This window comes from Ornithorhynchus anatinus, chromosome 2 (assembly GCF_004115215.2).
Source record: "Ornithorhynchus anatinus isolate Pmale09 chromosome 2, mOrnAna1.pri.v4, whole genome shotgun sequence".
Classification (NCBI taxonomy): Eukaryota; Metazoa; Chordata; class Mammalia; order Monotremata; family Ornithorhynchidae; genus Ornithorhynchus; species Ornithorhynchus anatinus.
The window spans coordinates 62,545,168-62,686,070 of NC_041729.1; the positions used below are offsets into that span (position 1 = coordinate 62,545,168).

The 140,903-nt window shown below is 52.5% G+C and overlaps 4 protein-coding genes across 7 annotated transcripts; 2 read left to right on the forward strand and 2 right to left on the reverse strand.

Annotated features, from left to right (window-relative positions):
- Nucleotides 1–36,933: 36,933 nt before the first annotated feature.
- Nucleotides 36,934–71,048, forward strand: TEKT4 (tektin 4). Its single transcript, XM_029047804.2, has 6 exons — nucleotides 36,934–37,578; nucleotides 48,998–49,068; nucleotides 59,033–59,176; nucleotides 62,694–62,916; nucleotides 64,731–64,885; nucleotides 70,747–71,048. The coding sequence occupies exons 1-6, from the start codon at nucleotides 37,015–37,017 to the stop codon at nucleotides 70,961–70,963; spliced, it is 1,374 nt and encodes a 457-aa protein (XP_028903637.1). The 5' UTR covers nucleotides 36,934–37,014; the 3' UTR covers nucleotides 70,964–71,048.
- A 6,227-nt stretch (nucleotides 71,049–77,275) lies between these two features.
- RPUSD1 (RNA pseudouridine synthase domain containing 1) lies at nucleotides 77,276–85,946 on the reverse strand. The gene is made up of 6 exons (XM_029049912.1): nucleotides 85,896–85,946; nucleotides 80,517–80,711; nucleotides 79,938–80,061; nucleotides 79,413–79,515; nucleotides 78,730–78,831; nucleotides 77,276–78,453 (listed from the first exon to the last, which is right to left on the reverse strand). The coding sequence occupies exons 2-6, from the start codon at nucleotides 80,696–80,698 to the stop codon at nucleotides 78,056–78,058; spliced, it is 909 nt and encodes a 302-aa protein (XP_028905745.1). The 5' UTR covers nucleotides 80,699–80,711; nucleotides 85,896–85,946; the 3' UTR covers nucleotides 77,276–78,055.
- A 218-nt stretch (nucleotides 85,947–86,164) lies between these two features.
- On the forward strand, nucleotides 86,165–110,720 carry CHTF18 (chromosome transmission fidelity factor 18). Of its 4 annotated transcripts, XM_029057507.1 has the most exons (24): nucleotides 86,241–86,329; nucleotides 89,026–89,110; nucleotides 89,210–89,283; nucleotides 90,435–90,641; nucleotides 90,806–90,950; nucleotides 91,318–91,519; nucleotides 93,231–93,323; nucleotides 94,008–94,060; nucleotides 95,115–95,274; nucleotides 95,676–95,888; nucleotides 96,306–96,403; nucleotides 96,822–96,945; nucleotides 97,417–97,559; nucleotides 102,324–102,417; nucleotides 103,504–103,602; nucleotides 103,769–103,899; nucleotides 105,397–105,562; nucleotides 106,870–107,094; nucleotides 107,460–107,609; nucleotides 107,773–107,903; nucleotides 108,044–108,188; nucleotides 109,254–109,340; nucleotides 110,206–110,263; nucleotides 110,527–110,720. In XM_029057507.1, the coding sequence occupies exons 3-24, from the start codon at nucleotides 89,238–89,240 to the stop codon at nucleotides 110,664–110,666; spliced, it is 2,910 nt and encodes a 969-aa protein (XP_028913340.1). In that variant the 5' UTR covers nucleotides 86,241–86,329; nucleotides 89,026–89,110; nucleotides 89,210–89,237; the 3' UTR covers nucleotides 110,667–110,720. The 4 variants fall into 4 exon arrangements, with proteins under 4 accessions (XP_028913339.1, XP_039767067.1, XP_028913340.1 ...); XM_029057508.1 differs by lacking the exon at nucleotides 89,026–89,110 and having other exon boundaries at nucleotides 86,275–86,329; XM_029057506.2 differs by lacking the exons at nucleotides 89,026–89,110; nucleotides 89,210–89,283 and having other exon boundaries at nucleotides 86,165–86,329.
- Nucleotides 110,704–114,229, reverse strand: GNG13 (G protein subunit gamma 13). Its single transcript, XM_007663135.4, has 3 exons — nucleotides 113,865–114,229; nucleotides 111,304–111,422; nucleotides 110,704–110,982 (listed from the first exon to the last, which is right to left on the reverse strand). The coding sequence occupies exons 2-3, from the start codon at nucleotides 111,399–111,401 to the stop codon at nucleotides 110,877–110,879; spliced, it is 204 nt and encodes a 67-aa protein (XP_007661325.1). The 5' UTR covers nucleotides 111,402–111,422; nucleotides 113,865–114,229; the 3' UTR covers nucleotides 110,704–110,876.
- Nucleotides 114,230–140,903: the final 26,674 nt, after the last annotated feature.

The window sequence follows — 140,903 nt, forward strand, 5'->3', positions numbered from 1 at the left end:
ATATCAAGTGCTGAGATAAATACAAGATGATCAGATTGGTCACAGACTGTGATACCCATGATGGGTAGGAACTAAGTAGGCGGGAGAACAGATTGAATCCCCATTTTCAGGTGAGGAAACTGAGGCACTGAGAAGTGAAGTGGACTTGCCCAAAGTCACCCAGCAGGCAAGTTGTGGAGTGGGACTGAGAACCCATGTTCTCTGACTCCCAGGCCTGGACTCTTTCCACTGGGCACCTCTGCTTCTCTTCTACTGTATAGCATTTTTACTCCACCAGAGACCTCACATGAGTTACCTCACTTAATCCTGTGAGTTAGGAGTAAGGCAGCTATTATTATGACCATTTTGCAATGAGGAAACTGGCAGGCAGAGAGGATAAGCAACTAGCCCAATGTCTCACAGCAGGCCAGTGGCAGATGGGCTCCCTCTCGCCCCTTCCTGCAGCCGGAAAGGCCGGACTCCCATCATTAGGGTGTGGGCAGGGCCGGCTTCAGACACCCAATGCTGCCAGCAGTAGCAGCAGCTCAAACGTCCTCCACAGGACCTCTCCTTCCACAGGCATCCAGAGTGACACCCTGTGTGCAGCAGAGTGTAGCAGTATCATGGGTTCATTCAGGGCCTCTATGTTGTCCTGGGGTGCTCCTCCACCCTCATCATCGCGCCTGTGACCACGACCTAACCCTTTCCAAGTCTTGGGCCAGGAATTGGGAGCCTGGGGGAAGTGGCCACTGCAACCTCTGGGCTCTGGACAGCCCCGCCTGACCTCAGTGCCTGAAGCTCAGCTCCTCTAGGCATGGCCACAGCATTTCATGAGTCCCTGCTGTTGGCTTTAGCTACACGCTCCGGCCTCCCTGGGCTTTCTTCTTATTTGCTGTTTTTCTGTTTTTTATCATTTCACCTTTCCGTATGTGTCCGCTGTCAACCCTGTCCTACTTATTCTTAGTAGTAGTAACAGTAATAGTACTAGTAGCGATGGTGTCGGTCTTGCCTTATGCTGTCGAGTTGTCTCTGACCCATAGCGACGCCATGGACACATCTCTCCCAGAATGCCCCACTCTCCATCTGCAGTCATCTGGTTGTGGATCCATGAGTTTTCTTGATAAAAATATGGGAGTGGTTTACATTGCCTTCTTCCGCATAGTGAACAGAGCGCCTCCGCCCTCGACTCTCTCCCGTGCTGCTGCTGCCCAGCACAGGTGAGCTTTGACTTGTAGCAGATTGCCTGCCACTCACTAACCACTACCCAAGCGAGAAATGGAATGGGCATACCTTTGCTTGACTCTCCCTCCCATAGCTGTGACTGACAGGGTACTGGAAACTCTTCAGGTGTGACCCTGAGAGGGGCAGTGGTAGTAACTGCAATAAAAGTAGAATTAGCAGTTGCAGTAGTAGTATCTCTAGTCATAGCAGTCATAGAAGTTGCAGCAATAATAGTAGTAATAGTAATAATAATAGTAGTAATGGTAGTAATAGTAGTAGCAGCAATAGCAGTAACAAGAGTAGTAGAAGTAGAAATAGTAGTAGTACCATTCATTCATTCCATCATATTTATTGAGTGCTTACTGTGTGCCGAGCACTGTACTAAGCGCTTAGAAAGAACAATTGGACAACAGATAGAGACAATCTCTACCCAACAACAGTCTCACAGTCTAGAAGGGGGAGACAGACAACAAAACAAAACAAATAGACAAGCATCACTAATACTCCCTAGTAGTCTAATCCCGCCTCTGCCACTTGTCAGCTGTGTGACTTTGGACAAGTCACTTAATTTCTCTGTGCCTCAGTTACCTCATCTGTAAAAAGCAATGCCAGTGCTTAAAACAGTGCTTTGCACATAGTAAGCACTTAACAAATACCATAATAATTATTATTACTATTAGTTGTACTATAGTAATAACAGTAGCAGTAGCAGCAGTAGTAGGAATAGTAGCAACAGTAGTAGTAGCCGCAGAGCAGCGGGAATAATAGAGAAGCAGCGTGGCTCAGTGGAAAGAGACCGGGCTGGGGAGTCAGAGTTCATGGGTTCGAAACCTGGCTTTGCCGCTTGTCAGCTATGTGACTTTGGGCAAGTCACTTCACTTCTCTGTGCCTCAGTTACCTCATCTGTAAAATGGGGATTAAGACCGTGAGCCCCAAATGGGACAACCTGATCACCTTGTATCCTCCCCAGTGCTTAGAACAGTGCTTTGCACATAGTAAGCATTTAACAAATGCCATCATTATAATTAATAATAGCAGGGGTATTACTACTAGTAGCTGTAGTAACAGCAGTGGCAGAAGAAGTAGTAACAGTAGTATTTATTAAACATCCATTTAGGACTAGGTTCTTGGGAAGTATAGAATAAAGAAGTGTCACCTTCTCTGCCTACGAGGAGCTTATAATGTTGGTATTTGTTAAGCGCTTAGTATGTGCAGAGCACTGTTCTAAGAGCTGGGGTAGATACAGGGTGATCAGGTTGTCCCATGTGGGGCTCACAGTTTTAATCCCCATTTTACAGATGAGGTAACTGAGGCACAGAGAAGTTAAGTGACTTGCCCACAGTCACACAGTTGACAAGTGGCAGAGCTGGGATTTGAACCCATGACCTCTGACTTCCAAGCCCGGGCTCTTTCCACTGAACCATGCTGCTTCTCTAGAGCTTATGCTCTAAGAGAGGAAGCAAACAGAAAACAGAAAAGTATTGAGACTGTGAGCTCCTTGGGGGCCAGGGGGTGGATCCAATTCTCACTTGTGTATTTTTATCAAGGATTAATACAGTGCTTGTGCAACCAGTAGGTGTTTAATAAATACCATTACTACTAATTACTACTGAGAATGTCTCCCTCCAACAGCCACTCTTGGCTGCATCCGACCTTGGGCGGCAAGGGTAGACTATAACCTCTATTTCCAATTAGCAAATGGCTTCATGGCTATGACTCCACTTGCTGGCACGGCATCTCCCTTTAATGGGGAGGAGAATGACGAAGCAATGTTTGTGCTCCCTGGCTTCCAGACCCTGGTCTCAGCTGTCCTCATTTCTAAGTATGATGTCACTGCGAGACCCCCAAGGAGCCAGCTCACGGTACGGCTGTGGTTTGGTAATGGCTGAGAATTCTGTGATCTTGCCCATGGACCAGATTAGGTCCTGTTTTTCTCTAAGAGCGGCAGAGAGCTTGGTCATAAGCCACAAGTGTGTCTCATAATAATTACCGGATTTAGAAACTTCTTCTAATGAGCAGTCTTCCTGCATGAGAGACTAATGGCTACTTGAACTGGCCTGATCCCGTTCCTCCCTTTGAGGGTCACTGCTTGCACAAGCAGGGAAGAGTAGCCAAAAATGGAAAAGTGGAAGCCTAATGACTCTCAAGTGACCAAGATCCATCTCCCTCTCGCCAGGCACTTTACAGGCTCTTTAAGATCAGGGGTTCTCCTGGGCAAAGGGACGATCACCCATAAAGACAAAACCACTCCTTGCCCTCATGACCACGGGCACCCTGACACCTAGATCTGGTGGATGTCCCCTACCCGAACCCTGAACCTAGGGCATTTCTCCGATGGAACTCTTGCCTCCCCCATCTCACTCCAGAGACAGTGTGATTGTTACCCGAACCCGGTTCACCCAACTTGAAGTGGAGAGAGGCTGAGAGCTGGCTGAGCCTCGATTGTGTCCTCCCCCCGGCAGGGCAACCCAAAATGGCCACTTCATTCATTCATTCATTCATTCATTCATTCATTCATTCATTCATTCATTCAATAGTATTTATTGAGTGCTTACTATGTGCAGAGCACTGTACTAAGCATGGCTCAGTGGAAAAGAGCCTGGGCTTCGGAGTCAGAGGTCATGAGTTCGACTCCTGGCTCTGCCACTTGTCAGCTGTGTGACTTTGGGCAAGTCACTTCACTTCTCTGTGCCTCAGTTACCTCATCTGTAAAATGGAGATTAACTGTGAGCCCCACGTGGGACAACCTGATTCCCCTATGTCTACCCCAGCGCTTAGAACAGTGCTCTGCACATAGTAAGCGCTTAACAAATACCAACATTATTATTATTATTACTAAGCGCTGGAATGAACAAATCGGTAACAGATAGAGACAGTCCCTGCCCTTTGACGGGCTTACAGTCTAATCGGGGAAGACAGACAAGAACAATGGCAATAGCTGCAGCCCTTCCCAAAGTCCGTGCAGTCACGTGATCACACCGTGCAAGGGGACCGGCCACCGAGGGCCAGTCGGGCCACAGATTTCAGTCCAGACCAGCCACAAAGTCTGTTTTGCCACATCTGCTCCCCTTCGGAGGCTGGCCCTGTCTGCTGCCCCAAACTATAGTGGGAAATCGCAGCTGGGAGTCCTGGACGATCCCATCGGGGCACTTGGTCCTTAGACTATGTGGAGCAGGGAAGAGACTGGGCCACCACATTCCTGCTGTAGATTTCCCAGGGAGCACCACTGCTCTTATCACATGCCCAGTGAGTTCAGAAATCCTAGATGGTTTTGTGTTGACCAGTTTTTTTCCCCCTGCAAGAGAAATAGATATTGACTGGTGTAAGTTGGGAAGAGGTCTAGAGACTTGGCTGTGAGGTCAGAGGGTAAGAAGACTCATGGGGGCAGGTGTTCTGCCAACATCTCAGACTTAAAATGTCCAAATGGAACTTCTCATCTTCCCACCGAAATCCTCCCTGTCTTACAAGACAGACCTTGGCACTATCCTCTACTCCTCTTCTCATTCAACCCACATATTCACTGTCACCAAATCCTATCGGTTCAACCTTCACAGCAGTGATTAAAGCCAACCTTTCCTCTTCATCTAAACTGCTACCACATTGATCCAATCAATCATATTTATTGAATGCTTACTCTGTGCTAAGTGTGTGCTTGGAAGAGTACAGTATTACAGAGTTGGTAGACATGTTCCCTGCCCATAACAAGCTTACAGCCTCAATAGCCTGCTCGCTGACATTCCTTTCTCCTGTATCTCCCGCCTCTGGTGCTTTGTTTACTCTGCTGCCAGGATCGTTCTTTCTCAAAAGTGTTCAGTCCACCTTTCCCCACTCCCCAAGAACCTCCAATGGTTGCCCAGCCACCACTGCATTAAATAGAAACTCTTCACTGTCGGCTTTAAAGCACTCAATTACCTTGCCCCCTCCTTCCGTACTTCTCTGATTTCCTATTCCCACTCAACCTGCACACCCCCTCACCACTGACCCCCCGCATCCTGTCTCTGACCTGAAACTTCTTCCCCCTTCATATCTGACGTACCACCACTCTCTCCCACTTCAAAGTCTTATTAATAGCACATCTACAAGAGACCTTCCCCAACTAAGCCCTCAGTTCCTCTTCTCCTCCCTTCTGCATCCCCCTTGCACTTGGATTTGTATCCTTTATTTACCCAACCCTCAGCCCCACAGAACTTATGCACATGCCCATAATTCATTTTAATGTGTGTGTCTCTTCCTCTAGTCTGTGGGCAGGGAACATGTCTACCAACTCTGTTGTACTGTGCTCTTCTAAATGGGCAGAACAGTGCTCTGCACACAGTAGGTACTCCATAAATACAATTGATCAGTTGAGTGATAAATCAGCTTGCCCACTTGTACCTTCCCTTGCTGATTTCCCACTACACTCCAGCCCGCTCACTTCACACCTCTAATGCTAACTTACTCACCTGGATTTTGTCTATACCATGTCATTGCCTTGCCAAGGTCCTCCCTCTTATCTGGAACTCCCTCCTCCTTCATATACAAACAGGAACTCATTACCATTGGCTTTAAAGCACTCAATCGGTTTCCCCCTGCTACCTTAACTCTCTGATCTCCTACTACAACCCAGACCACACACTTCTCTCCTCTAGCCCCAGCTTGCTCACTGTGCCCTGATCTTGTCTATCACACTACTGACCCCTTTCCCACATCCTCCCTTTGGTCTGAAACTCCCTTCCCCTCCATATATGCCAGACCACAGCTCGCCCCATCTTTAAAGCCTTAGTAAGGTCATGTCTCCTCCAAGAAGTCTTCCTTGAGTAAACTCTCTTTTCCCCAACTCCATCTACCTCTTGCATCTTCTGTGTACTTGGATCTGTGACCTTTGGACACTAGGTAGTCACCCCAGCATCAATCCTACAGTAATCAAGTACATATCCATAATTTATTTATATTAATATCTGTCTTCCTTCCCAGACTGTAAACACATGGTAGGCAGGGAACATGTCTACCATCTCTGTTGTATTGTACTCTCCCAAGCCGTGCTTTTCATAGAGTAAGTGCTTCAGTAAATATCACTGATTCATTAGTTGACTGATTTGCAGGGATGATTAGGTGAGGAGATCCCAAATGACATGCATGGGGATCCCAAATGGATGGATGTGAAGACCCCAAGGGATGGGTGTGGAGATCCCAATGGGCATATGTGGGATGTGAGGACACTGTGGGGATCCCAATGGGAAGGTGTCAGGTGTGAGGACGCAGTAGATAGGTATTGGATATGAGGATGCCATGGGGATCCCAAATGATGAGTGTGGGGTGTGAGGACTCCGAGGGAATTCCAGTGGACCGATGTGAAATGTGTGGACACAGTGGGGGTCTCAATGGACATATGTGGGATGTGAGGACACCATAGGGAGTCCAGTGGTCAGGTGTAGTATGTGAAGACACCTTGGGGATCCCAATGGACTGGAGTGGGATGTGAGGACACCATGGGGATCCCAGTTGACAGGTGTCAGGTGAGGGGACACCATGGAGATCCCTCTGGACAGCTCGTTTTGGACAGAGAATGTGTCTACCAACTCTGTTATGATTATACTCTCCAAGGACTTAGAACAAGTCTCTGTTCACAATAAGAGCTCAATAAGTACTACTGATTGATTGATTGATTGTGTGGAATGTGAGGACACAGTTGGGATCCCAGTGGACAGTGATGATGGATGCAGGGATGCCAGTGGATGGGTGCCATAATCCCAAAGGACTGGAGTGGGGCTGCCAGTGGGTAGGTGGGAGATCACAGTGGACAGGGGTGGGCTTCTCCGTTCATTCATTCATGCATTCAATCGTATTCTCAATGGATAGGTGTGGGGGTTAGAACCCTAAAACACAGATGTGCTGTTCCTTTGGAGTCCCAGCTCCAACATGGACAAATTTCCCTTCATGCTGGACTTGTTCTTGACCCATTCCCTCCACTCTTTCGCCATCACCCAGATTCAGTGGTATTGCCTCCACTGCCTCACTCCCCATGGGGCCCTGTTTTCTCCCCCTCCCTGATTCTCAATGGCAAATGGAAGAATGGACCTGTTCCCCTCTCCTCTGACACAGCTTTCTCATCACCTCAGTATTTACTGGGAGCCCTCCACATTGCTAATAGAGTCTAGTAGAAGAAAGATGTGGGTTTCCTGTCCTCTTAACAGTCTCCCTTCAATCAATCCTCTGTACTGAATGCCTGCTGTGGGAAGAGTGCCCTACTAAACCCTGGGGAAAGGACAAGAGAATCATGAGACTCACCCCCTGCCCAAGTAGGGCTTACTATGCTCTAAGTGCAGGGGTAAACACCAGGTCACTGGGTTGGACATAGCCAGTTCCTGTGCTATGCAGGACTCATCGACCATCTTATTCCCATTGTACAGATTTTGTCTTGGGAACTTGGCCTTCTGCTTGGATGATCTGCTCCCCATCCCAGAGCACCCCCTCCCCACTCTAGCCACAGAGCCTGCCACTGCCAGGCCCCGTCAGGAGTCCATATGGGATGGGCAGGCATTCCCCCCTCCCTCCCATTCTGGCCCTCAACCGGACCCCTGTCAGCCATCTCTGGAGGATTCCCTGGGACCACCATAAAAAGTGTGGCCCATTTCCTGCTAATCCATCCCCTGCTGAGTCCTGCACTGGTCATCTGGGCACCTTATGTTTTTAATTCAGCTCCTGACCCACCCTGGCCTACAAGTCCCAAGGTTCGGCCCCAGGGCCCGTATCTGCGGGGAACCTCACAGAGGGATAGGCTGTAGCTCCCCTTCTAGATTGGAAGCTCGTTAATTAATTAATGATGGTATTTGTTAAGCGCTTACTATTTGCTAAGCACTGTTCTAAATGCTGGGGGAATACAAGGTGATCAGGTTGTCCCACATGGGCTCCCAGTCCTAATCCCCATTTTATAGATGAGGTAACTGAGGCACAGAGAAGTTAAGTGACTTGCCCAAAGTCACACAGCTAACAAGCAGCCGAGCTGGAATTAGAACCCACAGCCTCTGACTCCTAAGCCCATGCTCTTTCCACTGAGCCATGCTGCTTCTCGTTGAGGGCAGGCAATGGGCCTACCAACTCTACTGCATTGGACTTTCCCAAGTGCTTAGTATGGTGCTCTGCACACATTAAGCAATCAATAAATACCATTGATTGATTACCTGATTGATTGCCCACACCTTGCAGGGAGGAAAGTATCTTCTTGGCCTGGATAGAGTAGATGTCGAGTGGTTCTGATTCCGGTTTCTTATAAGGCCTTTACTGGCCTACTGGTGGAGGAAGAGAAGGGCAGATGCTGGGGAGCACAAAGAACAGGCTGTGGAATGAACATTGGCTGGGGACTTGCCCAAATTGGGTCAGAGGGTGGGGAGTGGGACCAGGCTTGTGTGTGGCAGCTGAGAAGGAGCTGGTGGGGAAAGCCTCAGCAGGGGACCTGGGGACCCCTGTGAAGCTGCAATCAATCAATGTCATATTTACTGCGTACTTACTGAGTGCAGAGCACTGTACTAAGCACGTGGGAGAGTACAAAATTCACAGAGATGGTAGACATGTTCCCTGCCCACAAAAACCTTATAATCTAGAAGGGGAGACAGACATGAATATAAATAAATTAAATTACAGATATGTAAATATGTACTGTGGGGTTCAGGGAGGGGTGAATAAAGAGTTCAAATCAAAGTGCAAGAGTGACAAAGAAGAGAGTGGGAGAAGAGCAGCATGGCTTAGTGGATAAAGCTCGGGCCTGGGAGTCAGAGGGCCTGGGTTCTAATCCCAGCTCTGCCACTTACCTGCTATGCAACCTTGGGTAAGTCACTTCACTTCTCTGTACCTCAGTTACCTCATTTGTAAAATAGGGATTAAGACTGTGAACCCCATTTGAGACATGGACTGTGTCCAACCTGACTGTCTTGTATCAACCCCAGCACTTAGTACGGTGCCTGGTACATAGTAAGCCCTTAACAAATACCGTAAAAAAGAGGAAATGATGGCCTAGGTGGGGAAGGTCTCTTGCAGGAGATGTGCTCTTAATAAGACTTTGAAGGTGGACAGAGTGACCTGGGGAGGGCCTCTGGGGAGCTGCCCAAAGGTTCCAGCTCTGTGTGGATCCCTCCCTGCTCTGATGGTCACAGTGTGGGTATTGGGGGGTCTGGCCACCAAGCGGCTCCCCTCTTGCTACAGTGCTGTGCATGGAGTCCCTTCGATGGATGATTGATGGATTGATTGGGCAGTCAATTGCAGGGAATCTAGGAGTTCAAGTTACCATCCCCAGAGCTGGGAAAGTTCTCCAAGGATCAGGATCAAATCCTACTTCTCCCTATCTCAGGAAGGCCCAGACAAGATCATCCAGGACTGGGCCAGCCAGGGCCAGTCACGACTGGACAGCTAGGACTGGGCCAGCCATAACTAACCAGGCAGGACCCGGCCGGTCAAAAGTTGGCCAGTCAGAGAATGAGCAAGCCAGGATGGGGCCAAACCAGCACCGAGCCAGCTAGGCCTGGCTAGCCAGAAATGGATCAGTCAGGATCGGATCAGCCAGAACGGGTCAGCAGGAGCAGGTCAGCCAGAACTGGTGAGCCCCATTTGGAGGACTGGCACCAGGCCAAGCACTATAACAAGAGTGAGCACAGCTGACACCTCAGGATGTAAATGCTATTTTGTCTGTCTCCCCCGTTAACATTTCAGCTCCTTGCAGGCGGTGATGTGTCACTCCTGACTCCCTCTCCACCAGAACACGAGCCAAGGTCCTGAGATCCCCTGCTGCCTTCCCACCTCACCCATGTAAGTCCCCCATGGCGGAATTGCTGGGGGAGGTTTTGGAGGCAACACTAAAGTTGTTTGGAAGCCATCTGCTGCCCAGATCATTTTTCTAAAATGATGAGGCCTTCCACAGGGCCACAGCCCAAGGTCTCTGCAGGTTTTAGAGAAGTTGGGAAGCTTCTGCTGGGATCGGACTCTCGCTGACTTGGACTGCCGCACCCCGGGCCCCAGCTGGTCCCACTCACCACTTGACTGGCTGGTCTCTCACCTAGGATGTCGTCTCTGATGCTATATACTCTATTTACTTTCTATATTCTCTATTTCATCTTTCCTACGGGAACTGTCGCAGGAGATCCCCACCTTGTTTTTAGACTGTGAGTCCCTGCACATGGCTCAGTGGACAGAGCACAGGCTTAGGAGTCAGAGGTCATGGGTTCTAATTCCGGCTCCACTACTTGTCAGCTGTGTGACTTTGGGCAAGTGACTTAATTTCTCAGTGCCTGAGTTACCTCATCTGTAAAATGGGGATGAAGACTGCGAGCCCCACATGGGACAACCTGATAACCTTGGATCTACCCCAGCGCTGGGAACAGTGCTTGGCACATAGTAAGTGCTTAACAAATATCAACATCATTATTATTATCATTATTATTATTATTATTAAAGCCAGGGACCCCATATACTTCTCACCTGGGCGGTTTTTCCCAAAGCTTAATATGGTAAAATTAATAGTATTTATTAAGTATATAACGGTGTGCTGAGCACTGGGAAAAAAGCATACCCTGCGCCCAGTAATCAATCAATCAATCAATGGTATTTATTGAGCACCTTTACTATGTGTAGAGTGTTGTGCTAAGGGCTTGGGAGAGTACGGTACAACAGAATTAGCAGACATGTTCCGTGTCCGCAATGAGCTATTCCTACTAAAATTACTGCTACTACTATCACTAAAATTACTCATCCTACAACTACGACCACTCTACTACTTATCACAAGTACTTCTTCAAATATTACTACTCTTGCTGCTGCTGCTGCTGCTGCTGCTGCTGCTGCTACTCCTTTTTCTATTCCTACTGTACTTCCCAAGCATCAAGGACAGAGAATCATTGGGACCACAGTAAATCCAAGTACCGCTATCACGCGTGGGTCTCCGACCAGCAAAGATCCCCACGGTTCAACTCAACCAGCAGAGATGTCACAGAGGGTGCTTGGTAAGGATTATTTAGTTCATTGGGGTATTTCTGCATTATAGTTATTATTATCCGCCGAGGACTGTGGTAGATAAAAAATGATCAAATCCGACACAGTCCCTGTCCCCTGCAGCACTCCAGTCTTAAGAGGTAAGGTGAGCAGGTGAGGAGATGGAGGCCCAGAGATGGAGGCCACGCAACTTGGCCAAGGTCACATGGTGGGGCTGTGACATTTAAAAGCAGGTCTCCTAACCCCTAGTCCCATGCCCTTTCCACTAGGCTGCACCCCATCACATGGTGTCACCGTGGTTCTACGGTTTGGGGAGAAGCCGGCTTGATTAGCAACGGGACTTCCATTGAGGTAACAATCTGAGAAAGAGCACGCCATTCTGGCAGAGCCCATTGGAGAGCCGCCTCATGCCCACATCACCTTCTCCCCCAGTTCTGCCCCGGCTTCCAACGCCCTCCGGCACTGCAGCTCTACCTCTTGAAGGTGGTTAGGTCTTTCACCTGATTGCAGATACTGACTGGTGGTGCAGTGGGAAGACACCTCTTTATTCTCCAGGTGAGCTGCCTGACTGCTGACATCCATCTGTCTCACCCAGAGTGGCTTTCGCTCACTGCCGTCTGTCCTGCGTCTTCCTCTTAGGCCACAGTCCCAAGGAGGGTGGTCTCAGTTTTTTCCCAGAATATTTCAGGGATGATTAGGTCCCTAGCTTCCTGATGAATCCTAGCTCCTCCTTGATTCTGTCCATCCTGGCTCCTGGGATCTCACCCCAGAACTCTGGGCTGGCTGTTGGGGGGCTGCCCCCAGGGTGACCTGAGGCTTTCCTGGGTGTTTGAGTCTGATATTATTTCTCTTATCTGTTACTTATTGTAATGTCTGTCTCCCCAACTATACTGTAAGCTCCTTGTGAGCAGGGAACGAGCCTACCAACTCTGCTGTATTGTCCCCTCCCAGTAGAGTGCTCTACACATAGTAAGTGCTCAGTAAATACCATTGACTGATTGAGTGACTGACTGATATTAACCAGCTCCAGTGTAATGCCTCAAAAGCCCATTTCTCTTTTTAGACAAGGGCAAACTGACGTCTCCAAACACTAAGATACACGTGCACACGTGCACACACACACACTCACACACTCTTATGCACTCATTCATACACATGCACACATACATGTACCCTCACAGTTATACACACAGACAAGCGCACCCACTCACAAACCTGCACTTTGCACTCACCCACATGCCCAACACTCACTTACACACAAACACACATACTCCCACATACATGTACTCACACAAACACACACTTACAGAGACTCATGCACCTTCACATTTGCTCCCACTCACCCACTCACACCCACATTCTCAAGCATGCTTACACACACACACACACACACACACGTATACTCACACAAATCCACACACTCTGACACTGCCTCCACACATAGGCACATATGCAAACACATTCGCACATGCTCACAGATACACAAGCACATACATAAATCAACAGTATTTATTGAGTGCTTACTATGCGCAGAGCACTGTACCATGCCCCCCAACCCCTATTCAGTGTCCCTCAGGCAACCACACCATGGCAGACAGATGGATGAAAAGGAACTTTCCCTCATGGAAGGGGGTTCTGCCGCTGTCAGTCTATCTGCTGGACACTGAGGCCGGCTCCAGTTTCTGTGCTTGAGCAACCAGAAACACTGTGCTCGGAGCCACTGGAGATTGGGGGGAGGGAAGAGGGAAAAGTTGGGGGACAGAAAGGGGAAGGTAGTAGACCACTGGAATATGGAAGTTTTCTTTCCTAGTGGCTGGCTGCTTCCGCCCAACCCCCCAGCCCCCTGGTTGCCATGGTTTCTGGGAGGGGAAAATCGATCTGGCTGCTGGAGGAGAGTGCATGGGAAACAACCACGTGGCTCTTCAGGAATGTGGCCAGGGTGGGAAGGGTAGGAAGACAGAGTCCACCTACCCACCAATCCACCAGGAACCAAGATTCAGGGCTTGGCTCAGGGAAGTCCCCAATGGCGGGATTGCTGGGGGAGGTTTTGAAGACAACACTAAAGTTGTTTGGAAGCCATCTGCTGCCCAGATCATTTTTCTAAAATGATGAGGTCCATTCCTCTACACCTCTAACACTAACTCTTCACCACTGGCTTTTCGGTACTCCATCAGCTTTCTTCCTGCTTCTTAACCACTCTCTTCCCCCACTACCCTCCAACTCAGTCTCTTCAATTCTCTCCAGATCACCTCTTTATCATTCTAGGCTGTCTTGTTTCCCACCACTTTCTCATGTGACCCCTCTGCCTGGAACTTCCTCCTCCTTCACATCCATCACTCTCTCCGGCCTTCAAATCCTTTCTGAAATCCCATCTCCCCCAAGGAGGCCTTAGCTGTTTAATCTCTCATCTCCCACTTTATTTCCCCCTTGACTGTCACATCAGCACTTTTGCTCCACTATAGCCCTTAAGCACTCACATTTATGTATTTATGTAGGCTGTTACTACTTTCTCCTATAATTGTGGTTCTCGTTAAGTGCTTACTTTGTGTCAAGCACTGAGGTAGGTACAAGATAATCGGTACCCACATGAAGCTCACAGTCTAAGAGGAAGGGAGAACAGTTATTGAATGCCCATTTTACAAATGAGGGAGCTGAAACACAGAAAAGTTAATAAAATGTTGGTATTTGTTAAGCGCTTACTATGTGCAGAGCACTGTTCTAAGCGCTGAGGTAGATACAGGGTCATCAGGTTGTCCCACGTGAGGTTCACAGTCTTCATCCCCATTTTGCAGATGAGGTAACTGAGGCACAGAGTAGTTAAGTGACTTGTCCAAGGTCACCCAACAAAAAAAGTGGCAGAGCTGGAATTAGGCAGAGCTTTCCACTAGGCTGTGCTGCTTCCTATCTGTAATATGCTTTTGTGTACAGAGCACTTCAATGCTTGGGAGAATACAATGCAACAAAGTTGGTGGACATGTTTCCAGTTGTAGGCTAAGCCCACAAGTTGTCCTCACATGAGACATGGGCACTTTGTGTAACAAATAAACTGGATTTCTGCCAGGGTCTGGTCTTGTTTCACGATTTTAAATTCTGGGAACTACCGGTTCTTAGCTCCCCACTTCTGATGGCTTCATCTCCTTCAGCGGTCCACCATAGAGAGGGTCTGTTCATCTTGTCACATGAATCATGGCTCCAGGAATCATGGCTCCAGGCTTGGCTCTACAGCTAACAAAGGCTAGTGGCCCGCGGTCTCCTCAGAGACCTTGGTGGGAGCAGACAGTGCAGCCGTTCCAGGTCTCCGAGCTGCTTCAGGCACACAGCACTGCTCTCACCTTAGGAGACGGAGCCGAGAGCGGAAACTGAACTGGGTCCTGAGGGCCTCTTCAGGTGCCAGCAGCCAGAAGCCCAGACTCCTTAGCAATGCCCTTGAGGGCAATAGTACCAAATCATCACAGCACTGGGCACTTCACACTGCTCCAAGGTCACTCCGTTGGCCAGTCACAGAGCTCAACTTAGTACCCAGGTCTCTAGCCTCCCTGTCCTATGATATGCTCTTTAAACTAGGTCATTCTGACTCACCATGTGGGTTTCTTAACACAGACAAATTTACTGAGCAATTTTGTCCTGAAGCCACAGTGAGAGTCAGAGAGGGCATGGTTGATGTGGCTCTTCAGTGCCGTGGCCTGAAGGATTCTGGGTACAATCTGACCTGCAGGGGAACACGGGGAGCGTTCCCTGTCATTTCCACGTGCGCCTCTTCCCTGCTTTCCCCAAAATGATGATTTTCATGGCATGTCAATCAATCCGTCAATGTTCCCTGACCACAGGGAGATAACATCCCCCCTGAGAATGTGGGCTTCTGCAGGGAATTCCACCAGCTCCGAGAGCTTTTGCACTTTTCATGCCCTTAGATTTGAGCCTAAGGCCAGCCTCCATATTTTGGTGGACTTTCCCCATGTAGTGGGGCCTGCCTCCGCCGGGCAGATGAAGGACCACTGGGAGTCCATTGTAGCATCTTGCCCCCAGGAAGACTCCCTCCTGGACTGAAGGTTTTGGGGGGGGCGAGCATCTGTGCTCATCACTTGTATCTGTGGACCCTTTGGGCACTTGATACTCCACCCTCTGCCCCACAGCACTTATTTAGAGAAGTAGCATGGCTAAGTGGATAGAGCACGGGCCCGGGAGTCAGAAGGACTTGGGTTTTAATCCTGGCTCTGCCACATGTCTGCCTTGTGATATTGGGCAGATCATTTAACTTCTCTGGGACTCAATTACCTCATCTTTAAAATGGGGATTAAGAGCGTGAGCCCCTTGTGGGTTAGGGACTTTGTCCAATCTGGTTAACTTGTACCTACCCCAGTTCTTAAAACAGTGCTTGGCATGTAGTAAGTGCTTTACAAGTACCGTAATCATTATTATTATTTTATACATATCCATAATTTATTTTAATGTCTGTCTCCCCTTCTAGACTGTAAGCTCCCCATGGGCTGGGAACACGTCTACCACCTCTGTTGAATTTTAATCTCTTCCAAGTGCTTAGTACAGTACCCTGCACATAGTAAGTGCCCGATTAATCTCATTGATTGGCAACTGAGCAGCACAGTGCCCACTCCCGGGGGCTGTAGCTCTCTGGCTGGAACCCCCCAACCTTGCTTACCCCATGCTCTCTGGAAAGACCTCTGGCAGGGAATGTGTCAGTCAACTGTTATAATACCCTTCCAAGCGCTTACTGTAGCGTTCTGCACACAGTAAGTGGTCAATAAATAGGATTGATTAATTGATTGATTGACCTGAGAGCTTTCTGCCAGTCCTAAAAAGATTGAAAATAGTACCTCTTGGGCTATGAGCTCTTCGAAGCCCACCCCTCCCAACTCCGTCACCCCAAAACTGAAGCCTCCCATTTTATAATGGTATTTAGTAAGCATTTACTATATGCCAAGCACTATTCTAAGAAGTGGGGTGGGAACAGTTGTACTGAATATAGTCTCTGTTTCACAGTGGGACTCACAGTACTTCTAAGTAGGAAGGAGAATGGGTACTGAATCCCCATTTTGCAGTTGAGGAAACTGAGACACAGAGAAGTAAAGTGACTTGCTCAAGGTTACACAACAGACAAGTGGCGGAGTGGCTCCCAGTCCCAAGCTCTATCCACAAGGCCACACCGTTTCCTCCCTCTGCACACACTAGCATGTATGGGTGCAGGATGCCCTCTATAGAGCTCCATCAGTGATGAGTTACAGGGATGGTCCACAGCCTAACCCCGGGCTCCTTCAGCCTTGGTGTCTGTCTACCACTCGTCAGGCATGGGTTCTCAGCATGACCCCTTGCAGATTCCGGTTCTGGTCGCCACCAGAGGAGCTAAGAGGTGTGTTCTGTTTGAAGGCAGGTAAATTTTGAACCTCTGAGATGTCTTCCTTCAAGCCAGTCTTGGTGAACTGGACGTTGGTGAAGTGGTCATTTCCACTGCTCTGAGGGCAGCCAAGTAAGAAGGTGTCTCGATTGAGTTCTTCTGCTCAGATCATGGAATTCCAGGTGTTGGGGTCCCCTTTTCCCACAGGGCTACTGTGATGTCACCCCTCAGGGCCACAAAGTTTCCTTGATCTCGATCTCTGGTTTCTTGAACTTTTGATAACCACCTTCTTCTTTTGATAACCCCCTTCTTGGTGGTTAAGTGGGGCTTTTTTGATGATAACAATCCTTTCTTATTTGCCTACCTTTTCTTAATTTTTCCACTGCCTTGTCACATGAATCATCTCATTTTATCCTCCCCATACCCCCAAAAGGCAAGTATTATCATCCCCATTTTACAGATGAGGCCCAGAGAGGTGAGGTGAGTCACCCATGATCACGTAGCCGGTCTGAGGCAGAGCCAGGTCTCAGTAGTCCAGCCCTGGGCTCTTTCCACTAGACCACTGCCTCTTGGTGGTGCTTATTCATTCAATAGTATTTATTGAGCACTTACTATGTGCAGAGCACTGTACTAAGCACTTGGAATATACAATTTGGCAACAGATAGAGACAATCCCTGCCCAGTGATGGGCTTACAGTCTAATCGGGGGAGACAGATGGACAAAAACAAGATAGCATAATCACGACAAACAGAATCAAGGGGATGTACACCTCATTAACAAAATAAATAGGGTAATAAAAATATATACAAATGTGCACAGTGCTGAAGGGAGAGGAAGGGAGAGGGGGAGGAGCAGAGGGAAAGGGGGCTTACCTGAGGGGAGGTGAAGGGGGGAAGGGGGAGGGAGCAGAGGGCGGAGGGGGAGCAGAGAGGGAGCGGAGGGAGGAGAGGGAAAAGGGGAAGCTTAATCTGGGAAGGCCTCTTGGAGGAGTTGAGCTCTCAGTAGGGTTTTGAAGAGGGGACGAGAGTTAGTTTGGCTTAGTTTGCAGCATGTGAGCTGTTGGTCTGTCCCACCATTGGCCCTGGAAGAGCAAGGAGCTTCCAGCACATGGTGTTCTGGGGCCTCATTGAAAGCTTGTCTGGGCACAGGGAGCACTTTGTGATCTTCCTGGACAGGGAGCACTGCGTCACCCTCCCTAGTAAGAGAAAACTTGCTTTTGTGTGTTGAAAAAGAGCCCATCTTTAATCTTAACTCTCCTCTCCCTCACTAGACTTTGAGGTCCTCACGGACAGGAATCAGTACTATTACCTCTGTTGTGCTTTCCCAAGTACTGAATAGTGGAGAGTCCAGGCAGATGGCACTGGAGGTCTCATTGCAGTGGGTGAGGTTGGACTCAGAGTAGACTGTAAACTCCTTGAAGATAGGAATTGTACATGCTAATTCTATTGTACTCTCCCAAGTGTTTAGAAAAGTGAAAGCTCCTAGAGGGCTGAAATTGTGACTAACTCTATTGTACTCTTTCAAGTGCCTAGCACAGTGCTCTGCTCACAGTAAATTGAAAGTTCCTGGGGTTCAGAGACCATGTCTACCAACTCTTGTGCCCTTCCAAGAGATAAATACAGTACTCTGCATGCAGTAAGTCCTCAATAAATATTGATTGATTGGTTGGTTGACTGATTGATCGGGAAATGAACAACCCTGATCCGTTCCTCAGATGCAGAGACAGGGGCAGCTGCAGTTAGCGAGGCCATATGGAGCCCAGAAGGAAGCCAGAAAGAGGCCAAATTTGGGAGCCCACAGGCCTCTGAGAATCTGTCTCTCTTTCTCTGAGCTGAAAGACCTAGACTTGGGGAAGTTGGTTTTGAGAGATGCCCACTGCTCCCCGCTCCTGCACTCAACCAGGGAAGGCTTTGGGAGCTGCTGAGACAGCTCAAGGGGAAGTGAAGAAATAACTGTCCGGGCTTGGGACCGCCACCCACCACAGTGAGAACCCCTATGTTCAATTCCTCCTAGGCCAAATCAGCCCTTCAGCCACCCTAGCTGGATTGATTGACAGATGGATGGACTTTCCTGATCACCTATTTACGGATCTACGGTCAGCCGTCCTCCACCCTTGGGTAATGACGACCGTTCCATGTTCATTAATTGTCAATATGTTTATATCTGTCTCCCCCAGTGGAGTAGTAGCTCCTTTTGGGTAGGGAATGTATCTTGGGCTTCAGTTGGACTTTCCGAGTGCTTAGTATGGTGTCTTTTTTAATGGTATTTGTTAAGCTCTTACTATGTGCCAGGCACTGAAATAAGGAATGGGATAGACACAAGACAATCGGATTGGACACAGTCTGTGTCCCACATTCATTCATTCAATAGTATTTATTGAGTGCTTACTATGTGCAGAGCACTGTACTAAGCACTTGAAATGAACAAGTCGGCAACAGATAGAGACAGTCCCTGCCGTTTGACGGGCTTACAGTCTAATCGGGGGAGACGGACAGACAAGAACAATGGCAATAAATAGAGTCAAGGGGAAGAACATCTCATAAAAACAATGGCAACTAAATAGAATCAAGAAGATGTACATTTCATTAACAAAATAAATAGGGTAATGAAAATATATACTAGTTGAGCAGACGAGTACAGTGCTGAGGGGATGGGAAGGGAGAGGGGGAGGAGCAGAGGGAGATGGGGGGAAAAGAGGTTTAAGCTGCAGAGAGGTGAAGGGGGGGGCGGTAGAGGGAGTAGAGGGAGAAGGGGAGCTCAGTCTGGGAAGGCCTCTTGGAGGAGGTGAGTTTTAAGTAGGGTTTTGAAGAGGGGAAGAGAATTAGTTTGGCGGAGGTGAGGAGGGAGGGCGTTCCGGGACCGCGGGAGGATGTGGCCCGGGGGAAGACGGCGGGATAGGCGAGACCGAGGGACGGTGAGGAGGTGGGCGGCGGAGGAGCGGAGCGTGCAGGGTGGGTGGTAGAAAGAGAGAAGGGAGGAGAGGTGGGAAGGGGCAAGGTGATGTAGAGCTTTGAAGCCTAGAGTGAGGAGTTTTTGTTTGGAGCGGAGGTTGATAGGCAACCACTGGAGTTGTTTAAGAAGGGGAGTGACATGCCCAGATCGTTTCTGCAGGAAGATGAGCCGGGCAGCGGAGTGAAGAATAGACCGGAGCGGGGCGAGAGAGGAGGAAGGGAGGTCAGAGAGAAGGCTGACACAGTAGTCTAGCCGGGATATAACGAGAGCCCGAAATAGTAAGGTAGCCGTTTGGGTGGAGAGGAAAGGGCGGATCTTGGCGATATTGTAAAGGTGAAACCGGCAGGTCTCGGTAATGGATAGGATGTATGGGGTGAACGAGAGAGACGAGTCAAAGATGACACCGAGATTGCGGGCCTGAGAGATGGGAAGGATGGTCGTGCATGGGGTTCATAGTCTTAATCCCCATTCTACAGATGAAATAACTGAGGGACAGTTAAGTGACTTGCCCAGGGTCACACAGCAGACAAGTAGTAAAACTAGGATTAGAACCCAGGCCCTCTGATTCTCAGGCCTGGGCTCTTTCCACTAGGCCATGCTGCTTCTCTTGAACTAATGAGTGCAAGACCCCCTAAATTGGGCTTGGTCTATGTCTCGGGGGATGCTGTGGGGTGTGGACACAAGAGGATGGGTCAGGCCCTGGCTCAGGGCATTCATAGCATCTAACCAGCATCAGTCAATCAGTGGCATTTCTTGAGTGCTTGTGGTGTGCAGAGCACTGTACTGAGCACTTGTGGGTGCCAATAGCAGGGTGATGGTACCCCCATCATGAGTGGTTCTCCGTGGGCCCTGAGACATTGCAGACGGTCAGCTCATGGATTCCTGGCACCACAGGGCACGTGTGGGGGTGGGAATGGGGGCAGGCTGGGTTCTGTTCCCTGAAGCAGCTGGCCTAGGCCACCAAACTGTGGGACTGGGGCCAGATGGCACCACCTGCCACCACGAGGGAGCTCGCCTGGCCCACGGAGAGATGAGGCCGAGCAGCAGTGATGGGGTCAGGCAGAGGCCCCCGTCCCGAGCTCCAGGGCAGAGGCCAATCTCCTGCCTGCAGGGGGGCTCCCTCTCTCAGCCAGGTGGTGAGAGGGCAGGCAGGGCGGGGTGGTGGTCTTAAATTAAAGTAGTTGATTTGCAGTTGAAAAAGCACAGAGTTTTCAGGGCCAGAAGGTGACCAGAGCCAGCCAACCTGGAGATGGTGGGTACAGCAGTGGAGCGTCCAGGCAGCTGGCTATGTACTGAACACTCTGGCCTCCAGCTGATCTGTTCCTGTCTGGCAGGACGAATGCTGCAAGGCTCTACCCAAACCATCTGAACACTGCTTGGTCGTCACCACTGCTCAGCTTCTTATGGGAAAAGATTCCAAATGCTCAGCCCCGCCCCCCCATACACACACACAAACACACGCACTCCACCTCACACCATGGGAGCGTCCACCACAGTCCCTTGGAAGCCCATACTACAGTTGGTACCGATGCCCCATCCACAACCCACTCCAAAAATGCTCTCCAAGGAAGCCCACACCAGAGTGCTGTCCTACACCTCAGGGACCCCCAAGCCACAGTGCTCTCCTCCATCCCATTGAAACCTACCCTGCAGTGCTCTCTTATGTCTTCTGGAAGACATATCACAGAGCTCTCTCATGTCCCATGCAAGTCCACGCCACAGTGCTTTCTAAACCACGAGGCTGTCTCCCCCAGTGCTCTCTCAGGCCCCTTGGAAGTCCACATGACAGTAATAATAATAATAATGTTGGTATTTGTTAAGCGCTTACTATGTGCCGAGCACTGTTCTAAGCGCTGGGGTAGACACAGGGGAATCAGGTTGTCCCACGTGGGGCTCACAGTCTTAATCCCCATTTTACAGATGAGGTAACTGAGGCACCGAGAAGTTAAGTGACTTGCCCAAAGTCACACAGCTGACAAGTGGTAGAGCCGGGGTTCGAACCCATGACCTCTGACTCCAAAGCCCGTGCTCTTTCCAGTGAGCCACGCTGTAATCTACCATGACCCACAGAAGCCCATACCAAATTGCTCTCAGCAGCTCCATTTAGTTCAATCCATATTGCTCTCCCATTTCCAATGAAGGCCCATACCACAATGCTCTCCCACGCCCCATGTGAACCTAGCCCGCACTGTGGGCTCCCACACCCCGTGGGAAGCCAACATAATGGTGCTTTCCCATACATGCCTCATGAAGCCCACACCACAGTGCTCTCCAATACCCCCTGCAAGCTCACATCACAGTGCTCTCCCTCACCCCACGGAAGCCCAAACTACAGTGCTCCACAGAGTACATAGTAAGAATCATGAGCCCATCTCACCCCGTCAGGCACTTATTCTCTAAATCTGTCCCTGGTATTGTCAGGCATCTATGCTATAGGTCTGTCCTTGTCTCATCCCATCAGGTACTCAATGACAAGTCAAACCACAGTGAAACCAAATCACCTCAGTATATAGCAGAAAGCTTTATTCTGTTCTTAGTTTCATTGAAGGGTAAAAGCGTACACACACACACACACACACACACACAGCGCTACCCTGTCCAACTGCTTTCCCCAAGTTCATGCAGATGGTCCCACGTCAGAGGAGTTCGAGGAGTCTGGCTGCACACAGCATGCCATCTTAGCTCAAGTCTTAGGTGGTACTCAGTGGCCTTGCCATAGGGGTCTTGGCATGGGTCTTGGGTAGTCTACTCCATCCTAATCCTCCTTGACTTTTAAGCTGAGTTCCACACTGTCAACCACCGCCTTCTCCTGGAAATATTATCCAAACTCAGCTTCACTGACACTGTCTTCTCGTGGTTCTCCTCTTACCTATCTGACTGCTCCTTGTCCATCTCTTTCACAGGCTCTTCTTCTGTCTCCCACCCTCTAATTATGGGAGTCCCTCAAGGTTCAGTTCTGGGTCCTATTCCATTCTCCATTTACACCCACTCTCTTGGAAAACTCATTCACTTCCATGGCTTCAACTACCATCTCTAAGCAGATGATTCCAAAATCTACATTTCTAGCCCCAACCTCTCTCCTCCTCAAAGTCTCACATTTCTTCCTATCCAGAACACACCTGGATGCAAGGGATGGCTCAAGGGTTAGGACTGTAGGAATAGTGGCTCAGTTCTAGGTCCCCTTTTATTCTCCATCTACACCCACTCCCTTGGAGAACTCATTCGCTCCCAAGGCTTCAACTACCATCTTTATACGGATGATTCCCATATTTACGTCTCCAGCCCTGACCACTCTCCCTCTCTGCAATCTTGCATTTCGTCCTGCCTTCAGGATATCTCTACTTGGATGTCCCTCTGGCACTTCAAAATAAGATGTTCAAAACAGAACTCCTTGTCTTCCTTTACAGCTTTTTCCTGACATTCCCATCACTGTAGACAGCACTACAATTCTCCCTGGGGCTAGGACACCTGCTGGGGATCATTGGGGGATGGAGTCAGTGGTGTATGGGGGAGCTCAGGCTGCCTCTCCCTCTGGGAGTCCCACATATGCCCTGCCTCTGTGCTTGGGCTCCTTTCCTCTACCCCATCGAGTAGTGTGGGAGGCTTAGGCTGAGAAGGTTTGGGGGAAGAAGAGGGAGTTTTCTGTACTCTGAATAAGACGTGTGTGGCCAGCAAGGGGAGGGCTATGAAATGAGGGTGAGGGACTGGAGAGGCTGGAGGCAGGGAGGCAGGCTCATCCAGTGGGGGCCGCCCTCATGTGGGAGGTTAGGCGAACCAGCTCCACTCAGTGAAAGGGGCAGATGGGGGATGGGCGGTGGGAAGTAGGGGTCTGGGGGCCCCCAGAAATCCTAGCAGTTCCCAAGAAGGAGAGAAGCCTGGACTGGCAATGCAGAGCACACATTCCTGGGGGTTGCTGGCAGAAGCACTTTGTCATCTCTTGGCTTTCTACATCATCACTGGTGGAACTCACTGAGCAGCTTCTTGGCATGCAGCATTGTCCTAGACACTCAGCAGAGAACAACAGAAACAAAGCTCACTTTTCCTTCCCTCAGGCTAATTAATCAATAAATAGTATTTGCTGAGCACTTAATGTGTACAAAGCACTGTACTAAATTCTAGGAGGAGCTCCCATTCAAGTGGGGGAGAACAGACAGACAGAAGGACACAGATGACTGACAAACAGGACAAGTGGGAGGAACACCAAGGACCCAGAAGGAAGGATGACAAATACATTGGGATGAAGCTGCTGAATTTGGACTTGAACACGCAAATGAAAATAGCATAGGTCCCAGAGGGCTGAGAAGAGGAACCAACATTATAAGCGCTACGGGAGGCAGGAGGTTGATGTGGCTGGGGTGTTGGGAATGGACCTGGAAAGACTTCTTGGAGAAGGAAGGATTTTTAGGTGGGCATTATAAATGGGGAGAGCTGTGGTCTGCTGGTTGTTATGGGGCATGGAATCCCAGGTGGGGGGAATGGCATGGGGTAGTTAGGAACAGGAGATGAGTCTGGGTGGAGCAAGGGGAGCCAGCATGTGTGGAGAGACTCGTGGAGAATTGTTTCCCCAAATAGACCCCGGACAGACCAAAGGGCAAAGGGATGACTTTTTCAGCCTCCTGTTCTTTGGGCAAGTCACATTTGCCTTTCACAGTTCAAAATTTAAATGTCAATTAAGGGCTCTTGGAATAACACCTCTGAAGATGGGAACTGTCATTTCTCAAGAACTCTTGGAAAACGTAATTTACCATAAACTTTAATACATATCCAGGGTCTCAGCATTTTAGCACCTGCCCTTTACAAATGTATTAGAAGATGCCCCAAACTCTTTTATTCCTTAATGACTGATATCAATTTTGCCCTCTGGAGCATCATCCGTCTCCCAACGACCAGTTTTTCCTTTTGATGGATTGAAAAGGTGAATGAGGTCTAAAACCTCAGAGAAACTTGCAATTCTTACAAGTACTTGGGTTCAGAAGGGTAATCGATGTCTAAGTGTGATCATCAAAACACCAAGCAGCTCAAAGGCCAGGAGGCAGAGTGAACTACCTGTATGGGAGATCTAATCCTGGCTCTGCCCCAATCAGCTGTGTGACCTTGGGCAAGTCATTTGACTTCTCTGTGCCTGAGTTACCTCATCTGTAAAATGGAGATTAAGACTGTGAGCTCCACGAGGGACAACCTGATTACCTTGTACCTACCCCAGTGCTTAGAATAGGGTTCGGCACATAGTAAGCTCTTAACAAATGCCATCATTATTATTATTATTATAAGGGGAGTCAGAATGGTTCAATGGGAAGAGCACAGGACTGGGAGTCAGAAGAGCTGGATTCTAATTCCGACTCTCCTTCTGGTCCCCTATGTGACCTTGAGCAACTCTCTTAACTTCACATCCTCAACTGCAGCCTTCAAACATATCTTTGTCTCCTCTAGATTGGGAAAGAACCCTCCCTTGGCCCCATGGCTCCCTCAAGTTATCACACCATCTCCCTCCTATCATTCCTAACTAACCTCTCTGAGTGAGTTGTCTACACCCACCCCCTCAGCGCCCTCTCCGTTTCTCTCTTTGACCCCTGCAATCTGGATTCCACCCCCTTCACTCCATAGAAACAACTCTCCAACACCACTGTTGATCTCCTTCTTGCCAAATCTAATGGCCTCTGCTCCATCTTAATCCTCTCAACATCTCAGCTGCCTTCAAAACGGATGACCATCCCCTTCTCCTGGACACATTATCCAACCTCAGTTTCAGGAACCCCACCCTCAGCCCCGTAGCACTCTTGAACATATTCGTAATACATTTTAATGTCCATCTTCTCCTCTAGACTGTATGCTCCTTGTAGACAGGGAACATGTCTACCAATCCTGTTATGTTGCATTATCCCAAATGCTTAGTACAGTGCTCTGTACCCAGTAAGTGCTTAATAAATAGGATTGATTAATCGACTCCGGAAACTCTCTGAATACCCCTGAAATCCTTCTTACTCTGCAGTCTTGCATCTTCTCTTGTGTCCAGGACACCTCAAAATGTCTCTCCCGCCTACTCAGTGCATCCAAAACTGAATTCTTCCCTCTCAAATCCCCCCCATCCTTGAAACCCACAACCTTGGCATTATCCATGACTCTTCCTTCTCATTCAACCCTCTGATTCCATATCCTTTTAAATACTGTCAGTTTTTCCTCCACAAGTCTTTCCAGATCTTCCTCTTCTTTCAGATGGTCACTTCTCTGGTCCAGAAAGCAGGATGACTCCATTGACCTCATCACAGATCTGCTTCTCCCCTCCGAGGTTCATACTTAACTCTGCTCTGTCTGTTAGCCAAGACCCCCCACACAACTCCCGCAACATTCCCCATCTGTAGGCAGTGCCGGGGGCATTCCAGCAAGCGACCCATGTTATGTAACCAGAGCTGAACTTATTGGCTGGAACAAAGCCTTGCCCCGGCAGGGTACCTCTCTCTGCCAAAAGGCCCAAAGACCAGAAGACCCAGGAGCGAGGGCCTAGAACCCAGCACACAACAACATGAGTTTATAAGACAGAAAGGGAGACCCTACCCTGCACTCAGAGTTCGCATTTTGTCACTCGCGGACCACATGAGCACCACCCAAAGGGTGAAGTAATGTTACACACTTCCTCCTCCGCCCATTCCATCTACTGTACAAAATTAGTGGGCATTGGCCTGCTACATATACTTGGCATGACCATTCAAAGGAGTCTCTTGCTATATAAAAATCATCCCCTTTGCCAGTGCCAATGGTCAGGCTACTATGGCAAGGGTACAAGTCAACCCCCATAAGGTCAACTCCAATCAATAATGCATCAGTCAATGGTATTTCTTGAGCACTCACTGTGTGCAGACCTCTGTGCTAAGGGCCTCACCCTGGTAGGTTGCCTAGGCACTTAGCGATTGGGTACCTGGCATGTCTATTTCATTTTTGCCTCAGGGGTTCCCTGCTCTACAGGCAATCCCATCTTTATCTTCATAATTGTCCGTTATGGGATTCATTAAGCACTTACTATGTAAAAATTATGGTATTTGTTAAACGCTTACTATGTGCAAAGCACTGTTCTAAGCGTGGGGGGGTGGGGATACAGGTGATCAGGTTGTCGTCCCACATGGGGCTCACACTCTTAATCCCCATTTTACAGATGAGGTAACTGAGGCACAGAGAAGTTAAGTGACTTGCCCAAAGTCACACAGCTGACAAGTGATGGACAGGGATTAGAACATCTTGACCTCTGACTCCCAAGCCCGGGCTCTTTCCACTGAGCCATGCTGCTTCTCTATGTGTCCAACACTGGGCTAAGCACTGCAATAGATGATCAGTCCCGACCCCAGCTCCTGCCCCTGGCTCCCAGTACTGGCAGGGGAGGGCAGACACATAGCCAAGAGGGGTAAATTGTCAAGAGCAGATCAGAGCCAGCAGGAGCACATAGCAGACACCAGGGTTAGATGTTAAGGGGATAGACGTATGGACCGACAGATGGATGGGTGGATGGGCAGGCAGGGGAATGGGTTGTATGAGGGGCAGAGCTGAGGCTCCTCCCAGTCCGCGTTCATCCTTTGTTCCTCAGCTGAGAAGGGCCACCATCCCCGGTGTTCCTGCGGTTGTTAGAGGCTTTTCCCAGGGCCCACCTGGATGTCCGCCTGCCACCTAAAACTCAACATGTCTAAGACTGAGCTCCTTATCTTACCTCCCAAACCCTGTTCTCTCCCTGACTTTCCCATCACTGTGGTCGGCACTATCATCCTTCCCGTCTCACAAGCCTGCAACCTTGGTGTCATCCTTGACTCTGCTCTCTCATTCACCCTACACATCCAATCCATCACCAAAACCTGCCGGTCTCACCTTCACAACATTGCCAAGATCCCGGCAGGTTTCAGATCCCGGCTTGGCTTCAGAGCTCTCCATCACCTTGCCCCATCCTACTTCACCTCCCTTCTCTCCTTCTGCAACCCAGCCGCACACTCCGCTCCTCTGCCGCCGCTAACCTCCTCACTGTGCCTTGTTCTCGTCTGACCCGCCATCGACCCCTGGCCCGCGTCCTACCTCTGTCCTGGAATGCCCTCCCTCCTCACATCTGCCAAACTAACTCTCTTCCCCTCTTCAGAGCCCTACTGAGAGCTCACCTCCTCCAGGAGGCCTTCCCATACTGAGCCCTCCTTTTCCCTCTGTCCCTCCTCCCCTCCCCGTTGTCCCTACTCCCTCCGTCTGCTCTACCCCTTCCCCTCCCCAGAGCACTTGTGAATATTTGTATATATTATTTATTACTATGTTTTATTAATGATGCATACGTATCTGTGATTCCATTTGTCTATTTTGATGGTATTGATGCCTGTCTACTCATTTTGTTTTGCTGTCTATCTCCCCCTTTTAGATTGTGAGCCCGTTGTTAGGCAGAGATTGTCTCTGTTGCCAAATTGTACCTTCCAAGTGCTTAGTATAGTGCTCTGCACGCATTAAGTGCTCAACAAATACAACTGAATGAATGATTGAATGAATGAATAGGGGAAATAGAGGAAAGAGGGCTGGGGGCAGTGGAGGTGGGAACAGTGAGGGGCCAGAAATCTGGGGCAGTGAGGGTTGGGACAGTGAGGTATCAGAAGGTTGGAGTAGTGGGGTGGAGACAGTGACGGGGGAGAGGGCTGGGGAGCAGTAGGATGGGGACGGGGGGCGTTGGGGCAGTGGAGGGGCAGAGGGCTGGGGGCAGGGGGGGTGGGAGCATTGAGGAGACAAAAGGCTAGAGTGGGGGCTGTGGGGCTCTGGGTCCATGGGGGTGGTGTGGTCGGGGGACTGTGGAGGTTGTTGGTCCATGGGAGCTGTGTGGGCCACATCAGGGGCAGGGCAAGGACTGTGGTGGCTTGAACAGCAAGCCAAACAAAAAACTGTGGAAGCATCTGGGGGTGGGCCAGCAGGAAGCCAGGTTACTAGGTGTAAAACTAGGTGCTGGGTCAGTAATGAGGACACTGCATCAGTCCTGGAGTCCCCCTGGTGCAGGGATTAATATAATTAAATGAATTACAGATAAGTAGGTAAGTGCTATGGAGCTGCAGGTGGAGTGATTACCAAGCACTTAAAGAGGACAGATCTAAGTGCATAGGGAATGCAGAAGGGAAAAGGAGTGGGGGAAATGAGGGTTCTGTTGGGAAGATGTGCTTGGAAGAGATGTACTTTTAATAAGGCTTTGAAGGTGGGGAGAGTGGTGGTCTGTTAGATATAAAGGGGGAGGAAGTTCACAGGCTAGAAGTAGGATGTGGATAAGGGCTCAGAAGAGAAATAGACAAGATTGAGACACAGTACAGATTGACACTGGAAGATCAAAGCATGTAATCTGGGTTTTAGTAGAAAATCAGCAAGGTAAAATAGTAATAATAATAATTATGGTATTTGTTAAATACTCACTATGTACTAGGCATTGTTCTAAGTGCTAGGGTAGATACATGATAATCAGGTTGGGCACAGTCCTGTCCCACATAGGGCTCACAGTCTTAATCCCCATTTTACAGATGAGGGAAGTGAGGCCCAGAGAAGTTAAGTGACTTGTCCAAGGTCACACAACTGACAAATGGCAGAGCTAGGATTACAACCCATTACCTTCTGACTCCCAGGCCCGTGCTCTTGCCACTAAGCCATGGTGCTCCTCTTAGGGCTTGGGAGAGTACAATACAACAGTGAGCAGAGACATCCCCTGACCACAACAAGCTCACAGTCTAGAGGGGGAGACAGACATTACTATTAAAAAATAAATGACAACTATGTACATAAGTGCTTTGGGGCTGGGAGGTTGGATGAATGAAGGGAGGGGGAGAAGAGGAAGGGAGGGCTTAATTAAGGAAGGCCTTTTGGAGGAGAAGTGTCTTCAATAAGACTTTGCTTTCTGTTCTTCCTCCATCTGTTCTCTGACTTGGCATAATTCTTTAAGGATCTCAATATCTGTGCCATTCGCCCAAGTATATAACACGTCAACTGGCACGGGCAAGCAAAGCCGAATATGAAATGTCTTTCCAGCAATGTTATCTCTGTATGAATCAAATAAAACTTGATATCCACTCCAACACAACTCTCCAAACTGGAAGGCAGAGACTACCAGACGACCAACGGCAGAAGCCCCCGAAGCAGAGATAGAGCCCCTACCTGTGGGGCAAGCAGGCAGGCAGGAATATGTCCATCTCTACAAGAGCTTGGGCAGCATCACCTCTCTGGGGAGCTGCCACTGCCTCATCACTTCACCGCTATGCAGGTGGACACCTGCCTGCACAGCCACCACAGCAACATCCTCCTAGGCCGAGAACCCACCTCATCCACAGACAAGGCGGACCGGGAGCTGTTGGCTGGGGGTCGGGAGCGAGGAGAGTGGCCCCCACCCCTAGGTGCCTCCAGGGTCGTAGATGGGTGGTAGGACACATCCACATGGATATCGAGTCCCCAAGGATCAGTTCCCCCAAGGGAGGAAGACAGAGAGGAGGAATGTGAGCAAGAGATCCAAATGGTTCAGAAGGTCAGAAGAGGAGTCTCGGGGCCGGCGGGAGATGACTGTGACTAGGAACTGGCGTGGGTAGTAGAAGCAAATGATGTGGGCTTTGGAAGAAGAGAGACAGAGAGATGGGGGAAGGTGGGATGGTGCAAAAGCAGTATTGGGGAGTGAGAATAAAGCTCACTCCTCCCCATTTTCCAGTGAGTCTGGGAGACAGGGAGAAGAAGAATGCCCCTCCAGAGAGATATGCAGGGGAGACCATGTCATCAGGGGAAAACCAGGTTTCAATGATGGCAGAGGAGTAGAGGAGCAGAGAGAGGTGAGGAACAGGTCAAGGATAAAGGGAAGCTTTCCCATGATGAAGCAGGATTAGCATAGGGGGTGGATTGAAGTGGGCTGAAGGAGGCTGATGCGTAGGAAGAAGGACGAGGTTGTGGTGCTGGGAAGGAAGAACGGGGATGAGGTAGGGGCGGGGGGAGGGAGGAGAGGGCAAAAATAAGAGTGCAGAGGTGTTGTGTAGAGGGGGATGAGGAGGGTGTTGGGAAGTAAGGAGAGGGATGGGCTGATTAGAGGGAGGGGATTAAGGGGACATGATGAGGTCAAAGAACTTTAAAGATTCATTCATTCATTCATTCATTCATTCAATCGCTCAATTTATTGAGTGCTTACTGGGTGCAGAGCACTGTACCAAGCAATTGGAAAGTACAATTTGGCAATAGATAGACAATCCCTACCCGACAGCGGCCTCACAGTCTAGAAGGGGGAGACAGACAACAAAACAAAACAAATAGATAGACATCAATGGCATCAAAATAAATAGAATTTTAGATACATTCAACATCATTAATAAAATAAATAGAATAATAAATATGCACAAATGTACTGGTGCTGTGGGGCGGGAAAGGAGGTAGAGCAGAGGGAGGGAGTAGGGCGATGGGGAGGAAAGAAGGGGCAGAAGGAAAGGGAGGGCTCAGTCTGGGAAGGCCTCCTGGAGGAGGTGAGCTCTCAGTAGGGCTTTGAAGGGGAGAAGTGTGCTAGTTTGGCGGAAGTGAGGAGGGAGGACATTCCAGGCCAGAGGTAGGACGTGAGCCGGGGGTCGATGGCGGGACAGGCGAGAATGAGGCCCAGTGAGGAGGTTAACGGCAGCAGAGGAGCAGAGTGTGCGGGCTGGGCTGTAGAAGGAGAGAAGGGAGGTGAGGTAGGAGGGGGCGAGGTGGTGGAGAGCTCTGAAGCCAGTAGTGAGGAGTTTTTGCTTCATGCGAAAGTTGATAGGCAACCACTGGAGATTTTTGAGGAGGGGGTGACATGCCCAGAGCATTTCTGTAGAGAGATAATCCGGGCAGCAGAGTGAAGTATAGACTGAAATGGGGAGAGATACAAAGTTGGGAGGTCAGAAAGGCTGCTGGTGCAGTAATACAGTCGGGATATGATGAGTGACTGTACTAATAAGGTAGCAGTTCGGATGGAGAGGAAAAGGTAGATCTCGGCGATGTTGTGAAGGTGAAACCGGCAGGTTTTGGTGATGGATTGGATGTGTTGGGTAAATGAGAGAGCGGAGTCAAGGATGACACCAAGGTTGTGGGTTTTGAGACAGGAAGGATGGTAGTGCCGTCTACAGTGACGGGAAAGTCAGGGAGAGGATAAGGTTTGGGAGGGAAGGTAAGGAGCTCAGTCTTAGACATATTGAGTCTAAGGTTAAGGGCCATAGAAAAGGTCAGCAGCAGCGATAACTGTTTAATCTGGTTGATTTATTGCTGAATTTTATGCAAGACTTTGGGTCCTTAAGAATAAAGAGATGAATGTTTAGGAGCAAACAGGTGACTGATTTGTTGTGAAGGCGGGCAGCTGTTGATATGTAAAAAACCTGGTTGTTGTCACCAGAGTGTCAGACAGGCACACCTGTTCCCTGTCTCCAGTGTGTATTCAGGCCAGGCTGCAAGAAGTAAGAAAACGGAAAGGCTGCTTCTTCACCCCAGCAGTTATGGATAGAGTTCTTTGGGTCCCAGAGGGTGTAGGCAGTGGGGCCCGGGCCCCTGTCTTTCCCCACTATAGTCCTTACTTCACTTTGCTGCCCTGATCATTTTTCTACAAAACCATTGAGGCAGTGTTTCCTCAGTCCTCAAGGGCCTCCAGTGGTGGCCATTCCACCTCCACATCAAACAGAAACTCCTTTCCATCAGCTTTAAAGCACTCAATCACCTTTCTCCCTCTTACATTGCCTCCCTGATTTCCTAGTACAACCCATCCTGCACAACTTGGTCCTCTAATGCCAACGTACCCACTGTACTCACTGTACCTCTATCTCATCTATCTCACCGCTGCCCACATCTTGCCACTGACCTGGAATGCCCTCCCTCTTCATATCCGACAGATTCTCACTCTCCCCACCTTCAAAGACTTATTCATTCATTCAATTGTATTTATTGAGCACTTACTGTATGCAGGGCCCTTGGAATATACAATTCGGCAACAGATAGAGACAATCCCTGCCCAACACGGGCTCACAATCTAAAAGGGGGAGACAAATAGCAAAACAAAACAAGTAGATAGGCATCAATACCATCAAAATAGATAAATAGAATCATAGAGATATATATATACATCATTAATAAAATAGAGTAATAAATAATACATGCAAATATGCACAAGGGCTGTGGGGAGAGAAAGGGGGTAGAGCAGAGGGAGGGAGCAGGGGCGATGGGGCGAGGAGGAGGTGCACAGGGAAAGGGAGAGCTCAGTATGGGAAGGCCTCCTGGAGGAGGTGAGCTCTAAGTAGGGCTTAGAAGAGGGGAAGAGAGTTAGTTTGGCAGATGTGAGGAAAGAGGGCATTCCAGGTCAGTGGTAGGATGTGGGCCAGGGGTCGATGGTGGGACAGGTGCGAATGAGAGATCGTGAGGAGGTGACTGGCAGAGAAATGGAGTGTACAGGGTGGGCTGTAGAAGGAGAGAAGGGAGGTGAGTGAGGTAGGAGAGGGCAAGATGATGGAGAGCTTTGAAACCAAGAATGAGAAGTTTTTGTTTCATGCGAAGGTTGATAGGCAACCACTGGAGGTTTTTGAGGAGGGGAGTGACATGCCCAGATTATTTCTGTAGAAAGATAATCAGAGCAGCGGAATGAAGAATAGACTGGAGTGGGGCGAGACAGGAGGATGGTAGATCAGAGAGGAGGCTGATGCAATAATCTAGTCGGGATTTTATGAGAGCTTGTACCAGCAAGGTAGCAGTTTGGATGGAGAAGAAAAGGCAGATCTTGGCGAGATTGCGAAGATTTTGGTGACGGATTGGATGTGTGATGAATGAGAGAGCAGAGTCAAGGATGACACTAAGGTTGCAGGCCTGTGAGACGGGAAGGATGGTAGTGCCGTCCACAGTGACAGGGAAGTCAGGGAGAGGACAGGATTTGGGAGGGAAGGTAAGGAGCTCAGTCTTGGACATGTTGAGTTTTAGGTGGCAGGCAGACATCCAGGTGGAGATGTTCTGAAGGCCTGAGGAGATATGAGCCTGGAGGGAGGGGAAGATAACAGAGGAGGAGGCGTAGATTTGGGTGTCTAGAGAGTGAATGAGTTCACCAAGGGAGTGTACTCTCTCAGGCACTTAGTACAGTGCTCTGCAAACGGCAAGCTCTCAATTAATACCATTTAAAAAAAAACTCAGGGAGAGAAGTGTGCACACCTAACCGATTGAGAAGTAGCTACAAGCCTCCCTCAGAGGGCAAGCAACAATCCTGCCTTTTCCAAAGGCAGCAGCCAAAGAGAAGTCAGCATTCCCTGCCACTCTTCAAGATTGTAAGTTCTTCCTTTAGATTGTAAGCCCCTTGTGGGCAGGGAATGTGTCTATTGCTATATTGTACTCCCCCAAGAGAGTACAGTACAGTGCTCTGCACACAGTAAGCGCTCAATCAGTACGACTCTTCCCCAGATTCTAATCCCAACTCTGCCACCTGTCTGCTGTGGGACCTTTGGCAAGACACAATCAATTAATGGTATTTATTGAGTGCTTACTGCGTGCAGAGGAATGTTCTAAGCACTTGGGAGGGTACAAGATAACAAGTATGGAAGACACATTCCCTGCCCACAACAGGTTTACAGTCTAGAAGGGGAGACAGACATTAGTATAAATAAATAAGTTATGGATATGGACCTAAGTGCTTGGGCCTGAGGGGTGACTAAAGGGAGCAAATCCAAATGGCAACTTTTCTGTTATGGTTTCCTCATCTGGAAAATGGGGATTCAATATCTGTTCTCCCTCATATTTATGCTGTGAACGCGATGTGGGATGGGCTGTGCCTGACCTGAATAACTTGCCTCTACGCCAGGGCTTAGTACAGTGCTTGACACACAGCGAGCCATAGGACACAAATGCAATCCTACTACTACTGCGAAACAGTATGGCCTAGTGGACAAAGCACGGTCCCGGGAGTCAGGCGGCCTTGGGTTCTAATTCCGGCTCTGTCACTTGTCTGCTGTGTGACCTTGGGCAAGTCACCTCACTTCTTTGTCCCTCAATTACCTCATCTGGAAAATGGAAATTACGACAGTGATCCCAGGTGGGATATAGACTGTGTCCAACCTGATTATTTTGCATCTACCCCGGCCTTTAATAAGTGCCTGGCACATAGTAAATGCTTAATGAATACCCTAAAAAAACTACTGCTATTTATAATTTTTTTAAAAGCACCCGCTCCCTGGGAGAAGCTCTTCACAGTCAAGTGGCAGCTTCCTCCCTTTCCCCCAGTGACGCAGCAAACAGGCTAGGCTCAGCTGCCAGCCAGCGGGCTCTCTCTCCCCTTCCCCGGGCACACGACTTGTGCGGGGTTTGGGGCATAGGGGTTGGGGGACCGCTTAATGTTGCTGCTCGAGAAGCAGTGTGGCTCAGTGGCAAGAGCCCGGGCTTGGGAGTCAGAAGTCATGGGTTCTAATTCCACTCTGCCCCTTATCAGCTGTGTGAGCTTGGGCAAGCCACCCAGCGCTTAGATCAGTGCTTGGCACATAGTAAGGGCTTAATAAATACTATCATCATCATTATTATTACTTCACTTCTCTGTGCCTCAGTTCCCTCATCTGTAAAAGGGGACTGAAGACCGTGAGCCCCACGTGGGGCAACCTGATTACCTCGCGCCTGCCCCAGTGCTTAGAACAGTGCTTGACACATAGTAAGCGTTTAACCAATACCATCATTATTATTATTACTTCACTTCTCATCTGTAAAATGGGGATTAAGACTGTGAGCCCCACGTGGGACAACCTGATTCCCCTATGTCTACCCAAGCACTTAGAACAGTGCTCTGCACATAGTAAGTGCTTAACAAATACCAACATTATTATTCTCTGTGCCTCAGTTCCCTCATCTACAAAAGAGGGCTGAAGACTGGGAACCCCACGTGGGACGACTCGATTACCTCGCATCTACCCCAGCACTTAGAACAGTGCTTGACATATAGTAGAGAAGCAGCGTGCTCAGTGGAAAGAGCTCGGGCTTGGGAGTCAGAGGTCATGGGTTCAAATCCAGGCTCTGCCCCTTCTCAGCTGTGTGACTGTGGGCAAGTCACTTCACTTCTCTGTGCCTCAGTTACCTCATCTGTAAAATGGGGATTAACTGTGAACCTCACGTGGGACAACCTGATTACCCTGTATCTACCCCAGCACTTAGAACAGTGCTCTGCACATAGTAAGCGCTTAACAATACAACATTATTATTATTATTATTATAGTAAGCACTTAACTAATACCATCATTATTATTATTATTACTTCACTTCTCTGTGACTCGGTTCCCTCATCTGCAAAAGGGGGCTGAAGACTGGGAACCCCACATGGGACAACCCGAATACCTCGCATCTACCCCGGCGCTTAGAACAGTGTTTGACACATAGTAAGCGCTTAACCAATGCCATCATTATTATTATTACTTCACTTCTCTGGGCCTCAGTTCCCTCATTTGCAAAAGGGGGATGAAGACTGAGAGCCCCACGTGGGACAACCCGATTACCTCGCATCTACACCGGCACTTAGAACAGTGCTTGACACATAGTAGAGAAGCAGCGTGGCTCAGTGGAAAGAACTTGGGCTTGGGAGTCAGAGGTCATGGGTTCGAATCTCGACTCTGCCCCTTCTCAGCTGTATGACTGTGGGCAAGTCACTTCACTTCTCTGTGCCTCAGTTACCTCATTTGTAAAATGGGGATTAACTGTGAGCCTCGCGTGGGACAACCTGATTACCCTGTATCTACCCCACTGCTTAGAACAGTGCTCTGCACATAGTAAGCGCTTAGCAAATACTAACATTATTATTGTTATTATTATAGTAAGCGCTTAACAAATACTATCATTATTATTATTATTATTATTGTGGTAAACGCTTAACAAATACCATTATTACTATTTCACTTCTCTGTGCCTCAGTTCCCTCATCGGCAAAAGGGGGCTGAAGACCGGGAGCCCCACTTGGGACAATCCGATTACCTCGCATCTACCCCGGCGCTTAGAACAGGGCTCGACACACAGTAAGCGCTTAACCAATACCATCATTATTATGGTTACTTCACTTCTCTGTGCCTCAGTTCCCTCATCTGCAAAAGGGGGGCTGAAGACTGTGACCCCCACGTGGGGCAACGCGATTACCTCGCGTCTACCCCGGCGCTTAGAACAGTGCTCGACACATAGTAAGCGCTTAACCAATACCATCATTAGTATTATTTCACTTCTGGGTGCCTCAGTTCCTTCATCTGCAAAAAGGACTGGGAACCCCATGTGGGACGACCCGATTGCCTCGCATCTACCTCAGCGCTCAGAACAGTGCTCGGCACATAGTAAGAGCTTCACAAAGACGACATGGTTATTATTATTATTAATGAGCAGGCGCACGAGCCCCGGCCCTTTTAGAAGGCGGGGCCTGGCTCCGCCCCCACGTCGAGGCCGGTCCTCGGGCGGCCCTCCGGCCATTGGCTGTCGCCTGGCGACCCTCGCTGCCTAGCAACGGGGCTCTTCCTCCCCCATCCGAGCTCAGCCGGGCCGTTTCCCGGGCAACCGCGGCCGCCGGCCGAGCGGGGACGGAGCGGGGACGGAGAGGGGACGGAGAGCAGCCATGGGGGAGGCGACCTGCGAGTCGGGCTGGGTGACCCCCTCGGGCCCGCTGCTGACGGGGGAGCCGGCCCCGCAGACCATCCCGGTGTGCGCCTTGCCCCCGCGGGAGTACCAAGTGGCCCGCAACACGGGGCCCTTCAGCTCCTCCGGCCTGGCCACGGCCGGCTTCCGCGGCGCCCGCTACCTCCCCGACGAGTGGCACCAGAACAACTACGCCCGGTACTACGAGGCCTTCGCCGACTGCGACGGCTTGGAGCGCGCCCGCCGGGAGGCCCGGCAGCTGGCCACCGAGGCCGAAACGCGGGCCCAGGGCACCCAGGCCGACACCACCAAGAAGCTGGGCGAGCGGCTCCAGGACCTGCACTTCTGGAAGTCGGAGCTGCAGCGGGAGATCGAGGAGCTCACGGGCGAGACGGACCTGCTCCTGGCCCAGAAGCTGCGCCTGCAGAAGGCTCTGGACGCCCTGGAGTTGCCCTTCTCCATCGCCATGGACAACCTGCAGTGCCGGGAGAGGAGGCGGCCCCCCGACCTGGTCCGGGACAGCGCGGAAATTCAGCTGTTGAAGGTGACGCCCGCCCTGCGGAGGCTGGAAAGGCCAGAGCTCCCGGCCGGGCCCCAGCGGGGAACGCAGGCGGCCCCCACGGCGGGGGCTGGCACTCTTTACTCCATGGGCCATCCTCGGCCCGGGTGGACAGCATGCAGTCAAGAGTATGTGCAGGGAACGCGCGGCCAATGTCACCACCACCCGCGCAGTACAGGCAGATAACACACGGTAAAGGGTACGTGCAGAGAACACGCAGTGGAGGGTCACTCCAGAGCATGCAGTGCGTGCGGAGAACACGCAGAGCACATGCAGTAAATCCCGAGAATGTGTGGTGAAGGTAAAGAGTGGAAGTCACACATGCAGAGAGTACCCAGTAAAGAGCGTGGTCCCTGCAGAGTCACGCGGTGAAGAGTATGTGTGATACATGCAGAGAAGATGTCACGAAGTCCAGGAACACACAGTAAAGTACACGCAGAGACCATGCAGTAAAGAGTGCCACCGCCCAGCCCAGGCCCGCTGTCCGAGTGCGACCCCAGAACCATCCTTGGGATGGTCTTAAGGGCAGCATCCCTCTCTTCCAGAGCCCCTTTGGCTGAAGGGAGTAAGGGAGATTGGTTGGGGGGGAGGAGAGGGTAAGAGGCGGGGGAGGAAGGAGGTGGGAATTCCTGGTTTCCCTGTAATACAGGGCAGGTGAGTTCCCAGACTCAGAGGCAGTGCCAGGGTTCACCCCGGCCTGGGAGGAGAAGGCCAAGGTTCTGTACCCCCACCCCCCCTCCACCTTGGCTTGCCAGTGGCGAGAGGGAGGCGGGGATGCAAACGGGGCCCAATGTGGGGCAGCAGGTGGTCCACTTGTCGAGATGTATTGAGTGGCCGCCCTCTGAAGGCAGTGAGCCGCACTATGGAAGCACGAGCCACATTTCCTGCTCACAAGGACCTTCCATTCTAGAGGGCAGGGTGAACATTGAATATTTTCAATTAGGTACACTGCCCTTCCTCCCACCTCCCCTAGGTGATAATAATAATGATAATAATCTGTGGTATTTGTTAAGCACTTACTATGTGCCAGGCATTCTACTTAGCCCTGGGCTGGGTACAAGCAAATTGGTTTGGACATAGTCCAAGTCCCACACGGGGTTCACACTCTCAATCTCCATTTTACAGAAAAATTAAGGGACTTGCCCAAGTTCAAGGTTATTGCCCAAAGTGATAAAAATAATAGGAATAAGAATGATTGTGGTACCTGTTAAGCATTTACAACCTGCCAACTACAGTATTGGGGTAGATTCAGCATCATCAGGTCCCACATGGGACTCACAGTCCGAGTAGGAGGGACAACAAGTATTAAATCTCCATTTCACCGATGAGGAAACTGAGGCCCAGAAAAGTGAAGTAATTTGCCCAAGGTAACAAGGAGTGTAACAAGTGGTGGAACCGGGATTAGAACCTAGGTCCTCTGACTCCCAGGCCTGGGCTCTTTACACCAGGCCATACTGCTTCCCACAGTGGAGGTGCTGCCCTCTCCTCCTTTGGAGCATCCATGGAGGTGGGGAGGGTCGGGTGGGAGGGCCAGCATCCCAGCTCCCAAGCCTTGGGGAATCCCCCCGTTGTACACCAATCTTCTGAGTCGTATGCCAATCCTCTGATTGCTGCTGCTACTCAGGGTAACCCCAGAAGCTGCCCGTAGCAACTGTAGCCATGGTGACCGGAAGACGCAGTGGGAAACTGGGGCTGTGCTCCCTGCGTTGCTCCTGATTCCTCATTAGCTGCAGACTGAGCACTGGGGGAAGCCTCAGGGACCCCAGGCATCTCCTACCTGCCCCACCCTTCATGCCAGAAGGACCCCTGAGAGGTCAGGCAGCCCAGCCCCCACCCATCAAGCAGGTTACTAAATAAAGCCTCCAATGCAAGGCGGTGTCTGTTCTTGAGACTCCCTCCTGGAAGTTCTTCCTCAGATCTCACCAGGTGTGCTCTGAAGACCTGCCTGATTCAACTGCTAATGACACAGCTTCTCTCTTGGGTAAAACGAGGGAGGAGGTCCCAGGTATTTGCTCTGTTCCTAACTGAGAGCATACTCAAAACGTTGCTCTGGTTTCCAGTTTAGCCCCACCCTTGGCTCAGATTCCATAAACCCTCATCATTTCCACTTAATTGGGCCCAAGGGATTATTTGTATTGAAACGGAGAAAAAGGGTCCCACCCCTACTTGTGTCCTGTCCTCCGGATCTCAGGGTTAGGGAGAGTGAGGTTGACAGAGAAGAGGGCAGGGGCTAGGTTGGGGCCGGGGGGGTGGGTGTAGAAGTATATGGTGAAAGTCACTCAGGACTCTGGGCCTCCCGTACAAATCCCAGAAAATGGGCAGTATGACTGAGCGGGTACTGAGCTCATTCCAGCTTGGACGAGGTCATCTGTCGCTGTAATAAAATGTAGCATTGAGAGCATCAGTAGTTTACTCACTGTACCTCAATCTCTTCTATCTCGCCACTGAGTCTTTGCTCATGTCCTCCCTCTGGACTGGAGCTTCCTCCCCACTTCAAATCTGATAGACCAGCGCTCTCTCATTTCCAGAGGCCTACTAAATTTATATCTCCTCCAGAAAGCTTTTTCCGACTAACCTCTCATCTCCCCGCCCTATTCTCAATCCATCATTCCATCAAAGTATGCAGAGCAGTCTATTAAGTACATTATAACAGTTAGCAGACACGTTCCCTGCCCGTAAGAAGCTTACGGGGAGCTCACCCTCTATCTCCTGTGCACTTGGGTCTGTAGCCCTAAGCACTTTGATAATCATCCTACTCCCACAGTGCTTATGAGCATCCCCTTGTACTCTAGTGTTTGTACTATCTCTAATTTATTTTAGTGACTGTCCGCCACACTTCCTTGGGGGAAGGAATCGGGTCTACCAATTCTATTGTCTTGTACTCTCTGAAACACTTAGTACAGGATTGTGCTTCACAGTAAGCACTCAGTACATGTCACAGATTGATTCCGCCCTTCCCTCCTCCTCTCATGGGAAGACACATTCCTTATGACAGCAGTAAACCAAGATCAGTGAACCAGGATCAGAACCAGCTTTTTCCAAGCCACATGGGCCCCCGTTCCGGATCTCACCCTTCCGGAAACCGGCACTGATTGATGGATTGACTGACTGACCGAAGGGCCCTCTGAGCTGTTTCTGAGGCCCAACCATATCTGACTCCTCGGCCCTCGTTATTGCCCCATCTCAGCTGCAGACCCTCCGCTGATTCACTCCACACCACTGGCAATGTTGACTGTGACTGGCACTGACACTTCTCAGGTCCCCACACCCAGAGTGGTAAATCTGAAGGTTTAGATGGGACGAGGAGGACCAGATTTCAGGCTTGGAGTTCCTCTGGACACTAACTGTCCACTGCGGCAATTTTCTGAGCTTTCCAGGCAAACGGTGGAACAATCAGATCATCACAGTTTTCCTCCCAGTTCAGACATGGCATCGGCTCTCTTCATGGCCAGTATTTTGATGTCCAGTGTCCAGCCTTCCTACATCTTGGCTCCCGTTACCTCGCCCCATGGCTCAGAAGTTGTAGTAGCAGTGAAATAGTAGTATTTCTGGTAGTTATCATGCTCAGTGGAAAGAGCATGGGCTTTGGAGTCAGGGCTCATGAGTTCGAATCCCAGCTCTGCCACTTGTCGGCTGTGTGACTGTGGGCAAGTCACTTAACTTCTCTGTGCCTCAGTTCCCTCATCTGTAAAATGGGGATTAAGACTGTGAGCCCCACGTGGGACAACCTGATTCCCCTGTGTCTACCCCAGCGCTTAGAACAGTGCTCGGCACATAGTAAGCGCTTAACAAATACCAACATTATTATTATAATTATTATTAATAGCAGCCATCGTCTTTATCGTAGTGGTATTGGTATTAATAATAATAATAATGATGGCATTTGTTAAGCGCTTACTATGTGCAAAGCACTGTTCTAAGTAGTACTGACAAAAGTAGCAGCAGTAGTAGTAGCAGGAGTAACACTAGTATAGCAGAAGTAGTAGAAGTTGTACCAGGAGTAGAGGGAATCGCAGTAATTGCAATGGCATCAGTATTCATTAATAATAATAATAACTGTGGCATTTGTTAAGTGCTTACAATGTGCCAGGCACTGTACTAAGTAAGCTCTGGGGTAGATACAAGGTAATTGGGTTGGACCAAGTTCCTGTCTCCCACAGAGCTCACAGTCTTAATCCCCATTTTCCAGATGAGGGTTCTGGGGCTCAGAGAACTGAGTGACTTGCCCATGATCACACAGCAGGCGAGTGGCAGAGTCGGTCCTTCTAACCCCAGCCCCATGCTCTATCCAATAAGCCATGATGCTTCCCTTTCATTGAGTGCTCATGTGATGCAGGGCACTGCACTGGGCAGAAGCAGGGTCCTGGACTGGGCAGAATTAGGACTTTCCACTAGGCCGAAGCAGTGTTTGTACTCGGAGGGTGATGGAAAGGGCCACAGGGGTTCTGGAGCAGGTGAATCCCCTGGACAAACTCTGTAAGCATAAGGGAATTGTGTAGTTGAACGGCATTTTATGTCAGGCAAATAGCAGAAATAAAGACATCACCTGTGCCACGTGACTGAAGTCTACCCCGCCCCTGAATAGATTTCCCATGGGCACAAGGGGTGAGCAGTCCCCAGTCTAAAGCCCATAGGAGAAGAGGTCACCACTGGGGGAAATACAGTTCCGCCACGAGAAACGCCGTCAGCAGCAATGAGAAAAAATCCAGCCTACACCTTGAAATCTAAAACATCCATTATCCTGCTAATTGACAGTCACACGTGATGGTAGTGAAAGTAGCTATCATTAACTTCAGAGCAGAATATTGGCAGTTTTCCAAGCTTACTCTGCATTCAGAGGGGTTTCCCTTCAGTACAGGCTGTGACAAGATTTGAGGGAGAAAACTGAGGACCAGACAAAGCAAAGACAGTACTGTCTGCCATCCTTAAAATTGGCTTTCTGAGTGAACAGCCTAATGGAAAGAGCACAGGCCTGGGAGCCAGAAAACCTTGGGAAGTCACTTTAACTTCTGTCTCAGTTTCCTCAAATGCAAAATGTGGATTCAATGCCTTTTCTCCCTCCTACTTAGACTTGTGAGGCCCTTGTGGGACAGGGACTCTGTCCAACCTGATTAACTTTCATCTACCCCAGCCCTTAAGAAAAGTGCTTGACCTTTAATGGGTGCTTAACAAATCCCATTAAAAAAAAGGTCTTCGCTCAGTGAGAAGCTCCAGGTGAGTGACAGAAGCCACCAAGAGTTCCAGGCTGGCCAGCACCATCCTGTGGGCCAGGATGGTTACCTTGGCCAGCTGTAACCCTGTTCATGGTGTAGAAATATTTGCATTCTATTTAATTAATTAACTCAATCAATTAATCAATTAATTAACTCAAAATATTTATTGAGTGCTTACTATGTGCAGAGCACTGTACTAAGTGCTGGGGAGAGTACAGTATAACAATAAACAGACACATTTCTTGCCCACAATGAGCTTTCAGTCTAGAGGGGGGAAGACAGACATTAATATAAATAAATAAATTACAGATATGTACATAAGTGTTTTGAGGCTGGGAAGGAGGAAGAACAAAGGGAGTAAGTCAGGTCAGGGCGATGCAGAAGGGAGTGGGAGAAGAGGAAAAGGGGGCCTAGACAGGGAAGGCCTCTTGGAGGAGATGTGCCTTCAATAAGGCTTTTTAGGTGGGGGGAGTAATTGTCGGATTTGAGGATGGAGGGTGTTCCAGGCCAGAGGCAGGATAATAATATTAATAATAATAATGTTGGTATTTGTTAAGCGCTTACTATGTGCCGAGCACTGTTCTAAGCGCTGGGGTAGACATAGGGGAATCAGGTTGTCCCATGTGGGGCTCACAGTCTTAATCCCCATTTTACAGATGAGGGAACTGAGGCACAGAGAAGTTAAGTGACTTGCCCACAGTCACCCAGCCGACAAGTGGCAGAGCTGGGATTCGAACTCATGAGCCCTGACTCCAAAGCCCGTGCTCTTTCCATTGAGCCACGCTGCTTCTCCCATGTGGAGGATATGGACGAGGGGTTGGTGAGATAGATGAGATGGAGGCACAGTGAGAAAGTTAGCATTAGAGGAGCAAAGTGTGCGGGCTGGGTTGTAGGAGAATAGTGAGGTGAGGTAGGAGGGGGCAAGGTGATGGAGTGCTTTAAGGCAATGGTGAGGACTTTTTGTTTGATATGGAGGTAGATGGGCAGCCACTGGAGTTTTTTGAGGAGTGGGAAAATGTGTCCTGAACGTTTTTGTAGAAAAAGCAGTAGAATCTGAATGAATGAATGGATGGATGCATGGAAGAAAGAAAGAAAGACAGACAGACAGACAGACAGAAAGAAAGAAAGAAAGAAAGAAAGAAAGAAAGAAAGAAAGAAAGAAAGAAAGAAAGTGCATACCCACAGAAGTACTGAGGTTGGGTATGGATAAATATGTAAGAGCTAGAGGCCGGGCCAGATGTGGACACGCTTGCAGATTTTGGGGTTCCTACATGATGCCTGCCAATACATTATTTATATTATTTATAAAGGTTTAGTCATATTAATGTCTGCCTCCCCCTCTAGACTGTATGCTCATTGTGGGCAGGGAAATTGTCTACCAACTCTGTTGTACTGTACTCTCCCCAGCACTTAATACAGTGCTCTGCACACAGTAAACACTCAGTAAATACCACTGATTGTGTTCACTGTTGCAGAAGTGTCTGCTGGCATTGGGCATTTGCTATTTTTCCTCTGGCCTTTGGGGGACCCAGGAGCTCTTGGCCTTAGTCATAGCCATGCCTTGGTCATGGTGGGGGTTGGTGTGGTCACTGGCAGCCCTCGTGCAGCCCGGACAAAGAGTCTCATGTGATGTCACATGTGCTGTGCCCCGTGGGCAGCGGTAAGTGGTAACATCGGGCCCTTCGCGTTCCAGAAGCCCGTCCGAGTCTACCCAACCTAGAGCCTATCTCCAGGGGATCCCTGACCCCGCCAATTCTTTCCAGAACTTCCTATCCCCCTCCCGGGTCCGGTGGACATGGGTGCCACGTCTGAGCCCAACTCACTGGCAGAACAGGCTGGACATATACAAGAAAAACAGCAGACGCAGAGGCCTTGTCCAGACCAAACTGTCCGACATTGAAGCGACCTCACCCAGGCCTGCTCACAGCTTCCTCTTGGAATGGAAAGCCCTTCTGCCTCCATTCTTTCCTTATCAATCTGAAGTATTGACTGAGCAGACACCGAGTGCATCCTACCGTACTCAGCACTTAGGAGAGCGCAAGAATGCCAATAAACATGATCCTAGCCCACTAGCGAGGGAGACAGACACTAAAGTACCTTTCAGGGAAGCGGAAATGATAGAAAATATAACGATCCATACATAAATGCAATCCAAGTACTTAGTGATGCAGAAATTCGAAAGCATCAGTAGTGGTGGGAATATGATGGGGAGGTGGGAGATTAATTAGAGAAGTCCTTCATTCATTCAATCATATTCATTAAGCGCTTACTGGGTGCAGAGCACTGTACTAAGCGCTTGGGAAAGTACAATACAGCAATAAAGAGTGACAGTCCCTGCCCACAACGAGCTCATAATCTGGAGGGGGAACCCTTCTACGGGAGGTGGGATTTCAGAAGGGTTTTGAAGATGGAGAGCACAGTGGTCTGTTTGCATTTGATGCGAAGGGGAGTTCCAGGCAGAAGGGAGGCAATGAGCAGGTGATTGGAAGGTGGGTAAGATGAGATGGTGGCTCAGTGAGTTCTGCCTTTTGAATGAATCCCTATTTGCTACATCTTTTCAATAACCGGTCAATCAATCATTGATATTTATTGAGCTTACTGTGCGCAGAGCACCATACTAAATGCTTGGGAGTGTACAGAACAAGAGCATTGGTAGACCCATTCCCTGCCCATTGGAGTAGGGGAGAAACCAGCAAAACCACATTTTCCCTGAATCAATCATGAGTATTTATTGAGGGCTTACTGAGTGCAAGGCACTGTATTTAGTGCTTAAAGGAGCCAGAAACAGAAGCAAGATACAAGTTTTCTGCCCTCAAGGAGAAGACTGATCAAGATCACTTGCAAACAGTGGGTGGAGGAGAGAAGAGCTAAGCTGTAACAAGAAATAGAACCAGGGTGAACTAGCTGAAAATTGAAGGTGCAAAAGATATAGAAATAAAGAATCCCCTCAGACATAACTAAGGTCTCTGAGAGCAGACCTGGCAGGCACATTCCCCACAGGACAGGCCCTTGCCATCGGCCTGTCCAAGAACCCTGGGGTCAATAATAATAATAATAATAATATTGGTATTTGTTAAGCGTTTACTATGTGCAGAGCACTGTTCTAAGCACTGGGGGGGATACAGGGTAATCAGATTGTCCCACGTGAGGCTCCCAGACTTCATCCCCATTTTACAGATGAGGTCACTGAGGCACAGAGAAGTTAAGTGACTTGCCCACGGTCACACAGCTGACAGGTGGCAGAGCCGGGATTCGATCCCATGACCTCTGACTCCCAAGCCCGGGCTCTTGCCACTGATCCATGGAGTCAGACAGAATACTGTTCAGTCTTCTAAACGTGGAGGGAAAACAGAGGAAAAGTTGGCACTAGGCTGGCATCAAAGCCACCACCATTAGGAGGCAATGCCATTCCACAGGCCCCAGGAGCAGAAGGGCACTCCAGGGGACGATTTGTTTTATCTTTGAGCTAGGTCGAGGGTCCTTGGTACCAGGTAGCAGGTTTTCCTCAGAAGAACCTGATAGGTGTCAGTTACTCAGATGACTTTTCTTTATCAAAGCCGGGCAATTCAGCCTCCAGTCGTCGCTAATCAAATCTAAGGTATTGTTTGGGTTTCCTGCATTGATGTCTTTGGCCTCTGCTTAAAATCCCAAGCCCTAATGACATTTCAAACTCATAAACTCCTATCTGCGGAGTAGGGATTTGCTACCAGGCAAATCCATAGACCATCTGCTCAACTCAAGATGGTACCTAATCTCTCTCTCCTTCTGGCCTTGTAGGGGTTACAGTCAGCACAATCTGACTGTGTACCCCTTAATCACTTTGATCCTCACGCCAGTCCCTCAGCACTTAGGTCCGTATCTTTGTATTCTACAATTTCCCCTATCCTAATCTATTTGAATGTCTGTCTCCCCTTAGACCGTCAGCTTCTGTGGGCAAGGGATTGCATCTCCCAGCTCTGTTATATTGGCCTTTCCCAAGTGTTTAACCCAGGGTTCTGCATGCAGTAAGCGCCCATTACATAACATGGATTGATTGCTTCATCGATTACTCTTTGCTCTTGTTTCTAAACTACATTCTCCGTGCCTCCCCCCTCCTTCCAAGAGCCATGTGAGCATCTCCCCTCTCAGTGCTCGTGGAGCAACACTACAGTGCCACTTCCCACTGAGTGTTGATGATGACAGCGCCTCAGTCCTGAGGCTTCAGGGCCTATGAGGAGGAGTCGAATGTGACGCTGTGGGGGTGGTGCCCTCTCTGGTCCTTGCCCACCCCATTCCTGTCAGGTCCCAGAGCATCACAAGTGAGCAGGCAGGCAGGGGTGGGGCTCACTATGAAGGACACGCGAAGAATTATTTCACACGGGACCCACTGACGGCCAAAGTGACCAAGGCCCAAGGCCTACGCTGGACCGAGGCACCCAAATGCTAGATTGCAAAAGATCTCAGCTGCCTAAAAACGTGGGTGAAGACTGTGTGAGAACTTCACAATATATAGAATCCCTGCCCTCCTTCTGCTGGTGATGCTCCCTACAGTACTCTGCACACAGTTAGAGTACTCCCTTTGAATGAATGAATGATTGACCTATAAGATAATTGACTGACTGATAAGAACTGGGATTCATCTGTGGTTTCATCTGTAGTCTCCCCTTCTAGACTGTGAGCCCGTTTTGGGAAGGGATTGTCTCTATCTGTTGCTGAATTGTACTTTTCAAGCGTTTAGTACAGTGCTCTGCAAACAGTAAGCGCTCAATAAATACGATTTGAATGAATGAATGAATGATGGAAGACCCCATTATGGGATTTGTGACCCTCTCAAATACTCGACACTGAAAATGAGGAGATATTAAGTTCTAAGTTCTTGCCTTTCTGAGTCATCTATGCACTTAAGCTCTGTGACCTTTGGACATTTGATATTCGCCCCAGCCCCACAGCACTTATCTGCATATCTTTGTATATAAGTTGCTTTGTACCCTCCTGAGTGCTTAGCATAGTGCTTTGCACATAGTAAGTGTTCAGTGAATACCACCGATTGATTGACTGTGATTAAGGTAACAGTGGATGATGTTCTCATAGGCACAATTGTGATAATAGTACCTTCTCCAAATGCTAAGAGGCAGCACAGTCAAATGGAGAAAGCACAGGATTGGGCAGTCAGGCAAATGGGGTTCCAGTCACAGCCCCCTCCTCCCAGCTTGTTGTGTGTCTTAACCTCTCTGGGCCTCAGTTTCCTCCTCTGTGAAAAAAAATAATAATAATAATTACGGTATTTGTTAAGCGCTTACTATGAGCCACGCCCCGTTCTAAGCACTGGGGGGTAGATACAAGTTAATCCGGTTGGACACAGTCCCTGTCCCACATAGGGCTCACAGTCTTAATACTCATTTTACAGTGAAGTGACTTACCCAAAGTGACGTAGCAGACAAGTAGTAGAGTCAGGATTAGAACCCATGACCTCTGACTCCCAGGCCCACCTAGGTCATGCTGTTTTTCTAAATAGACTGTGTGGAGCCAGGGATGGAGTCTGCCCCAGTACTTAGTATGGAGTAAGTATTTGGTAAATGCTATACTTAATTCATTCTAGAATGCACAGGTTATAGTAAATTATTGATGAATGGAAAGAATGGAGTTCTTTGAGACACTGATTCTTTCTTCAGACAAAGAACCAGGTATTCAGTCCACTGATCTGGGCCTGTTAAGCAGCCTGGGCCTGTTACACAGCCTTATAAATAATAACTATAATAATAATAGTAACAATAATGATTATCATTATATTTGTTGTGTTTACTATGTGTCAAGCACTGTACTAAGCTCTGAAGTAGATCCAAGACCGTCAGATCAGATCCAGTTCCTGTCCCACATGGGATTCGCAATCTAAGGGGGAGAGAGAATAGAGATTGAATCTCCACTTTACGGATGAGGAATCTGAGGCACAGAACCTTGCATTTGAAGTGGGTCTAATGGTTGGAGAGCTCTCAACTCAATTTTCAGAAAGCAATTTCCTGATCAATCAGTCAGTTGCCGGTTATGAACTGAGCTCCAAATGTGTGCTGAGCATCCCACCCCGCGGGGAGCTGAGGAGCATCCCCCGATGCAGGCCTTGAGATGGGCCACCTCCAGACCCGCGGTGGTTCCCGGCCAGGAGCTACGGTCCCAGGCTCAGCTCTCACGTCGACGTTCCTCTGTTTCGACCCTAGGAAGCTGAACTCATCAGAAACGTCCAGGAGCTCCTGAAGAGGACGTTGATGCAAGCCGTCAATCAGATCCAGTAAGAAATCTTTGCTTCCAGGGCAGACTCCTGCGGGCTTCAGAACCCCCAAGGAGTGACGGGGCTCTGGCCCCATGGGCGGACCAGACTGAGGAGGATGCCATGTGCGGCCCGACCTGGGGGACCCAGCAGGGGCCTGGGAGTCAGAAGACCCTCTTTCCTGACCCAGATCTGCTCCCGACCTGCCGGGTGACCCTGAGCAAGCCACTTAACCCCTCTGGGCCTACCTCTGTAAAATAGGGGTAAGATGCCAGCTCCCCTGGCCGTGGCATGGGATGGGCCAAGGGACGGGTCTGATATGACCCTCTTATACCTCCCCCAGTGCTAAACCCGACCCCTGGCACCAGCCACGAGGCTACTAGAGAGACACCTTTAGACACCAACGAAGAGAGCCTGGACCTGGGGGAGAAGCAGCCTGGGTGTGCTCTTCCCCTCCTTCCCCGCCTCCCCACCCCCACTGCATATTGGGGAATTATGGGCGGGGCAGTCTCAGTCACACTGGACACTACTCTGGATACTTCCTGGGGCCTTGGAGTGATTAGGGTGGATGACTAGGGGTCAAGACCCGAGCTATGGTCAGCCCTCAGGGACCTGGAAGATCACTGACTTCTCATATGACCTCTCATAAAAAACAACACCATAAAAAATGATAGACATTAATCCAATCCTCAAGGAGTTTAGACACACTCTAAGAAAATATGTAGACAAAAGGAAGAAGGAAAGGAGTTAGAGCTTAATAAGTGGGCAAGATGTGGACCAAAGTGCTAGGGGCATTTGTGCTTAGGGGCACACAACTGCTCTTGAAGGGCTTTTTTGTTTTACTTTAATGGTATTTGTTAAGTGCTTCTCTGTGCCAGGCATCGTTCTAAGCACTGGGGTAGATACAAGATAATCAGGTTGGACACACTCCCTATCCCACATAAGGCTCACGGTCTTAATCCCCATTTTACAGAAGAGGTAACTAAGGCACAGAGAAATTAAGCCTAAGGTCACACAAGCAGTGGTGGACCTTGGATTAGAACCCAGTTCCTCTGACTCCCAGGCCCAGTCTCTTTCTACAAGGGTATGCTGATTCTCACACATTTCTTAGAAAGCCTTGATCCATCTATAAAATTTCTTCAAGAATGAAAACTTCGGGCCTCCTGCCAATCCATAAGGAAGGCTTTGTAACTAGCCAATAAATGTAGTACATTATCACTTCAGGATTTAATTGTTTAAATATTTTAGTGATTTAGCAGTAGTAAAGGGATTTACTAATGCACTGAATTAAAATCTGGAGAACACCAAAAGACTCACAAGACACAGCGAGATTTACAGTAGTAGAGTAAGATGTAAGCTCCTTGTGGGCAGAGAACATGTCTGCCAAGCACAATACAGTGCTCTGCACAAATGGAGGACTCAATAAATACCACTGATGGATTGCATAAGGGGACAGGACACTTCCTTTTATTTCTTAGGTGGTTGGGAGGCCGAGGCAAGAGGTAATAGCATCATTTTCCAGAAGGGAGAACGGAGATGGATTTTAAGTGATTTACCTTTATGGCTCAGTGGTCAGCAGTGGAGAATGGAGTCCTCCCACTTCCCCGCCCCCCTGCCATGTTCAATGCTTTTATTTGGTTCTCCTCATTTCCACCCTCTGCTCGTGGAATTAGCAAAGATTTTGGCCTTTATGAGCATTACTTTTTAGCTCCTAGTCCAAGGAGTTTGTAAAGATCAACTCTCAGTACAACTGTTCAACACCCTTTGTTAATAATCCCTGAAATGAAGTGTTTGGAGGTGAATGGAGATTCAGTGCCACAAGAATGTTGGTTTGGTTATCAAAAACTCCTGTCCATGCACCTGAAATATATAATGAATCCTCCTCCTCCTCCTTGCCAAGGCCTGGGGAAGATTGCTCAGAGGTCAGGAGGAGGTTCGGGGAAGTTCAGGAAAGAGGGGCAGCAAGCTGTTCCTATGGTTGGGTCTGCTGTTGGGTCTCACTGTCTCACTGAATAGGGTCTCTCCCTAGTTCGTATCCTCACCTCCACCTCCTAGGTTAAGAGACCATTAATTTAGCTATAAAGGCATGGCATAGTAGATAGAGCACAGACCTGGGAGTCACAAGGTCATGGATTCTAATCCTGGCTCTGCCTCATGTCCGTGGCGTGACCTTGGGCAAGTCACTTCACTTGGCTGTGCCTCAATTACCTCATCTGTAAAATGGGAGCCTCACATGGGAGAGGCACTATGTCCAATCTGATTTGCTTGTATCCATGCCAGTGCTTAACAAATACCATTACTACCACTATTATTATTATTTTAATAATAATAATGAGGGGGGTTCTGAATAGAAGTGCAAGCACAATCTAGTAAATTTAATAAACAACCTGCTTTAATAGGCTGACCGAACAGGCCCTGGGCGTATCAGTCAATTGTATATATTGGGCATTTACTGTGTGCAGAGCATTGTACTAAGCACTTGGGAGAATACAATATAACAGAGTTGGCAAACACGTTCCCTGCCCACGAGGAGCTTAAGATCTACAGGAGCATCAGTGTAACTAAATAAATTACAGATACATACATACATTCTGTGGAGCTGAGGGAGGGGCGGGTAAGGGGGGCAAATTCAAGTGCAAGGGTGATGCCAAAGGGAGTGGGAGAAGAGAAAATGGGGGTTAATTTGGGGAAGACTTCTTGGAGATGTGCTTTCAATAAGGCTTTGAAGGAGGAGAGAAGTGATTGCCCGTAGGCTATGAAGAGAGATAGCGTTCCAGGCCAGAAACGGGACATGGGGGAGAGTTCGGCAGCGAGACAAACACGGACAAGGAACAATCAGTAGGTTGGCATTTAGAGGAGCCAAGTGTGTGACCTGGGCTGTAGTTGGAAATGTTGGAAATCAGCGAGGTAAGGGAGGAGAGGGCAAGGTGCTTTAAAGCCAATGGTAAGGAGTTTCCATTTGATGATGAAGTGGATGAGCAACCCCTGGAGGTTCTTGAAGAGTGGGGAAACATGGACTGAACATTTTTGTAGAAAAAAGATCCAGGCAGCAGAGTGAAGTACAGATTGGAGTGGGGAAAGACAGGAGGAAGGGAGTTCTGCAAGGAGGCTGATGCAGTACTTAAGGCAGAATAGGATAAGTGCTTGGATCAGCTTGGTAGCAGTTTGGATGGAGAGGAAAGGTAAAGTTGCCAGCATTCGGGTTGTGGTGTTGAATGAGGGGAGGGGAGTCCTAGATAATGCCAAGTTTACAGGCTTGTGGGACAGAAAGGACAGCCATAAAAAGCCTGGGCTTGGGAGTCAGAGATCATGGGTTCTAATACCGGCTCCACCCCTTGTCTGCTGTGTGACCTTGGGCAAGTCACTTAACTTCTCTGTGCCTCAGTTCCCTCATCTGTAAAATGGGGATTAAGACTGTGAGCCCCATGTGGGGCAACCTGATTACCTTGTATCTCCCCCAGTGCTTAGAACAGTGCTTGGCACATAGTAAGCGCTTAACAAATACCATCATTATTATTATTATTATTTAGGTGGACAAGGTCGACCTGTATCTGGATTTCTGTCAGCGGCACTCCCCAGCTCATGCACAGGAGTGACGGAAGTGGACTGCAGGGGTGATCTACAGAGTTAGTGGTATGAGATTGGCAAAGTGATAGGAGAGCAAGTGAAGTGTGTTCAGTCGAGGGTGGTATTGAGGAGAGCACTTTGTGTGTCAGGGGAAGGTAGTTCAGAAACTAAATGAGGCTTGAGAAAAGAGGAACGTTGATTGGTCCAGGAACAGCTCAAGGATGAAGGGAAGATTTCCCATAATGGAGTGGGGGTTGCACAGGCACTTAGCTGAAGGTGGGGGGAGGCGGGACACTGGGAGAGGGAACAGTATGAGTGGTGGGGAGGAGTTGGATGGGAGTGAACTGGTGGAGTCTGTGTGGTGGGAGGGTGATGGGTATGAGGGGCAGCACTGGAATAGGATAACACTGATGGGGTGGGGGAGGAGGATGGAGGTAGCAAAAGGGATGGGGAGCTGTTAGCTGGAGGGAGATTTGTGTTGGGGGGCAGGGGTGCTGTGAAGGAAGGACAGAGATGGGCTGATTGGAGGGAGGGGATTGAGGGGACATGGTGAGGTCAAAGGAGTTCAAGGGTTATAGTTGAAGTTCTCAACTGCAATAATTGTTTAATCTAGTGGTTCTGGTGATTAAATTGTTAAATTCAGTGTAGGTTCTTGGGTCCCTGAGAGTGAAGAGTGAAGTATTTAGAAGTAAATCAGAGGGTGGGTTGATGTGAAGGCAGGCAGATGTTAATATATAAAAGTCCGGGTCTTTTTGTCACCAAAATGTCAGTCAGCCACACCTGTTCTCTGTTCTCTACTGGGGATTCAGGCCAGGCTGCAGGGAGGGAGAAGATGAAAGAATGACTGCTTCTCAACCGCAGAGGTTTAGGAGCAAAATCTTTGTGTCTTGGCAGGCGAACAATAGGCAGTGGATCCAATGAAAGATGCCCTGTGCCGGCAGAAGCAGCTCGGCGAAGAAAGATCTGTATCCACGGCCAGCTCTCTGTCCTGAGTGATATACACTAAGAGGCATGGGGAGTAGACTAGGCAAGGCCTGAGGAAGTAGACTAGACAAGGCATGGAGAGTAGAATAGACAGGGCTCATGGAGTAGACCTAGGCAAGGTCCAGGGAACAGACAAGGCCCAGGGAATGGATTAGATGAGAGCTTGGGAGTGGATTAGAAGAGATTCAGGGTGAGGACTAGATGAGTCTCAGGTAGACAAAAGGAGACCCAAAGAGTAGACTAGACGAGGCATGGAGCGTAGACTAGACCGGGCACAGGGAGTGGACTGGGTGAGGCCTGGGGAGTGTACAGGCAGGTTCTTCCCCCTGCTTTTACTATCTACAACCAGAGGGCCTGTGAGGGCCCTGCGGGACACTAAGAAGCCGGATGGGTGCAGAAGCCATCAATTCAGAATCTGGGATGTTATATTGTATTCTCCCAAGCGCTTAGTAAAGTGCTTTGCACACAGTAAGCGTTCAGTAAATAGGACTGAATGAATGGGTCCGGCAGACAACGAAATCCTCAGCCCTTTGTTTGGGTCGGGAGGCCGCACTCCTCGCCATTCTTTAGCTGACACTGCTACCTTCTGGACAATGAAAGGATTGTTTTTCAAATTTAAAATCTTGGACTTTAATTCCTTTGCTTCCCAGTGAACAGGGCCTAATGACCATCAACTGATGTTAATGCTGTCCCAAAAGGATCGTACCTCCAAGACCTAATAAAAATCGTGGTATTTTTAAGTGCTTACTAGAGGCCAAGTGCCGGGGGAAGTAATCAAGGTAGTCAGTCCCCGTCCCATGTGGGGTTTGCAGTCTAAGAGGGAGAGGAGCAGGTTATCTGAGGCCCGAGAAGTTAAGTGACTTGCCCGAGATCAGCCACATAGAGATGGTAATTGAAGCCGTGGGAGTGAATGAGTTCTCTAAGGAGTTGGGTGTAGATGGAGAATAGAAGGGGACCCAAAACTGAACCTTGAGGGACTTGCACAGTTAGAGGGAGGGAGGCAGAGGAAGAGCCCACGAAAGGTGAGTGAGAATGAGTAGCCAGAGAGGTAGGAGGAGAATCAGGAGAGAACAGTGTCAGGGAAGCCAAGGTTGGATAATGTTTCCAGGAGAAGAGGGTGTCGACAGTGTCAAAGGCAGCCGAGAGGTCGGTGAGGATTAGGATGGAATAGAGGATGTAGAGTAGAGTAGACCCACTTCCTGTTCCACCGAGCAGAGAGAACAAGGGACCCAGTGAGGATGGAGAAGCAGTCCTCTGCCTGCCCCGACCCTGGCCCCCAGACTCTGTGCTCATTGGCTGCCCAACCAGGGGTAGAGCTGAGAGCCCTGAGGTGCTATCCCAGCTCCATCGCCCTCACTGCCCCACCCCCTCAGAGGGAACCGTGGGAATGGGGTTGAGCACATGGGAGCAACATAGGAACACTGTCACAGACCAGGCCGGACTCCCCCAGCTAGCCTAATTACCCCAATTGATGAAGGGACAGTTCCATCCGGTGTAGGATGGAGACTCGCTAAAGACAGAGTCCCCGATCCCAAGTGGTGTTACATGCGTTATGCTACAAGCAGCCTGATGTTATCATATGGATGCCATTTGGTAGGAATCCACTAGATGCCACTCACACTGACAGTGTTTCTCTGGGGACACTGACCCCCCACCCCACCCCCAGTAGGTCCAGAGTCTTTGTATTTCACTGCCAGATCCGTCTGAAAACAGCCACCATCCTCAGACCATGAAACTCATCAGCAGGCCCAGCCCTGAAAGTCTTAAAACCAGGCCCAGAGACCCATGGCTCCTGGTTCAGTCCGTCCTGCCTCAGGCAGAGAGCAGGCCATGGGAGCCTGGCCGTTTGGAGAACTGGGTGGGCACAGAGCTGCAGTGGGAAGAGGCCCTCTCTCCAGCTCCTTCCCTGAAGGCTGGAGAGTTTTCCTGGCCAGAGAGAGCAGAAATGGGGAGCAGGGGATCCAGGGAGGGAAAGGAGGAGGGAACAGACAGACCAGGCCTTCCTGTGCTGGGGACCCCTCTGGGAAGACACACCTGGGAAATTCTCTCTGCCCAATCCAGAAGGAAGTATGAGGACCAAGAAGAAACACTGTGGGCTCTCTCCCAGGACAGAGGGAGGTCAGAGAACTTGGCCTGGTGGGATTCAGTAGCAACATCCAGGCGGAGGGGCATGGCCTGGTGGGTAAAAGCAGCATGGCATAGTGGATAGGGCACAGGGCTGGAAGCCAGAAGATCGTGGATTCTATTCCCAGTTCCGCCACTTGTCGAGTGTGTGACTTTGGGCAAGTCCCTTAACTTCTCTCTGCCTCAGTTACCTCATCGGTAAAATGGGGATCGAGACTGTGAGCCCCATGTGAGACAGGGACTGTGTCCAACCCAGTTTGCTTGTATCCACCCCAGTGCTTAGTACAGTGCCTGACACTTAGTAAGCACTTAACAAATACCATCATTATTTTTATCATTATTATTATTACTATTATTACAGCCCATGGGACTCAATAGCAGCATTCCTAGGTAGCTCAGGAACCATGGCAGCCATAACAACCACAGCCACAACATGGATTGCATAGCACTCTCTGTCATCTCACTGCAATTATCACTGAGTCCTCACACATCCCTATGAGGCAGGAAGAATTGGAGGGAATAGCCCCATTTCACAGATGAGACAACTGAGGCTCCAAGTCATAGAGCAGGCCGGGGTTCAGCTGGGATTAAGTTTCAGGCTTCCTGACTCTCAGGCCTGTGCTCTTTTACTAGACACTGTCTAGCTGTCACTCATGCTCCTCACGTATCATGACCAGCAAATAACAATAGTGGTATTTTTTGAGTGCCCACTGGGTAGAGTGCCCTGCACTGGAACCCTGGGATAGTTCCAGCAGGCTCATGCTCCCTTCCTGCCCACAGAATGTAATTCACTGGGCATTGCTTCATAGGGAAGGAGCTTGGCCTAGTAGAAAGGTCATGGGCTTGGGACTCAGAGGACCTAGAGTCAATTGCCAACTCTGCCACTTGTCTGTGGTGTGACGTCGGACAAGTCGCGTCACTTATCTGTGCTCAGCTTCCTCATCTGCAAAATGGATATTAAATCCTACTTGCTCCTCCTTAGACTGTGAGCTCCATATGGGACAGGAACTGTGGATGACTTGATTATCCTGTGTCTCCCCTAGCTCTCAGTACAGTGCTTGGAAATAGTAAAAATTTCACAAATATTATTATTATTATCATCATTGGATCTCGTTCTTACTCCATCCAAAGTCTCCATGGTTTGCTTTTCCATTTGAGGTTAGTTAATCAGTAGTATTTATTGATCTGAATCTGAGTGCAGAGCACTGTATTAAGTATTTGGCAGTGTATAGTGAGTAGAGATGATTCCTGCCCTCACTGAGCAGAGCACTGTACTGAGCGGTGGGGGAGTACAATACAACAATAAACAGACACAATCCCTGCCCACAACAAGCTAACAGGTCTAGAGCGGGGGAGATAGACATTAATATAAAAAAATTACAGAAATGTACATAATTGCTGTGGGTCTGGGAGTGGGGAAGCACAAAGGGAACACATTAGGGTGACGCAGAAGGGAGTAGGAGGAGAGGAAAGGGGGGCTTAGCCAGGGAAGCCTTCTTGGAGGAGACGTGCCTTCAGTAAAGTTTTGAAGGTGGGAGAGTAATTGTCGGATTTGAGGAGGGAGGACATCCCAGGCTAGAGGCAGGACATGGGTGAGGGGTAGGCGGCGAGATAGACGAGATCGAGGCACAGAGGAGTGAAGTGTGCGGGCTGGGTTGTAGTAGGAGAGTACCGAGGTGAGTGTAGTTGGGAGCAAAGTGACTGAGTGCTTTAAAGCCATGGTGAGTTTTTGCTTGATGTGGAAGTGGATGAGTAACCACTGGAGTTTTTTGAGGAGTGGGGAGACATGTCTTGTAGAAAAATGATTCAGAAAGGAGAGCGAAGTATGGACTGGAGTGGGAAGAGACAGGAGGCCGGGAGGTCAGCAAGGAGGCTGATGCAGTAATCCAGGTGAATGATTATATTAATGTGGTAGCCGTTTGGAGCAGAGCACTGTGCTAAGCACTTGGGTGAGTACAGTAGAGTCAGTAGTCACAGTTCCTGCCCTCAAGGAGCTTGCAGTATCCTGTGAGCAGAACACTGTACTAAGCATTCGGGAGAATCCAATAGAATTAGAAGACAGTGCTCTGCACACAGGAAATGCTCGATAAATACGATTGATGGGTTGACTTGATTCTTGTCCTCAAAGAGCTAAACAATCAACTTTGAGAAGAGCACTGTAACTAAGCACTTGGGAATCACAATAGAATTAGTAGACCTGATTCCTGTGCTCACGGTGGTTACAGTCTTCTGTGAGCAGAACACGCTGAGCCAAGCACTTGAGAGAGTACAGGAGTTAGTATGTTCGATTTTTGCCCTCATGGACCTTACAGGGCAACTATGAGGGGAGCAATGAATGTTTGGTAGAGTACAATAGTTAGTAGACATGTTTCTTGCTCCCGTGGAGCTTAGAGGCTACTGTGAGCAGCACTAAGCATTTGGGAAGAGAATTATTATTACAATAGAGTTAGTAGACACAATTCCTGCCCTCAAGAAGCTTACACTGAATCGTGAGCAGAGCACTGTACTAAAGGACTTGGGAGTATACAATGGAGTGTATGGGAACAGATTCTGCCATCACGGAGCTTACTGTGAGCAGAACACCACACTCATCATTTGAAAGAATAAAATAGAGTAGACATGAAACCTGCCCAAAAGGAGCTTGCACTCTACTGAGAGCCCAGCACTGTGCTAAACACTTGGGAGAGAACAATAGACTTGGACTCAATTACCGAGTTTTTTTGAGGTATAGTAATCAATCAGGCAATCAATCAATTGTATCTATTGAACACTTACTGTGTGCAGAGTACTGTGCTAAGGGAGAGTACAGTATCACAGAGCTGGTAAACCCATTCGTCCACAACGAGCTTATAGTCTAGATGGAGAGAAAGACATTAATATAAATAAATAATTTTTAAATGAGTGAATGAATTGATATAAATAAACACATACATAAAGATAAATGGATAATAAATAAAATAAAGTATGTAGGTTATGTAAAACCCTACATACAAGCTGTGAGGCTAAGGGAAGGGTGAATAAAGGGTGCAAATCCAAGTGCTAGTAATCTAAATCCAAATAATGTCAGGAAGACCAAATTTGGCTGAGAGACGAGGTAGGGGAGGACATTCCAGGCAGTGGTTTTGATTCGTTTGCAGGGCCAGAAGCAGAAGGGTCATGTGAGAGGACTGGTAAGCAGGCTTACTGGGCCAACTCAGAGGGCTTAGCAAGGGTGTAAAACCCCTAACTTTACTAAATCTGCACTATCATTTTGCCCTTCAACCGTTAGTGGGATTCTAACCATATCTTGACCTTTCTCCTCACCTGACAGGCTGAACAGAGATCAGAAGCAAACCTGTGAAATGGACTGGTCGGACAAAATCGAAACCTATAACATAGACGAGACCTGCGGGCATTATAACGATCAGAGCACTATTATCCAGGCCTATCCTCACTCGTCCAAGCTGGAGGACAGGTGAGCCGGGCCAAAAGGCACCAAGTGCCAGAACACACGTCGTGGACACTTTCTACTTTTCCCAGCTCCAACCTTAGCTTCAATTCAGACCATCCAGCCTCAGCCCAACCCCAGCCCCAGCCCCAACTCCAACCCAGGCCAGCCTTAGCACCAGCCCAGCCCAGCCTCAGCCTCAGCCTCAGCCCCAGCCCAGCTCCAGTGCTCCAGCCAGCAGCTTCAGACCCCACTCTGAGTTACCACTTTGGAACATCGAAGTACTTAGTAGCTGGTTGCAGAGGCAGCAGATGGATTTTCTCTCTTCTCTTCTTATCAACAGGCCCCCGCTTTGAGGGTGGCTGCTTTGCTGCTTTTCTGAGTGCATGTGTGTCTCTGTGAGTGGGAGCCAGTATTTGAGAGTGGTGGGGGCTCTGGGGAGCTGTGGGTGTGTGGGTGACTCTCTGTCTCCTGACTCTGGGGGTCCATTCACCCCAACCCGAGGCAAGGGAAGTTCTGCTAGTCACAGTTCTAGGTTGGGACAACTCTTTGTTTCTCACTGATATCTTGACTCCCAGCCTGGCCAGGCAAAGATGTGAGGCAGCAGAGACGGATGACTTGTGTCTGACTGCATGGGGATAAGACTGGATGAGGAATGAGAGTTGGGGCATCCCATTGTTTCCCAGTCTCACCAGCAGTGCAGGATTCGGGGAGGAGGATGAGTTTAGCTAATCCCCTGCTGCTGATGGGGGCCAAGGGGGCCAGGGACTCACCCCCATTTGGACCATCAGCTCTTTGAGGGCAGGGATTGTGTCTGCCAACTCTACTGTATTGTACTCTCCCAAGCACTCAGTATAGCGTCCTGTACTCAGCAACACTCAATAAATACCCTTGATTGATTGATTGATAGGGCTCAGGTTAGGGAGAGGCTTTGAACCTGAAACGGTGTTAGGAGCCTCCATTGCCTCCTGTCTCCCCAAGCAGTGGGGTTTGGGGAAGGGGGTGATTAACAGCAGCCCACCTAGCCCCTCAGAGCTCTGGGACTCCTGACTGAATTTTAGGGAGAATTTTGTGACCCAGGGGATGCACAGCTGAGCCCTAAGGATTTTCCCTTTCAGAGTCTGATAGTGTCCCCTAGTTCTCATCTCTTTTCTGAAGAAGCATGGAGTGAGCATTTCCTGCTGGTAGGAAAGAGCTCATCCTCTCTCCCTCAGCTTCAGCTACCACCTCTCTGCCAACAGCTGCCAAATCCACCATCCAGCCTTGACCTCTCCTCGGCCGGGCATTTTTTTTTATCGTGCTATGTGCCAGGCAGTGTTCTAGACAAGCTAATCGGGTTGGATAAAGTCATCATCTCCATTTTACAGATGAGGTAACTGAGACACAGAGAAGTTAAGCTACTTGCCCTAGGTCACACTGCAAACAAGTGGCAGAGCCAGGATTGGAACCCAAGTCTCCTGACATCTCACATTTCCCCCTGCCCCTGGACATAGATATAAAACTCACCTCCTCCAAGAGGTGTTCCCAGACTGAGCTCCTCTTCTCCCTCTACTCCCTCTGCCATCCCCCCTTTACCTCTCCGCAGCTTAACCCTCTTTTTCCCCTTTTCCCTCTGCTCCTCCCCCTCTCCCTTCCCATCCCCACAGCACTGTACTCATCCGCTCAACTATATATATTTTCGTTACCCTATTTATTTTGTTAATGAATTGTACATCGCCTTGATTCTATTTAGTTGCCATTGTTTTTACGAGATGTTCTTCCCCTTGACTCTATTTATTGCCATTGTTCTTGTCTGTCCGTCTCCCCCGATTAGACTGTAAGCCCGTCCAACAGCAGGGACTGTCTCTATCTGTTGCCGACTTGTTCATCCCAAGCGCTTAGTACAGTGTTCTGCACATAGTAAGCGCTCAATAAATACTATTGAATGAATGAATAAATACTATTGAATGAATGAATATAAGGCCGCCTTGCTGGTACCCAAACCCCTTCTCCTCCTCCCTCCTGAACCCACCTTTCCTGAGTTCTCATTGCAGTTAGCCACTACAATCCAGCCAGCCAGCCAGCCAGCCAGCCAGGGGATTTATTGAGCACATACTCTGTGCAGAGTCCTCTACTTAGTGCTTGGGAGAGCACAATAGAAGTAGGAGTCATTTTCTGTGCAACCTACCTGGAGAGAACGGCTGGTGTAAAGACACCACAAGCTTGTGATAATATAATAATAATATAATAATGACAGTAATAATATATGGTATTTATTAAGTGCTGACTATGGCATTTTTCTAAACCCTGGGGTAGACACAAGGCAATCCAGGTGGACACAGTCCCTGTCCCACACAGGGCTTACAGTCTTAATCTTCATTATACAGATGAGGTAAATGAGGCCCAGAGAAGTGAAGTGATTTGCCCAAGGTCACTCAGTAGACAAGTGGCAGAGCTGGGATTAGAACCCAGGTCCTTCTGATTCCCAGGCCCAGACTCTATCCACTAGGCCATGACCTCTCTGTCTTTTTCTTCTTACATTCAGCCTGTTCCTAAATTGGGCCTGTTTTTCTTCCCCTACATCCTCTCTCTCCATTCAAGCAGCCCTCCCGTCCATGAGCTCATCATCTCCCTGATTACCTGACTACCTGGAACTTCCCACTGCTTAGTGGTTGTGGTTAAGCGCTTACTATATACAGCTCTGGGGGACAAGCAAGACAATTGGGTTGAACCCAGGCCCCGTTCCACACGGGGCTCACAGTCCGAGTAGGGAGAGAGAACAGGTATTTCATTTCCATTTCACAGATGAGGAAACTGAGGCACAAAGAGTCAAGTGACTCACCCAGGGTCACCCAGCAGGCAAGGGGTGGAGCTAGGATTAGAACCCATGTCTCTTGATTCCCTTGCCCGGGTTCTTTCCAGTAGTACATGCCGTGAGTCACTCGACTTCTGTGTGCTTCAATTTCCCCAACTGTAAAATGGAGATGAAATATGGATTCTCAGTGTCCTCTCTGCCTCCAGCCTTTGCCCTCAGTATATTCTACACTCTACTGGCAGGGGGGAGAACAATTTCTTTCAGCGTGTCTCTTCCAGGCCGACATAGGAGGCTCTGCTGCCATTGACCCACTGCTCACACCTTCACACCACCCTGGAACTCCCTCCCCTGCTCCACATGGTGCTATCATCCAGAAGCCCGTCGGAACCCAGGCCCCTCCCCGGGGGCGACCTGAGCCAGCCCCATTGCTCCAGAACCATTGTGACCCCTTCTAGGTCCCAGATCCCCTAGCATCATTTCTGCTTCAGGCCTGGGAAAGCTGGGCAACTGCAGATTTTCAACCCCTGCTGTCCCTACCCCCACCCCCGCCCCAGGCCTTAGCCCCTTTCCCCACCTCCTGACAGCACACCCAGAGGAAGCTGCCGATGCTGAGTGGGAGAGGCCAGTGCCCGTTAGAGAGCTATGGCGCCAGGCTGCCAGACAGCTGGGACTTGGGCTTCCTGGGCTCAAGCAGGGACAGGGGCAGGCCGGCCGACCCCTTCCCCGCACCCTCTCCTTTCCACCCTGTAGTGCCTCCCACCCAGACTCGTGGGCCAAGTTCTCCCACGACAACATCCACCGGGCCGAGCGGGAGAGGACAGCGTCCGCCAGCCTCCGCTCGCTGATCGACAGTGTGCTCCACGACACCGCAGAAGATGTGCACGCGCAGTTCGACGCCGTGAACCAGGCCCTGGCTCAGCGCTGCGAAGAAGTGGAAGACGCCAAGCACAAACTGGAGCACCACCTGCACAGGGTAAGTGGGGGTGTTGTTCAGTTTCCCTGCCAGCCCCAGTCCCACTGCCCAGTCCCCATGGCCCAGCCCCACGGCCCACGCTACTTAGCTCTGGCTTCCACAGCAGACAGTAGCTGACCAGTTACCCGTTCTCAATCGCTCCACTCCCGCTGCCTCCCTCTGCCTCCCTCTGTTTCTCTCTCTCTGCCTCCCTCTCTATCTCCCTTTGTCTACCTCTTTCTCTATGCCTTTCTCCCTCTCTCTCCCAATGCCTCTCTCCTTCTGTCTCCCTGACTCTCTCTGCCTCTGTCTCCCTCTATCTGCCTCTCTCTGTCTCCCTTTGTCTGCCTGTCTCCCTCTTGTCTCTGCCTCTTTCTGATCTATCTGCCTTTTTCTCTCTGCCTCTCTCTGTCTCCCTCTTGTCTTTTTCCATCTTTCTATCCGCCCATCTACCTTTCTGACTCACTATCTCTCTCTGCCGCTCTGTCTCCCTCTGTTTCTTTGTGCATTTCACTGTCCTTGTCTCTGCTTTTTTCTGTCTCTATATCTCACTCTCTCTTTCTCTTTGTGTCTCTACTTTTAGCTTTCTCTCTGTCTTATCTTCCCTTTCTTTCCATCTCTTAATGAGATTCTCTGTTTCTGTTTCTTTGTTTCTCTTCCTGAGTTTCTGTGACTTTGACTTTCTCTGTCTCTGTCTCTTTCTCTTTCCCTGTATCTCTTATCTTTTTCTGAGTTTCCATCTCTGTTCTTGTCTCTCTCAGACTTTCTGTCTCTCTGACTTTATGTCTCTCTGTTTCTTCTCTCTCTAACTTTACCTTTGACTCTACCTCTCCGACTCTCCCTGTCTCTGTCATCTGTTTCTTTTTGTCTCTGTTTTTCTCCCTGTCTCACTTCCTTCCTCTGTCCTCTCTGCCTGTCTCTGCCTTCCTCTCTCTGTATTTCTCTCTGTCTCTGTGCCTGTCTCTCTGCCTCTATCTTTCTCTATTTGTTTCTATCTCTGTCTCACTATTCCTCTTCCTGACACTTTCCTGTTTCTCTTTCTGACCTCTGCCTCAGTTTTTCTCCATCCTTCTCTATCTCTCTCTGTCATTTTCTGCCTGTTTCGGTCTCTCTCTTTGGGTTTCTCTGTCTTCTCTCACTCTGTCTCTGTATCATCCTGTCTCTCTGCCTGACTTAGAGTGAGCCCACACAGAGTTACAAGCTGTGTTCTACCTGAATTAATAACGAATGATCATTATTCAGCCTCTGTTCTGTGCCAAGCACTGTATAGTGGGGTAGATTCAAAATCATCAGATCTGACAGTCCCTGACCCACAAGAGGCTCACAGTATAGATTGAGCCTGCACTGCCAAATTATCCAGAGGTTTCAGGCCCCTAAACACCCTCTGGCCTCAAATAGGCCAACCTACCAAGCAGAATGGTCTAATGTAGCCCAGCTGTTTTTCATTCATGCATTCATTCAATCATATTTATTGAGTGCTTACTGTGTGCAGAGCACTGTACTAAGCATTTGGGAGACACTGTACAACAAAAACCAGACACATTCCCTGCCCAAAAGGAGCTCACATTCTGGCATGTCAGGGGGCGGCCCATGAACAGTTGGGATTCAATAGTTTCTTGTTTATTCTGCACGTATCCTCCAGTCTCCCTTTTCCTGTAAAATGCAAGCTCCTGGATCGTCCTCAATCCCTGAAACATGCAGGTGCTCTCTCTCTCTACATACACACACACATGCATACACACACTCTCTCATTCACTTACTCTCTCACACTCTCAGCAGGGACATAACCAGTATTGGGTTCTGTCAGTAATCGCCAGGGAAAATTTCTTCAACAGACCCTCATGGAGATCGGCAGTCAGGAAAACACCATCTCTTCTCTCAAAAAAGCCATTAAGGACAAGGAAAGCCCCTTGAAAGTGGCTCAGACGAGACTGTACCAGAGAGCTCAGAGGCCCAACATTGACCTCTGCAGGGATGACGTGCAGCACAGGTAAGGCACCATGTGGGTTTTACCTGGTTCTCTCACCTCGCAATGTATGGGGTGGGGTGAACGAGCAGCTCAAGGCAGCGCTAGAGTGCGGTTGGGACCAAATTTGGCACCCAGAAGATAAGGAAAAATAACCTCCAGCCAAGCAGCTCACTTCTTTGGAAGAAAGAAAGCTGATGTTGAGACCCCTCTGCCCGCTTTCCAAGCCCCCATCCCCCTCCTGGATTCCCCAGCACCCTTCCCTTCCCTTAGGCACAGTGCCACATCCTGGACACCACCCTCCTCACCCAGACTAACTCCCTCATCCCCAGCGTCTCTGTCACTCCAGCCCCAGACGACCCTCTTCGCCTCTCCCCCCTCCTCCCGGCCTGCTTCCTCGGCTCTTGTGCGCTCAGGCACCGTTGGCAGGAATCCAGGCACCAGGTTGATTTCCACCAATGGATAGTCCCTCTGGCCTAATGCAGCTGTATCCTCTTTCCCGCTCAGTAACACGATTTTCCTCTCTCTTTGACTCCCATGCTAACAGCCCCAGTGATGGTCCTAGACCTTTTAAATTCTCTCCCAAAGCCCCCATGCTGTGCCTCCCTCTTAACCAGGACCTCGAGCTTCTCCTTGCCCTGTCCCTCATTCGAGAGCAGTGTCAGAGCGCTAGGGGTACTGGTCTGGGTTGAATCTTCCAGTTAGTTCCCATCCCCCGTCTCTCCCCCACAATACAGACATTCATTTGTTGTGTGAACGCAACTGACTTTATTGCCTTTTTCCCCCAGCAGACCCCTGCTGAAAGAGCCCTCTCTGCAGACTGAACACCAGCCCCACAGTACCCAAAGACTCCCTGACCCACACCTGGGCTCATATTTTATTCCCCGCAATTCCCGTGAATGCCACCTAGAGAGCAGCCTGAAGTTGGGCATTTCCTTCTTCCTCCAAAGAGTCACCTTAGGACCAGCAGCTGCTCGGGCATTACATATGGAGGGCATGACTATTCAGATGCACCTCTAGTGATGCAAAAATGGTCATCTTCACTGCGCATATCCCGTGGCCATAGGGAGGACACAGATCAGCTCTCAAGTGGTCAACATCCCCTACAGCACTGTGGTTTTCTTCATCAGTTTCTTATTGGTGCCTGCGATTCTCACTCTGCATTGTCTAGAGGCATCCCTAGCACTTTGTACACAGATCCAATTAACTGCCATCATCTTGGGAAGCTGGTCTCCCTGGAAATGGTGCACCTCCCACCCCCACCAGAGGCACTTCTGCATTAACCCTTTCATTCCCAAATAAAAGCCACATGGCTTAGTGGGAAGAGCGTGGGCTTGGGAGTCAGAAGTCATGGGTTCTAATCTCAGCTCCGCCACTTGTCAGCTGTGTGACTTTGGGCAAGCTATTTCACTTCTCTGTGCCTCAGTTACCTCATCTGTAAAATGGGGATTAAGACTGTGAGCCCCACGTGAATATCTACCCCAGTGCTTAGAACAATGCTCAGCACTTAGTAAGTGTTTAACAAATACCATCATCATCATCATTATTATTATTATCATTATTATTAAAAATCCCATTTCATTCTCTTTCTATATAGATAAGAACTCAGCATCTCACACTCTCGTCAGTTCATCAGTCAATCAGTGGTATTAAATGAGCACTTACTCTGTGCAGGACACTGTTCTAAGACCTTGGAAGAGTACAGTATAACAGAATTGGAAGAAACGTTCCTTACCCACAATGAGCTTACAGTCAGGTTGGGGAGCCGGGATTAGAACCCAGGTCCTTCTGATTCCCAGGCCCATGTACTTTCCACTAGGCAATGCTCCTCTAAAGAAAATGGTCTGAACAGCAGAGTGAAGTATGGACTAGAGTGAGGAGAGACAGAGGCAGGGAGGTCAGCAAGGTGGGGTAGGATAAGTGCTTGAATCAGTATGGTAGCAGATCGTTTGGAGACAGAAGCGCAAATTTTAGTGATGTTGTAATTGTAGAACTGACAGGATTTGATGGCAAATGGAATATGTGGGTTGAATAATGAGAGAGATGAGTCGAGGATTAGGTCAAGGTTACAGGGTTGTAAGTCTACAGTGATGGGACAGACAAGGTTTGGGAAGGGAAATGAGAAGTTCTCCTTAGCACATCAATCAATCAATCAATCAATCAATCATATTTATTGAGCACATACTGTGTGCAGGACAATGTACTAAGCACTTGGGAGAGTACGGAACCATAATATACTTACAGTCTAGAGAGGAAGACGGACATAAATATAAATAAATAAATTCCTGTTATGTACATAAGTGCTGTTGTACAGGGTGATGCAGAAAGGAGTGGGAAAAGAGGAAATGAGGGCTTAATCAGGGAAGGCCTCTTGAAGGAGATGTGCCTTCGATAAGGCTTTGAAGTTAGGGTGAGTAATCTGTCTGAAAACGGAAGATGTTCCAAGCCAGAGGCAAGAGGTCGGTGGCAGATAGATGAGGTAAAGGTACAGTGAGTAGGTTGGCATTAGAGGAGCAAAGTGTGTGGCCTGGATTGTAGTAGGAGAGTAGCAGTGTGAGGTAGGAGGGAGCAAGGTGATTGACTGCTTTAAAGCCTATTGTAAGGAGTTTCTGTTTGATGCGGAGGTGGATGGGCAAGTCCTGGAGGTTCTTGAGGAGTGAGGAAACATGGACTGCGCATTTTTGTAGAAATATGATCTGGGCAGCAGGGTGAAGGATGGACTGGAGTGGGGAAACAAGGAGGAAAGGAGGTCAGCGAGGAAGCTGATACAGTAATCAAGGCGGGATAGGAAAAGTGATTGGATTAACATGGTAGCGGTTCGGTTGGAGAGGAAAGGGTGGATTTTAGTGATGTTGTGAAGGTTGGACTGTCAGGATATAGTAGCAGATTGAGTAGGTGGGTTGAATGAGAGAAAGGAGTCAAGGATAACATCAAGGTTATACACTTGTGAAACAAGAAGGATGGTAGTGCTGTCTACAGTGATGGGAAAGTCAGGGGGAGTACAGGATTTGCATGAGAAAGTAAGGTGTTCTGTTTTGGACATATAAAATTTGAGGGGCTGGCAAGACATCCAAATAGAGATGTCTTGAAGGCAGGAGGAAATGTGAGACTGCAATGAGGGAGAGAGATCAGGGGAGGAGATGTAGATCTGGTAAAATCATTCATTTATTCATTCATTCATTCATTCATTCAGTTGTATTTATTGAGCGCTTACTGTGTGCAGAACAGTGTACTAGGTGCTTGGAAAGTACAATTCAGCAACAGTTAGAGACAATCCCTACCCAACAATGGGCTCACAGTCTAGAAGGGGAAGACAGACAACAAAACAAAACAAGTAGACAGGCATGAATAGCATCAAAATAGATAAATAGAATTATAGATATATACACATCATTAGTAAAATAAATAGAATAATAAATACGTACAAATACACACAAGTGCTGTGGGGCGGGAAGGAGGGTAGAGGGAGGGAGTAGGGGCGATGGGGAGGGGAGAAGGAGCAGAGGAAAAGGGGGGGCTCAGTCTGGGAAGGCATCCTGGAGGAGGTGAGCTCTCAGTAGGGCTTTGAAGGGGGAAGAGAGTTAGTTTGGGGGTTGTGAGGAGGGAGGGCATTCCAGGCCAGTGGTAGGATGTGGGCCAGGGGTTGACGGGGAGACAGGTGAGAATGAGGCACAGTGAGGAGGTTAGCAGGAGAGGAGCAGAGTGTGCGGGCTGAGCTGTAGAAGGAGAAAAGAGAGGTGAGGTAGGAGGGGGCAAGGTGATGGAGAGCTCTGAAGCCAATAGTGAGGAGTTTTTCTTCATGCGGAGGTTGATAGGCAACCACTGGAGGGTGTTTTTTTTTGGGGGGGGGGGGGCGTGACATGCCCAGAGCGTTTCTGGGCAGCAAAGTGAAGTATAGACTGAAGTGGGAAGAGACAGGAGGTTAGGAGATCAGAAAGGATGCTGATGCAATAATCCAGTTGGGATATGATGAGAGATTTGTACCAACAAGGTTGTGGTTTGGATGGAGAGGAAAGGGTGGATCTTGGTGATGTTGTAAAGGTGAGACTGGTAATTGAAGTCAGGGGAGTGACTCCAAGGGAGTCTCCAAGGGACTCCAAGTTCCCAAGGAAGTGAATGTAGATGGAGAATAGAAGGGGATCCAAAATTGAACCTTGAGGTATGTCCACTGGAAGGGGGTGGGAGGGAGAGGAGGAGCCCATGAAAAAGAGATTGAGAATGAGCAGCCAGAGGAAAAAGGAGGAGAACCAGGAGAGGACAGTGTCAGTGAAGCCCAGGTTAGACATTGTTTCCAGGAGAGGAGATGCCTGACAGTGTTGAAGGCAGCTGAGTGGTCAAGGAGGAATAGGATGGAACAGAGGCCATTGGATTTGTCAAAGAGATTATTTGTGACCTTTGAGAGGGCAGTTTCTGTGGAGTGAAGGGGTTGGAAGCCAGATTGGAGGGAGTCAAGGAGGGAATTGGAGGAGAGGAACTTGAGACAACAGGTGTAGACAATTGGCTCAAGAATTGGTAGAGGAATGGTAGGAAGGAGGTGGAATGATAGCTGGAGGGAGCTGTGGGGTCAAGCGAGGGTTTTTTAGAATGGGGGAGACACGGGCCTGTTTGAAAGCAGTGGGGAAGAAGGCATTGGAGAGCCAATAGTTGAAGATGACAGTCAGGGAGGGGAAGGGACCAGTGTTTTGATAAGGTGCAAAGGGATGGGGTCAGATGTGCAGGTGGAGGGACTGGATTTTGAGAGAAGGCAGGAGATCTCCTCTTGAGATACTGCTGGGAAGGATGGCAGAGTTGAATAAAGGGCAGGAGGAGGGAGGGACTGCAGATTTGAAGATCACACCTCATAGTTTCAATTTTCTCAATAAAGTAGGTGGCCAGGTCATTAGGGGCGGGGGATGGGGAGGCAGTTAAACATGGAACAACTGGTGAGGTCAATGGGCATGGGTGTTACATGCTACATTTGAGACGTAGGTAGTACAGCCAAGTAGGGATGTCCTAAAGACAGAAGGAAATGCAAGCCTATGAAAAAGGAAGGGAAATACTGTGGCCTAGTGGAAAGAGTAAGGACCTGGAAGTCAGAAGACTTGGGTTCTAATCCAGACCCCACCACTTACTGCTAAGTGACCTTGGGCAAGCCACTTTACTTCTCTGTTCCCCAGTTCCCTCATCCGCAAAACGGGGATTCAACACCTGTCTTCCCTCCTACTTAGATTTTGAGCCCCAAGTGGGACCTGATAATCTTGTATCTACTTGCTTAGTATTTATAAGTATATATAGTATCTAAGTAAGTGTTTAACAAGTATCACAGTTATTATGATGACGCTTATGATTATTGAGAGAGGTCAGGGCTGGAGCGATAAATTTGGGAGTCCTCTGCATAAAGATGGTAGCTGAAGCCATAGAAGCGAGTGAGTTCTCCAGGGGAGTGAATGTACATGGACAATAATGGGGAATGAGCAACTATATAAACTGGGCTAAATTGGAGAGCCTTGAAGCTGACTGTGAGGAGACTTTGGTTGACGTAGCGAGACATCCCCATCCCCTGTTCCCTCTCCCTAACCCCTTCCCCCTTTCCCTATTCCCTTCCCCCCCTCCCTAGCCCGTTTGCACTGTCGTTGTTCCCTTTCCCCTTTCCTTTGACCCTTTTCACGATCCTTGCCCCCGACCCTTCTCCCAGTCCCCTATCTCTTGTTCCTCTCTCCCTGTAGCCCCTACAAACAGGATGGGCCCAGCTGCACTCCCTGGCCACCTCCGCAGTGCGGGAAGCGTCAGTTCAACATGGGTGTGTGTCTGTGTGTTTATGTGTAGGAAGTCGGTGCCTAACTGTGAACGGCACCAGTCCACGATCTACAGCATTTTCCCTTTAACCCTGTCTCTGTCTGGTTTAGTCTGATCCACGAGGTGGAGGAACTGGCTAAATCCATTGAAGTTCTGAAGCAGAAGCTTCTGGAAGCAGAGCAGGCCCTGAGGAGCCTGGAAGGCACTCGGATGAGCCTGGAGAAGGAGATCGCCACCAAATCCAACAGCCTCTTCATTGATCGGCAGCAGTGCTTGGCCCACCGCTGCCGCTACCCTGACATCCTCAAGCTGGCCGGCTACCGGTAGCAGCCTGCCCTGCAGCTGGTGGGAGAAAGCTCTATATTCTTGTAGAAATGAAACAGTTGTAGAAATAAAAAGCATTGTTCACTTCCAGAGTCCATCCATCCCCTTTCCAATGGGCACAGGCACCGTCGAACCACACTGCTCGGTTTTCACCCCAGAATCCTGGAGTCTTCGGGACATTTTTCCCAAAGTCTGTCCGACTGGACGCAAACTCAGAGAGTCTCTCCTGACTCTTGCAATGGGCCCGGATGCAAAGGAGGAAACTATGCTGGCTGTGGTCAGCCACTGAGGGCAGCAGATCCCCCGGGCAAGGCCTCCCGGCGCCCCGCATCCTAGAGTTGTTGAGGAACTGGGTGCGAGTGACTGGGGAGGCTGGAGAGTCCCTGTCCGCCCCTTTGCCACCCATCATTTGTTTGGAAGTTTGTGGCTTCAGCTTTGTTTTTTTTTAATGGAATTTGTTCAGTATTTTCATTCATTCATTCATTCACTCAATCGTATTTACTGAGCGCTTACTGTGTGCAGAGCACTACACTAAGCCCTTGGAAAGTATAATACAGCAAATGAAGAAAGACATTCCCTTCCCACAACGGGCTCACAGTCTAGAGGCGAGGAGACAGTCATCACTATAAGTGAATAGGCATAAATATAAATAAATAGAATTATAGCTATATACACGTATACATAAGTGCTGTGGAGCGGGGAGATGGGGGAAGAGCAAAGAGAGAGAATCGTGGTACTTGGAAGGGAGTGGGAGCTGAGGAAAAGGAGGGCTTAGTCTGGGAAGGCTTCTTGGAGGAGGTGTGCCTTCAGTAGGGCTTTATAAAGGGGGGAAGAATGATTGTCTGGCAGATTTGAGGAGGGAGGACGTTCCAGGCCAGAGGTAGGATGGCAGCGAGACAGGTGAGATCGAGGTACAGTGAGAAGGCGAGCACCAGAGGAGCGGAGTGTGCGGGCTGGGATGTAGAAGGAGAGAAGGGAGATGAGGTGCAAGGGGGCAAGGTGATGGAGAGCTCCAAAGCCAATAGTGAGGAGTTTTTGTTCGATACAGAGGTGGATAGGCAACCACTGGAGATTTTTGAGGACAGAGGTGGTGACATGCCCTGAACATCTCTGTAGAAAGATAATCCGGGCAGTGGAACGAAGTATGAACTAGAGCGGGGAGAGGCAGGAGGTTGGGAGGTCAGAAAGGAGGCTGATGGAGAAATCCGGTCGGGATAGGATGAGTGATTGAACTAACATGGCAGCAGATTCGATGGAGAGGAAAGGGTGGATCTTGGCGATGTGAAGATGAAACCGACAGATTGTGGTGAGGGTATGGTGAGGATATGTGGGTCGAATGAGAGAGCGTGTTTTACTATGTTTACTATATTTTACCATGTTTTACTATGTTCCAGGCACTGTACTAAGCACTGGGGTAGATACGATACAAGGTAATCAGTTGGGACACAGTCTGTGTGCTACATGGAGCTCGGTCTTAATCCCCACTTTACAGATGAGGTGACTGAGGCACAGAGAAGTTAATAGGCTTGCCCAAGGTCACACAGCAGCAAGAGGCAGAGCTGAGATCAGAACCTAGGTCCTTCTACCTCCCAGGTTCGTGCTCTAACCACTAGACCACGCTGCTTCTCGGTTTTGTGCCTGGGGGCTGACTCCTTGGCAGGACTGTCCCTGATGGCGTTTGAGAACCCCAGGCGCAGATGGGCATGATGCCACATGGCTCTCTGGCATGTGATGGCATCATCTGATGGTGTTGCGTGCACCATTCCTTGGGCCACTGCATCTTCAGAATCTAGAGCAGCTCTCTGGGGAGACTCTTCGCCCCCAGGACTTGGTGGGAAGAGCACACGAGCTTGGGACTCAGAAGCCCTCGGTTCTAATCCGGACTCTGCCACTTGCCTGATGTGTGACCTTGAGCAACTTACTTCACATCTCTGTGCCTCAATTTCCACATCTGTAAAATGGGATTCAGCGTATGCAGAAGGAACAGGTCCTCCAAGTTGTGGGAGCCACCGAAACCGGACCTCAAGGACAAGTCCAGAGGTATGCTGCACAGCAGATGGGGTCGGGTCTTCCGGTGGTGACTAGGGGAGATCTAGAACGGTTGTTTGGACCAAACTATCAACTAAAAGAATGGGGGCGAGAGGGGTGGAGGATCATGCTGAGGCCAGAATACTGCCAGTTTGAGCAGGATGCCCACCGTCGGATTATCTCCCCCGGAACTCAGTGTGCCTTGTCCCGTTCTGCATCACTGGGGGCCACCAGGGAAGGCCATCTGGAAAAAAAGGGACCAAATCCAGAGGTTTTCCAAGTTCCGGCATGCCATTCCTTCTCTGGCCAGAAGGAATGTGTCCAGGAAGTGCAGGATTGGCTCCAAGATAATCAGATCAGACACAGTCCCTGCCCCCTAGGGGAGTCACAGTCCAAGGGGGAGGGAGAACAGATATAGAATCCCCATTTAACAGATGAAGACATTGAAGCCCGGAGAGATGAAGTGGTTTGCCTAAGGTCACTCTGCAGGCAAGGGGCAGAGCTGGGATTAGAAAGCAGGGCAGATGACACTATCAATGGCCAGAGTGTGGGACGTAGGTGCTGGGGGGGGAGCTGGAACTCCCGTGTCAGAGCCTCCCGGGGGGTGCCCTAGACCTCATATGGCAATCCCTCTCTAGACGCTCGTGTATCTGGTCTCTGGTGTCTGCTCAGACTCCACCCCCAAAGGTTGCTGAGTCCGGTGGTTGAGCCTGGACCGGGACGGGGGGGAGGAAGCAGATGGAAGCAGTGAACTCTCCCAAGGCTCTTACCCATTCCCTCCCTCCCCATTCTCCTCCCCGCCATGGGAGGTGAGCGGACCCCACCTACCCCAAGACTGGCATCTGGGTTGATTGAAGAAGAAAGTAAGTAGGGCTGACATGTTGAAGCTACAGACAGGGAAATGGACAATACAGGAGAGTGCTTGCCGGGCAGGCGGAGACAGGGAAGACTAGGGAGTTGAAGGTGTGCGACCAAGGACTATGATGGGCCAAGAGACAAGGGAAGGATGGGGCTCACAGGCAGTGTGGGAACGGGGCTCGTTTCACAAGAATAATACCTGTGATATATGTTAAGCGCTTACTATGTGCCAAGCACTGTACTAAGTGTTGGGATATTTACAGGACAATCAACTAGGACAAAGTCCCTGTCCCAAAGGGGACTTACAGCCAAAGGGCAGGGGTTGGAGGGCAAGATTAAATAATTCCCATTTTCCAGCTGAAGAAACCGAGGCATAGAGAATTTTAAGTGACTCTAGCTCCTCATGAGAGGGGAATGAACGATATGACTTTGGGGGCTCCTTGAGCAGTAAAATTCAACCCTCTGAGGAATAACTCCCTGCAGACCCCCAAAATGAATGTCCCTTTAATCCAAGTTTCCATCTTAGCCAGAAGAAGGTAGACTGGCTAAGATCTTTGTTTTCTGTGACCTGGTTGCTTCCCCCAGGGCCACACCTGAATCCCAGGAGAGCAGTACCCACAGTACCTTATTGACGAGTAGTCAGTCACTGTGTGCCATGAAAGGCCCTTCCGCTGGACTCCCTAATTTATCCTTTCTGGATCGCACCTCCCACTTCTCATCAGCTACTGCAGATGGAGCCTCCAGGACAGAGCTTTGGAGTAATACTGTGTGATCGATACAAACACCATGAACAATTTATCTCCCCACTGTTATGTAACCAAGGGTTCTCAGCCCTAAATCCCAGCCAAAAGAACATCAGGAGCCACTCTAGGAGCCTCTAATAATAATAATACTTATGGTATATATTAAGTGCTAACTATACACCAAGCACTATTCTAAGCACTGGCGTAGATACAAGGTAATCAGGTTATCCCACATTCATTCATTCATTAATTCAATCGTATTTATTGAGCCCTTACTGTGTGCACAGCACTGTATTAATCGCTTGGAAAGTACAATTCGGCAACAGATAGAGCCAATCCCTACCCAACAACACGTTCACAGTCTCGAAGTGGGGAGACAGACAACAAAACAAAACAAGTAGATAGGCATCAATAGCGACAAAATAAATAGAATTATAGATATATACACATCATTAATACAATAAATAGAATAATAAATATGTACAAATATACACAAGTGCTATGGGGCTTGGGGGGTCGAGCAGAGGGAGGGAGTAGGGGAGGAACAAAGGAAAAGAGGGGCTCAGTCTAAGAAGGCCTCTTGGAGGAGGTGAGCTTTCAGTAGGGCTTTGACAGGATGCTAGTTTGGTGGATTTGAGGAGGGAGGGCACTCCAGGCCAGAGGTGGTACGTGGGCCAGGGGCCAACAGCGGGACAGGCGAGAACGAAGCACAGTGAGAAGGCGAGTACCAGAGGAGCAGAGTGTTCGGGCTGGGATGTAGAAGGAGAGAAAGGAGGTGAAATAAGAAGGGCCAAGGCGATGGAGAGCTTCGAGGCCAATAGCGAGGAGTTTTTGCTTGATACGGAGGTTGATAGGCAACCACTGGAGATTTTTGAGGAGGGGGGACACATGCCCAGAACATTTCTGTAGAAAGATTAATCTGGGCAGCAGAGTGAACTACAGACTGAAGCGGGGAGACAAAGGATGTTGGGAGATCAGAAAGGATGCTGATGCAGTAATCCAGTAAGGATATGAGTGATTGTAGCCCCTTGAGGTCAAGGGTAATGCCTTCTCCTGCCTTAGCCCCTCCTACCAGCACCCAGCCCGAGGCCCTGCAAACAGCAGATTGCTAAATACGGCTAGAGAATGCCCCATTTTGGATCTGAGAGCTATGGGTGGCCCTCATCCTCAGCCCCTATGCACATATCTTTAAATTATATATTATGAATTATATTAATGCTGTAGACAATAAGATCACTGTAGGCAGGAAACATATCTCCCAAAGCTGTTGTACTCTCTCAAGTTCTCTGCACAGTCCTCTGCACATAGTAGGTGCTCAGGAGATAACATGGATGGTGATTTTGAGGCTGGAGAAACTGAGGCTTGACCATCCACAAGTGAGCCAAGCAGCTTATCCGTTCCCGGGCAGCTGCTCCGGTCTAAGAACTTCCCACCCGATTGGCCTCCAAGTAGAGTCAACCCTTCCCCGTCTCCCTCCCTCCAACCTTCTCTATCCTGGGGGACTCTTGTGCTTCAGGGGGTTGGACATCAGGATGGGTCATTGCTGGGGGAGAGCACAGGGGGGTGAAAGGAGAGACCAGGCCCCAGGCATTTGAATAGGCGAGCACCAGGGGGAGACCAGACTCCGGGCATCAGGATGGGTCAGTGTGGCGGGGACACCAGTCCCCAGGCATCAGGATAGGAGAGCACAGAGGAAGACCAGGCCCCAGATATTGGAATATGCTAGCACAAGGGAAGACCAGGCCCCAGGCACTAAAATAGGTGAGCAGAGGGGGAGACCAGGCCCGGGCGTCAGGAGGGGTCAGAGAGGAGGGGGACTAGTTTCCGGGTATCGGGAAGGGAGAGTGCTGGGGGAGACTAGGCCCTGGGACAGGAGAGTGAGGGGGAGGGCAGACCCTAAGCACTGGGACAGGAGAGAGACAGGGGAGACCGGGCCCTAGGCAACGGGATGGCCGAATGGGAGACAGACCAGGCCCCGGACAGCAGCGGCCCATCCAGAGCAGCCCTGTGCCGAGGAGGGATGACAAGGTCTCTGCTCTGGGTGGAGGGCAGTTCTGCTCGCAGCAAAGGAGTTGGCCCAGATGACCTTCAGAGGCCTTTCCAACCCCAGAAATCGTGCTCACCCGTTCCGCTCCCCCCAGGTCAGATGGCCAGACGGAGAGGCAGACGTGTCCTGTAGAAGTAGGGACGCCTGCTGGGGTGGGACACTGATCAGCGCTTCAATGCCTGTGCCCCACATCCAAGTCCAGGAGGTCGGTCAGTCACCAACCACAGTTTAACCAATCAATAAACTGTATTTACTGAGCGCTGTGTAGAGCAGGGGTTAGGAGAGATTCATTCATTCATTTAATAGTATTTGAGCACTTACTCTGTGCAGAGCACTGGACTAAGCACTTGGAATGTACTATTCGGCAACAGATACAACCCCGCCCATTGACAACAGATGCCTGGGGACTGGTGTCCCCGCCCAATGACGGGCTTACAGTCTAATCGGGGGAGATAGACAAAAACGATAGCACTAAATAGAATCAAGGGGATGAACATCTCATTAACAAAATAAATAGGGTAATAAAAATATATACAAATGAGTGGACGAGCACAGTGCTAAGGGGAGGGGAAGGGAGAGGGGGAGGAGCAGAGGGAAAGGGGGGAAAAGAGGGCTTAGCTGAGGGGAGGTGAAGGGGGGGCAGAGAGGCAGCAGAGGGAAAAGGGGAAGCTCAGTCTGGGAAGGCCTCTTGGAGGAGATGAGCTCTCAGTACTGAGAGTAGAGAGATGTCTACACCACTGCGTCACACACACGCACAGACAGCCAGTCCATGTAAAATGTCCCACAAGCACTCTGATGCACTCCAGCTCTTGGTGACTCGATTACCTGGGGGGGGCCGGTGGGCTGGGAGCCAGGGCACCTGGTGGCAGAGGGTCTGGTAGAGGACAGTGCTCCCCGCGGAAACTGAGCCACAATGGAGAATGGAGAATGGGGGACCTGATCCCCTCCCTCCTCGTGCCCGCTAAAGTGACAACAGGAGTTGTCAGCGGGTGGTGGGCCGGCGGGCACAGAGCTGGGGCTAGGGCAGGGTGCTGGTTTCGAGAGGACTTTCCCAAACAGCTTGGGTGCAGTCCAGCAGGGGAGGGGAAGGGAAGGGGGCCCGAGGGCCTCAGTAGTGCTAGGGTCCTGCAGAGGGGCCCAGGGGGAGAGTCCTGGGATCTGGACTGGGGGTGCCAGCGGCTCCTCGGCGGCCGGACTGGGGGGCCGAGGGAAGCCATCTCAGGGGTCTATGAGGTCCCCAACTCCCCTGGGGCCATTGGACCCGAGCCCGGCCCCGGTCCACAGTCACCAGCTTCTGCTGGGACCCGGGATCGCCTGGAGACCGCCCAGGGGGCCGGAGGCCAATACCACCGCCCAGAGGGCAGGGCAGATTTGATGCCGGCCCGGCGGCAGGAGTGGCCAGCGGTCGGGATGGGGAGCTCAGCTATCCGGCTCGAACGCCCACTCCTCCAGCCAGGCCCGGCACTGGCGCTCGGCGCACTCCGTGACAACCGCCCGCCCCGAGGTCCCGCTTTGGCCCGCGGCGGGCACCCGACCGGCCTCCTCGGCCTCGGCCCTCTCTCCGGCGGTCCGCAGGGTCCGGAGCGTGGCGTTCAGGGGTTGGATAGTGCGCAAGGAGACCCAGCAGGGGTCCAGGGAGGGGAGGAAGGGGTCCGGGGCGGTGGCCTCGACGAGTTCGGGGCCGGTTGGGACGCGCAGGTAGAGGGCATGCAGCATCATGCGGAAGGGGGCGCTGTCCCGCCCGAGGCTGTAGGTGAAGTCGCCCACAATCGGGTGGCCGCTGGCGCTGCAGTGCACCCGCAGCTGGTGCGTCCGGCCTGTCAGGGAGCCGGGGCCCGGAGCCCAGGGATTGACTCAGTGGGGCGGGATGGGTGGGATGCAGACCTAGGATACCAACCCCCGGTCCTCACCCCAGCCCGAGTCCCCCAAGTGCCAGCTGTCCCGGACCACCAGGCAGGATGAGCGTGGGAGCCTGGGGGCCGGGGAGTGGACGGGTCACCTTATCCAGTGCCCTTCCCCGGGGTTACCCTCCACCCCCTCCACGGCGGGCTCCCCTGAACCCCACCCTCCCTTCAGGGGCCGAGCGGTCATACCGGTGAGCGGCTGCAGCAGCACCTTAGAGGCAGGGTCGCCGCTGTACGTGCCGTGTTCCAGGACCCACAGCTCCGTCTGGCAAGGCTTGGCGTTTTCACACCCTGAGGTAATTGGGTCGGGGAGAGTCACGGAGGGGGCACTTGCGATCAGGTTGGAGGGGATGTCCCCCCTCCACCCCCCACCTATTTAATAAACTGGGGAGCCAGGCCCAAACCCGTTGTCAAAAAGACAGCCAGAACCCAGGCACAAGAGCCTCACTGGTCAGCTCTTCTCTACGTGCCACGCTCCACATCTCTGTGTCTCCTCCCACTGGCCCTGCCCAACCTGCTCACCAGCCCCATCTCCCCGCCCTGTCCCTACCAGCTCCACTTCTCCCCTCCAAGTCTTCACCCACTGGTCCTGCCCCTCCTCCGTATGCCCCACTCTCCATAACCCGGCTGACCAGTCCCAACTCCCTTCCCTGTCCCACCCACCAGCCCCACCCCTTCCTCCCTTCCCTGTCTCTGTCCCCAGCCCCATCCCTCCTCCCTCCGTCCCTGCCCTCCTCCTCCCCCGGGACCCCGTGATGTTCTAACCCTCCATGTCGTCACCCACCAGCCCCATCCCGCCTCTGTGTCCCGCCCACCGGTCAGGCCCCTTCTCCTCCCCTGGCTGGGGCCATCCAGCTGTCCTGCCCTCCTACCCTCTGTGCCCTGGATGCACATGGTGTGGGTCAGTCCTTCGGTGGTGTTCTTGCCGATGGCGTGGTTGATGGTCATCCTGTCCTCGCCCACGTGGCCTCGGACCTGCGGCGAGCCAGGGCCCGGCCTGGCATCTCAGCCCCGAGATCCCCGGGGCCCCGGCCTCCCCTCGGGGCAGCTCTGTGGCCAGCCGGTCCCACTGCTCCCAGCCTTGCTCGGAAGGGCCCGCCGGGTCTGGGATGGTTTGGCCCAGGAGGGGGAAGAGAACCAAATGCCCTCGCCTCACCCTCACCAGCTGGGACCCTTTTCCACCAGCCCCCTGGCCCTGGGACCCACTGGGCACCCCCACTGGTGCCACCACCAATCAGGCTCTGCCCCTCTGGATGCGCAAACCGCTGTTCAGGGACAGAACAGGTGCCCAGAGGGGGTTCTTGGATGGGCAAAGTGCCCAGAGCAGGGCAGGGGGGAGGTGTGTCCCTGGATGGTCGGGAATGGGGCCCGGTGCCCAGAAGGTCCTGCCCCCTTACCAGGGCGACGTAGGCCTTGGTGACGATCCGCTCCTTGAAGCACCGGTAGGCTCTGCCGGCGGCAGCTCTGTTGAGGGCCACGCACAGCGCCCCGCTGGTGGAGAAGTCCAGCTGGTGGCAAAATCTGGAACGGAACCAAGGGCCCAGACAGCCCTGGCGGCTTCCGCGACCCGTACTCCACCTGCCGTGCCCAGCACCCAGCCACTCGACGCCCTCTCTCGGAAACCCCGGGGCACAGGCCGCCAACCAGAAGGATCCCGAGAGGCGAGGTCATGCCCATCGACTCCTTTCAGACCCGACACCCGATCTCTTTTGAACTTGTAGCCCATTTTCTCCTAGGTTCAGCTATAGATCCACCCCTCAGGTTCCATTCGACCAGCTGCCCGATTCCTTCCCGGACCGAGCCATCCCTGCCCGCCCCCGCTGCCCTGGCAGAGAGGAGGTGCCCAGATGCCCCAGGCACCGTCGCCAAAGGTCCCGGGGGTGGCCCGCCGCGGGCCTGGGGCCTGGGGAGAAAGCAGAGTAGCGTTCCCGGCCCCAGGCCGGAGGGGAGAGGGAGGAGGGACGGGCCCCGCGTACCTGAAGCCATGGCAGGTGCCGGGGTCGGCCAGGTCGGGGAAGCGCTGGTTTAGCTGGGCCTGTAGGGTCAGGGGCCGGGGCCACAGCTTGCTGTCTAGGCGGAGGTCCCAGCGCTTGTTCACCACCACGAAGTCGGCACTCTGGTACAGGACCGAAAGGCTCTCCGGGGTCGCCGGCTCCATGGCGGCCAGCCCCCTGCGGGCACGGGCAGGCAGGCACATCAGAGGGTGGGAGAAGCCTCCGCACGGTGCCCAGCTCCCGGCACGCCAGACCCTCTACCAACGCTTCTACCAACTGTTAGATTGTACTCTCCTAAGCACACAGCACAGTGCTCTTCACACTAAGAGCTCAATAAATACCACCGGTTGATCGAGTCCACTAGACTGCAAGCCCTTTGAGGGTATTATCCCATTATAGTCTCCCCAGGCCGCAGTACAGTGCTGTGCTCACAGGAGGTGCTCAGCACATCGGTCAATCAATTATTGGTATTCATTAAGCATTTATTCTGCACAGAGCACTGTACTAAACGCTCGGGAGAGCACGATACAACAGAGTTGACAGACCCGTTCCCTCCCACAATGAGATTACAGTCTACAGAGGGAGACAGACGTTAATGTAAATAATTTATAAGTATATGACTTATAGATATGTACATCAGTGCTGCACAATATGCAGCGTAGCTTAGTGGAAAGAACACGGGCTTAGGAGTCAGAGGTCATGGGTTCTAATGTGGGCTCCACCACCTGTCTGCTGTGTGACCTCGGGCAAGTCATTTAACTTCTCCGTGGCTCAGTTACCTCATCTGTAAAATGGGGATTAAGACTGAGCCCCACGTGGGACAACCTGATGACCTTGTATCTACTCCAGCGCTTAGAACAGTGCTCGGCACATAGTAAGCGCTTAACAAATACCAACATTGTTATATAACCTATAGATATGAACGTAAGGGCTGTATGCTAGCGATCTATCCAGAGGACACTCAGCAGATACTTTTGTTGGACTGACCGATCTCAGACTGCTCATTCCGGACAGATCTCTGGGAAGCAGAGGGAAGGGGAAGGTGTCGGCTTGCCCAGGTGGGCAGTTGAGGCCCAGAGAGGGCAAGGAACTTCCCCAGGGTCAACAGGAGACCTAGGCCCTGGGGGCCACCCGCCAGACTTGGAGGTACTGGGTACCTACTGCAAACAGAGGACTGTGCTGGGTATCTAATGCGTACAGAGGACTGTACTGGGCAACTCGTGTGAGCCGGTGATAAAAGCTGCCTCCGTGCAATCTCAGACCCTCTCCACCGGGCCCGAGAAAAGCATCCGTGGTCACCCCTACCTCCGTGTGCGCCAGGCCACAGGGATAAAAGCTTTGGGCGCACTCTGTGTCTCCCCAACTGCCAGTCAGCCTTGCTGCCCTTTTTTTTTAAAAATATCTGTTAAGCACTTACTACGTCACAGGCGCTGTAATAAGCTCGGGAATAGATTCATTCGATCGTACTTGTTGAGTGTTTACTGTGCGCACTCTACTAAGCGCTTGGGAAAGTAGAATATGACAGACACATTCCTGCCCGCACAAGAGCTCACAGACTAGAGGTACCAGTTATAATCGGGATGGACACGGTCCTCGTCTCACCTAGGGCTCCCCCAGTCTTAATTCCCATTTTACAGATGAAAGTTAAGGGACTCGTCCAAGATCCTACAGCAATCAAACGATGGTATTTATTGAGCGATTACTATGTGCAGAGCACTGTTTTAAGGGCTTTGGGAGGGTACGAGACAAGAGAATTAGCGGAAAGGTTCCCTGTCCATAATTCATTCATTCATTCGTATTTATTGAGCACTTACTGTGTGCAGAGCACTGTACTAAGCGCTTGGAAAGTATAATTAGGCAACAGATAGAGACAATCCCTACCCAACAACGGGCTCACAGTCTACAGCCCGTAAGTAACGAGCTTACAGTCTGACATCCCAGGCCCCTGCTCTTTCCACTCGACCATATTATAATAACGATGGCATCTGTTAAGCGCTTACTATGTGCGAAGCACTGTTTTAAGCTCGGGGGGGGGGGGGGTGGGGGGAATACAAGGCGATCAGGTTGTCCCACGTGGGGCTCAGTCTTAATGCTCATTTTCCAGATGAGACAACTGAGGCACAGAGAAGTGAAGTGACTTGCCCCAAGTCACCCAGCTGACGAGCGGTGGCGCCGGGAATCGAACCCCTGACCTCTGACTCCCCAGCCCGGGCTCTTTCCACGGAGCCACACTGTTGTGTCTCCCTAAGCATCTGTCGCCAGTCCCCTCTCCCCATTTTTTATTTTTACAACGAGAGCCTCCGGGCAGGGGAAGGGACCTTGCTCAATTCCCACCTGGGTATCCTCTCCCAGTGCTTATGACAGTGCTCTGCACACAACAAGTGCTTAATAAATGTTATTCCTACTCCAATCGACCGATGGCATTTACTGCTCTTTTAGTATGTGCACTGAACTAAGCGATCGGGAAAATCAATACAGCCGCAGAACCGGCAGATGCGATCCCTGCCTCAAAGGGCCTACGGCCTTGGGCGGCTACTACGGCTGCTATTGGTACATTCATTCAATAGCATTTACTGGGCGCTTACTATGTGCAGAGCACTGTACTAAGCACTTGGAATGGACAATTCTGCAACAGATAGGGACAATCCCTGACCATCGACGGGCTTACAGTCTAATCGACAGAGGGCTGGGCCGAATCCCCCCGTTCCCTCCCTCTGCTCGTCCCCCTTCCTCTCCCCACAGCACATGGGCCTATTGGTCGCACAGCAGTGTGGCTCAGTGGAAAGAGCCCGGGCTTGGGAGTCCGAGGTCATGGGTTCGAATCCCGGCTCTGCCACATGTCAGCTGGGTGACTGTGGGCAAGTCACTTCACTTCTCTATGCCTCAGTTACCTCATCTGTAAAATGGGGATTAAGACCGTGAGCCTCACGGGGGACAATCTGATGACGCTGTATCTATCCCAGCGCTTAGAACAGTGCTCTACACATAGTAAGCGCTTAATAAATACCAGCATTATTTGTATATAATATTTATTTTATCAATGATGTGTATAGATCTATGATTCTATTTAGCTTGATGCTATTGACACCTGACTACTTGTTTTATCGTGTTGTCTGTCTCCCCCAGACTGTGAGCCCGTTGTTGGCCAGGGAGTGTCTCCAACTGTTGCCGAATTACGCATTCCAAGCTCTTAGTACAGTGCTCTGCACATAGTAAGCGCTTAATAAATACCAGCATCATTTGTATACATTATTTATTTTATTAATGATGTGTATAGACCTATGATTCGATTTAGTTTGATGCTATTGACGCCTGACTACTTGTATTGCCTTGTTGTCTGTCTCCCCCAGACTGTGAGCCCGTTGTTGGACAGGGAGTGTCTCCAACTGTTGCCGAATTGCAGAGTCCAAGCGCTTAGTACAGTGCTCTGCAAATAGTAAGCGCTCAATAAATAGGATTGAATGATTGAATGACTACTGGGCGCTGCGCCCCGACCTGCCTGCTCCTGCCGGAGGTCAGGGGTCAGGGAGGCCTCCTCTCCCTCTCATTCACTCAATTGTATTAATAATAATAATAATAATAATAATAATGGGATTTAAGTGCTTATTATGTGGCATGCACTATTCTAAGCGCTGGGGTAGATACAAGGTCATCAGGTTGTCCCACGTGAGGCTCACAGTTTTCATGCCCATTTTCCAGATGAGATAACTGAGGGCACAGAGAAGCTACATCCCCCTGATTCTATTTATTGCTATTGTTTTTTGTCTGTCTCCCCCGATTAGACTGTAAGCCCATCAAAGGGCAGGGATTGTCTCTATCTGTTACCGATTTGTCCATTCCAAGCGCTTAGTGCAGTGCTCTGCACATAGTAAGCACTCAATAAATACTATTGAATGAATGAATGAAGGGGCAGGGACTGTCTCTATCTATTACCGATTTGTCCATTCCAAGCGCTTAGTCCAGTGCTCTGCACATAGTAAGCGCTCAATAAATACTCCTGAATGAATGAATGAAGGGGCAGGGATTGTCTCTGTTACCGATTTGTGCATTCCAAGCGGTCAGTACAGTGCTCTGCACAGGGTAGGCGCTCAATAAATACTAATGAATGAATGAAGGGGCAGGGATTGTCTCTATCTGTTACCAGTTTCATTCATTCATTCATTCAATAGTATTTATTGAGCGCTTACTATGTGCAGAGCACTGTACTAAGCGCTTGGAATGAACAAGTCGGCAACAGATAGAGACAGTCCCTGCCGTTTGACGGGCTTACAGTCTAATCGGGGGAGACGGACAGACGAGAACAATGGCACTAAACAGCGTCAAGGGGAAGAACATCTCGTAAAAACCGATGGCAACTAAATAGAATCGAGGCGATGTACAATTCATTAACAAAATAAATAGGGTAACGAAAATATATACAGTTGAGCGGACGAGTACAGTGCTGTGGGGATGGGAAGGGAGAGGTGGAGGAGCAGAGGGAAAAGGGGAAAATGAGGGTTTAGCTGCGGAGAGGTAAAGGGGGGGTTGGCAGAGGGAGTAGATTGTCCATTTGTCCATGCCCAGGTTGTCCATTCCAAGCGCTTAGTCCAGTGCTCTGCACATAGTAAGCGCTCAATAAATACCTATTGAATGAATGAATGGGCAGGGACTGTCCCTGTTACCAATTTGTCCATTCCAAGCGCTTAGTCCAGTGCTCTGCACAGAGTAAGCGCTCAATAAATACCTACTGAATGAATGAATGGGCAGGGACTGTCCCTGTTACCAATTTGTCCATTCCAAGCGCTTAGTCCAGTGCTCTGCACAGAGTAAGCGCTCAATAAATACTACTGAATGAATGAATGAAGGGGCAGGGATTGTCTCTGTTACCGATTTGTCCATTCCAAGCGCTTAGTCCAGTGCTCAGCACACAATAAGTGCTCAATAAATACTATTGGATGAATGAATGAATGAAGGGGAAAGGTCTGTCTCTATCTGTTGCCGAATTGTCCATTCCAAGCGCTTCGTCCAGTGCTCTGCACATAGTAAGCGCTCAATAAATCCTATTGAATGAATGAATGGGCAGGGATTGTCTTTCTGTTACCGATTTGTCCATTCCAAGCGCTTAGTCCAGTGCTCTGCACATAGTAAGCGCTCAATAAATACGAAGGAATGAATGACTTGCCCAAAGTCACCCCCCCTGGATTCGAACCCAAGCCCTGAGACCCCTCCCCTCCAGCCCGGGCTCCTTCCCCTGAGCCGCGCTGGACGGGGTGCACTAACCTCCCCCCCGCCCCCGAGGCCAAGGACCTGATGGCCACCGCGGAACCCCGTCCCCGGCGCTCAGTACGGCGCCGGCGGCGCTTTAATCGACGCCTCACTTACCGCGGGAGCGTCGGGGCGCGCGCTGAGGCGCCGCGTGCGGAGGTGGGGGAGGGGGGGAAAGAGAGAGGCCGCGGAGATGGACGGCCGCGGGGGCCAATCAGAAGGGCGGTGACGTCATCCCTCGGCGCGAGGACGGGAAGGGGCGGGGCGTCCGCCGGAAGTGGCCTCGCGCGCCCGGTCTCGCGCGCCCGGCCTCGCGCGCCCGGTCTCGCGCGCCCGGTCTCGCGCGCCCGGCCTCGCGCGCCCGGCCTCGCGCGCCCGGCCTCGCGCGCCCGGTCTCGCGCCCTCGGCCTCCCGCGCCTGCGCGCTCGGGCGGGAGGCCGTCATGGCGGCCTACGAGGAGGAGCTGTACGGCGTGGAGGACGACGACGACGATGACGACGACTTCGACAGCCAGTTCGCCGCCGAGCTGGAGGTCCTGGCGGAGCTGGACGGTGAGGGAGGCCCCGCAGCGGGTCGTTCCCGCCCCCCACCCCCGGGGTCGCTCACCCCAGGACTTGCCACCCCCAGGATCAGTCCCCCCCGAAAACCCATCACCCTTATGGATAAGCCCCCCCCAAATCCTGCCACCCCCCCAGGATCAGGCCCCCCCAAATCCTGCCACCCCCAGGGTCAGTCCCCCCCAAAACCTGCCTCCCCCAGGGGCAGTCACCCCCAAATCCTGCCACCCCCAGGGGCAGTCCCCCCCCAAAGCCTGCCACCCCCAGAGGCAGTCACCCCCAAAACCTGCCACCCCCAGGATCAGTCCCCCCCCCAGAACCTGCCACCCCCAGGATCAGTCCCCCCCAAAACCCATCACCCTTATGGATCAGCCCCCCCCCAATCCTGCCACCCCCAGGGTCAGTCCCCCCCAAAACCTGCCACTCCCAGGGGCAGTCACCCCCAAATCCTGCCACCCCCAGGGGCAGTCACCCCCCCAAAACCTGCCACCCCCAGGATCAGTCCCCCCCCTAGAACCTGCCACCCCCAGGGACAGTCCCCCCCCAGGACCTGCCACCCCCAGGATCAATCCCCCCCCCCCCCCCCAGATCAGTCCCTCCAAAACCCATCACCCTTATGGGTCAGTCCCCCACAAGTCTTAGGGTCAGTCACTCCCAAAATCTGCCACCCCCAGGATCAGTCGTCCCCCCAGGATCAGTCCCCCCAAAACCCGTCACCTTTATGGATCAGTCCCCCGCAAGGCTTGTCACTCTTAGGGTCAGTCACCCCCAAAACCTGCCACCCCCAGGATCAGTCCCCCCCCAGAACCTGCCACCCCCAGGAGCAGTCCCCCCTCCCAGAACCTGCCACCCCCAGGATCATTCCCCCCCCCCGAACCTGCCACCCCCAGGGTCAGTCCCCCCCAAAACCTGCCACCCCCAGGATCAGTCCCCCCCCAGAATCTGCCACCCCCAGGGGCAGTCACCCCCCAGAACCTGCCACCCGCAGGATCAGTCCTCCCCCAGAACCTGCCATCCCCAGGGGCAGTCACCCCCAAAACCTGCCACCCCCAGGATCAGCCCCCCCCCCCAGGATCAGTCATCCCCAGGGCCAGTCACCCCCAAAACTCATCACCCTCATGGATCAGTCACCCACAAGTCTTGTCACTCTTAGGGTCAGTCACCCCCAGAACCTGCCACCCCCAGGGCCATTCACCCCCCAAACCCACCACCCTCATTGATCAGTCACCCCCCAGAACCTGGCACCCCCAGGGTCAGTCACCCCCCACAGTCTGGCACCCCCTCAGGATCAGTCACCCCCAAAACCCATCACCCTCATGGATCATTCACCCACAAGACTTGTCACTCTTAGGGTCAGTTACCCCCCAGAACCCGTCACCCCCAGGGGCACTCACCCCCAATACCCGTTATGGATCAGTCACCACAAGACTTGTCACTCTTAGGGTCAGTCCCCCCCAGCACCTGTCACTCCCAGGGACACTCACTCCCAGAACCCCTAACCCCCAGGATCGGCCACCCCCCAGAACCCGGCACCCCCAGGGACACTCACCCCCAAAACCCATCATGGATCAGTCACCCACAAGGCTTGTCACTCTTAAGGTCAGTCACCCCCAGAACCTGCCACCCCCAGGGTCAGTCACCCCCAGAACCCGCCACCCCTAGGGGCACTCACCCCCAAAACCCATCATGGATCAGTCACCCACAAGACTTGTCACTCTTAAGGTCAGTCACCCCCGGAACCCACCACCTCCAGGGGAACTCACCCCCAAAGCCCATCATGGATCAGTCACCTGCAAGACTTGTCACTCTTAGGGTCCGTCACCCCCAGAACCTGCCACCCCCAGGGGCACTCACCCCAAAACCCATCACCCTCATGGATCAGTCACCCACAAGACTTGTGACTCTTAGTGTCAGACACCCCCCCCCCCGAACCTGTCACTCCCAGGGGCACTCACCCCCAAAACCTGGCACCCCCAGGGGCACTGACCCCCCCAGGATCAGTCACCCACAGGGCTAGTCACCCCCAAAACTGTCACCCTCATGGATCAGTCACCCGCAAGACATCGCCCGTAGGGTTATAGTCGCCCCCAGAGCCTGTCACTCCCAGGGGCATTCACCCCAGAACCTGCCACTCCCAAGGGCACTCACCCCAGAATCTGTCACCCCAAGACGTATCATGTTCAGAGTCAGTGATCCCCAAAACCTGTCACGCTCAGGGTCAGTCGGCCCCAGGATCTGTCACCCTCAGGGCCAGTCGCCCTCAAGACCTTTCATCCTCAGGATCAGTCTCCCCCCCCCCAGAACCTGTCACCCTCAGGATCAGTCACCCCGCCAAACCTATCATTTTCAGGGTCTGTCACCCTCCGGGTCAGTTACCCCAGAACGTCTCATACTCAGGATCAGTCACCCCCAGAACCTGTCACCCTCAGGGTCATTTGTCCCCAGAACCTGTCAGCGTGGTTCCGTGGAAAGAGCGTGGGCTTGGGAGTCAGAGATCACGGGTTCTAATCCCGGCTCTGCCGCTAGTCAGCTGTGTGACCTTGGGCAAGTCACTTAACTTCTCTTTGCCTCAGTTACCTCGTCTGTCAAATGGGGATTAAAACTGTGAGTCCCACGTGGGACAAACTGATCACCTTGTATCCCCCAGCGCTTAACAAATACCACAATTTATTTATTTATTTTACCCTCAGGGTCATTTACCCCCAGAAATTGCCACGCTTTGTGTTAGTGAGTACCTGTCATCCTCAGACACCCCCAGGACCTGTCGTCCCCAAGGTCAGTCCCCCCCCCCCAGGACCTGTCACCCTCAGAGTCCATCACCCCCAGGACCTGTCACTCTTCAGGTCAGTCACCCCCAGAACCTGTTGCCCCCAGGACCTCTCACCCTTCGGATCAGTCACTCATGGGACTATCACCTTCAGACACCCCCAGGACCTGTCATCACCAAGGTTAGTCACCCCCCAAAACCAGTCATCCTCAGGGGCAGTCATCCCAGAACCTGTCTCCCTCAGGGGCAGTCACCCCATAAACCCATCGCACCCCAGGACCTGTCATCCGCAAGGTTAATCATCCCAGGACTTGCCACCCTCAGGATCTGTCATCCCCAGAACCTCCCGTCCTCAGAGTCCGACACCCCTGGGACCTACCACTTTCAGAGTCAGTCACCCCTAGAACACGTTGCCCTCAGGACCCCTCTTCCTTAGGGCAGATCACCCCCAGAACCTCTCACCCTCAGGGTCAGTCACCCCCAGAACCTGTCACCCTTAGGGTCACTCATCCGCAGGACCTCTCACCTCCAGGGTCAGGGGCAGTAATTCCTAGGACCTATCGTCCCCAGCGTCGAACACCCCCAAGACATGTTGCCTCCAGGGTCTGTCAACCCCCGGGGTCTATCACATCCAGAACCTGTCACCCTCAGGATCTCTCAGTCCCAAGATCTCCTGCTCCCAGGATCAGTCACCACTTCCAGAGTCAAACACCCCCTGGACCTGTTGCGCCCAGGGCTGTCACCCCATAACCTCTTGCCCCCTGAGTTAGATACCTCCAGATTCAGCCTCCCCCTGGATCAGATACTCCCAGGACTAGCCATCTTCAGGACCCATCACCCCCAGGGCTAGTAGCTCCCTGGCTCAGGTGCCCCCGAAGTCAGCCTAGCGGATAGAGCTTGGGCCTGAAAGTCAGAAGGTCATGGATTCTAATCCCAGCTCCGCCACTTGTCTGCTGGGTGACCTTGGGCAACTCACTTCACTTCTCTGTGCCTCGGTTACCTATCTGTAAAATGGGAATTGAGACTGTGAGCTCCACGTGGGACGGGGACTGTGTGCAACCCGATTTGCTTGAATTCACCCCAGCGCTTAATACAGTGCCTGGCACATAGTAAGCGCTTAACAAATGCCATAATTATTCATTGTCATATGGGTGCTTCCGGCTCTTTCCAGGGGCCTGCCAGGAGGGTGAGGTCCTGAGACCTGGAGGAGTACCCGCCTCCCTACTAGGAGATGAACTGGCAGGCAGCCCGTGGGCCGTTTGAGTAGGACAGCCCGGCCCCCAGCCCTTCTGGTCCCCTTGCCTGCCCGTTCATACAAACTTTTGTCCCTAGGGGACCCAACCCCACCAGCCCCGAAGGTCTCCTGGCGACGGAAGAGGAAACCGGTGACGTTTGAGGAGGCCCTCGCCGCCGGCGATGTGGGCCACGGGGATCACGGCCCGGGACGGGACCGGGATGGCAGTACCGGTGTCTCCGGGCAGGATCAGCGGGAGCCAGTGGAGGTGGAAGAGGAGGACCCCCTGACCCTGGTCCCATTCAGTATGTCCCGGGCAGGGAGGGCCCTGTGGGTTGCAGTATATAGGGGAATCTGTCCTCACCTCCCAGGGCAACTATGACCCAGGGGAGCCAGGGTGAGGCCGGTGTTGGGCGGGGGTGCGGGGCAGAGTCAGACCCAGACGTGCCCACTCCGTCCCGCCTCTCAGCTCCCAAGCCCAAACGGCGGAAGCTCGAGACCGTCAAGAAGCTGGATTTTGGCCTGGCACTCGAGACGTCCTGTTCCGGCCCCCTGCAAGGTGACATCACGCCCCCGCTGACCCCTGAGGACCCTGCCCGGGAGCCGGACGGCAGGTGACTGGCGCTTGCTGGTGACGGTGTCGGAGGCTGCCAGGACTACTTCTTCCTGGGGTGGCTGCGGGGGCATCCTGGGAGGGGGTTGGGGCCAGTCCGATATAGGTGGTGAAATTGGGTTGGTTTGGGGGGACTGGGTGCCAGTCGGTGGCAGGAGAGGCCCCCGGAGATGGGCCCAGAGAGAATAAGAAATCTGGTGCATGGGGGCCAGGGAGCTGCTTCTCAGAGGTGTCGGAGGGGCTGGGGGAGGCAGGGACTCAACTGGGGGGAAAGCATAGCGGAATTAGAGGAGAAAGGATAAAGACCCCAGGTACCCACACCACCCTCACCGGCACACCTGGGCCGTGTCCCTCCATGGCACCTGCAGACCCACTGACCGGGACTGGAGCCCGGGCCCCCTAGAGATGAGCGACGTTGCCCCGCTCCAGAGGACCCCTTCCCCCAGAGCGAGCCGCAGAGGGGTCTTGCGGCGGCCCCCTGTCTTGGACGACTACATCAACGTGACGTCCACCGATGGCACCAGAGTCTACTTGGTGATGAAGGACGATCCCCTGGGGGCAAGAGAGGAGGTAGGAGTTGATCGCGGCCGGCCCCTTGCACCCGGGACCCAGGGCTTGAGTCCTTCCGATCAGAGGGCTGCTTGTGCCGGCCCCCTCCCTCTTGGGGCCCTGGGTCGGGCCGGGAAGCCTCTGGTCTCTTGAGGTCATTTCCCTCAAACGATAAGGGTGTTGAGGGTGTAGACACTTACTGGGTGCCAAGCACCGGGGTAGATACAAAGGAATTGGATAGGGCACGGTCCCTGTCCCCCATGGGGCTCGTGATCTCAAAGAGAAGACGAGCGCGGGATCTTCCCCCCATTTTACAGATGAGGGAAATGAGACCCTGGCAGGCCAGTGGCGGAGCTGGGCCTTCGTTCTTTGGCCTCCCGGTTCCTGGCTCGGGCTCGTGCCGCCAGGGCAGGCTGCCACCCTCTCGGCCGTGGGCGGCACACGGGGGGAACATAGGCCTGGGGCCACCACAGCCAGAGTCTCCAACCCTTTTGGGAGAGCCCTGCCCGGATAGAGCTTGGGCCTCGAAGGGAGCAGCGGAATTAACTCACGGGCCCAGAATGGAGAACTAAGAGGGACAAGGAAGAGAGGCAGCGTGGTGTTAGACCACGGGCCTGACGCTTGTCTGCCATGTGACTTTGGGCAAGTCACTTCGCTTCTCTAAGCCTCAGTTACCTCGTCAGTAAAATGGGGATTGAGGCTGCGAGCCCCACATGGGACGGGGACTGTCCAACCCGATTTGCTTGTATCCACCCTAGCGCTTAAGAACAGTGCCTTATTAATTATTAATTATTAATAATAATTAATAATTCTTATTATTAGGCAAGGAAGCGGTGTTGCCTGGGCTTGTGAATCAGAAAGCCTAGGTTCATTCATTCGATTGTATTTATTGAGCACTCACTGTGTCCAAAGCACTGTACTAAGCACTTAGGCGAGTACAGAATATCAATAAACGCACATTCCTTGCCCTCAACAAGTCTACAGTGTGGGTTCTAATCCTGACTCTGCCACTTGTCTGCTGCGTGACCTTGGATAAGTCACTTCACTACTCTCCCAAGCGCTTAGTATAGTGCTGTGCAAATAGTAAGTGCTCAATTATACGACCGATCGATTACTCTGTACCCGGTTTCCTCAACCGTAAAGCAGAGGTTCGATGTCTGTTCTTCCTTCTGCTTAAACGGAGAACCCCAGGTAGGACAGGGACTGTATCCGACCTGGTGATCTTATGTCCTTCCCAGTGCTTAGATCAGTGTTTGGCATTTAGTAAGCGCTTTACAAAACCATCATTATTAATAATAATACTAATAGTCATGATATGTATTGAACTCCCACTGGGGGAAATGTGGTGTGCTGAGTGTTTGGCCACTTAACTTCTCTGTGCCTCAGTTACCTCATCTGTAAAGTGGGGATTAAGACTGTGATCCCTTTGTGGGACAGGAACTGTGTCCAACCTGATTAACTTGTATCTTAGTACAGTGCCTGGCACATAGCAAGTGCTTAACAAATACCCAAAAGAAAAAAAGAAAACCCAACATAAAAAGAGATGTAGTTCTCACTCCCTGGGAGTGATAGCTATAACGGGGATATGGCAAGAGGCCCGGAAGCAGAGTCCGCTCATCCCCTTCAGCAAGCAAGACCTAGAGCAGCTTGTCCGGAGGGCTCGAAACCGGGTGAGCTACGGGGGACCCGTAGGGAGGCTCACCCCACAACTGGCCCCCCTGGCTTCCCACAGCTTGTCAACCCAGACATCAGCTGGAGAGGACACAGGCAGCTTCACCTGCTGGGAGTTCCTTTCTCTCACCTGAAGGAGCAGGTCGCCAATGAGGTATGGGGAGGCAGCCAGGGAAGAGGGTGGGCAGGGGTGGCTGGCTGGCTGGCCGGAGGGCCTTCACCCTCCTTCCCGCTCAGCTGGGCCAACCCCAACTGACAGGCTAACCACCCCCAGTCCCCGGGGGCTGGGGATCACCCTCCCTCACCCTCTCTCCCCCACCCTTCGGGGTCGCAAGGGGTGGAGAGGAAGCGAGCCTCGAGACAGAAGGAAAAGCAGCTCTGAGTTAGGGCTCAGATAGGGCCCCTGGTCAACTCCTCGGCCGCCCAGCCCAGGGCTCCCACTCTGATAGGGCACCAGGGCGCTTGGAAGAACTGTGTGCTCTTTGCCCTCGGTGTTAGAGATCTATCACCTGACACCGCTGACTCTCCCTCAGTGACCCAGGGCGGCGCATCCAACACCCCTGACTCTCCCCTCACTAACTTTCGCACCCCCTGCAGTGACCCAGCATAGACCATTCAACACCCCCGACTCTCTCCTCTCCATTTCTGACCCTCCCCCACTGACTCAGCAAGGACCATCCATCACCCCTGACTCCCCTCTCCATTCCTGACTCTCCCACGGAGCTATCGAAATGCCCCCGGGCCCCTGTTAGAAATGCCCCTCCCCACCCCCAGCACCAAGTAGGTGGTAAGGAAGAGGAGGGAATCGTGACCCCAGGTCAAACTCGCTTACTTCCAGCGCCGGAGGAGGGTTTTGGAGGGCTCTCAGCAGTTGACGGACTTGTTGAACAGGTAAGAGGTCTGACTTCACCCCTGGGTCCAGCGGGTGTTTCCACTGTGATCCCGGGTCCCGTGTCTGCTTGGGGCTCCTGCTTTGATGTGTCTCTGCCCAGTCTCAACCGGGCCCTGGTGGAATATTACCTCCTTTTAACTCAGGGAGACCGGCAGCAGTTGTAGCAGTAGCCGTGCTACTTATCGAGTATCCATTTGCACCAAACAGTTGGGTATTTGGAGAAGCAGCATGGCGTAGTGGAAGGAGCATGGGCTTGGGAGTCAGAGGTCGTGGGTTCTAATCCTGGCTCTGCCACTTGTCTCCTGTGTGACCTTGGGCAAGTCACTTAACTTCTCTGTGCCTCAGTTACCTCATCTGTAAAAATGGGGATTAAAAAATGTGAGCCCCACGTGGGACCATCTGATTACCCCGTATCTACCCCAGAGCTTCGGACAGTGCTCAGCGCGTGCCATAATTATTATTTTAACAAAAAACCCTCAATCCTCGCCCACGCTTTCCCTCTACCTGGGGAGGTGGATGTAGAATTCCAGAATATATGTATGTTGCACCAGGTCTGAAGGCCCGTTGATCAACCCAGTTTACTGTGTGCGATGACTGCAGAGCACGCAGTCGTAGGTGAATCAGTGCCCGAGAGAGGAGACGGAAGGGTGGGTAGGAACCGAAGGGTGTTGGAGGAGTTGGGGTTTTAGGAGGGTCTTTAAGGCCCAAACCAACACCACCTCAAGGAATGAGCCCACTGATCACCCCACTGCCACTGCTGTAGCCCGCTGAGAAAGAAGCTGAATCCAGAGGGCGGCCAGCCGCCCAGGGTCCCACCCCTGTGCTAGCCATACAGGCCGTGGATCGGAAGGGAACGGAAACGTGGAAGCTGCCTCCCGGCAGCCCGGTGAGAGGCCGGGTCAGGGCTGAGCGTGCAGCAGGAAAGTACCAGCGCCACCGGGGGTGGGGAGGACCGGGCCCCCATACGAACCAGAGCCCCTCTGGACTTGTTTCGTGACGTCAAAGCCCAAGCTGCGGGCCAGTTTGTCTTCAGAAGGATTTTGTGCCCTGCAGTCTCGATGCTCCTAGCCCTGGAGCCCCGGCCCCGGGCCCCGGGAGTGCCGTGATGGCCGAGGAGGAGGAGGAGCAGGAGGAAGAGGAAGAGTCATCCATGAACAGTCTCTGGGTGGATCGGTTCACCCCCCAGCGCTACACAGACCTGCTCAGCGATGACGTGAGGCTCTTTGTCCCTTCCCAGTCCACTGCCTCCCCCCGCCATGGTCCCTGGAGTCTTCCTCTTGGGGCGTTGGTCCTGCCCAGGCTAGCAGAACCTCCAGCCCAGTCCTGGGAGGGTCTGCACCCCCTCTTCCGCCCCCGCCGGCCTGTGCCGTGTGACCCTTCCAACTCTGGTTTGCGGGCCAGGCTCGTTCCCCGAGTGGGCCACCTCACCCGCGGCAGGGCAGGGGCATCCCTGGTGCTGCCTGACAGATCTCAAGCGGTGGGGGCGTGTGATTAAACCCCCCACTGGCCCGAATGGAAGTGTGCAACCCTGATGGGGAGGGACCCGGCCCAGCGCGGCAAGCGAAACGGGGGCCGCTTCAGCGTTTGGACGCCCCACCTGCCTGCCTCTTCCAGTACACCAACCGCTGCCTGCTCAAGTGGCTGAAGCTGTGGGACCTGGTGGTGTTCGGAAGGGAGAAGCCGGCCAAGAGAGCCAAGCCGGTCGCCGAGCCGCGGGCGCCCGCCAAGGCCGCCAGGGAGCAGCAGGGCAAGTGGAAGAGCAAAGAGCAGTTGACCGAGGAGATCCTGGAGGCGGAGCTGGACCAGACCAAGAGGCCAAAGCATAAGGCGGGTCCGGCAGGCGCGAGCGGGGTGTCCTCTCGGGCCATCGTGGGTGGGCGGACACCAGGGCCACAGGCCTCAAGCCCTGATTTGGGGCCTGGGAGAAGTCAGCTGGGCTGCGGGCAGGTCAGGCTCTCCTGACTGATTGGGGCCTTGAGCATCCCCAACAGCATGTGTCTCGATCAGTAAGATGCAGAAGGCATCTCCTGTGTGTGCAGAGCACTGATCTGAGCACTTGGGGGAGTACAGTAGAGTTGAAAGCTATGGTTCCTGCCCTTGAAGAGCTTCCAATCTAGCAGGGGACACAGACACGGAGTGCATTACAGCTAGGAGGGAGAAGAGAATGGGAAGATAGTGTGGAGGAGTAAGTGCTCATTGTGCTCGGCCGCAAGTGCTCACCGTGCTCACTGTGCTCGGCTGCAGGTGGCGTTGCTGTGTGGACCCCCCGGGCTGGGGAAGACCACCCTGGCCCACGTCATAGCAAAGCACGCGGGTTACAACGTGGTGGAGATGAACGCCAGGTGAGTCTTGGGCCCCCGGCGCAGAGCGGTTCGAGCGGGTCTTTGTCAGGAAATGACACCCAAACCCTGGGTCAAGTCCCCCAAGCCCAGTGGGAGAAATCGGGGAGGGGAGCGGCCCAAAAGAAATCGGACCGCAACCAGGTGAGGCTCTTGCGATCTCTACGGCAAAATCGCTCAGGGAACGCTGGCTACGAAGTGCTGCAGCTGGGATGCTTGGCAGGGGGCGGGAGCAGTACTCTTGGACTTACTGAGTGCTCCTTGGGTGTTGAGCACTGGGGGAAACCTAACAGAATCGTGAGACATGGGCTTTGTCTACCGGGAGCTTCACTCCAGCAGGGTCTGTGCTCGGATACGGAAGAGTGAGGGTGGGGTGGGTGCGGGAGGGGATCTGATACTGGCCAACATGGTGTGTTGGCAGTGACGACCGCAGCCCGGACATCTTTAAGACCCGCATCGAAGCTGCCACCCAGATGAAGTCTGTCCTGGGTGCCCATGAAAAGCCAAACTGCCTGATCATCGACGAGATCGACGGGGCACCCACAGTGAGTGGAGGGTGGCCCCTGGAACCCCTCTTTGGGCAGGAGAAGGGTCTTGGAGCTAATGATCGCAGATGGGGAGGGCATTGGCTGGGTCCAGGGCTAACTTTATTACCTTTTCCACTCCCACCTGTTCAGCCTCCCAATCCCTCTGCCTCTACGTCTCTCAGACCAGGAGCCCCCCTCGACTCCCCTTGGCAACCACCGGGGAGGGGTCTCGGAAGCTGTCACCTCATCCTGACCCTTCGTTGCCTGTTCCCTCCCCCCATGTAGAAGGGCAGGCTGGTCTGGGCCAGAGAGAGGTTGGTGGGGTGACCTGCTGGGGTAGCATAACTCCGAGGAGAGTAGTCTTCTCCTCCCCATCCCCAACTGGACGCCCCCCCAGACACCACCAGGGTATGGCGTGGGCTGCCCGAGGAGCCAGTTCTGCAGCCCATCCTGCCCAAAGGTGACCTCTACTCGCCCCTCCCCCTCCAGCCAGCCATTAACGTGCTCCTGAATATCCTCAACCGGAAGGACACCAAAGACGTGGAGACGGCCAGCGGTGGGCCCGGGAGCAGGAAGAGGAGACGGGAAGGAGGCCTCCTGTTACGGCCGATCATCTGTATCTGCAATGACCAGTGAGTGGCCGTAGGACCTCAGAGCACCGGGGACAGAGGGTGAGGGCGGCAGCTTGGGATGCCCAGGGTCCAGTCCGGTGACTAGCCGATACCTTGCAGTTAGCCTCTGGGCTGCTGGGGATGGTCCGTGCCCAGAACTCGGAACCTAGGGTGGGCCAAGAGGACGGGAGGTTGGTCCAGGAGTCGATTGCCGTCCACAGACTACGTAGCCCAGAATCCTTTGTGGGATTGGGGGCTTTTAGGAGGGAGGGAGTTGTGACCAGTGAGAGAAGTCCTGGAGTTCTGCCTTTCAGTGTTCAGACTAGAGAGCTGCTTAAGGTTCTCCCAGAGTTCTCAATTTATTGAGCACTTACTGCTCATTCATTCATTCAGCCATTTACTGAGCACTTACTATGTGCAGAGCACTGTTCTAAGCGCTTGGGAGAGTACAGTACAACAAACAGACACATTCCTTGTTCACAATGAGCTCAGTCTGGAGTGGGGAGAAAAGACATCAATACAAATAAGTAAATTATAGATATGTACCTAAGTACTGTGGGGATGGAAGTTGGGGGGAGATAAAAAGGAGCAAGTCAGGGCGATGCAGAAGGGAGTGGGAGAAGATGATAGGGGAGCTTAGGGAGGGCCTCTTGGAGGAGGTGTGCCTCAATAAGGCCTTGAAGAACGAGGAGAGTAATTGTCGGATTTGAGGAGGGTGGGTGTTCCAGTCCAGAGGCAGGACATAGGCGAGGAGTCGGCAGCGAGATGGATAAGATCGAGGCATTAGAGGAACAAAGTATGCAGTCTGGGTTGTAGGAGAGTGGTGAGGTAAAGTAGGAGGGAAGAAGGTGATTGAGTATTTTAAAGCCAGTGGTGAGGAGTTTCTGTTTGATGTGGTGATGGATGGTAACCACTGGAGTTTTTTGAGGAGTGGAGAAACGTTTCCTGAATGTCTTTGTAGAAAATTGATGAGGGCAGCAGAGTGAAATAGGGACTAGAGTAGGGAGAGGCGGGAGGCTGGAAGGTCAGCAAGGAGGCTGATGCAGTAATCCAGGAGGAATAGGATGAGTGTATTAACGTGGTAACAGGAATGGAGAGGAAAGGGCGGATTTTAGAGCTGTTGTGAAGGTAAAACGCACATGATTTAGTGAATGTGTGGGTTGAATAAGGAGAGGAGTCAAGGATGATGCCAAGGTTATGGGCTTGCGAGACAGGAAGGATGGTGGTGCTGTCTCCTGTGATGGGAAAATCAGGGAAAGGACAGGGTTTGGCTGGGAAGATAAGGAGTTCTGTTTTAGACATATTGAGTTTGAGGTGACAGCGGGACATCCAAGTAGAAATGCCTTGAAGGCAGGAGGAAATTCGAGACCGCAGAGAAAGGAGAGAGATCAGGGCTGGAGATGTAGATTTGGAAATCCTTTGCCTAGAGGAGCTAGTTGAAGCCATGTGAGCGAATGAATTCTCCAAGGGTGCGGGGAGCGAATGAGTTCTCCAAGCGGGTGGGTGAAGATGGAAAATTGAGGGGGACCCAGAACTGAACCTTGAGGGACACCTGGAGGTCAGTGAAAGACCAGTCCAAACCACAGCAAGCAGCGTGGCGTAGTGAAAAGACCGTGGACCTGGGAATCCGGACCTTCTGACTCTGGCTTGTGTGCTGTGCCCTTGGGCAAGTCACTTAACAGCATGGTGTAGTGGGTAGAGCACAGGCCTGGAAGTCAGAAGGTCTTGGGTTCTAATCCCGGATCCGCCTCTTGTCTGCTGTGTGACCTTGGGCAAATCACTTGGGCAATCACTGTGCCGCAGTTACCTCATCTGTAAAATGGGGATTGAGACTCTGAGCCCTGTGTGGGACAGGGATTGGGTCCAACCCAATTTCTTTGTATCCACCCTAGCGCTTAGTACAGTGTCTGGCCCATAGTAAGCGCTTAACAAGTCTTTCTACCACCCACCCCGCACGCTCCGCTCCTCTGCCGCCCACCTCCTCACCGTCCCTCGGTCTCGCCTATCCCGCCGTCGACCCCCGGGTCACGTCCTCCCGCGGTCCTGGAACGCCCTCCCTCCTCACCTCCGCCAAACTGATTCTCTTTCCCTCTTCAAAACCCTACTTAAAACTCACCTCCTCCAAGAGGCGTTCCCAGACTGAGCTCCTCTTCTCCCTCTACTCCCTCTGCCATCCCCCCTTTACCTCTCTGCAGCTGAACCCTCTTTTTCCCCTTTTCCCTCTGCTCCTCCACCTCTCCCTTCCCATCCCCACAGCACTGTAGTCGTCCGCTCAACTGTATATATTTTCGTTACCCTATTTATTTTGTTAATGAATTGTACATCGCCTCGATTCTATTTAGTTGCCACTGTTTTTACGAGATGTTCTTCCCTTTGACTCTATTTATTGCCATTGTTCTTGTCTGTCCGTCTCCCCCGATTAGACTGTAAGCCCGTCCAACGGCAGGGACTGTCTCTATCTGTTGCCGACTTGTTCATCCCAAGCGCTTAGTACAGTGCTCTGCACATAGTAAGTGCTCAATAAATACTATTGAATGAATGAACAAATACCCCGATTATTATTAGTATTATTAGTATTATCCTCTGTGTCTCAGTTATCTCACCTGTAAAATGGGGATTAAGACTGTGAGCCCCATGTGGAACAGGAACTGTGTCCAACCCGAATGGTTTGTATCTACCGCAGCACAGTGCCTGGCAGGCAGGCAGTCAGTCAGTAATAATGTTGGTATTTGTTAAGCGCTTACTATTTGCCGAGCACTGTTCTAAGTGCTGGGGTAGATACAGGGTCATCAGGTTGTCCCACGTGGGGCTCACAATCTTCATCCCCATTTTACAGATGAGGGAACTGAGGCCCAGAGAAGTAAAGTGACTTGCCCACAGTCACACAACTGACAAGTGGCAGAGCTGGGATTCTCTATCAGTTGTATTTGTGGACCGCTTACTGTGTACAGAGCACTGTACTAAACTTTTGGGAGAGTACAACAAGGTAACTTGACACATTCTCTGCCCACAATGAGCTCACAGTCTAGAGAGGGAGACAGATCTTAGTATAAACAATAAATAATTAAAGCACATGATAAGGACTTAAAAAATACCAGAGGAAAAAAAACAAAGCCAGCTCCCTAAAGTGTACAGAGACCTTGGGTTCCCAGTGGTCGTGGTGGGAAGGGGGCTAGGAGTCTTGGGGGCTTTTACCCCACAGTCCGGTGGGAAGAGCATCGATTGAGAAGCGGATAGAGCATGGGCCGGGGAGTCAGAAGGACCCAGGTTCTAATCCTTTCTCCACGTTTGTATACTGTGTGACCTTGGGCAAGTCACTTAACTTCTCTGTCCCTCAGTTCCCTCATCTATAAAATGAAGATTAAGCCCTATGTGGGGGAGGGACCGTGTCCAGCCCAATTACCTTTTCTTCCCCAGGCTTAGAACAGTGCCTGGCCCATAGTAGTCGCTTAACAAATGCTATTAATATTATCAGTGGTAGCTATTGAACACTTACTATGTGCAGACCACTGTACTAAACGCTGGAGAAACTACAGTATAGCTGAGTTGGTTAAATACGTTCCATGCACACAAGGGGCTTCCAGGCTAGAGGGGGAGACACCACTGGGCACAGTAATTGGGGTTCTTGGGCCTGATGTCTGGGACCGAAAACAGACCCCCCCCCCATTCCCCAACTCCCAGGAATTAGCCTTTTCTCCTGTCTCAGCTGGGCCTTCCCTCCCTTCATCCCTCCCTCCGTCTCTTTTTTTGTGGGCCCCTTCATTTCATATTTCATATTCATCATCTCCTCAACTTTTCTCCTCCATGGACCCCACCCAGCCCCCATGGAGTCGGCTTCTAGCTGGGGCAGTGTGGGCACTGAGCCATCTGGCTCCCTGGCTTCTAAATGTGGCTCAGGGCCGGAGGCCGGACTCACCGGGCCAGGGTCAAAGCAGGCCTCTGAATAACCTCACCTTCAATGGGCCATTAATGGCCTTCATCCCTTAAGTCATTTTCTCCCGTTTCATCCTGATTTCTCCAGTGGCTTTTCTCTTCGGGCTTTCTGGCTGGAGCGGTGATGGAGTCCCTCGCCCATGGCGTTGAAGCGCTCTTCCCTAGAGCTCTGAGCAGGGCTGTTTTCTTGAGGCTCCCTCCAAGACCTTATGGTATTTGTTAAGGGCTTACTATGTACAATCCAAGCGCTTAGTACGGTGCTGTGCACATAGTAAGCGCTCAATAAATTCTGTTGAATGAATGAATGTGCCAAGCACTGTTCCAAGCACTGGAGTAGATACAAAGTAATCAGGTTGTCCCACGTAGGGCTCACGGTCTTAATCCTCATTTTACAGATGAGGTAACCGAGGCACAGAGAAGTCAAGTGGCTTGCCCAAGCTCATACAGCAAGCAAGTGGTGAAGCCAGGATTAGAACCCACATCTTCTGACTCCCAAGCCCATGCTCTTTCCACAAAGCCTCGCTGCCCGACTGGGTTTCGAGCGAAGCGAAGTTTGTCCTGGTAATCGTCCCCCTGCCGCAAGCTGAGCTGCAGGAGGGTTCTCCCGGGCTGCGGCCGGGATCTGACCTCCGAGGGAGGGGTGGACTGAGCTTGTCTTTGAAGCCAGCAGGTTGCTCTGGACTGCATCCTAAAAGCAGTCTTGGTCTGCGGGTGAGCCATGCCGGTGGCTTTTACATTCACTCTTGGCTGGCAGCTTCGGGTTGATGCGGTGCCCGTCCTGCAAGGAGGCGGGGGGAGGGCGGGGAGGAGGAGACCCTGTGTGCCGACGCCCCCCCCTCTCTCCCGGGACAGGTTCACGCCATCGCTGAGGCAGCTACGACAGCACTGCTTCCTCCTGAACTTCCCACAGACCCAGCCCTCAAGGCTGGTCCACAGGCTGCAAGAGGTCAGTGCCCGCAGGTTTCCAGCCCCCCGCCCCACCTCTCACCAGCGGGGAGAACCCACCGAGAACCCGGGTGAAAACCACCCACCCCCTTCCCTCGCTGGTACCCTGCGTGGGGCCAGGTTAGGGCAAGGAGCTAGTAGAGGGGGAGACACCACTGAGCACAGCAATTGGGGTTCTTGGGCCTGATGTCTGGGACCGAGAACAGACCCACCCCATTCCCCAGCTCCCAGGAATTAGCCTTTTCTCCTGTCTCAGCTGGGCCTTCCCTCCCTTCATCCCTCCCTCCCTCTCTGTTTTTGTGGGCCCCTTCATTTCATATTTCATATTCATCATCTCCTCTACTTTTCTCCTCCATGGACTCCACCCAGCCCTCATGGAGTCCCCAGATGCTGGGGAGGTTGGGGAGTAGGGTTCCAGGTTTTCCCTGGAAGCTGCAGGTGAGTGAGTCTCCCGTATTAGCCAGGGCCCTTTGTTCTGGACCTTCAGATTGGAGGCTACTGAGGGGCGGGGACCGTTTCTTGCGTCCCCAAGCACTCAGAACAGCACTCTCCCCACACACCGTGGCCTTTAGCACCGTGCTCTGCCCCTACACAAGTCCTTAGCACCGCACTCTGCCCATACCTGGACCCTTAGCACTGCACTCTGACTACACACAGGTCCTTACTACCACACACAGGCTTTTAGCAACACGCTCTGCCCACACACAGGCCCTTAGTTCCACGGTCCCAAGCAGAAGAGCTCAATTATAGCTCTGCACACAGTAAGCTCCCCTCACCGTGGTCCGTGACCATCCCAGTGTCCAGGTGGCACCTGGCGATGTGCAGTATAGCACCCTTAACCGCTTGCTCTCCATGTGGCGGCATCTCGGAGGGGAGTCAGGATTCCCCAGGGCCCGGTACCATGGTGGGTTTTCACACCCCAGGTCTTCCCCCATTGCCCGTCCCGGGAGGCCGCGGTACAGTGGGCCCGTCGGCCCGCGGGCCGCCCTGGTGAGGCCGCTTAGCTTGTCAGCCGGTGAGCCGGTTCTGGTGGCGCACGAGCCACGGAGATGGGTACTCGGGTTGACGTGCGGCCGCTACGTTCCAGATCTCAGCACTCCAGGGGATGAAAGCGGACGTGGGAGCCCTCATGACCCTGTGCGAGAAGACGGAGAATGACATCCGCTCGTGTATCAACACGTTGCAGGTCCGGCCGCGGCCCCGAGCCCAGCGGTGCCGACGGGGGAGGCGAGCGAGCAATGGGGCCAGAAGGGTGGGAGCTGGAGGGCAGGGATTGAGGATTGGGGGAGGGACAAGGCCCCACTTTGAGACCCCCAGAGGTCAGGGGTCACGCCCCTCTGGTTCCCCCACAGTTCTTGCACAGTCGGGGCAAACGGGAGCTGAGCGTGAGGATGCTACAGACTATGAAGGTCGGCCTGAAGGACCAGAAGAAGGGCCTCTTCTCGCTCTGGCAGGAGATTTTCCAGCTGCCCAGGGTGCAGAGGTAGCGACAGGCTGCGGACGTAGGGGTGGGTCCCCTCTGGGCTGGCGCTGCAGGGCCGGAGAGTGGGACTGAGCAGTAGTCCAGCCATGGCCCAACTGACCCAAGAATAACAATAATAATAATAGTGGTATTTGTTAAGCACTTACTATGTGCCGGGCTCTGTACTAAGCTCTGGGGTGGAAACAGGAAAATTGGGTTGAACACAATCCCTGGCCCATATGGGGCTCAGTCTCAATTCCCATTTTACAGCTGAGGTAACTGAGGCACAGAGGAATAGAAGTGACTTGCCCAGAGCCATACCAGCAGACAAGTGGCAGAGCCGGGATTAGAACCCACGACCTCTGACTCCCAGGCTCTTGCTCTACCTATCACACCATTCTGCTTCTCAAGAATACCCTCTTGCTCTCACCACTCAGGGCTCAGCCCCTCCACACCCCCAGTGACCCAAGATGGATCATCTAATACCTCTGATTCCCCCCCCCACCCCACCCCCAGTGATCCAGCAAGGACCATCCAGCAACCTGATCACCTTGTATCTCCCCAGCGCTTAGAACAGTGCCTTGCACATAGTATGTGCTTAACAAATGCCATCATTATTGTTATTACCCCTGACTTTCCCCTCTTCCTCCCTGCCTGTTGCTCCAGTGACCCAGCGTAGACTTTCTGACACTCCTGACTCTCCCCTCTTCGTCACGCGTACTTAGCACTGCATCTAAGTATTTGGAGAAGCAGCGTGGCCTAGTGGATAGAGCACGGGCCTGGGAGTCGGAAGGCTCTAATCCCAGATCCGCCACTTGTCTGCTGCGTGACCTTAGGCAAGTCACTTCGTTTCTCTGTGCCTCAGTCACTTCATCTACAAAATGGGGATTGAGACCGCGGGACGGACTGTGTCCAACCCAGTTTGCTTGTACCCACCCCAGCGTATAGTACAGTGCTTGCCACATAGTAAGCACTTAACAAATGCCATTATTATTATTATTATCATCGTCCACGACTCTCCCTCCAGTAACCCACGTGAACCATCCATCCCCTCTCCATCCCTGACTCTCCCCCAATGACGCAGCCTGGACTGTCCGTTACCCGTAACTCACCACGAGGGCTGACTGCCCACTGTGCAAGGAAGAGGGCTACTCGTACCCCCTGGGTAGAGGTAACCCAGCTGGGAGACTGCATGTGGTTACGACTGGATTCACAGCGATTCCTGCTGGACTCCCAGCTTGGTCTGACCCTTCCACGGACCTGGGGCCGGGCAGGAGTGCTTTCTGTGTCCTCAAGGATCTTGAAGTCTTCTGGTCCAGCCCCCTTCCTCCAGGCGAGCAAGAAATGAGCCCGCCCTGGGATTTCTCTTGCTGCCCTTGACTTTGGAGGAGAGCAGGCACCCGGGGTCAGGAAGCCGCCTCCTTGCTACGCCCCTGACTGTGCTTGGGGGTGGGTGTTCCCGGCCGAGGGCTTCACCCTTTTCCCTCATCTTGCCCCCTCACCTCGCCGAGTCTCCAGGCAGCGGATCGGGGAGGACCCGTCCCTGGCCGCCCAGACGCTCCTGGGGTTCGCCGACGACCCCGGCCAGCCGGGAGCCAAGGTTCCCTCCCACGGCACCTCCCACCGGTTCCACCACATCCTACACCTCACCACCTCCACGGGGGAGCACGAGAAGATCTCTCAGGTGAGAGCGCGACCCCTGACGCCCCTGCCAACCCTCCTCCACACCCCCTATGTCGAGGCCACCCCGGCCAGCCTCAGCCCCTCCTTTCGTGGGGCCCTGGACTCCCAGCTTCAGTGCCGGGTTCACTAGGAATCGGATGGAGTCACCGGGCAATGACTCAAAGTGGTCCCACACCGGCCGTGACCAACTCTCTGTCGGCTTGAGGGGCCATTAAGCACCGGCTAGGTGCAGAACACTGTGCTTGGCTTTTGGCAGAGTAAAACCAAGACATGGCAGGCATTCCCTGCCATCCAGGAACCTACGATTTAGAGGGAGACAAAATCAGGCAAGAGTTATCTACAGGCAGCACAGGTAAGAGGGTGTAACAGGAAGCGCTTCAGGCGTTTCAGTGTTAAGTAGCAGAGCGAGCAAGTGAATATGCCAATGAAAATATGTGTCGCTTTCTGAGTGGGGAAGTGGCTTGGCCTGGTGGAAGGAGCATGGGACTGAGAGTCGGGAGACCTGGGTTCTAGTCCCAGGCCTATCACTGGCGTGTTGTGTGACCTTGTGCGAGTCACCTTGCTGTGCCTCGGTTTCTTCACCTGGAGAATGGTGATTAAAATCTCTCCTCTGCTCTTAGACCATGAGGCCTATGTGGGAGGAGCTGACTGATTTGATAATTTCATATCTGCCCCGAGTTCTTAGCCCAGGGCTTGGCACATAGTGAGTGAGCTCATAATAAGAATCGTCATGATTGCAGTTGCTGAGGCTAGGAAGTAGAACGAGTTTAGTAGGTGGTATTTATTGAGCTCCCACTGAGAGCACTGCCCCGTCCTAAACACTTGGCAAAATACAGCGTGGAGAAGTGACTGGTGGGGGGAGGGGGAAGGTGGTCCCCCAGCGGCAGAATGAGCAGGGCCCCACCCCGTGCTGCTTATACCCTGCAAGAGGTTACCTCAGCCACGGCCAGCAGTGAGCCTGAACAAATTGTAGTTAATTGTGTGTGTTTTGTTGTCCCCGCCAGTAAATTGGCAGCATCCCAAGGGCAGAGGCTGTCTTCTGCTTCTTTCCCAGTAGAGAGTGTGTGTCTGTCCTCCGTTCGGTCTCCTCTATCAGACTGGAGCCCCCCACCTCCCAGTGCAATGTGTGTATGTCCAACCTCCCCTCTTGCCTCTCTCCCTCCATCACCGAGTGCTGTGTGTGCGTCTCCAGTGTCCTCCATCGGAGCGGGCCCCCAACACCCCCGCTGAGGGCAGGGGCCGAGAATCCAGGCGGCACCCACGTGGAAGTTCTCTGAGAACCATCTCCGGGTCTCTCCCCCCCTCCAGGGCCTCTACGAGAACTTCCTGAACATGAAGCTGAAAGACTCCAGCTTGGGGACCGTGTGCCTCGCCCTGGACTGGCTGCAGTTTGAGGACACACTGGACCGCACGGTGCGGCACGGCCAGCACTTCCAGCTGATGAGATACCTCCCCTTCCTGCCCGTGGCCTTCCACCTCCTCTTCGCCGCCACCAGCGTCCCCAGGATCGCCTACCCCAGCAGCCAGTTCGAGGCAGGTGCCCCGCTGCCAGCTCCGGCCTCCAGTCCCGGCTGCCTCCCTGCCATCAGCCCTGACCGCAAGCCCGTCGCCCCCCGCCATCGGCCCCTGTCGCCAGTCCCTGCTGCCTCCCTGCCACCAGCCCCCAACCCTCGGCCCCTGCCGTCAGGAGGAGTGCTGTGCCCATAGTTGGCAATCCTAAGGGACGTTTAGCCTGGGGCCTGTTTAAAACTCCCAGAATCCTAGTTCGTTCCCCAGTGTCGCCACTCCCAAGCCTCCCTCCCTGCCCTCCACGCTGGCTGCCGGGTTGACCGGTGGTGGGTAAGTAGGGAGGTCTGGTTTGGGCCGGGTTGATGCGACCCCCACTTGCCCCCACGCAGGCGCTGAGCAGGAAGAACCAGATGCAGAACCTGATCCTGTCCATGGTGTCAGGCGTGACGGCCGCGGCCCGCAGTCGGGCCGGACCCCAGGTGCTCGTCCTAGAGGCCCTCTGCCTGCTGCTGGACATCATCTCCCCCAAGCTCCGCCCGGTCAGTCTCTCGCTGTGTCCCGCCAGAAGGGAATGGGCCCTGGACTGCCCTGGTCTGCCCCACCTTCCCTGTCTGCTCCCCTGCCAAGTCGGGGTTCGTGGGGAGGTCTGGGGGCCCTGCCTCTTACCCCCAGCAGTCACCCAACCACACCATCCTCCTGCAGATAAACACGCAGCTGTACAGTTCCAAGGAGAAGCAGCAGCTGGCGGGCCTCATCAGCACGATGCTGTCCTTCAACCTCACCTACCTCCAGGAGCGGACAGCCGACGGCCAGTACGTCTACACGCTGGACCCGTGAGTGCCGGCTGCTGCGGCCCCCCGAGGTCCTGGGGTGCCGACGTGCCCCTCCGCCCCCTCCGCGAGCCAGGGCCTCCCCCCCCCCCCCCCAGGCCGTGTCCTCCACTGCTTCCCGTCTCCCTCCCCCTCGGCACCAGGAACGTGGAGGCCGTCTGCAGGTTCCCCGACCTCCCCGCCCGCAAGCAGCTGACCTACCAGGCCAAGCAGCTCATCGCCCGCGAGATCGAGCTGGAGAAGATGAGGAGGACTGAGGCTGCTCTGCAGGCCCGGAACCCGAGCCAGGTGAGAGCCTGGCCCCAAAGGTGGCCGGAGGTGCAGTGTGGGGTTGTTGGGGGCGAGGGCAGCCTCCAGACACCCTCTCTGCCACTACGCCCGAGCTCCAGGGTGGTTACTGGTGGACGGAAAGTCCGACGAGGCGGGAGCGCTCCCGGGAGCCTGGCTCCTTGCTAATGACCCCCGACGGCGGCAGTCCCGCTGACGTCAACCGAGTACCCGGGGGAGCCTGTCCTCCAGCTCCGGGCCAAGTTTGGTGGGAGCGGTGGGGATGGGGTAACCCCCAGAGGGTTCTTGTTTACTCCTCTGGCAACCTCCACTGGCCGGGGCTCCCCATGGGGTTGGGATGGGAGAAGAGCGGGGTGAGGAGGCGTGCAGAGGAGGGTCGGGGGCCGGTGGGCCGCTGTTCCCGAGTTCCCTGCCATGGCGGACTTGTGCCTGACCTGGTCATGCACTTATTCTGAGCTGAGCGCGAGTGGAATAATGAATATGAATAATATAATGAAATACTAAACACTTAATATAGTGCTTTGCACACAGTAAGCGCTCAATAAATACGATTGAATGAAAAATGAGTAATAATCTGGGGCTGTGGTCCCCCAGGCCTTTGGACCACAAGGAGCTTCTGGCCCGAGGGTTGGGGTGGGAGCGGGGAGAGGCTGTTCCCACAGAATAATAAAATCTGCTTTTTCTTCAGGGAGCTTGTGCGGGGCACCCAGATCAACCTGGGACTCGGGTCTAATGAACCTGACTTGGGTTGTCCATCCTACGGAGGGTCGGGGAGCTGGAGGAGGGAGCCATGACTTTCACTCACAGTGGGAGCTGGAGGGTTGTTCTCGGGACAGGTGGGGAAAGGACCTTCTGCTCCCAACCCCGTCCAGAGGGACCAAGCACGGGCTTGGTCCAGGAGCAAGCCCCCGCGCCCCACCCGGTGCCGCTGCCCCCTGGGCCGGAAGCTCCCGACAGGCACATACTGGGTTGGGGCAGGGACCAGGGTGTGGATGGCCCCGCCTGGCACCCGGCCCGCAGATCTCGGGGCCCGCGGCGTGGCCGTGACCGTCTCCTGTCCCTCAGCCGGCGGCGGGCGAGAAGGCAGGGAGCGGCCGTAACCACGAGCAGCGCCTGAAGCACATCATCCAAAGGGCCGTCGTCGACGAGAAGGTGAGGCAGGGGCTGGGGGCCGGTCGGGGGTGGGAGGCTGGGGGAGGTGCCGGGGTCAGCTGCGTTCTCAACCTCCTGGATAAAGCTTTCCCAGGGCAGAGGAAAAGTATCCTATGGCTTCGGGCCACCCAGTGAGGCCACAGGGCATTCAATTGTATTTACTTACTAAGCGCTTACTGTGTGCAGAGCACTGTACTGATGGTCCATGGGTGTTCGTGTGTACGTATGTGTGTGGCATGCATGAGTGTGACCATCTCTGTTGGCATGTGGGTATGCAGGATACATGTGGGTGTGTGCATAGCTATGATGGCATGTGTCTATACGGTACATATGTGGGGGGATGTGTGAGGCAGGGGCGGGCACACTGGCTCTGCGGAGCAGGGTCTCACCCTGTACCGACGCCACGGACACCATTCTTTGCCCCGGCGGGCAAGGTGGGCAACCCCCCGGAGGAGGAGTTTAACATTAGTAAGAGCTTAACAAATGCCATAAAGAAAAAAGGCAGAGGTCACAAAACACCGGGACTCCCCACTCCCCTTCCCCGTCAGGTCTGTGGTCGATTGGAACTCTAACCGCCTGGGCAGGTGAAGAGATGGGACCCTGAGGGCCCGGGTGGTTGCCCTCTTGCAGGCTGGGTCTGTGAAGCGGTGCCAGCGGGCGTTGGTCTGGGTGCCCGGGGTTCGGGGGAAGGACTCAGGCGCCTTCCGTCCCCCTGCGCTGTTGGCGTGGGTCCTGGTGGGGCTGGGCAGAGCGGGGGCGTTAGGGAAAGCCCTCTAGGCCTCGGGGCCCAGGGGGCGGCTGGGGGTGAAGAGACCCCAACCGGACGTCACGTCGGAGTAACGTTCCCCCTCCTCCCTCTCCCTAGCCGGAAACGGACTTCTTTGGACGCAAGATCGTCCGGAAAGCGGCGACCCCCGGGCCAGGTAACCGCGGGAAGGGGCGCTGTGGCGGGCGGAGTGGTCACGGTGCGGTAGGGGGGCATCGGAGGGCCCCTGAGCAGGTGTGAATCTCTGCGGGGGAGAGGAGGGATGGTGGTATGCAAATGTGCCCCGGGTCCCAAATTAGCCTGAAGTGGTGGAGGGTGCGCCCGGTCGGGCTGGCGCTTGGCCACCCTCCCTCCGTGTCTCGCGCGCTGACCGGTGCCCGCGCCCGTGCCCACTCCCTCCCCAACCTCGCCCTGCCTTAGAGAGCCGGGCAGCCGCCGAGCAGGACCTGGGGGCAAAACGGATCGGGAAGGCGGTGGGCCACAGCGACGTCTGGTTCCGCTTCAACGAAGGGGTCTCCAACGCCGTGCGGCGCAGCGTCTACGTGCGGGACTTGATGTAGCCCCCAGAGGGCTGGAAATAAACCCGGAGGCCGGAGCTTGCCGAGCAGAGCAGAGCGGGTTCTGCTGCTGTCGTTTATTTCAGCACGCGGCGGCGGACCCGACCCGGTCCGGCTCGGCTCCCGGAGGGCCAAGGACGAAGCGTCAGCCAAGTCTCTAGGAGAGCCGCCCGGTGCCGGAGCCCGGCGGGGCTGGGGGCGGGAGCAGCCCGGCTACAGGATCGCGCACTTGCCCTTCTCCACCCACGGGTTGTTCTTCATCAGCTCCGGGTTTAGGAACGGGTCACTGGAGAATCCGTCCTCGATCCACTTGAGCAGCCTGGGGCGGGGGGGCGGGCGAAGGATCAGCGGTGCGCCCGTCCTCCGAATTAGCCCCGGGGCGAGGGGGTCCCTGTTCGCGAGCCTGCCCCCCGCCCCTGTCCTGGCCAGGCGGGCCGGCTCACGGCCCCGGGGGCCCTCCGAGAGGGTCGGGCCAGCGCCAGCTAAGTCTGGGGCCCCAGCCACGCGGAACAGCCGGTGGGCAGGGGGTAAAGATGGAGGGGCGTGGAGACAGAAGGCGGGGCAAAAGGTGAAGATACGGATGGGGTGGGTGCAGAGAATAGGGCAAGGGAGGGGGGATTGGACGCCGGGCGGTACTCACTCCGGGATCGTCTTGGAAGACATCTCCCTCTTGAAGGCCAGCTGGTACTTCAGGCTCTCCACTTCCTTCTTCATCTGGGGAGTGTCCCATTCTTCCATGGCGAGGGGCAAGGGTCAGGCCTAGGGGGAGAGAGGCGGCAAGGGGCACGAGAGGGCACAGAGCCCGTCAGAGCCGGCTCACCCCCCACACCCCTTCGGAGCCGAGGCAGCCAGGAGTGCCGCCCGGCCTGGCAGAAAGCGGGCTGTGGGCCAGTGCCGAAGCAAGTGCCAGTTTGGCCAAGCAGACTGCCTAGGGTCCTCTCCTCACTCCGGGGGAATGGGAGGAGCCAGATGAGATCATTCAAATCCTCGGCTCCCCACTCTCCTTTCCCTGCAAACGTAAGCGCCAGCTCCTCCAATCGATCGATGGTATTTACTGAGCTCTTACTATAATAATAGCGGTATTTGTTAAGCACTAAGTGCCAGGCACTGTACTAAGCCCTGGGGTGGATAAAAGCAAAGGGGGTTGGACACAGTCCCTGTCCCACGTGAGGCTCATGTACAGAGCACTGTCCTAAGCCCTGGGGAGAGTATAATGCAACCGAGTCCAGGAAGCCTTCCTGACTGACGGGGGGCCAGCAGAACTGACATTGAACTGTCATTCTCCGACCTTCAACCCCACCCCACCTGCTGGGGGCCAGGAAGTCGGGGTCAGTCCTCCTCCTGAGGAATGGTGAGGGCAGGCGGGGGGAGGTGTTACCCCTGGATAGCAGAAGACGGGTGGGGGGCCATCAGCCTCCATCCCCCAAATGTGGAGAGGGTTTTACTGGAAGGAGATGGAACGAGAGAAAAAAGGCTAGCCTTGCAGCAAGGAAGAGTGAAGTCAGACCCAAGCAAGAACTTCTCTGCTGGGACTCTCTGGGGCTCAGAACCAAGCCCCCTGGCTACAGCTTGGGGAAAATGGGAGGGAGGGTGAGCCGGCCTCCAAGCTCAGGTCCCAGAACCCTTGGGCTGGAAGTGACCCGCGGAGGGCATCCTGTCCATACCTCTGTCTCTGGGCAAGCCACCCACACCCCACTCCGGCCAAAAAAAGCCATCAGGTCCTAGCCTCCAGGGAGGATGTCACCGAGGTCCAGAAGAGATGTCCGAAGTCTAATCTGAATATGTATTGCTGCAGTTCCTGCCACCCAGCCTCAGTGGATGCAGACCCCAGGCCAGCCCTGGCAGTACCTGGTTTAGGTTTCCTAGCTCATGACCCTGGCGGGGGGAGACCGTGGCCCAGGCTGGTTGCTGAGCCTCCTGCCCTGGACTGTCCCAGGAAGCTGCTTTGCCTAGCCCCGGGGGTGAGCATTCAAAATAGCCATCCGATTGCCCGGCCCATTTGGTTGGATTTGAATGTCTGCACCCGAGAAGGTGTTAGTTGGGGGCGAGGGGGACCCTGACAGATCCTGTCCCCGGGCTCGGGTCAGGCGGAGATGGTTGGGGGAGGTGGGGGGAGCTCTCTGTGCCCAATCCCTTTCCCTAGCCAACCAGAGACCCAGGGGAGTCTGTGCTGGGAGGGGGAGGCCAGAGCCGGGGGGTCCCGGCCAGCTGTTGGAGTGCGGGGTCTTTAGCCGGCCAGTCAGCAGCCCATCGCCTTCTCTGGAGCCTCAGGCCGGCGGGCCCAGAACAGTTGAGGGGGCCCAGAGTGGGAGCAGGCCCCCGCCGTCCCGTCCGGCCCCTGTTCAGCCTTAGCATTACTGTGATAAAACCTCCCAGGGAGAGGGAGAGGCAGGGATTCCGGGGGAAGAGGAACCAGGGAGAGGGTAGCATGAGGGAGAGGGGCTGCCCCCTCCTCCCAACAGCTAAGTGCCGGCAGCAGAGGCAGGGCTCGAAGACTGTGCCCCTAAAAGGACCGTGGGTGCCGCCTGCCCCGCACCCGCCGTAGCTCACTGACCTAAGGGGCAAGGGGATTAGACGGGCCTAACTGGGAAGAAGAGGGCAGAATATCGTGGCCGGCAGGGCCTGATTGAAAACCTGCCCCTCTCTGCCACTGCTGCTGCTGCTTCTGTCACCTGGCCCCCTGCCCAGCAGTTCCCACCAGGCCGGGCAACAGGGCTGGCGGGGAGGGGCGTCTGGGAAAGTGAGTCAGTTGGGGGACAGGGAGAGCAGGGGGAAGCCAGGGAGGACACCCTTTCCAGCTAAGGACGCCTAAAAGACACACCCGGACACACTTTTCACCCCCAGGCCCTGCCTCCACTAACCAAGCAGGGAGGAGACCAGAGCATGACCTTTGACCGCCCAGGCCAGGACTGGGGCACACCAGGACTCAACTCCCACCAATTTCCCCTCCTCCCCCGCATTCCTTGCTCCCCTCTGGTGCCCGCCGGGCCCTGGCGAACTTTCCCTCCATGGTGGCGGGGCAGAGTCCATCCGGGCCCCCGAAACCCGGTGTCTCAGAGCCCCGCTGCTGGCCGAGGGTTGGAGGGGGAAGGGGAGGCTTCCAGCCTGGAGGCTTCCCCTGAAGGGGTACCCCTGGGTCAGGAGCCCTGCCCGGCCCCAGGGGGAAATCCCCGGACACCCCCTGCCCGTGGAGTCCCCTACCTTGAGAGCAGAGCTTCGGAAGGGAGGAAGCCGGCGGCGGTGGTGGAGGGGGGCTGTTAACGCTGGCCAACAGGCGCCCCCCGACAGATCGATCGGCCTCGCGTCGCCCGCTCCGATCTCCCACCGCTGACTACGACCGCGAATCCTAAATGTGATCTATTAATGTGAGTGCCGGCGGTAGCTCCGGCACACCGAGACACACACACGTGGCGCGCACGTATGCCCACGGCCTAGGGATAAGCTGAGCCCGACAGGGAGGCCCGGAGGGGGAGGAGCGTGGCCTCGTGTCCCCTGCCTCGGCTTGATCTCCCCGGATGGTCTGTCCACCAGCAGCAGAGGATCCGTGGAAACCAGGGGGATTAGGAGGGCCAGTGATGCTGCCGGCGTCTCATTGGAGGCCGATGCCGGTGACAGTTGATGTCTGGGTACCATAGCTACCTTCCCCCGAGCCCGCTGTCTTAGCTGTGTCCCTAAGGGATGAGGGAAAAGAGCGGAGCTAATCGGAGCCGCGGAGAGGGCTGGAAGCCAGGCCGTCGCGCCTGGACCGCTGACTCCTGGGCGTCTCCCGGGCTTCCAGAGGCTATTTCCCCGCCGGCCGTGGGTTCCTACTTCCCATCTCTGAGAGCGGGATAAAAATAATAACGATAATAATGGTATTTGTTCAGCGCTTACTATGTGCCAAGCACTGTAGGAGGCGCTGGGGTAGATACGAGGTAATCAGGTTGTCCCACGTGGGGCTCACAGTCTTAGTCCCCGTTTTACAGACGAGGTAACCGAGGCACCGAGAAGTGAAGGGACTTGCCCAAAGTCACACAGCTAGGCGGAAGAGCCGGGATTCGCACCCAGAGTCTCCGACTCCCAAGCGCGGGCTCTTTCCACTAAGCCACACTGCTTCGCTAATGAAACTTTGGCTCTTGGGAAGGTGCCTTAGTCCTGGGGGACTCGGTATTTTGTCCCCCTGGGCACGTGCCGGTCGCCTTCGTCTAAGGACCGGGTGAAGCAAAGGCCCAGACGGTGCCGCGTCCTCGTTGAAAACCGGGAATCCGTTGTCGAGGACAGACCAGCGTGGCACACCGCCGCCGTCGAGGAGGGAGCGGCTCTCTTTGGACAAAATCTCTGTCAGGGGAGAGAGAGACGCTGAGGCGGTGGAGAAAACAGCATCATAAGGGACCTTTTTGTGTTCAACGTGGATCCTATATTGGCCTTTTCAGCCGCGCACGAGCTCGTAGGCGAGCCTCACTCTCAGTGGTGTCCTCTTTGACGACGGACAACTGTTTACGTACATAGGGGTACCTCACTGCTACTAACCGAGGTATTTCCGCGACGCTTACTATGCGCCGAACACTGTACTGAGCCCGAGATCATCAGGTCGGACACAGTCGCTGTCCCGCTTGGGGCTCACTTTTTCCACCTCTGGTAGCTAAATGAAGCTGTAGAGGAGGGAGAGTTGGGGAGACTCCGCTCCTCAAGAGGCGGACCCCAGACCCTAGGGGAGTGTGATAGCTCTGGGAGATTCTGTTTTCTCTCCCCCACCTTCGATGGTGCAGGATGAGGGGAGGATTGGAGGCAGTGGGAGAGCGGGGCTGGGCTGGAACCTGCGGCTGGTTCCTGGTCCCCAGATGACTGAGAATGTAGCTGTGATGAGGTGTGGGGAAGGGGATGGGTGCAGGGGTTTTTTTGTGTTTTTTAAATGGTATTTGTCAAGGGCTTACTAGTGCCAGGCACTGTATTAAGCGCTGAGGTAGATACAAGCTGATCAGCTTGGACACCGTCCCTGCCCCACATGGGGTTCTCCATCTTAATTCCTAACGAGAAGCAGCGTGGCTCAGTGGAAAGAGCCCGGGCTTTGGAGTCAGAGGTCATGGGGTCAAATCCCTGCTCTGCCGCTTGTCAGCTGTGTGACTGTGGGCAAGTCGCTGTGCCTCAGTTACCTCATCTGTAAAATGGGGATGAAGACCGTGAGCCCCACGGGGGACAACCTGATTCCCCTGTGTCTACCCCAGAGCTTAGAACAGTGCTCTGCACATAGTAAGCGCTTAACAAATACCAGCATTATTAATTCCCATTTTGCAGTTAACTGAGGCCCAGAGAAACGAAATGACTTGCTTAAGGTCACAGCAGCAGCCAAGCGGCGGAGCCTAGATGAGAAGACAGGTCCTCTGACTTCCAGGCCCGGACTCTCTCCAGTAATAATAATAATAATGTTGGTATTTGTTAGGCACTTACTACGTGCAGAGCACTGTTCTAAGCACTGGGGTAGATACAGGGTAATCGGGTCGTCCCACGTGAGGCTCACAGTTAATCCCCATCTTACAGATGAGGTAACCGAGGCACAGAGAAGTTAAGTGACTTGCCCACGGTCACACAGCTGACAAGCGGCAGAGCCGGGATTCGAACCCATGACCTCTGACTCCCAAGCCCGGGCTCTTTCCACTGAGCCACACTGCTTTTCCGAGGCAGAGCTGGTTCTTTGCAGTTGTGACATGGGGTGGATCGGTAGCCCCCACCAGTCCCTGCTGGAGCGGCGGGCAGGGAATCGTTGCCGGGACATCCTGCCCACCCAGCCTCAGCCTCCCGCTCGGAGGAAGCTGGGAAAGGGTGGTCCGGTCCGTGGGGGTGCAGAGATTGGGGGGCTCCAGGGAGGTTGGGCGAGGGTGCCCTCCCCGGGGCCCCAGGGATGCCCCAGGTAAGATATGGCTGCTCCCAAATGACCCTACCAGACTGAAGAGCATTAATAATAATGTAGGTATCTGTTAAGCGCTTATATGTGCAGAGCACTGTTCTAAGCCCTGGGGTAGATACAGGGTAATCGGGTCATCCCACGTGAGGCTCACCGTTTTCATCCCCATTTTACAGATGAGGGAACTGAGGCACAGAGAAGTTAAGTGACTTGCCCACAGTCACCCAGCTGACAAGCGGCAGGGCCGGGATTCGAACCCACGACCTCTGACTCCCAAGCCCGAGCTCTTTCCATTGAGCCACGCTGCGTTACCAACGGGAGCGAATCCGAGGCAGGTTAGCCTAATGGAAAGAGCATGGGCCTGGAAGTAAGAGGACCTGGGTTGTAATCCTGACTCGTCCATGGTCACACGGCAGACAAGTGGCGAAGTCAATTCACTTCTCTGGGCCTCAGTTGCCTCATCTGTAAAATGGGAATTAAGACCGTGAGCCCCATGTGGGACAACCCGATTATCTTGTACCTACCCCAGGGTCCGAGAAGCAGCGTGGTGTAGGGATAGAGCACGGATCTGGGAGTCCGAGGGTCGTGGGTTCTAATCCCGGCTCCACCGCTTGTCTGCTGTATGACCTTGGCCAAGTCACTTCGCTTCTCCGGGCCTCATCTGTAAAATGGGGATTAAAACTATGGACTGAGTCCATAGTAAATAAAACTATTAAAACTATGGACTGCGTCCCTCCTGATTTTCTTGCACCTACCTCGGCACTTAGTAGAGTGTCTGGCACATAGTAAGCGCTTAACTAGTACCACAGAACAAACAAATAAAGCATGGGGGTTGGGTTGTAGTAAGAGAAAAGTGAGGCTACGAGGCGGGAAGAGCCGATGGAATGCTTTATGCACCCCATCGCACCCCAAACCCACACCCCTTTGTACGCACACACCCCCCCCCTTCTTAACGAGAGGCGCACACACCCTATGCACAAACGCACACACACACACATATGTGCCCTGCCATGTTCCCAGTGGATAGAGCACGGGCCTGGGAATCGGAAGGACCTGGGTTCTAATCCTGCCTCCACCTCTTGCCTGCTGTGTGACCTCGGACAGGTCACTTACCTTCTCTGTGCCTCAGTTACCTCCTCTGTAAAATGGCGATTAAGACTGTGACCCCCCCCCCCCCCACCGTGTGTTCAACCCGATTTGGTTGGGTCCACCCCAGCGTTCAGTACAGTGCCGGCCATGTAGTAAGCACTTAACAAATATGATTATTATTATTATTATTACCTTCCCAGATGCTCAGTACTGGGTAGGCTGACCCGTGTGCCATCCCTTCCCACCTCCCAGTGGCTGGAGCCCAGATCGGCGGCCTCCTCCTCGCTCCCGTCCCTGCCTCCCGTCCAGCCAGTGGACGGGGAGGATTCCACCGGCCAGACCGGTCCCGCTCAGACCAGTCTGGGAGAAGGAGAGCTCTCTGCTTCCTACTCCCAAACTGAGAGGCTTCGTTGACCCGGAGCGAGGCCTAGACCCGCCCGACCCTCCGTGGTCCTGCCCGTGTCCAAGGGCTGGTTCTGGTGGCCAGGGTCCGGCTTGAGGCTCCAGCCGAGCTCCCGGGTGCGGAGCCGCTGACCTCAGACATAATCCCTGGGACCGCCCGTCCGTGCCGAGCAGGGAGGATTGGGGGCTTTAAGCGGCGGGATGACGCCATTTATTGGATTTCCGTGGATTTTCCAGCAAATGAGGAATCTGAGCAGCAGCTGGGCCGGTGGCTCCAGACCATCTGCAGCGGCCCCTGGCAAAGCAGCCTCTCCCCCAGCCCTCCCCCATCCCCTGACCCCTTTGCCCGGCCAGGTGGCCGGAGCCGGGGGGAGGGGACACCCGCTCACACCCCCACCCCCACACGCACTGCCCCACAGAGATGGGGGCTGGGACGGTACTCCTGGAGGGGAGTTGCCCCTGCCAGAGGCCATGGGGTATAACGGGCGAGGAGAGAATTGGTGGAGAGGAATTTGAGACGGCGGGTGTAGACGATTCGCTCAAAGAGTTTGGAGAGGAACGGTAGGAGGGAGATGAGGGTGTAACTGGAAGGAGCTGAGGGGTCAAGGGAGGGTTTTTTTAGAATAGGAGAGAGATCATTCCGCTGCCGGATCACCTTCCTGCAGAAACGCTCTGGGCATGTCATTCCCCTCTTTAAAAACCTCCAGTGGCTGCCTATCAACCTCCGCACCAAACAAAAACTCCTCACTCTGGGCTTCAAGGCTCTCCATCATCTTGCCCCCTCCTACCTCACCTCCCTTCTCTCTTTCTACTGCCCACCCCGCACGCTCCGCTCCTCTGCCGCTCACCTCCTCACCGTCCCCCATTCACGCCTGTCCCACCGTCGACCTCTGGCCCACGTCCTACCGCTGACCTGGAGTGCCCTCCTTCAACAACTCCGCCAAACTAACTCTCTTCCCCTCTTCAAAGTCCTACTGAGAGTTCACCTCCTCCAGGAGGCCTTCCCAGACTGAGCTTCCCCTTTCCCCTCTGGTCCCTCTCCGCTCCCTCTCTGCTCCCTCTCCGCCCTCTGCTCCCTCCCCCTTTCCCCCTTCACCTCCCCTCAGCTAAGCCCCCTTTCCCTCTGCTCCTCCCCGTCTCCCTTCCCCTCCCCTCAGCGCTCTGCTCATTTGTATATATTATTATTACCCTATTTATATTGTTAATGAGGTGTCCATCCCCTTGATTCTATTTATCGTGATTATGTTGTCTTGTTTTTGTCCGTCTGTCTCCCCCGATTAGACTGTTAGCCCGTCACTGGGCAGGGATTGTCTCTATCTGTTGCCGAATTGTACATACCAAGTGCTTAGTACAGTGTTCTGCACATAGTAAGCGCTCAATAAATACTATTGAATGAATGAATGAATGAGCAAGTTTGAGAGCACACTGTAGGCGCTCGATATCTTCCGCTGATTGATTGAGAGTTAAATGTCTGTCCAATTCTGCCTGAGCCAGAAACATTTTTCTGGGGACAATCTATCACTGGTATTTATTGGGTGGGATATGTAACGTTGGTCTTTCAAGCAAGGGGGGGGGGTCAGATTAACGCAGTGCTCTGCACACAGTAATCACTCAAGTCCCTGTGAATGTGGGTGCCGTGTCCTCGCTGGAAGGAGACCGGACACCTGAAAATAAAAACACCCAGCTTAAAGGCTTAAGGGAGAATCAGGGACGGGGAGGTGTGTGGGGTGGTCTGTGCCGGATCATGGGAGGGTGAGTCAGGGATGGAGAGGAGAGAATCAGGGGTGTCGAGTGGTCCACGCTGCATCCCTGACAGAGACTCAGGGTTGGAGAGGGGAAAATCAGGGATAATAATAATAATAATAATAATGTTGGTATTTGTTAAGCGCTTACTATGTGCCGAGCACTGTTCTAAGCGCTGGGGTAGACATAGGGGAATCAGGTTGTCCCACGTGGGGCTCACAGTCTTGATCCCCATTTCACAGATGAGGGAACTGAGGCACAGAGAAGTTAAGTGACTTGCCCACAGTCACACAGCCGACAAGTGGCAGAGCTGGGATTTGAACTCATGAGCCCTGACTCCAAAGCCCATGCTCTTTCCACTGAGCCACGCTGCTTCTCCAATGGGATGTTAGGTGATGATAATAATAATGGTATTTATTAAGTTTCGGGTGATCCAGCGATGGGTCACGGGGGGGAGAACTGGGGATGGAGAGGGGAGACTGGGTCACTGGGGCAAGTCGGGGGTTGGGAAGAGGAGAATCGGGGGGTGTTGGATAGCCCGTGCTGGGGCACTTGGGAGGAGTCAGGGCTGGAGAGTCAGGGGTGTTGGACTGTCTGTCCTGGGCCACTGGGAGAGGGTCAGGGATGGAGGGAGGAGAGCAGGGGATGTTGGATGGTCCATGCTGGGTCACTGGATGGAGGGACTGGAATGGGGAGGGGAGAGTCAGGGGTGGCCTCGGGAAGAGCCAAATCCTGATTGACATGGGGAGGGAATCCTGGGGTGGGAGAAGAGTGTGAGTGAGAGGGTGGAGACCGCAGGGTCAGGTGTGAAGTATGGCTAGAAGATCGGGCCGGACACAGTCGGGGCTATTGGCCAGCGGGCTCCCCATCTGTCTGGGGATCAGCGAGGAACAGAGCCCACTCATGGGCCCCTCCTGGGCAGAGGTTGGATCAAGAGCCAAGCCGGCGGACCCCTGAGCACCTCCTGCCCCCGAGGACGCCTGACGCGGGGGAGACGGGTACCGAGGACACATTTCTGAAATCAGTGGCCCTAATTAACCTGCTCAACGCTAAAATAGGCATCGCCGGCCCCGACGCCACCCAAATCAGGATCGAAGTCTCGAGGGAAATTACTCGGTGTAGGCACTTTGTCTGTCCTACTTCTCCGTGAACGGATGCCCAGGGCTCTGGTGCCAGGGTAGGGGGTGGGGGGCACTGGTCGGGTCTGGGACTGCAGGGGCACTAAGGGTAGGGGAGGCAGGGAGGCTTCCACCACACTGATCTCCTAGTAGTTGAAGCAGCAGAGAAGCAGCGTGGCTCAGTGGAAAGAGCCCGGGCTTAGGAGTCAGAGGTCATGGGTTCAAATCCCAGCTCCACTGCTTGTCAGCTGTGTGACTCTGGGGCCTAGAGAAGTGAAGTGACTTGCCCAGTGACCTCATCTGTAAAATGGGGATGAAGACTGTGAGCCCCACGTGGGACAACCTGATCGCCATGTATCCTCCCCAGTGCTTGAATGAATGCTTAGAACAGTGCTTTGCACACAGTAAGCGCTTAGCTAAATGCCATTATTATTATCATTATTACCAAGGTCAGTAGTAGTAGTAGCCGCAGAAGTAACAGTGGCAGCAGCAGCAGTAACAGGGGTGGGACTAGTTATTAAGCCGTTATTAAGCAATTAATATTATGTACATATCCATAATTTATTTATTTATATTAATGTCTGCCCCCCAGGCTGTAAGCTTGTTGTAGGCAAGAACCGTGTCTACCAACTCTGTTATACTGTACTCTCCCTAACTCACAGTATGTGCTCTATAAATACGACTGATTGATGGTAGTAATAATAATAAGAGTAAAAACGGTATCTGTTAAGCGCTTACTACATGCCAACCACTGCTCTAAGCTCTGGGGTGGATACAAGGTCGTCACGTCGTCCCACGTGGGGCTTTCCAGTCTTCATCCCCATTTTACAGATGAGGTAACTGAGGCCCAGAGAAGTTCAGTGGCCTGCCCAAAGTCACACAGCTGACAAGCGGCAGAGCTGGGATTTGAACCCATGACCCCTGACTCCCCAGCCCGTGCTCTTTCCACTGAGCCACGCTGCTTCTCTAGTAGGAGCAGTGGTGGAAGTGCAAGCAGTAGGCAGGGTCCCGGGCGGCCCCCTTCACTTGGCTCACCTGGACACAGCTGGGCCAGCTCAGCCTCCCTCCCGTCCTTAGCTGTGCCCACCCCCCGTCCCCAGCTCAGCCCCCCATCCCGACCAAAACTTACAACCGCCGCCCGCTCTCCCTCAATTCCTCATTCCAAGATCCATGCCCGAGGCTTCCCACTCAGCCAGCTGTCTCCTCCTCGGCTCCAGCTTCCAGAGCACCCGCCCCAGAGAAGCGGGAGAGGGCAGAGGGTGGGAGAGGGGCCCTGCTCCCAACAGCCTCCTAGCTCCAGCTGCCCCCGCTCATTCATTCAGTAGTATTTATTGAGCGTTTACTCTGTGCAGAGCACTGTACTAAGTGCTGGAATGTACAATTTGGCAACGGATAGAGACAGTCCCTGCCCAATGATGGGCTCACAGCCAGGGGAGACAGACAGCAGAGCAAAACAGAACAAAACAAAAACAAGGCAAAATAAGACACCTCATTAACAAAATAAATAGGGTAATAAATAATATTTACAAATGAGTACAGTGCTGAGGGGAAGGGGAAGGAGCAGAGTGGGGAGGGGGAGAGGGGGAGCAGAGGGAAAGGGGGCTCAGCTGAGGGGAGGAGAAGGGGGAGGAGCAGAGGGAAAGGGAGGCTCAATCTGGGAAGGCCTCTTAGAGGAGGTGAGCTCTCAGTCAGAAATGATGGTATTTATTAAGCGCTTACTATGTGCCAAGCACTCTTCTAAGCTCTGGAGTAGATACAAGATAATCAGATTGTCCCACGTGAGGTTCCCAGTCTTAAAATTCATTTTACAGATGAGGTAACTGAGGCCCAGAGAAGTGACTTGCCCAAAGTCACAGGACTGATAAGTGGCAGGGGCCGGATTAGAACCCAAGACCTCTGATTCCCAAGCCCGGGCTCTTTCCGCCAAGCCACGCTGCTTCTCTAAGCCACCCGCTGCCCGTGGCTCTGGATATTGTAATTGGAACAGAGGGAGATGAGATCTAGTTGTAAATTATTTTCATGCCTGTCCCCACTGTTAAAGTGGAAGTTCTTTTAAAAAAGAATAAAATAAAAAATAAAAATAAATAATAAAATAATAATAATAATAAATAATGAATAATAAAATAAAAAATGGACATTTGTTAAGCGCTTACTAGGTGCCAGGCACTGTACTAAGTGCTGGGGCATATACCAGGAAACTGGGTATATATATATACATATACCAGGAGACCGCAGGGCTCGCGGTCTCAATCCCCACTTTATAGAGGAGGTAACAGAAGTGAAGTGACTTACCCACGGTAATGGAGGAGCTGGGATTAGAAGGCAGGTCCTTCTGACTCCCAAGCCTGTGTTCACTCATTCATTCATTCAATAGTATTTATTGAGCGCTTACTGCGTGCAGAGCGCTGTACTTGGTGCTTGGGAGAGTACAACACAACGGAGTTGTTAGATATGATCCCTGCCCACGGTGAGCTTTAAAGGGGAAGTTCCACGACACAGATACACTGTGTACATCACTTTTGAACGCGGGAGTTCGTCCGGTTCAAAATAAGAACTTAAGGTTGGGCCCGGCAGGGGATGGAGTCGGAGATGGAGTGCAAAGATCCCACTGCGGCCTCTTCTCCCGGAACCGCTCTGCCAGGACAAGATCAGTAGCAGGTAGGGCTGGGCCCTTCCTTACCGCCCCACCTTGGGGATAAGGCTGACGGAAAAACGCCGTTGTTTAGAAGCTTGAAGTTGGGGAACAAGAAAACAAGTCCACCCGACACCCCTCCAGCTCCTGGATCTGCCACCTGGCCGGGTCTCCTTGGGGGACCACCGCCCCCCGGCCCACTGGCTGCAGGAGACGCAGGCTTTGTGGGCAGGGAATGTGTCTGTTTATTGTTTATTATACTCTCCCAAGTGCTTAAAACAGTGCTTTGAACATATTAAGTCCTCAATAAATATAATTGAATGAGTAGAGGATCCCTCAAGGCCTCAGCCGCATCCACTGTCACCATTCAGAGTCTCCTGCCAGGCCAAGGCCCAGGCCCGGCTAAGCAGCCCCCACCTCCTCCTGTCCTCCACCCGCCTCCACGAGGAGGCCTAGAAATCATCAGGAATTGAGGCATCAGGCCGAGGTTACAGGGTGACCCACTTACAGCCAGCGTGGTTCCCGGACGAGGTGCTTTAAAGAGGGCGGATTTCCCCAGAGGACAACAGGGAGGGACAGCAGTATGTTCATTCGTTCATTCAATCGTATATATTGAGCGCTTACTGTGTGCAGATCACTGTCCTAAGCGCTTGAGATTTATTTATTTATATTAATGTCTCGCTCCCCCTCTAGACTGGGAGCTCGCTGTGGGCAGGAATGTTTCTGATTGTTGTTATATCGTGCTCTCCCAAGCGCTTAATACCGTGCTTTGCACACAGCGAGCACTCAATAAATATGATGGAATGAATGAATACAATAAACAGTGACATTGTGGGCCGGGCAGCCCGTCTCACGGCGTTGCAGTGGCACCGGAGGGCAGAGCTCTAAGGGAGTCTTCCGCTGATCCTGCTTTCCCCTATCTGTTGGGTTATCACAAGTCAGGACCCCCAGGATGACCTAGGGGGATGGAGGAACAAATCTTCGGAGTCATGACTCGGTGATGCGGTGTTGAAGGAGCACCAGCTTGGGTCTCGCCCTGCCCGGCTCAGGATGGGTCAGTCCAGACCCCTCAGGATGGTAGTTCAGGAAGCACGGAAGGGTTGAAACCACATGAGGCTGTCCTCTGTCCAATGGGTCACCGCAGGTCAGGGAGGAAGGCGGTGCGGGTCCTCGATTGCGGGGCTCGGCTCGGCTGGCATCTTGGGAGATTCACGCTGCCTCCTCCTCCTGTCTGCTCTCCGATCAGTAAAAGCAGGTGGGGAACACCGGGGCAGCCATGCGGGCACCGGGCAGCCTGGCTCAAAAGTCTGGCAGCACAGAAGATCCGAGGCCACGTGAGACTTCTGCCGCTCCCCGCCTGCCCCCATTCTGATCGATTCTCACTTGTCCCGGCCCCCGAGATGCCTGGGGGAAAGCACTGGGACTCGGCGGGCTGGTATTGTGTGTGTGTGTTGGGGGTGACCCTCTGCTTTCACAGCTTCGGCCTCTCCCTCATGGGCCGGGCGGGTCCGGACTCCCAGGACGGCGCAGTGAGGGAAGACAGTACTGGGGGTGGCCGGGGGTCCAGTGTGTCTGCGTCTCCTGTCTTCCCGTCCCTGAACCTGGCTCTTCTGTGGATTTGGATGCTGGGGGCTCCACCTGCAGAATCCCTCACAGCCCCAGAGAGGCCCCAATGTATTCGGGCCCCAACCTGGTGTGGGCTTCCCGTGGCCATCCGAGGGGGTGGAATGTGCGGTCTGGACATCCGGGAGGGCTCCGGTGCCCCCCGGAGAGGCTGGTGAGTGGCTCATTCTGCACCCTGTTGTTAGGAGCCTGTTCTTTCTCTTCCCACCCCATTCTGGGCTCTGGTCACCTAGGCCAGCACCCCTCGCCGCCTTCCTCCATCCTTCGACCGGTCTCTTCCACCCCCTCGGCCTAATCTTTCTTGACCTGGGGAAAATCCTTCCACCGGCAGCCCCTCAGTTCAGGAAGTGGGCATGGAAGGGAGTGGTTGCTAGATTGCTGCTGCTCCTCCTCTTCCTTCTCTTTCTCCTCTCTCTCCAGGATCCAGACCATATTCTGGGGGACCACCTCATGATCACAAAATTCATATACTGTCCGCTGTGGAATATTGTGAGGAAGAATTAAGGTCCTAGGGCTCCCAGGGGGAACCCTCTCCCCACCACTCCCCAACTCTAGCCAATTCTGAGCAGTGGATGCTTTCACCCACCCCGAGACGGGTCTGACTGCCACACCGTCCACAGCGGGTCACCCCGTCCCCTTCCCCGCTCCCCTTCCTGAGTCACTTTGGGGAAAACTCGCTACACCCAGCTTCCAGCTCCATGCTCCGCCTGCTCCACAGTGCTTCTCCCCGCGCAGAACCTCCTCCTGCCCCAGCCTCAGCTCCTCAGGGTTCGGTTCCTTTTTCCAAGTCGTTCTTGTTGGGGAAACGGAGGCTTGGTCCCTCTCCCTCCCACAGGGACTGCTGACCGCAGGGCCCCCGGGTGGCGTAGCATCTGGCATGCGGGGCCCCGGGAATAGAAGGCGAGGCCCCGGGCTGGATGGTTAGTGTGTATGCGTGTATGTTTCAGGGGGTGACGCGACCCTCGGTGATGTCATCAGAAGAGCACCAGCCGGAGCGGCGTCAGAGATGGAGGGCGTGTTGAATGGACTAGGCAGACAGACGTGCGGGCCTTTTGACTTGGGGTTTGGGATTGGGGAGGGGAAGGAAGAGCAAAGAAGGGGAGCAGGAGGCAGGAAGACCCCCATCATAACCAACTGGCACTTCCTGGCTCCTCCCTCCTCCCTCTCCACGCTTGCTCTTCCCGATCAATCGATCGACGGCATTCATTGAGCATTTACCGTGTGCAGTGCACTGTACTGAACGCTTGGGAGAATACAGTACAGCCCAGTTGCTAGACATGCTCCCTGCCCACAACGAACCAAGCGTAGCCATAACCACACCCCTTAGTGGGGCAGCACCTCAATAGAGGCACTCACAAGGGTCACCTCTACCCCACCTAAACATCCAAAACAATTATTCCCCTTTCTGTTCACGTGAAATTTAAAGACCTGTCCCAACCCCAGAATCTACCACATCGCCTAGTGGAAAGTAGATACCTGAAAGTCAGAGGACTTGGATTTTAATCCCAGCTCCACCACTTGACTGCCGGTGACTTTGGGTAAATCATTTCACTTCTCTGTGCCTCAGTTACCTCATGTAAAATGGGGATTAAGGCTGTAAACCCCCATCTGGGATATAAACTGTATCCGGCCCAATTAACTTCAGCGCTTAGGGCAGTGCCTGGCACATGGTAAGTGCTTAACAAATACCCTAAAAAGAAATCAACAAAATTCCCATGGGGGTTGAATAACTGGCCTAGTGGATAGAGCGCGGACCTCGGAGTCAGGGTTCTAATCCCGGCTATGCCACTTATCTGCTGGGTGACTTTGGACAAATCGCTTAGTTTCTCTGGGACTCAGTTGCCTTACCTGTAAAATGGGGATTAGGACTGAGAGCCCCGTGTAAGAAATGGACTGTGTCCACACTGATTCTCTTGTTATCTACCCCAGCGTTTAGTATAGTGCAGGGCACATAGTAAGTGTTTAACGGATTATATATCTATACACTGGGGAGCAAGCAGTGTTGAGCACTGGGGATTAAGCGTGGTTATGTTAATTATCACCCCATCAGGCTGAGGGGGTAGATTTTTAAAGGAGCCCTTGGTGACAGAGAGGCTTCTCTCTATTGCCACCCTTATATCATTATTATTATTATTATTAAGTGCAGTCTAGTCGTTTCTGACTCACAGTGTCTCCTCAGATATACTTTCTCCAGAACGTCCCGTCCTCTGCCATAATCCACAACCTTTCTAACAGTTCTTCCGTTGTCGTTTTTATGGTGTCTATCCATCTAGCCGCCGCTCTGCCTCTTCCACATTTTCCCTGGACTCGTCCAACATTAGTGTCTTCTTCGGAGAATCAGTCCTCCTGATTATGTGTCCAAAATACGCTAATCTAAGTAGACTCCTTTGGCCTTCCAAAGACCACTTTGGTTTAATTTGCTCCAACATCCAATTATTTCTCTTTCAGGCGGCCCACGGTATTCGCAAAAGCCTTCTCCAATGCCACATTTCAAAAGAATCGATGTTCTTTCTATCCTGTTTTTTCACCGTCCAGCTTTCGGATCCATACGTTGTCACTGGAAATACCGTAGAATTGATTCCCCCTCCCCTGAGGAGTCAAGGTCAGCTTCCCCTTTAAGAGGCAGTCAAACTGCGACCCGGCCTGCAAACTGGTGGCCGTTTTAAACGGACCTTCATTCATTCATTCACTCGTTTTTATTGAGCGCTTACTGTGTGCAGAGCACTGTACTAAGCGCTCGGAATGTACAATTCGGGAACAGATAGAGACGATCCCCGCCCAACAAGGAGCTCACAGTCTAAAAGAGAGTGAGAAGCAGCGTGGCTTAGTGGAATGAGCCCAGGCTTGGAAGTCAGAGGTCATGGGTTCTAATGCCGGCTCCGCTGCTTGTCAGCTGTGTGACCTTGGGCAAATCACTTCACTTCTCTGTGCCTCAGTTCCCTCATCTGTAAAATGGGGATGAAGACTGTGAGCCCTAAGTGGGACAACCTGATGACCCTGTATCTACCCCAGTGCTTAGAACAGCGCTTGGCACATAGTAAGGACTTAACAAATACCAACATTATTTTTATTATTATTATCTGCTCTTCCCAGAGTTAGCCCTCCCTTTCCCTCTGATTTAGACTGTGAACCCGTCATTGGGCAGGGATGGTCTCTGTTGCCCAATTGTCCGTTCCAAGCGCTTAATCCAGTGCTCTGCACATAGTAAGCGCTCAATAAATACTATTGAATGAATTAAAGGAATAAAGGCATAAAGGGCGGAGAGGTGGAGATTGGCCAGGGCGGTTCCTCTCTCGCTCTGCCTCCTTCTGCCTTGGAGAGGCGGCGGTGGCTGTTTTGAAGAGTGGACACTCCCCTCCTGGTGTCCAGAACTAGGGCCTTGACGCTGTTGGGGTCGGTGTTGGACCCCCGCCGTTAACCCCCACTCTGTGTTAATCACTACCCCCTTGGGTGGGAGATTTGCAAACGAGCCCTGAGGGCAGAGCAGCTCCCTCTCTGGCTCTGCCCCCACAGTTTAAAGGGCAGTGTCTACTTTAATTAATGAATTAATCATGGCATTTGTTAATAATAATAATAATGGTATTTGTCAAGCGCTTACTATGTGCCAAGCACTGTTCTAAGCGCTAGGGGAGATAAAAGGTAAGCAGGTTGTCCCACATGGGGCTCACAATCTTAATCCCCATTTTACAGATGAGGGAACTGAGGCCCAGAGAAGTCAAGTGACTTGCCCAAAGTCACAAAGCTGAGAAGTGGCGGAGCGGGGATGAGAACCAGCGACCTCTGATTCTCAAGACGGGGCTCTTTCCACTAAGCCACACTGCTTCTCTGAAGTGCTTACTATGTGCCAAGCACTGTTCTAAGCGCTAGGGTAGATACAAGGTAATCAGGGTGTCCCACGTAGAGCTACACACTTCACCCCCATTTTACAGATGAGGGAATAATAATAATAATAATGATAATGGCATTTATTATGCATTTACTATGTGCACAGCACTGTTCTAAGCACTGGGGAGGATACAAGATGATCAGGTTGTTTCACGTGAGGCTCCCAGTCTTAATCCCCATTTTACAGATGAGGTAACTGAGGCCCGGAGAAGTTAAGTGGCTTGCCCAAAGGCACCCAGCTGACAAATGGCAGAATCGAGATTAGAACCCACGACCTCTGACTCCCAACCCCAGGCTCCTTAAGGGAGGGACGGACTGCCAATCCCCTTGATTCTATTTATTGCTATTGTTCTTGCCTGTCCGTCTCCCCCGATCAGACCGTAAGCCCGTCAAAGGGCAGGGACTGTCTCTATCTGTTACCGATTTGTCCATTCCAAGCGCTTAGTCCAGTGCTCTGCACATAGTAAGCGCTCAATAAATCCTATTGAATGAATGAAAGGGCAGGGACTGTATCTGTTAACGATTTGTCCATTCCAAGCGCTCAGTCCAGTGCTCCGCACATAGTAAGTGCTCCATAAATACTATTGAATGAATGAAAGGGCACTGTCTCTATCTGTTAGAGATTTGTCCATTCCAAGCGCTTAGTCCAGTGCTCTGCACATAGTAAGCGCTCCATAAATACTATTGAATGAATGAATGAATGAGTTAGCCCCTCTTTGCGTTAGCACCTCCTTGGGCGGGCAGCTGAGGCGGGAGATTTGTAGAGGAGCCCCTGGGAAGAGGCAAGTCCCTCTTTCGCCCTGCCCCCTTTAAGAGGTGGTCGCCGCCAACCTGGGCTCCTAAAAAGCGAGTTTTAAAAACCAGCCCCCTGGGTGGGCAGGCTGAGGTGGGTCGGATCCTCCTGCCCAGAGCTATGAGAGTGAGAGCCCTGTTGGCAGGTGGGTGATGATAATAATAATGTTGGTATTTGTTAAGCGCTTACTCTGTGCCAAGCACTGTTGTAAGCGCTGGGGGAGATACAAGGTAACCAGTTTGTCCCACGTGGGGCCCAGAGTCTTAATCCCCATTTTACAGATGGGGTAACTGAGGCCCAGAGAAGTGAAGTCACTTGCTCAAGGTCACACAGCTGGCAAGTGGCTGAGGCGGGATGTGAACTCATGACCTCTGGCTCTCAAGCCCGGGCTCTTTCCACTGAGCCACGCTGCTTCTACGTTAATTGTCCCCTTCGGGTGAGCTGAGGAGAGGCTGAGGCGGGACAGTTTTTTAAAGGCACCCTGGAAGGCGGGCAGGCAGGCCCCTCTCACTCTGCCCCCATCCCTGCAGTCCCTGCAGTTTAAATTAAACTGCACATTCTCAGGGGCTCGGTGGAGCGAGCACGTGCTCGGGAGTCAGAGGTCATGGGTTCGACTCCCGGCTCTGCCACTTGTCAGCTGTTTGACTGTGGGCAAGTCACTTCACTTCTCTGTGCCTCAGTTTCACCTCATCTATCAAATGGGGATTAACTGTGAGCCTCACGTGGGACAACCTGATTACCCTGTATCTCCCCCAGCGCTTAGAACAGTGCTCTGCACATAGTAAGCGCTTAACAAATACCAACATGATTATCCCCGCCGCCGGCCTGAAAGCCCCTCGGCTGCCGGCCCCTGGCTTGGGGGGAGCGCTCCTATTTGATGGAGACATTTCGGGCTGAGCGAGCAAGTTCCCTGGCGGGTCATCCTTCAGCCCGAAGGAAGTGTTTCAAGGAACTCAATCTTCACTTACCTGCCGGGATCTGGGAGAGAGGCAACCATCTTTCCCGCCGGATCGTCAGCTCCTTGAGGGCAGGCATCGCGTCTATGAACTCTTGTGCTCTCCCGAGCTCTCGGTGCAGTGCTCGGCTCACAGTAGATTGGAAACTCCTCCAAGGTAGGAGTTGTGTCTAAAATAAGTTGCGGTATTTGTTAAGCGCTTACTATGTGCAAAGCATTGTTCTAAGCGCTGAGGGATACAAGGTGATCAGGCTGTCCCACGTGGGGCTCACAGTTTTTTAATCCCCATTTGACAGATGAGGTAACTGAGGCACAGAGAAGTTAAATGACTTGCCCAAGGTCACACAGCTGACTAGCGGCGGAGCCGGGATTCGAACCCATGACTTCTGACTCCCAAGCCCGGGCTCTTTCCACTGAGCCACACCGCTTCTCTACTGACTCTATTGTGCTCTCCCAAAAGCTTGGCAGAGTGTCCCACTGTTGGTTGACTGTAAACTCCTCAAGAGCAGGAACATGAAGCAGCATGGCCTCGTGGAAAAGAGTACGGACGGGCCCGGCAGTCAGAGGACCTGGGTTCTAATCTCGGTTCTACCGCTTGCTTGCCGCGGGACTTCGCTATGTCCGTTACCTCATCCGTAAAATGAGCAATAATAATAATAATAATGTTGGTATTTGTTAAGCGCTTACTATGTGCAGAGCACTGTTCTAAGCGCTGGGGGAGATACAGGGTCATCAGGTTGTCCCACGTGAGGCTCACAGTCTTCATCCCCATTTTAGAGATGAGGGATCTGAGGCACAGAGAAGTGAAGTGACTTGCCCACAGTCACACAGCTGACAAGTGGCAGAGCCGGAATTCGAACCCATGACCTCTGGCTCCCAAGCCCGGGCTTTTCCACTGAGCCACGCTAGGTACCACAATTATTATCAATCACATTTATTGAGCACTTACTGTGTGCAGACCACTGTGCTAAGCAGCAGGGAGAGAACAACGGAGTTGGCAGTTAGGTTCCCTGCCCACCACGAGTTTAAAGTCTAGAGGGGGAAACTGACATGAATATAAAAGCAGCGTGGCATGGCAGATAGAGCACAGGTCTGGGAGTCAGAAGGTAATGAGTTCTAATCCTGACCTTGCCACCTGTCTGCTATATGACCTTGGGCTAGTCACTTTACTTCTCTGTGCCTCGGTTCCCTTATCTGTCAAATGGGGATTGAGACTGTGGGACAGGGGCAGCGTCCAACCCGATTTGCTCAGATCTACCCCAGAGTTTAGTACAGTGCCCGGCACATAGTAAGCGCTTAACAAATGCCACGAGGATGGTGGTGATGATGATTTTTACATATTACAGATACGTACATAGAGAAACTGAATCTCCTAGTGGATAGAGCACAAGGCCTGGGAGTCAGAAGGACCTGAGTTCTAATCCCTGCTCCACCACTGTCTGCTGTGTGACTTTGGGCAAGTCATTGGACTTCTCTGTGCTTCAGTTACTTCATCTGTAAAATAGGGATTAAAGACCGTGAGCCCCATCTGGGATAGGGACTGTGTCCCGTCTGATGAACTTGTATCTACCCTAGAGTTTAGAACAGTGCTTGTCACATAGGTAATAATAATAAAAATGGTATTTGTTAAGCACTTACTAAGTGTTATGGGGTTGAGGGAGGGGTGAGTGAAGGGTACAACTTCAAGTGCAAAGGGAGTGGGAATAGAGAAAATGATGACTTAGTCGGGGAAGGCATCTTGAAGGAGATATGCTTTTAATAAGGCTTGGAAGGTGGGGTGAGTGATTGTAATTGATTATTGAATTTGGAGAGCATTCACTCTGTGTGGGTAGCACAGCTTTTAAATTCATTCATTCCATCGTATTTATTCAGCACTTACTGTGTGCAGAGCACTGTACTAATAATAATGTTATTACAAAACTCCTCACTCTAGGCTTCAAGGCTCTCCATCACCTTGCCCCTTCCTACCTCTCCTCCCTTCTCTCTTTCTACCACCCACCCCGCACGCTCCGCTCCTCTGCCGCCCACCTCCTCACCGTCCCTCGGTCTCGCCTATCCCGCCGTCGACCCCTGGGTCACGTCCTCCCGCGGTCCTGGAACGCCCTCCCTCCTCACCTCCGCCAAACTGATTCTCTTTCTCTCTTCAAAACCTTACTTAAAAATCACCTCCTCCAAGAGGCCTTCCCAGACTGAGCTCCTCTTCCCCCTCTACTCCCTCTGCCATCCCCCCTTTACCTCTCCGCAGCTAAAGCCTCATTTTCCCCTTTTCCCTCTGCTCCTCCACCTCTCCCTTCCCATCCCCACAGCACTGTACTCGTCCGCTCAACTGTATATATTTTCGTTACCCTATTTATTTTGTTAATGAATTGTACATCGCCTTGATTCTATTTAGTTGCCATTGTTTTTACGAGATGTTCTTCCCCTTGACGCTGTTTAGTGCCATTGTTCTCGTCTGTCCGTCTCCCCCGATTAGACTGTAAGCCCGTCAAACGGCAGGGACTGTCTCTATCTGTTGCCGACTTGTTCATCCCAAGCGCTTAGTACAGTGCTCTGCACATAGTAAGCGCTCAATAAATACTATTGAATGAATGAATGAATAATGTTGGTATTTGTTAAGGGCTTACTATGTGCAGAGCACTGTTCTAAGCGCTGGGGTAAATACAGGGTAATCAGGTTGTCCCACATGAGGCTCACAGTCTTAATCCCCATTTTCCAGATGAGGAAACGGAAGCACAGAGAAGTTAAGTGACTTGCCCTCAGTCACACAGCTGACAAGTGGCAGAGCCGGGATTCGAACACATGACCTCTGACTCCCAAGCCCGTGTTCTGTCCACTGAGCCATACTGCCTCTACTAAGCGCTTGGAAAGTACAATTCAGCAATTGAGAGAGACGATTCCTGCCCACAACGGGTTTACAGTCTTGCGGGGGGGGGGGGGGAGGGCGGGGGGAGACAGACATCAAAACAAGTAAACAGGCATCAATAAAAATAAATAGAATTATAGATATATACATAAGTGCTGTGGGGTGGTCAGGTGGGAAGAGCAAAGGGAGCAAATCGAGGTGATGCGGAATGGAGGGAGAATTGAGGAAAAGGAGGCTTAGTCTGGGAAGGCCTCTTTGAGGAGGTGTGCCTTCAGTAGGCTTTGAAGGGGGGAAGAGTGATTGTTCGGCAGATTTGAGGAGGGAGGGCGTTCCAGGCTAGAGGTAGGATGTGGGCCGGGTGTTGGCGGCGAGACTGGTGAGATTGAAGATCAGTGAGAAGGTTAGCATCAGAGGAGTGGCTGGGGTGTAGAAGGAGAGAAAGGAGGTGAAGCAGGAAGGGGCAAAGTGAGGGATAACAATAATGACACACAGAAGCACTTCAGCTTAGTCAACGAAGGCCAGTGCAACAGAAGAAGACACAGTCCTATTCCACAAGGAGCATCCGGAGGAGTGGAAGTTTCATCAGGGGATTTTTCCAGGTCAAGAGGGTGATGAAGACATCAGATCCCGCTGCTGCCGGCACTTCTCCTGCCTGTTCTCAGAGGAGAGAGAGAGACTGGGCAGAGGGAAAGATGACAGATGGGAGTTCACCGTCATTTTAGCATACTTGAGATGAGGATAGTTTAGGGCTCTTCATTCTTTCATTACACCTGGACAGCGTCGCCTCTTTCTTTTCTCGCTTCCATTTCCCCTTCCCCTCCTCCTTTCCCAGAAGGGGCCCCTGATTTTATGTGCCCGGGGCCCACTTCAATCTTAATCCGGCCCTGCCCGTCTCTGGGCAGACCAACTCGAGCAACACAACCTGCTGGTATATTCCCTGCTCTTCGTAACCACTGGTGATCACCCAGTGCTCACCCAAATGCCCGACTGTACTCTGTGGGTCTCAAGTACTTAGTCTGTACCAAGCACTGTGCTAAATGCTGGGGTAGATATAACAGCGTCAGGTACCACTTAGGGTTCAGTCTAGTTTTCTGGGCCAAGTCGCTTGTCCACTTGGGCAAGTCACTTGACTTCTCTGTGCCTCAGTTACCTCATCTGTAAAACGGGGATGAAGACTGAGCCCCATGTGGGACAGGAACTGTGTCCAAACTGATTAGCTTGTATCTACCCCAGAGCTCAGTACAGTGCCTGGTCCATAGTAAGCACTTAAACACCACGTAGTAAGAGCTTAACAAATGCCAACATTATTATTTAAAAAAAGTGTGGAAGAGATTCTCCCCAAGCCTCTCAGGCACTCAGTCTTACTGCTGTTGGCAGCACCCTCTAGATTCTACTCTGGATGCAGCCCCCTTTCACGGTCACACTGTCTGATTTTAACCCAGGGCGCGTAGAGGCCAGACCGAAGGCTCCCAACTTGTCCATCCGCATCTACCCGGAGCACAGCCTGCCCCCGCAGAAAGTGGAGAGGGCAGGGAGCAGCCGGTTTCCCCCCGGGGCCAACTTGGACGGGAGGTGCCTGCACCCCTGATCTCCCCGGGAACGCCTCACCGTGGCTCTGAGCCCTGGGTTAAGGAGCTGGGGAGTGAAGGAGGGCAGTGACCCTTTGCTGGGTCATTTGGCCATGCTGAGTCCGGGCCTGTTTCGCAGTCTTGGCGGCCCCTTGCCCTGTGCCTGGATGCCACCTTCCTCCTGTGGGCAACTGGGGGGTAGGGCAGTGGTCTCTTCTCCTCCCAGCCCGTCCTCCTTAGGAAGCCCAAACTCCGTGCCGTTTGGGTTTTTTTTTGGTCAGAGGTGAGTCAACAGGCCACACTATGGGTTGAGGTGGCCCCGTCCTCCCCCTTAAGTGGGTTCTGATCTGTGCTCCTCCGCTTGCCTGCTGTGTGATCTCAGGCTAGTAACATAACTTCTCTGTGTCTATATAATGGGGATTAAATACCTGTTCTTTTCTTACCCTGGACTGTGAGCCCTATGTGGGACAAGGATGGTTTGGTGTGATTTTATTGTGTCTAGCTAGGGCTAAACACCTCAGCACCTAGTAAGCTAATACCACAATTAGACGGCCCCGTAGACCTGAACTGATCGTTTTAACGGTCGACCGACCCCTCCGTCTGCTGTTTGTAAGTAGTATGCCTTTGTAGAACTATTTTTTTCCACAGTATTTAAGTGCCTACTCTATGTCAAACACTGTTCTAAGCACTGGGGTAGATACAAGTTAATCAGGTTGGACACAGTTCATGTCCCAAATGGGGCTCACAGTCTTAATCCCCATTTTGCTTCGGAGGTAACTGAAGCACAGAGAGGTTAAGTGACTCCCTCAAAGTCACACAGCAGGCAAGTGGTAGAAGCCGGAATTAGAACCTAGGTCTTTTTGACTCCCACACCCATGCTTTCTCCACTAGGCCACTTGGGTTGATTTAAGAAACTTTAGAGAGCTCTGAGTGACAGAAGGCTGTCTAAACTAGGAGTGGGATGCAGTTTGGATTTGGGATTAGCATTCCACTCTCTATTTTCAAATTGAACTTTTTTCCTGGCTCCCCTCTGGAATGGTTTGGAATGTTGAGTTGCCCTCAGGCTCGGCCAGTGTCTGTGTGCCCGGGCTGGAAGGATGGCACGGGGGAAAGGTGGCCCAGGTCTCCAGTAGGGTGATGGGTTAGGCTGAAACATGAGAAAGCTGAGGTTCCCTCTTTGTTCCCGCAACTTGCGTCTCTGCCCGGCTCAGGACAAACAGGTCTGCACTCCTGGGAAGATGGGGGAACAGGGTAGCCTGGGTTTATGGCAGTGAAGCTCAGCTGATCACAGGACATGAAAGGCCCGGGGCCAGGTTCAAGCGAGGCTTCTGCTGCTTCCATAGTTCATTGGAGGTCTGGACCCCCGGAATGACCTGGGGAGGTTGGGGGGTCGGAGGGGGGAGGTGGCGAGGGTTCCAGTGGGGTAGCCTGGGACAGCAGAAGCCTGGAGCCACTGCCTCTGGTTCCTTCTCCTTGCCACCTGGCTTGGGCAATGCAGGTGGGGAACTCCAGGGTGGCAGTGGGGTAAGGCCATGGGCAGAGAGCTGGTGGCAAAGCTTGGCCCTCCCATCGTCCCCTGAGCTGCAGGGGCCACGGATTGCTGCCCCGGCTGCGTGTGCTTCCCACCGTGCTTGAGAAAAGAAGTTTGGGACTCCACTGCTGGAAGGCAGGGCTTCTAGGAGACTGTTAGCCACCTGGTGCTGTGGCTGAGCGGGCCAATGGCCCAGAAGGGCAAAGCCCACATTGATGTTCCACTGATTCAGCTTCTCCCCTCTGTGACAGCTCATCGCAGGTCAGGAAGGTCTTGGAGGAAGCGACTCGGGTGGTTCGGGGTCGCGAGAAGGCCGACCGTGAACCTCTGCTCTCCCAGCTTCAACCTCTCCCTGCCTGGCTCCAGAAAGGCTGACCTGGAGCCCCTGAGACAGCGGCGGGTCCAGCAGTGTGGGCGCTGGGCAGATTGGCTCGGTGGTCCAGGGCTGAAGTCCACGTGAGGCTTCCCTCTCTGATCATTCATTGAGGAGCAGGACCTCCAGGATGGCCTAATGGGAGGTGGCAAAGGTCCCCAGGGGTGGGGGTGGGGTGGGAGGGGGCCTATGATGGCAGACGAGTGGTGCCGCGGAGCCAAGGCCGCGGGCAACTGCCCTGCGCATTCTCTCCCCACAATCCTAGGCCAAGACAGGCTAAATGACAGCGATCTTACAACACAGAAGGTCTGGGGCCCCGTGAGGCTTCTGTCACTTCCCTTCTGTCCCCGTTCTAATCAATCTCCGTCAGTCTGGGCCCCCAGGTGGCTTCGGGGAAGGCCTTGGGACTCGGAGTCTGGCACTGTGGGGGTGCGGGGGGACCCTCTGCTTTCGCAGTTTCGGCCTCTCCTCTGTAGGATGGGCAGGTCCGGACCCCCAGGATGGCGCAGTGGGGGAAGGCAGTGCAGAGGGGAGGCCCAAGGATGTCTGAGTCTCCCGCTTTCTGCCCCCGAATCTGGCCCCTCTGCAGATCTGGGTGCTGGGGACTCCGTCTCCAGATTCCCTGGCAGTCCCGGGGGGGCCTGTTCTTCCTTCAGAGACTCTTGTCTCATCCCATTCTAGGCTCTGGTCACCCAGATCAACACCCCTCTACCTCTTCTGGTTCTGCCGGCCGCTTCAGGCCAAATTTCTCCTGATCTGAGGAAAACTTTCCTAAGCAGCAATCCCTCAGTTCAGGAGGTAAGCTTGGGAGCAGGAATTGCTGCTGCTCCTCTTCCCCTTTCTCTTTCTTGTCCTCCTCCTTCTGCAGGCCACCCTGTCTCCGTCCCTGGATCCCCTAGTAGAGGCCTCTTTCTGCTAGAGGCATCTTTCTGCTCTACAGTGCCTCTGCAACCCCTTCCCACTCCTCTCCTGCCTCCTTCCTCCCCCTCAGGTGAGACTTTTCTTGACCAGGGTCAAGGGTAAAAAATACTTCAGTAGGAGCAGAGAGCTGTTGGATTTGTGTTCCATGACGATTCGGAACGTGTTCTGGTATTGTCTCACTGTGGCTACGTAAACCAGATGGTCTTGGCTGGAATACTTTGAGGAGGAATTAAGGTCTGGGGCTACCAGGCCATCCTTCCCACCACTCCCCCCGAGCCCCACCTCTAGCCACTGCTGAGCTATGGTTGCCTCCACCGACCCCCAGACAGGTGTGACTTCCTGAAGGCCTCCCCTTCCCCCATCCCCAGGTCCCTCTGGGGAGAAGTCGAGGCGGCCCCGCGCCTGTTCCATATTGCCTCTCCCCGCCCCAGACGTTATCCCTCAAGGTTTAGTTCCTCTTTCTAAATTATCCTTATCGGAAGTGGAGGCTTGAACCCTCTCCCTCCCACGGAGTGAATTTGTCGACGCTGCTATCCGCAGAATCCAGGGGTGGCGTCCGACAGGCCACAGCAAGTCACCCCCCCCACCTTCAAATACACAGGCGCTCCTCAGCTGGGGCTGTAGTGCATCAGAAACTTTCCAGCAGGCCCTGAGGCGTTGCCTTATGTTTATGGGGCCATGGCCAAGTACTTTAAGTCTTGGGCAGCCACCTAGCAGTCCCCGATGGGCCTCCAAGAAGGGCTAGGCTCAGCTCCGGGCTTGTGGGGGGGAGTCGGTCACCACTGGGACCATGGCTGAGGGCCGGACTTGGCGAGGCTTGCGGTGGAAGACACGATAGTCTAAAAAGAGCTTCTCATTAGTTGTAGGGGCTCACATCGTATGTGTCCCAATCGCCGACTTAGGTCATTCAGGCACACTGGCTGCTTGCCTATGTGGGCTGGGGAGGGGCTGTGAGCATCACCCCTAGCGCCGCCTGCCTGGGGTCCTCACGGGGGCTATTTCTGGCCTTGTCCCTTCCCCCCGGACCAACGACCTGACAAACACCTTCTGGTTCAAAAACCAAAGGGACTGAGTTGTCATTGCTCAGTGCTCCACACCAGCACTCAGAAAATACCACTAAGAGCATCTTATGTAACACCCCTCCATAAACCCCTTAAAAGTAGCCTATACCTAGAAAGGAAAATAAACCACCTCTCGATTTCAGCGATCTGTGCATTAAATCTGGCAGATGATGTTGCTTTGCCGTCTTCAGTGGTCACAGTAGCTAAGCGCTGTAGTCGTCGTCATTTTCAGTAGGCAAGCACGACGATCAACCGTACACACAGCTTCCATGGTGTTTTTGCCCAAAGTCGGTCCACAGACGAGCCTTAATGCTCTTTTAACACAGTATGACTTGGCCTGTATCGCTAAGGCAGGGGAATGTCACTCTTTATTATATTATAGTACAGTGAATGAATGAATTTGACATTCAGTGAAAAAAGAGGGCATTGGGAGGGCCATAAAAGGCATCTGGAGCATCATGACAGCCTCCTGGTATCTCCTTGGCCCAAACCAAGTATATAGAATGAATACCAACGACAAAGTCTGTAGATGGGGGGTTGTTGGGGAATGAGAGGGTTAAGATGGATGAGGCATGCCAGGTGGGTGACCAGCTTCCCAGAGAACGGCAGTGAAGTAGGTCACGCACAGAGAGGTAAGGATGCCACCGGAAAATGCAGGGAGCAGCTCACCGGAGCCCCTCGGGAATGGGTGGCCGAGAGCCAGGACTATGGACTAGATTGAAATGATACTGAGTCCCCCTGGAGCCCTCCCTAGGACCACCAAAAGTGGCACAGAAGCAAAGGGAAACAGCATGGCCTGGGAGTCAGAGGACTGAGTTCCAATCCCACCTCCGCTTCTCGCCTGTTGTGTGACCATGGGCAAGTCGCTTCACTTCCCTGGGCCTCAGTTTCCTCATCTGTAAAATGGGGATTGAATCTTACTCCCTCCTTCTTGGACTGTGAGCTCCACGCAGGACAGGGGTTATGTCCAAACTGTCAACCTTATATCTACCCCAGCACTTATAGCTCTTGGCACGTAGTAAGCACTTAAATTACATGATAAAAAAATACCATAATAAAAACGATTGTTACCATGTGAATGGGACATCCAAGCACAAGCTGAGCCTGGGCTGTAGACTACACAAAAGAGCACGGGCTTGGGAGTCAGAGGTCATGGGTTCTAATCCCAAATCTGCCACCTGTCAACTGTGTGGCTTTGGGCAAGTCACTTCACTTCTCTGGGCCTCAGTTCCCTCATCTGTAAAATGGGGACTAAAACTGTGCGCCCCACGTGGGATAACCTGATCACCTTGCATCCCCCCAGCGCTTAGAACAGTGCTTGGCACATAGTAAGTGCTTAACAAGTACCATCATTATTATTACTACACTGTTACTACTCCCCTACCTACTGCAGCTCATCTGTAGATCAATTTATGTCCAAATTCATTTTTTCCCCTTCTACCTGAAAATTCTTGTGTCCATCTCATCTGCTACAATGGAATCTCCTTGGATTCTCCATCGTACTTGTCTGAACGCTCAGAAAAAGTACTCCGTGTTACCACAGGCAACAGCCCGAGGGGGACGGGAGGGAGCTTGGGAGTATGGGGTTGTTAAATGGATGGCGACAGGCAGGTTTGAAATGGGAGAGGTCAGCTACTGCCAGAGAATACTGGCCCCCAGAAGAAAGCAAGCTATTGATTCAGAAAGCAGTGTAGCATAGTGGAGAGAGCATGAGCCCGGGAGTCAGGTCATGGCTTCTAATCTCTGCTCTTCCACTTGTCTGACGTGTGACCTTGGGCAAATCTGGGGGCTCCGTCCCGGAG

Bases quoted from the DNA above. Each gene is read 5' to 3' on its own strand.
- TEKT4 (XM_029047804.2), top strand. From the start codon at position 37,015: ATGGGGGAGGCGACCTGCGAGTCGGGCTGGGTGACCCCCTCGGGCCCG. The intron at 49,069-59,032 runs GTAAGAAATCTT...CTCACCTGACAG, and splicing joins CAAGCCGTCAATCAGATCCA to GCTGAACAGAGATCAGAAGC. The intron at 64,886-70,746 runs GTAAGGCACCAT...TGTCTGGTTTAG, and splicing joins AGGGATGACGTGCAGCACAG to TCTGATCCACGAGGTGGAGG.
- RPUSD1 (XM_029049912.1), bottom strand. From the start codon at position 80,698: ATGGAGCCGGCGACCCCGGAGAGCCTTTCGGTCCTGTACCAGAGTGCC. The intron at 79,516-79,937 runs GTAAGGGGGCAG...GGCTCGCCGCAG, and splicing joins CCAAGGCCTACGTCGCCCTG to GTCCGAGGCCACGTGGGCGA. The intron at 78,832-79,412 runs GTAGGAGGGCAG...CAATTACCTCAG, and splicing joins GTGCATCCAGGGCACAGAGG to GGTGTGAAAACGCCAAGCCT.
- CHTF18 (XM_029057506.2), top strand. From the start codon at position 86,221: ATGGCGGCCTACGAGGAGGAGCTGTACGGCGTGGAGGACGACGACGAC. The intron at 96,404-96,821 runs GTGAGTCTTGGG...GTGTGTTGGCAG, and splicing joins GTGGTGGAGATGAACGCCAG to TGACGACCGCAGCCCGGACA. The intron at 107,904-108,043 runs GTGAGTGCCGGC...CCTCGGCACCAG, and splicing joins TACGTCTACACGCTGGACCC to GAACGTGGAGGCCGTCTGCA.
- GNG13 (XM_007663135.4), bottom strand. From the start codon at position 111,401: ATGGAAGAATGGGACACTCCCCAGATGAAGAAGGAAGTGGAGAGCCTG. The intron at 110,983-111,303 runs GTGAGTACCGCC...CCCCCGCCCCAG, and splicing joins TCTTCCAAGACGATCCCGGA to GCTGCTCAAGTGGATCGAGG.